Source organism: Citrus sinensis, chromosome 2 (assembly GCF_022201045.2).
Source record: "Citrus sinensis cultivar Valencia sweet orange chromosome 2, DVS_A1.0, whole genome shotgun sequence".
Taxonomy (NCBI): domain Eukaryota; kingdom Viridiplantae; phylum Streptophyta; class Magnoliopsida; order Sapindales; family Rutaceae; genus Citrus; species Citrus sinensis.
In genome coordinates this window covers 5,106,673-5,246,737 of record NC_068557.1, presented here as the reverse complement: position 1 = coordinate 5,246,737, position 140,065 = coordinate 5,106,673, and the positions used below count along the sequence as shown (strand labels likewise).

The window sequence follows — 140,065 nt, the reverse complement described above, 5'->3', positions numbered from 1 at the left end:
AGTCAAGATGCCAACCACTGCCTAGGAGACTCTACTCAAGATCAAACAAGTTGTGGATGAAACCAAGCTTGATATCAAGACCCCAACTCTGATTACAATTAGCCCTAGATCTAATGATTAATATCACAATGTATAACTCAATCAAGAAACAACTCACAACACACAAGAAACAGAATCTTACGTGGTTCAATTGTGCATTTCATGCACAATCTACATCCACGGGAAAAGCCACAGGAAAAGCTTTATTGATGAATCAAGAAGACAAATACAGAGCTTCTATACAAGAGATTACAAGCAACGAGAAGAACCTCTCTCACTTCTCTATCTCTCTCTTAAGCTCTCTCTGAATCACGCTCTTTCTCCTGATGCTGAAACCCAGATTGCACAGAATCTAGACACGTGTGTAACAACATCAACAACCTTGATTCGCTTCTTCACGAGCTGGCTCACGTGCTTCACTTAAGTTTATCCAAAAACGACAGAGGCTGAGTCGTTTAGCTTTTGAACTTAAAAGCCTCGTGCTGCACGTGACAAATGACTGAAAGCATTTGATCAAAACGAAACCGTTTTGGGACTCTGAGTTTTCGATTCATTGCACTCAAGTCCACACACACACACACACACACACACACACACACACATATATATATATATTTGTTTTAATAATTTATTTATACTTATATGCTATTTTATTTATTTTTTTAATCTTAGTATCGTATTTGTATTTGTCATAAAAAGTTTTGAATATAATCAAAGGCATAATAGAAAAAAAAAAGTCTTTGTGTGACTATTTTTAAGACTAATGGATTTTTGACTTTTTCCATATTAGGTTATACATCTTAATATCCTTATCCCAAATCATTGATTATTTTTCATGGAATATATTCACTTTTTTCATTGATTATTATTCATAGAATATATCCACATTCTACATGAGAGTATATTACCCACTTACATTGAAGGAATTGCTTATAAATGATTGGTTAAGATATGTCCTATTAATTCTTTGAATTTCCATTAATTTTAATGATCATGCAACCCCCTCCCGAAAGGGGATAAAAAATGAAAGTAAGAGAGAGGGGTGGGTTTGATTCCATTAGAGGCCACTTGAAAGCTCATGAGTGAATCTACTGCTTGTTGGCCACTATTGACGACAGTGGTCTGGCATCAAAGTCAATGACAAAAATCGGGAAAAAAATAATAATTAAAAAGGAAAAAGAGTTGGTCTTTTAAGTGGGTTAGAGTCTCAATGTATTATGATGCCAATTTCTAAGTGGTCATAGTGTCTCTATGGCCTCAACTTTCACATTTTTTCAGGAAAGTAAATCTTTAGCTAGGAAAGTTCTTGGTTTAGTTGTATTTGCACAATCTTTTGTCTACATTTTCCCCATAAATAGAGCAAAAGTTCCGGATGCACGTGTCAACAAGGGACATACTTGATGGATTGACCCCTTCCATTAAATTGAGCACATGCCATTGCCTTCCCTTCCAAGCACGCCCGTCGATTAAGGGGGCAAGTATCGATCAAGCAGTTACTGTCATTACAAATTTTACAATTCAAAGATTATGATTACATTTTTGTAACGACCGATTTTCTTTGCCCAACAAGGTATAGTTGATTTACCACGTTAAACCCACTTAGGGTTTGTGTGATAGTAAAGTGTTGCGATTTTTACTTTTATTTTATTTATAAACCCTCAACTCAATGAGGAGATTCATTGAACTGAAAAATAAAATATAAACAATTGGTGAGAGTTACTCCATAAAAACCTCAAAATCTAAAACAGAAGAATAAGGCAGTGCGGTTTTTAAGTTATAACTGTTGTGGTACAAAAGCTATTATTACTAACAAAAATTATGAGTGTTTTGTTAATATTGTTAAATAAAACTTAATAAATTAAGTTTTTTTAAAAGGTGAAATTAAAAAAAAAGAAACGCAATTGTCACAGCCTCAATTATAGCAATTTTCAAACGCTCCAACAGTTGCACTATGACAGTCCAGACTGTCCATCTGCTTTTAGCAGTCCCAAACCAGCCTTTTAAGTATGAAGAGTTGCCTTTATCTATATTAAAAAAAAAAGTATGAAGAGTTGCCGGTTGCGTGATTAATGAAAAGATTGACTTCTCTTTCCCAATAAGCCTTTGCCATATCCTTTGTGATATTTGATGTGTTGGTATTGATAAAACTATAGATAATGATAATGAGAGCTTTTTCAAGTTGAATCTTAATGGAATTGCAAATGAAAGGCTATAATTAGCTAACTTCTATGACAATTTGGTTGAAAGTCTGGTGATATGTACTGATGTGAACATCCATTTTCTTTTGAGTTGGTAAGTTTCCAATTGCTATTTGAACTCGGTTCGGGCTTCTTAACCACACAAAGAGGAGCGCGAAAAATATAGAATGAAAAGTAAAGCAGAAACATATAGAGTTGGTAGGTGACAGGCAGGGACATGATAAGTATTTGGGTCCACAATATGGAGACGGTAAATTTATCTTTCATAGGGGTCTAACAAAATAGGTATAAATTGGGTTAAATTTGAGTCTCTATTTATTTATTTGTTTTTAATGTGAGCTCCGTGGAGAAAAATTTATTGGTGTGTTTACTAATTGAGAATGAGAATGGAAATGAGAGAATGTGAATAAATGATGTGTTTACTTATTTAAATGAGAAATAGAATGGAAATGAAAGTAGTGGCCCTACTTAAAATTAAAAATGATTACTAGAATTTCTATTTTTATGGGGAGGATGAATGAGAATCTCATTCCTTAAAATGACTATATTATCCTATTTAAATCTTAAAATTCTCATTTTATCATTTCTTTTATTTATTTAATAATAATAATAAGAAAAATAATAATGACAATAATTAACTAAGGTCAGTTTAGTAATTTGAAACAAACTATTCTAATTCCAAGATAAAGTAAACATATTAATGACAATACAGCTCATTCTAATTCTGATTCTCATAAATAAAGTAAACAATTCATTCTGGTTTCTATTCTCTATTATGATTCCAACCCATTATGATTTCCCTCTATTCCGATTTCATCCTATTTCGATTACTAATTAGGAATATAAGTTTAAAATAACCCCCAAATCTTGATTTAACTTTGAGTATGAATTAAAACATAAAATTTTATATGGTACCAGAGAGTTCATGTGTGAGTGAATCTATACTAACTAGATTTTTTATAAAAAAAAACTTGCATGTGACAAGAATATCTAACTTTTGTATATAAATTAAACCCTATGCTTCTATAGGCACTCTAGCCTCAAAAGAGTTTATCTGTGTGTGTGTGTGTGTGACAGAACTTATGAACTAGGCTTGGCAATTTAAGGACTTGGGCCGGGCTTGACAAAGCCCAAACGTAAGCCCATATAATTTGTAAAAAGTTCAAGCCCTCTCAAAGCTCGTCCAATCTGGATGGGCCTGAACCTGGCCTAGGTTTTTATCAAATTTTAAATAATTTTAAATAATTTTTTTAATAAAATTATAAATTTTAACAAAATAATTATCCAATACATTATACTACGATAGGCTAAAAACTTAAAGATAATTATCTAATACATGATTATCCAACACACAAAATACTAACACCACAAGTGCCCAACATAATAAACCATAACTGCTAATATAAAAAACAAACTAACAAAAAAAAGTGTTAAAATAAATAGTAAAACAAAAATAATTAGTAATTAATTTGGTAAAGAATATTCTTATACCTCGACTGCTAGTAGCCCATAACCAATGCTGAGAGCATATAATCGCTTCCAATGTGTCTGGATGTAGTCTGCTCTAATGTGGACTCAATGTTCTACCCCCCGTACTAAAAGCCAACTATGAGGTAAGAGTTGTCACATGTATAGTTAACAAATCCTTGGCAATCTCCGCCAAAATAAGATATTTGCCTTTGTTTATCTTCCATCATTGTAAAACATCAAAGTTCGAAGTTCTTTTGACTAGAGGGTCCTCCAAATACGTATCTAAGTCAGACTTCGAACTAATAGGTTGACTATTTTGGGTTGCATATGCATCAAAATCACCCATATCATCAATACCATCAAAATCAATAGAGATTGGTCGGAAAGAAAAACAATTGAGGTAAAAGGCTCACCAGCAACATTATATCTCGTAGTTGCGGATTTGACCTCATAATAATTCATCATTTCATCACAAAGCTCTCGCACTCTCTTAAGTTGATTTTTAAGACTGACTGCATAAATCTTCGGATAATAGTAATTAATCAACATCATCTTGTATCTCGAATCAAGAATAACAACCATGACCAATATCTCACTAATCTTATCCTAATACTTTAAAAAATTTTCAATTATGTTATCCACCATGTTCTTAACTGTAGGAACATCTGATGTTTGCCACCCCTTCAATGCAATCATCATTTTACAAACCAATAAAAAAAAATTAGCAGTGAGGTATGTTGTACCTGAAAATATCTCAGTCAACCTTGAAAAACGTCTTAAATAATCCATCATTTGCTTAGCCAACTCTCATTCCTCACTAGTATGCAAACATTTGTATTGTGGTTTAAGTGTCGCAGTCAAGAAATTTTTTTTTTGTACTTCATTGCAAGTTCAAGCATCACAAAAGTAGAATTTCATCTAGTTGGACAATCAAGCCCTAACATTTTCACATCCATCCGCATTTGATGGCATGCCAACTCAAACTTTTCCATTTGTTTTGGTGATGAACTCCAATAAGACACATTGTCTCTAACAAATGCAATACCACTCTCAATCACCGACAACCCACCATTCACAATTAAATTCAAAATATGAGCCACACACCTCATATGAAAAAACATTACCACCTAATATCATTGACTGAGTTGACAACAATGCCTTCAATCTTTCAACCATTGCATCATTAGTTGAACAATTATCCAAAGTAACCGTGGATATCTTTCTATCTAGATTTCAATCTAGTAAACACTCCACAAAAATTTGCGAAAGGCAATCAACTGTATGTGGGACCTGCATATATATAAACCCATTCATTGAAAATAATAATAAAAATTATGCAAAGTTACAAAAAATTAAATAAAAAATTTAAAATTTAATAAAGTATCTATAAAAATTTAAATACAAAATTTTAATATTTAATAAAGTAAAAATACCTTAGGATTCGACTTTGCAAATGCCAAAAGTTGTCAATGAAATATCTCGTAACAACCATATAACATTTCTTTTAATTACAAGCAGTCCACATGTCTGTAGTAATTGCCACTCTACTATTATTAATCTCCAACAAATTCATTGTCTTCGTCTTTTCAACATTATATATCTTAAAGATCTCACTCTTTAAAGTGTTTCTGGACATATGCTTCACCAATGAGTTGCAATAATCAACAAAATCTCTAACCGCCTTATACTCTACAAACCTAAGAGGAAGCTTATGTTTTATAACAACTGTTGTAAGTTTTTGATGGGCAACCAATGGATCAAATTTCTGAATTCCAAGCTCACCACTTTCAATTTTTACTAAGTGTTGCTTATTCTCAAGAACTTCTTCAATCGTCATTTGATTAAAAATGTGAATTTGTCTAGTGTGTCAATTCAAGTGACTAGTTCCGATCTATAAGAAGGAACTGTTCCACAATGATTGTATTTTACCTTCGCTACACCACCAATATTTATCTTTGTGAAATGATCCCAACAATTTGAGACAACCATATATTTTCTTTTTTAATCACTTCGTATTTATTCTTGAACATTTTCTGACTCCACATATGGATTTGAAGGCAAATTAGAAGATTCAGAAGCATTTTCCATTATAAACCTATACAAAATTAAAGGAGATAAGATATTAGATTAATTAATTAATCAAATATTATATAAAAAAGTTCTATAATATTGAAAAATTTCTAAGAATGCAGAATATTTTTACACCATAATGTCATAATAAGTTTTCTAACAACACAACACAGGACACCATAATGCCTCATTAAATCTCTAATCAAAACCAATAGAATAAAATAAAAATTAGCAACAACAAAAGCTAAGTGTAAATGCATACTGCATTTACAAGCACAAAACACTATAATGCCTCATTTACAAGCAAATTTGCAACGTCCAGAACTGCATACAATATCTATACAATGGATAGAAATACTTCAACCTAGAAATATTAAAAAAACCAACAATGCAGCTCAAAATCATTAACCAGCTGCACAATATTCTTCATCATTTTCTATATTAACCAACAACCAAACTATATTCTTCACAGCTCAAAATCACAATATTCTTCAACGAATTAACCAATTACATATATTTAAGCCTTAGATGATATAGTAAAAAAAATTGAAGCTTAATTGAGGTGGACTACCAGAGTTGGTGATGACTTGCTGCCTTGTTGGTGTGGTTTGAATTGCGTACATGCTACAAATTGTTGTTGCTGCCTTGCACGCATTCCAGTGGTTGCTGCGACGTCGCACGACTGTGCTGGTGGGTGAGGGTCGTTGTTGCGTCATGTGGGAGATGCTGGGTGGCTGGATTATGGGTTGCACAAGAGATGCTTGTTGCTGCTGGACGCTAGCTGAATGGTGGCTGCTGGCTGTGAGAATAGTGAGAAGTTGAGGGCGCAGTGATGGTGAGTGAGGGAAATGAGGGATTTAGGGATTTTGCATTTTAGTTTTTGTTCAATTTGTTTAAGTTTTTTTTTATTTTTTCAATTTTTTAATTTAAATTTTATAATATATTATAAAGTTATACATACATATACATATATATATATAAAGGCATTGCCAAAGATATTGAACCTAAAGCCACCTCTAAAGAACCCCAATCCTCTCCTCCTAAAGAAAAATTACTCTCCTCTGCCATGCCAATCAAATCTTGGATTGACATGATCGAAGATGAAGAAGCAAAGTCTAAAGCCCTTTCTACTCAAGACCAAGTAAACCAATGGATAAAATCCATCTCAAAATCCCCTGAGCTTATGCTTGCCTTACAAAGCTTCTCTCAAAGCCAAGAATCTCCAAAAGAGATTTCTGAGAAAGAAAGCCCTAAAGAAATTACAAAATCTTCTCAAAATATTATTGTTTCTGGTGAAAGTTCATCTTTACAAATTGTTCTTTCACAACCAACAAAGAAAACCTCGGTTTGGTTTGATAAAACCCACTCTCAAAATATTTTAACTATCGAAGACGAGTTTTACCATACTGACCAATTTTAAACACTTACAAAGTTTTTCCCCAAAGGCTGGTTTTTTAAACTATGAGATTTAATAAAACCCCAGCCTTATTATCAAAGCATTTTGGAAGCCACTGAGTCAGTTAAATTCAAACATTTTTATCTTAGTGACTTCCATTCTGAGCCGGCCTATTCCACGGCCACAATCTTAAAAGTCTTGAGCCCAAAACAGTGGGGTGATCTACTCCACAATAAAAAAAAGATTTCCCTCCAATTTTCAAATGCGTTTACCACATTGTTTGACCTATTCCTACTTGGATTATCAGCAGGCCTTGTACAACACATTTTTTATTCAAAATCTAAAAAAATCCCACTCATGGTTATTTTTCTTTAATTTAAAAATAACTGTGCAAAGTGTTCCTAATTGGTTTCAAAACTGGTGGAATTACTTTGGCCCAAGCCCTGACATTCTCACTCCGAATGCCATAAATTGTTTAAATCTTTTTAAAGCCCATTATATTCCTTCTGAGTCTGAAAAAAGGTTTCATTCTTTCTTCTGTTTTTGTACAAATTTCTTCCTTCCATGGGTATGGATGTGAAACCTCCGTTATCACACCCATGATGTCCAATTTATCCTACAAAGAACCTTTAAAGTAAAATAGTGGTCAAAGTTCGATGAACAGTCAAAATTGACTGACACCTTAATCCGAAATTGGCTCTCTGCCAAAGGATTTCTTGAACCATCCATTCAGTACTCCAAAGCCCAACAAACTTTTCTAACCCAAAAATCCAAAGCTCAATCTCTTTTAGCCAGTGCCAAAACTGAAGAAGAGTATTTTAAAGTTATGCAACAACTTCTCGCCACGAGGTCTGAAACATCTGTTGCAAGTTCTTCCTCAAGCACCTCCGGAGATAAAGAGCCTTTTATTTCCCTTGGTGATGAAAATGAAGATGACTGCTTCGGCATATTTTCTCCATTAAAGCATTCCAAATAAAGATCGTCCTTATGTAAAAAAAAAAAAGAGTAAATCCATTTTACTATTTTCTTGTAATTACTTTGTTTGTATATCTTCGGGTGGTCCCCTGGACATAAGTGAGAGCGCACATGTCTCTTCACCCGTATTATTTTTGTATTTGTATTTTCTTGTTACAAAGCTACAGCTCCACTACAATCTACAGTGAAAAGTTCCAAAGATTATTGTTTGCTACAACTCTACTACAGTGAACAGTGGAGATTTCCAAAAATTACTGTATGCTGCATCTCCGCTACAGTCTACAATTTAAAAATTTTTTGTATAAAAACCGAGAGGAAGACTTAGACTCCTCAGATTTTTCATTTCGAAGTTTAGAACTTCTCTCTCTTCCTTCATTCTCTCTCTCTCTCTCTGGGAATCAGGAATCAGAAGGGTTCAAGGAAATTTTTTTGTTTACAGAATAGTTCCTTACCTTCACAATTAATTTCCCTTTCTTCTCTACAAAGAAAATTCAATCAATGTAAGCATTTCATTTCCAGTATTACTTTCAAGCATTTAAAGCATTTGTAAATTTTATTTAAAGCTTTCCATGTATGTTTAAATTTCTGCACTTTAATTTCCGCAATTTAATTTAAAGTATTTAAATTTTATGCAACCTTTGCAGACTGATCTGTATCAGATCTGCCTTAAAACTGCTACGTTCCTTTGAGACAACGAGACCAGATCTCAATCCTCAGTTGTATTTTTCTCTTCTCCCTCCATTCCTTTAGAGCACCATTTCTGGGATCCAGATATGGTACTGTGTATGCACCCTAGCCTTTAGATGAATGTTTGTTGCTAGGCTTGCTTAAAGAATTTAATAAATATTTGGTAAATAATTTTAGTATATCGGCTTGAAACTAGAACGTGCGAGATATTGATCTGTTCTAAGTCAGATCTGGTTCCAAAGGCAGACCTGGCTCTGCATCGATCTAGATACAACGCCACGTACCTTCAATAAAACCTGACTAACCGCATTCCAAAGAAAATCTATTTATTTTAAAGTTGGTAATTTAATTAAATTTTGACAAAACCAACCCAATCAAAACATTGTTTAATTTGAGTTCTTAATATTTGACTTCTAACGAAAGCACATCTATCCTTCGATCTTATATATATATATATATATTATTTATTATAGAGTCCAAACTTTTAAGTAAAGCCCTTAACTTAGCCTATTATATATAGGCTTTACAAGTTACAAGCCCCCTTGTCCATAATTTCAAGCTACGGGCCGAGCTTTCTGCCAATCCTATTATGAACTAGAAAAAAATATTACAAATAGAGATCAAGTGCCTCAAACTATAAGAAATGACCAAACTATGTTGTGAGGCCTTATGTAAGATGCTACTGATAGATACATGCGAAATGAAAAGTATATACAATAAGCTTATATCGGCATCAACATTTGTTTAACCCATTTAACTCCATTCTGTCGTTATGAATTAAATGAATTCCATGTGTTTTAGTTATATATATATATATATATAACACAACACATCAACACTAGGGATGGCAATTGTACCCGCAAACCCGCCCAAACCCACCCGCCAAAACCCGCCCGTTGCGGGTAATTTTATCCGTTACGGGCGGGTTTAGTATTATAAATTAAAACCCGCACATGGATGCGGGTGGGTTTGGTATTAACCTTATACCCGGTGGATACCCGCATGGATATCCACCAAACCCGCAATAATTTTTTTCAAATATTTTTAATTTAATTTAAATATAAAAATATATAAAGAAAATAATGTAATTAATCAAATTACCAAATAGCCAAAGGCTCAAAGTTGTGTATGTGTGTATATGACTCATCTCCTATTCTAAAGTCATAACCTAAAGAAAACTAAAGACATTTCCCTTCGAATTAATATTTGAAAATATTAATCTTAATTATTATTATAGGCATTGTGTTGGATGGGTGCTTATAGTGGTGAATAAAATGAATATCTTCTCTTGGATCTTGTTTTAAATGATAATATAGAATGTAATTATGATTTTTAGATATTAGTTTGTGCTTTTTAAATAGATTTGTGTAATTTATACTTAAATTTGAGAATTTGTGTTGAATTGATGTGGAAATTTTACTTTTTCATTTACATTGTTTAAATATAAAATTGAATATGTTATATGGAATTTGAGGTTATTATTATAAATTTATATATTAAAAATTTATGATTTTAAATACGGAAACCCGCAAAAAATCCGCCGGATACCATTGCGGGTTTGGTAATTGTTAAAACCCGCTGTGGGTGAGTGTTTTAAAAAAAATTAAAACCCGCTGCGGGTTGCGGATGGGTTTGGTAATTTAAATTTTGTGCGGGTTTGGATTTGGTAATGGCAAACCCGCTGCGGGCGGTGCCCATTGCCATTCCTAATCAACACTTTCTTGCAAGCTAGACGAATGTTAGAGACTTGGTGCTAACTGCTAAAAATCATTAATTGATTTATAATAATATTTATTATTTGATATAATTTAGCGCTTAGATATGCATCTTTTTTAACAAAATTTTTTACGTTGCCCTTTGTAATCAACTGTAGTTTGAATTATTAACACTGGCAAATTGGATTAAATTAAAAATATTGCAATACTAGTATTGATGGGCATGCCAATGTTGAAGCTAGTTAAAGGTGAGTATGGGCTTTACGAGGTTTTGGTTAGATAAAATAGGTTCATATAAAGAGGTGCATACAACATACCCAATATTATGTCAAGTCAATAGTAAGTCCTTTTTAGCTGAATATAATGATTGTATATGACATAGTGGGTTATATAGCAAAAGTTCTAACCTATTAATTTTTTTGAAATAATGAATAAGAGTGGCTATTATTTTTCTATGAACAAGACTTGATATGGTTCTAGTCTTCTAGACTAAACAACTCAAAACACGTATGTCATTCCAAAGAAAATTTTAACACTTTTAATGCATTTATTATTTTACCCTACTATAGTTAGATTATTTCTAATACTAGGCCAATAAACTCCAACCCAATTAAACTAAAATACAAAATGACGCTAACAACTATTTAGTTTCATTGTTTAGCACCTCTTCCCTTAACTATAAAGTGGTCTCCACAGTGGCTATGGGATGCTAGGTTTTGTTGGACTTCAATTATTTTAGACTTTGATATGTTGAGTTGATTGTACATTTTATTGGGCTTCAATTGTATTAAAGTTTGATTGCATTGTATCCATAATATTAAAAACAAAAAAACCAAAATTACTCAAACATGAAAACTAAATAGTAAAAACTTCTAATAAAGCAAGAAATACAAATTAAATTAAATAACATTTGTTGACATTTTAAATTTGCCTACATCACCCTAAGCTTAATTAAATTGTCCAAACATATCTTTTTCTTTCTTTAAGTAAACTCAATTTGACACTATGCGGGACAAAATCACGTGATTAAAATCCATTAAACTTCGTAATGCATGTAAAATATGATGACATCGATAACATAGATAAGACATCAATATAAGAAGTAATTTACATTATTTGAAAAATTAAATTTGTTGTAATAATTAACCTCACGATTCTTATTTCTAGTGATTTAGATTCTTTAATTTTTTTAATTTAATTTTGTTTTGAATTGAGCAATGCAGTCCATTACTTTATTACTTCCGAAAATTTGAATGGACGATAAGTTGATTGATTTAGGGCATATTTAGGTACACTTTAACTGAATTTGATTTAACATATATACAATCAGTATGAGCCTTACATTATTATCTTTCTGGTTGAACAATGAGTTAATTGTCTATAAAAATAATGCTTTAACTGAATTTGATTTAACATAGATACAATCAGTATGAGCTTTATATTATTATCTTTCTGGCCCAACATTGAGTAAATAGTTAAGAAATCTTCTGGGGGTTACCATTTTTCAGTAAAATTGTCTATAAAAATAATTCTTGTACTGGAAAGCAAGAGAGCATTTCTTATCATTGAACTAATCTACATAGCGTGTGCATTTCGCGTAACAAAATCTAATATCAAAATCAACTTTATTTTTTCTAGACATGTAATACTAGGAATATAAAGAATCTTATCTTATCAAAGATTGTATTGCCAACGCCTACCTCACTAACATCATCTATCAGAATGTTTTACGAGTTAAGAGTAATTGTGTAGCCTTTGTTTACCAAACCAAACACAGCCTAATCTAAACAACATGAGTGGAAAATCCCCTGAAATAACACAATAAGTTTATTCCTTAAATATTTCTTCTATATATGCCTTTGTTAAAAATGTGTTAATGCATCAGATTCCATGGATTAGGTAGAAAAGTGTTAGGGCATCCGATTCTGAGGATTAGGTACAAATATCTTGTTCATTATTTTGCAAATTATAAATTTATAGGCGGAGCTATTGGTACCCCTCCAAGCACCTTTTATTTGTATTTTTAAATTTAACCCTAAATTGAATTACACACCATGCTCCTGTATCGTTTGCAATTTTTATTCATATAGTGAAACATAGATATTGGCTATTGACTGTTATAGATGTCAAAATTGTTAAGTCCATTATTTATAGAGTTAGCATCTTATGGCAAGTCTAGTTAAATTGAAATTTTATTTGTTGCATATATTGGAATAGGGATTGATTTATTAATTCCCTAATTCAATGAGATTCTAATTTATTAGTAATATTTGTTTCCTAATTTAATTAGATGTTTAATTTAGCAAGTCAATTAATTATGAGATTCTATAATTGACGCATAAAATCTATTTAGAGCAAGAAAAATTGGTTCAAATAGGAAGTTTATTAAATACTCTAGATATTTCTTGGGAGACAAGTAAGGCAAAAAGATCAGATTTATTCATATTCAGATTCACAAGAATTATAAGAAGAATGAAACTCTTATTTGGAAAGAATCCAAGTCTTTTAAGACTTGTAATTTTTGTGAAACCCCAGTGCCTATATAAAGAGAGGTATTTCACAATTAAAGGGGTACAACACAGAGCATAAAGCAGAGACGCAAAATTTGGTCTTCTCCCTAGAGAATCCAGATTTGGCGCATAATGTTATGTTGATTTGTTTTCTTATCTTCTTTTCATATCTGTGGAAAGTCTATGTGGATCTTTGATCACTAAATATTGAATAATTGAAGAATTACTATTGATCACTTTACGAAGTGCCTTGAGGATCGTTGATCAAAATGAGTAGCAATTATTCAAGAGAGGCAGATTCAGTCTAAGGTCGAGTAAGCTGTATGGTGATAAACTGTAAGTGAGAGTCTTAAGTTTGGTAAATCCATAAGTTTTAACACCTCAACATAGTGAATTGCTTTTCATCTGGGCGTAGTCTCGTGGATGTAGGATTGATTAATCCGAACCACATAAAAATCTCTATGTCATTTATGCGGATGAACAGTAACCGTGAAGAGTAAACAATAATCATGAATAGTAATGTGAACAATATTTTCAAAAATTATTTAAATTGTTAATTCTAGAATTTCAATTGCCTACATCTATTTGTAATAGATCTAGATTCCTTTCAAAAACATTTCAATGCTTTCACTTCCATTATTAAAATTAATTTTTTCCATTCTAATCTAATTCATGAAGTAATGAAATCTAATAAAATGGAAATCCATTTGTTTGTGGATTGGATCCACATAAACTTTTCAATATGAATCAATCCACATGGTGATGAAATCTCATATATATGTATATGCGCCAAAATAAAATCCAATTGAATCAATCAATTTCACACTATATATAAAAATAATAATTTTAATATCTATTAAACTCAAGTTAGATAAGAATCTAAGGTGACTGAACATTATCATAAACATGCAGAATTTGTTCTAAAATTTTACTATTTCCAAATAAAATTATGACACAACATTAAAACTTAAATACATTAATTAAAAAAAAAGGAAAATCAACATGAAAGTAGTTAAAACTGAGTTTTTGTAAATTCATCGAGTATAATTATGTTATTTTTTGTGGATTGATGGAATTTTATAGATTTGCATAAATATTCACATCCAATCCACCAATCATGGTGGATTTCAAATTTCTTATCGAGTCCACCAATACATCGAATTGGATAAAAAAATAAATATTGAATTTCTCCAATTAAACAAATTGAGCAGGTTAGATTGAATTCTAAAAGTACACTACCCTTGTTTTGTTTATCTAAACAAAAGAGCCTCAAGTTTTCTATATGTGCATTACTTTTTTCACGATTAGTTAAGACATCCGTACAACAAGATGTTGGCAGAAGGGTGCATTACACCCTGGAGAACCATAAATTTTTCTTATACAAAAAAGTGACTAAAGTGAGTTAAAAGTTTAAATACTAACTTTACAATAAATAATAGCAAATAAAAGAATTAAAAAATGATTAAACACGAAAGTGTGAGGCTACTTTACTTTCTAGATAGCTACGTGCCTAGCTAGTATACACATTTTTTTTTTAATATTTGTCTTTTAGTACTGAATACCGATATTTACAAGTAGTTAGTGATTAATTTGCTTGGAGCATTACTTACATCAGCAATGTTGTAGTTGATTGAATACATAAGCTTAAAATAGACTGAATATGCTTCACAAAAATTATTAAAAAAAAGATTTCCCTACAAGTGCCCAACCCCAAGCTACCATTTTGGTTCCCTAGCAAGTGCCCTTTTGGAGCAAGTGATTGTGGGTGTTTTTCTTTGAAGAGATTTAGACCACAACTTTATGAAATAGATGTTTTTTCCAAGCTAATTTCAGGTTACTGGGATAACTGTAGAGGAGCCAAATGTAGTTGATTATACTGTAGTAGTGGTAGTGGTGAGGATGGACCCCATGACAAAGAAATAAGAAAAAAAAAGGAAAAAAAAAATAATGATTCGACTAATTTTTGCCGCCATTGTTCTTACAGCCTAACTAACGGTGGGGTTGGTGCGGTGGTGTCAACAGTGTTGAGAGCATATGTTTTGAGTTTTAATAAAAGTTCTTTCTTTATTTCATAAAAATATGAAATAAGGTAAATTTTTTTGTATTAGCGAAAATAGATTTCTAAATTAATGACGGTAGCTCTCTAAAACATACCGCAAACCTGTGTATTTAAAGTTCTCGTAGATGTCAACATTAAAAAAAAAAAAAAAAACTAATCGTTGCGAAAGGGACACAATGGAATAGCAAAGTTAATGTACAAAATGTACAGATAGTCACGGTATATTCGTTGCATTTGATAAAGAAATTAAAAGAAAGCAACACAGCACAGCACTAGGTAATGCTCCCACTTTATCATATCAATAACTTTTATCAACCAATCCATACATATTCAACACACACACGACTCTAAAAACATATCTCTAAAGCATTGTTCCTCCTCCTCAGCTGCCTCTTTCTTTTCTTTTCTTTTCTTTTCTTTTCTCTTCTTTTTTAACAACTTTTCATTCTTTCTTTCCCATTACTCTCCATGCATGTTTCCTTACCATTCCTTCTCATGGACGACTTTTCTTTTATTATTTTTTTCCCCGAAACTAAAGAAAGATATAATAGAAGAGTGGTAGAGTTAGAAAAGGGGGAAAAAAATCTTCAATCAATTTCTAGTCAAAAGATACCACACCATTTATCTTGTTGCTTACCACCGTACCTTGTTCCTTACCACCTTACCTTAGTTGTGGAGGAATTAAAATAACAAATTAATTAAAAGCAAGTTTTCTTTGTGTGTGAGAGAGAACATGCAATCAACAAAATATATTCTCGGCCTTTTTTTTATTTTATATATAGTAAGGCCTATAATGTTTGCTTAAGTTTCACTAATTAAATTGATCAGGTCTTTGTAAACCATTACTGAGGCGTAGGGGTTTTCATTGATCACATTACCATTCCTTTGAATTTTGAATAGACAAGTGGAATTAGATATAAGGAGGAAAAAATCATCATGGGAGGCGTCTAAATGCTCTTTCATACAAACGTGAGGTTATTATTGATTGATGTGTATAAAAGTTAAATTTATACAAAGATAAAAAATATTGAAAAGGAAATATTCCAATTATGATAATTAAAAATTTGATTAATTTACAAAAATTATAGCATCTTTTGTTATATTTTATTATTAAATTTTTCATTCTTAAGATTTAATGCAATAACTCATTTTTTGTTAAAAATTCAATTATACTGTAGTATTGGAATGGAATTTTTAAAAAGGAATATAATATGCTTGTTTTTCAAATGGGATTTTGGCACTTACCATTCTTCAAATATCAAAAGAAGAGAGGTTCTAAAACAATTTGTATAAAGCGAATTGGGTTGGAATTCAGTGCAAGGGAACATGAAAAGTAATTAATGGAAGGTTGTTTCCTTGATTCCATTAATTCCATTAATTGCGTGAGAAATGATAATTAATCGAAGATGAGAATATAAAAATATTGACTAAACAGTTTTGGAGAGATAGCTATCATCATGCCTAAAAAAGATTCCTAGGGCTTGTTATCTTTTGGGGAGAAGTGAAATCTATTCCTTCTCAAGATCCAAGTCGATATTTTCAGCTGGGTTTTTCTTTTCTTTATATTTTTCCCCCTCTTTTATAATGGGTGATGATAGATGTCCCATACATTGCAAGCTGGCCTACACGTGGAAAGTGGCGATATATATGCATATCTTTTACCTCCTTCAATCGAGATTCTAAGTTATTTAAATTTAAAGTAATGATATAGTCATAAATTTTTATATAAATTTATTTTATATAAATTAATGTGATATGATAAAATTAGTTGAATTAAATATCACTTGTTCCCATGATTTATTTATATTATTTTATATTTTCATTTAATTAATGAATTAATACCACATAAGTTTGTATAAAATAAATTTATATAAAAATTTGTGATTGTATCATCACTCTTCAATTTAATGGAATTTTAAAATTTAAATTTTATTATGAAAATTTCTACTTCCAGCTATAATTTATTTTCAAAAAATAGTTTAATTGATTAGTTTGTTATCGCACAAATAAGAGTTAAGGTTGACTTTCAAAAATTTTGTTTCAATTGAAATTGGATTATACTTAGTGACACCACCAAAAAACATTTCAGCAAATAATTGACAATATTAAATTTGAGGTGACGTACTGGAAAGCCGATGATGCGTAAACAATTACACTAACATTTATTAATTTCTCGATTTCAATAATATTAAGAATTTTCAGGTGCATATATTTGTATATTGTTTAAAATTTAGATAATTTTTTTTCTATAAAATTAATTACATAGAGTTCATAGTGTGCTAATGTGGGTTTTAAACGATTATTGCAAGTGTCTACTGAGAGAGCAAGATTGCCAACATTTAACAAGTGAAAAAAAGGACATTTACACCTAAGATTTGGAGAAATGGTTATGTAAATCTCCAAGTTTTAAAAAATGGATATCAAAACCCTTTTTTTAACCATAATACTCTATGAATGTAATAACTAGAAATTTGACTTTAAACCTTTTTAATATAATATAATATAATATAAATATCATAATCTATCTAGTAGGTTAGTAATATTAAAGTACTTTTTACATTTAAAATAATATTAATATTTTAAATCACTATATTTATTTAATAATAAATTTTAAATAAATTTTTGGGTTAAATAGATTTTACAATTAACAAAATATCTCACAATTAATAATATTAAATTTAATTTTTTACATAATATTCAAAATAATTTAAATTTATTTATTTTAATAATATGTTTTTGTTTATCATTAAAAATTACTTTAATATAATAAAATACATCTTATAGATCATAAAATATAAAAATATTTTTAAATGCTAATGCTAAAATTATTTTAAAATGTATATATTATTACATGTATTTAATGTTATATTTCTATTTATTATAAAATGTTAGGGTCAATTTTTTTGAGATTGTAGAATCAAAGGTATTATAGTTAAGAAAGAGTCTTCATGTTTTTTAATTAAAAACTTGAGGATGTTCGTAACTATTTTTTAAAATTTTGAAGGTGTAGATGTCCTTTTTCTGTCTGTTTATATTAACTCTTAAGCCACAAGTTAAAACTACTTTTATACTAACAATGCTATTGATGAAAGAATAAATTTGATTTTATCCATTACATATTAGCAAAATCTCTGTATCATCATTATTATGATAGATTATTAACCAAGAAAATATTAGCTGATCACTCTCTTTTTCATAAAAACATAATTTGGAGTTGACTAAAAGTTTAACATACAGTTTTATTAGATGATAAATAATTAATTTTCTACTTTTAATAATTAAATTATTTTTCTGGATTTCGTTTCTTCATTTTTGTCTTCCACTGCAAAAAGAAAAGTTTTTATTCTCAGGGAACGGGACCCATAGATAATGGTTCTCCTGTAAGTGCCATCAGCCATTGCCAAATTGACTAAAGAGTGGCAATATTGGATCCCTAATTTCAGTTGTTTAAGTTCTTTAGCTGATTTGATGCTCAAGTTGTTTCAGTTCTTTTGCTGATTTGATGCTCAAGTAACCACATAGCATTTATATATAATCCCATTTTTCAAAGTATCCCTAGCATTTATACAGAGCACCATATGTTATAGAAGATAAGAGTTTAGTTCATGCAAAAGTTAGTTAAAAAATTGAGGATTATTTCAAACTTACTTACATTACTTAGTAATTATTCTCAACCGACCGATAGGAGATATTTTGCCCTATCATCTCCCATCACATATAGACAAATCTTTTTATCTAATTCATATGATCATATAATAAGATAATGTGGATGAAAATCTCTTTTCATTTCAAACTATTCTGTTGCATATTTAATTGGTAAATCTGATAGTGGATGCACAAACAACCAGTTAATAGGATTCAAGCAAAATGAAAGCAGATAATGTGGGATCTGGGAAGCATGCACTTTCATTCAAGGTTGCTTGTGCTTGGACCATGATCGATCAGTATAGTGATTGTATAATAATATTATCAAATTTTTAAAAAATAATAATAATAACAACAATAAATAAATGAATGAACTAAACCCTTGCCCTACCATTTGCATAAAAAGTCATAGTGATGCTTGGATACCTGAGCATATCAGATGCTTATAATGCCCTTTTTTTTTTCTTTGGTGCATGAGAACTTCACAAAACACTTACAACTGTTTATTCTTGTATTATCTTTAAATCAAATCTAACTACAGTAATGTTTTCTTTCCTAAAGTTGGAAGAAAATACAATTTCTTTTGTACCATCATCATATGGTCCGGTGACCGTGACACATTGATTATTAAAAGAAAGTGCGTAATCCAATATCGTGCTTCTTTAGTGCGTGACTGTATCACATTAACAGAACAATATAGTTTTTCCAGCTCATCAAAATTTAGATTACATACATATAGGAACAGGAAAAAACCATTATTGATTTCCCAGTACAAAATTAAAATCTCTAAAGTTGTAAACCCTACTACGTGAATGTCAATTCATTCACCACATCCGCAAAATGTATGTTATATATATCACTATTGGAGGTAGACATTTTGACAGATTATCCAAGATTTCAAGTTTTAACTTTTTTATTGATTTAATTTCATAATTTTAATTAATTTTCATATATTAATCTAAACAAAACAGATTTTTTTTTTTCATGTGTTATAATTTGAAACTTTGAATGCACCGTTTTAGTTATATTTAAACAATTAATTTAATTAGATCTTTTCTCAATTTTGAATTTGATTGGTAGTAAAATTCTTTTACATTAGATTTCTTTGATTTAATTATTTGGTGGATTGGACAGAATGAGAAGTTTTTAATCTGCATTCAATCCATAGAATTATCCTTGGCTTTGGATTAAATTTTAATGATCTACGGATTGGATTGAACTAAAAATTTATAATAAACAAAATCATGGATCGTTAGTATCCCAATAAATATATATCTAATTATAATATATTTGGAGACGATGATAATGAGACTGATCAAAAACTTCTCTTGTACTTAAAATTCCAGATCTAAAGTGTTTGGATGCTGAGAAAGTTATTAAGAAATTGATGCCGATGGAGAGAAAATATTCATTTCATTAACTCTCGGCATAATGGCAATCTGTACAAGGTTAGCTTTATTTACAAGACTATTAGCTTAATTACCAAGTAACTAATTGCAGTTGATTATCATCTAATTATAAAAAACACAAACCAATCATCACACATGCAGCTTATGGCATAACCACCAAGCGCCCGCAGGCAATCCATGTCATCAATGTAACTGCCTATAGCTGCTGTTGGTGATCCTCTATAGTCTTGGCTTCTCTCCTGCCGGTGCTGGTGTAAGCATGTGAGCTTCAACACCTAGTGATTGTATGCTTTGCGCCGTAAAAGCAAGAGATAGCAGATAAACTCATAACCGTTAAAAAGCCATCCCAGCTAATTAGCAGTCAAGAAGATCCGACAGTCAACCGACCGCAGAGCATGGTCCCTTAATTAACACTCTGGCACAAACTACTATACAGATCAAACATATCACATATGTGGTTATTTCGCTAATCCAACGGCTCAGATCCATTTGATCAACACTCACCCACCACGCAAGTCAGAGAACCCCACTCAGCAGGGAACCTCCACTCAAAAGTCTACTCTTCTGTACGAGTTATTTTAATATAATCACCGCTTACATGTTATTTTTTTTTTAAATACTTATAAATTATAATATTATTTATTTATTATATGATCGATATGATATTTATAATATATTTTAAATTTATGCTCATGTTATATGCTCTTATTACCAAAGTCACCCCGATTACCCAAAGCCAACGAACAGGAAACTCTGAAGGGCATTGTCGTCATTTCGTAGCGTAGACATGAATATAAAATGCGATCGAGTTCTCTCTTCAACCTTTAGCTGCAAAAAACACCTAGAAGCAACACGGCACAACACAACACAACACAAAAGACACAAACTCACCGGAACTTGAAACTCCGGTGGCCAAATATTTTTGTTTTGTTTAGTTGCATAAATATTTTTCGTTTTCTTAGTGTTTTCTTTTTTCTCTAGAAAAATATTTGCAAAATTAGTCAAATAAAAAATTTAAGCACTGGGTAAAGTTGGTGGTGGTCGTGGCGTGATGGGATTTTGTATCTGTCCGTTAGAGACTCCGGCGAGGCTACTGTGGACCACTAGCTTCTTCCGCCACAAGCTTATGATTTTCTAATAATTTTCATAATTTTAATTACAAAATCACCATCATCTTCATCATCATCCACCTCATAAAAACCCTTTTTTTTATTTAAAGTTGCCGGAGATCTGACACAAAAAAAAAGAAAAAAAATAATTCATAGTAATGGAGTCTGGACGTTTGTTCTTCGATCGCTCATCTTGCCCCGGGAATATGTTGTTTCTTGGAAACGGTGATTCCTTTTTTGGAGGTAATTAATCTTCTTTATTTATTTGTGTTCTTGTTTTTTCATGAGAGAAGATGAAGTTGCAGATAGATCGGACAGAAAAATTCGATAAGATGCTGACAAAAAAAGGATAAAATTAGTGCTGGCTTATTTGATTAACTGAAAAATTAAATAAATCGAAACCGTTTTTACTTTGCTTCTGTTAGCACTCTATCAAGTAAATTTTAGTTTTTATAAAAAATTATTAAAATTTGTTTATGTGCGTGTGCAGGAGCGAGATCGATGATGAGCATGGAGGAAACCTCAAAGAGGCGACCTTTTTTCAGCTCACCGGATGACTTGTTCGACGACTGCTATTACGACGAACAGTTGCCGGAGAAAAAGCGCCGCCTCACTGCTGAGCAGGTTTGACATATACCTATGAATCTTTCTTCACACGTAGATATAAATATTCCTTTAAGATTAAGTCTTATCAACAAGCATCCAGTTCGTTTCATTTCTTTTGAAATATTCCCTTCAGAAAAATGCTAAAAAGGAAAAAAAATAAAAAAAAGGACTTGGTAACGACAGAGTGCTGACAGAAACATTAATAAACCGTTGTTCAGTTCAATTTTTTTTGTCTCAATATCATTACTCTTACCATTTAGACCCAGAATCTATAACTTTACAAGATTGAGTTTTAATGACTATTTCTTTTTTCTTGTGTCACATGAGTTGATAGTTGACCTAAACTTAATAATATGTAATAAAATGCATACAATAATTAATTTCGTAATTAATTGAAATATATATAAAGGTGCATCTGCTGGAGAAAAGCTTTGAGGCAGAGAACAAGCTGGAGCCGGAGAGGAAAGGCCAGTTGGCAAAGAAGCTGGGATTGCAGCCAAGACAAGTAGCAGTGTGGTTCCAGAACCGCCGTGCTCGGTGGAAGACAAAGCAACTTGAAAGGGACTATGATCTCCTCAAATCTTCTTATGATGCTCTCCTTTCTAGCTATGACTCTCTTGTGAAGGAGAATCAGAAGCTCAAATCCGAGGTAATAATTAAAATGAAAGAGGCAGTATGATGACTATTATTAATGATTTGACTTCCTGTTAGGTTTCTTAATTACATGTGTAATCTTACGATCTTCATACATGTTAGTAGAGCAATTATGTGATTATGATCTCTCCATGCATTATGCTCATTCTCAAATGATATGTTTTCGCTGACACCCAGCTAGGGTGATTGATACCTTCTTGTGGGGACATATCCCCCATGAGATTCGACTTTATTGCATGCAAAAGACAATGGACATGTGTCATCAAATTCAGCATACATTGCAGGCCCCACCTTGGTTTTTTTAGAAAGTCATATAAAGTCGAATATGCATAAGTGGAAAAATGACAGCGATAATAACCGGTAGTGTTACGAAATGGTTACGCAGACTCTCCAAAAGAAACTTTGAGTATTTCATAAAAAAATTATGTGATAATTCCTCAGAATAAAGGGTCTTCTATAACATTTCACTAGTGTTGCAGTTTTTTTTCCCTTAATTAAAACGCTCAAGATTATAATATTTCATCCAGGAAAATGGGTGCTTGTAACGAGTGAGACAATATTCGTAGTTGATCTTGATAAAAGCAATAAGCACTAATGTGAGTGACATTTATCTGATGATGTAATAATTTTTCTATAGGTGGTTTCTTTGAATGAGAAAATTGAAGCCAAAGAAGAAGAAAGCAAAGAAGCCAAATCAGACAAAAAGACCGAGACTCATCATCAGCCAACAGAAGTGACAAATAATATTTGTGGCATCCAGCTCCAGCTGAGCAATAATAAGACTGAAGATCGGCTAAGTTCTGGCTGCAGTGGTGAAAGTGCGGTGGTGGATGAAGATGGGCCCCAGCGGGTGGTGGACACTGGTGATTCATACTTTGGATGCATGGACCCCGTCGTCGATGCCGCCCAATCGGAGGAGGACGGCGGCAGTGATGATGGCCGGAGTTATTTCTCCGATGTGTTGGTGGTGGCACCAGATCATGTTAGCAATCAACAGCATGAGGAGCCTTTGGGTTGGTGGGTTTGGTCATAACACATAACAATAATTAGTAAGAGGCTTATTAATTCCAATAATTTTATCTAAGCTTTTGGTGTCTCTCCCCCCCGCCCCCCCCCCCCCCAAGTCAAAGGCCGTAGGTAAAATTATATGAGTTTGAAAAGAAAATATCAAGAAAATAAAATAAAAAGGCTTTAGCTGGTGGCTAGGGTCGAGTTTGTGGTGTATGGGGTTTAGTATATGAATAAAATTATGTGTTTTTAATTCAATGGCGTCTTTTAATGTATTGGTATGTCCGAGAAGTAACTGCCTTCATTTCTTTGAAGGGGTAAGTGAATTAACAACGAAAATAAACACTGCTAGTCTGCTAATGCAAGTGCAAGTTCCCTATCATCAACAATAAGACTTCACATTTTCGCTAGTTTTTTAATTTTTGTCACAAGTTAACGTGGCAAACATATCATTAATTGGATAAAAAGTGAAAATATTACGACACCCACATAATTAATTTTGTTTATTTTATATTTTTCTCCTATCAATGCCGTTGTATACTACATCATCTTGAACAAAATAATCAATAAAAATTGTTGTGACTTGTGACTCAATATTATAATAAGGCCAGTATTAAGTTACGTTAAACGTAACTTAGCACACACACAGCAACAATGGTGGGTCCCACCGATGGGTATTGTTATTGTGTGTGGGTGTATGTTACGTTAAACGTAACGTAGGGGATCCTTATAATAATCCAATTTACTCTCTAATTATTTTTGTGTGAGAAGAATTACACCTGCATGCGAGTGAGTTCAAGTCCACGTCACAACTCACAAGCCACTTTCAACTTGCAATAAATTTTACTGTTCTTTCCTAGTCTACCTGCTTTTTCTTTGTTTTTCTTTGTTTGCCCTGTCTTTTCAATTTCTTATATATATATATATATATATATATATATATATAGTCATTAAAATATAAGAAAATACACATTTCGATACATTAAAAATTATATTTTTTAGTCTGTTAGTGGTATCGTCATTTTTAATAAAGTGAGAATGTTCTCGCTAGAGAATGATTATATATATAAGGTTTTAACCTGTTGAGCGATAATCCACAAGAGAGCTAAACACGTGAACTGTTGCTCACTGTAAGTCCACCAAATCAATTATCTATATTTATAATTATATATATCCACTTATATACACATACAATTCCCAATTTTATAGATTTAGGATCATAATTCCCTACTTATTTTTATTTTCATATGAGCTGTTGGCCGTACATGAATGATGTCGTACATTTATCAATTAATTCTCCGAGTAAATTCAAATCAAGAAATTATCTTAATTTAGCAAGAGCCAGTTTCACCAAGTTTTGACGCTCATAAATGACAAGTCCAATTTCATAAGTGTTGCGGCTTCGAAACAATAGATACTGTAAGAAAAACTGAGTACGACCGGGCCACTATATCAACACATTGAGATATTGAACTGGTCTAATTGTGCTTTGCTATGTCGCAAAGTTGAGGATTTTAAAGCAATACCGTTGGTTGGTCCTAAACTAAATTTAAATGTCAAAAAATTAATAAATTCCTAATTATAATCCATTGTGGCAGAGCAAATTGGAGTAGACCGATCACCACCTTAGTACGCTGAGGCGGTGGGAGCTTTCTCCATATTGAAGCTGAAGCACTGGCCATCAAATAAAAACTGTGTAAAATAACATGGATATTTCATCAAACCGTAACATAAAATCAGCTTAGCTTTTGTTGCTTTGTTTGTGAAAGCACCACTTATGCTTCACAACAATATCAAACAAAGCTTAAGGACCAACGAGAAAAATGACATAAGTCCACCGTGCAAGCCTACTTCTGGTGGACAAGTATCTCTACAATTGCACCCAGGACGAGAAAATCAAAAGAAAAACCTACCGGTTCCTACAGAATGCAATAATAGACAAAGTGAATCAAGAGAAAAGTTTTTTATTTTATTTTATTATTTTATTATTTTTATAAGAAACAAGAGAAAGTTAGTACTAGTTCCCCTCCCAGACAGTTAGAAAACGAATGAATTTTTCATTTTCTGCTATTGGTTAAAAAGTTCAATAAACACCAAGTTAGCAAAACTATGACATGAGGGAAGGAGAGATAAATTGAAAAAATAAAGTATTGCTACACATACTTTAGCTTTGACCCTTCTTTAATTTTTCTTTTTCTTTTTTTCCTTTTTCATTGCTTATTTTTACAGTAATTCAATTTGTATACATATGGATCACCGGCCATTCCTAAAAAAACAAAAAACTCCATACTAGAGCGAAAATCAGTCCAAAACCGGAAGCATTCTCATTCAGTGATTGGCCCTGGTGCATATAACATTGAGAGAAGGTGCCTTTAGGAGTGCTTCCATATCCAAGTTAGTAATGAACTTCATATATATACAGACCTGAAGCTGTATCCGCAGTGGCGGCATTGCCTTCCGTGTCCAATTTCTTCATGAACAAATAGACCGGCAGGTTACAAAATGCGGCTCCAATCATTGGACTGCTTTTTCGTTTTCAGAAGTACATGCTGCCAAATTCTGCTGGCACTGGATCAACTTGGTCTGGAATAAGTTTCCCCATAACTTCAAATGCCATCAACCCTCTGGCTCTTTCCTTTTCCTGTTAGACTTTCGGCTGACCTTGGACTTTTCAAGCAGTTCCACACCGGGCAGTGGCTTGTGCTCTGGTGTGCTGTCAAGCTTCAGATTTTCAACTGGATTTAAATTTGTTGTAGACTTGTCGTAAATAATGGCTGCATCAAGGGAGTATATACGCAAGGCAAGAGAAGACATGGTCGAAGTCTTGGCAGCAGCTGAGAGTGATGACCAATACCACCACTCATTTCTCAAGAACTCAGTCTTAATCATGTCTTCCAATATAATTGTTGCCTGGACCATCTGAATAACAAAACCAATCTATATTACTAGAATAATCTTTTGAGAAAAAAATTAGTATGCTCAAACAGCACCAAAACAAGTGAAAAGGAAAGAGGATCAACATCCATTAAGTTTTAAAAACGTTCTGCAAGTAATCATATTTAATTTACACCAATTGTCTTATTTGGAAGTATTGTTTACCCAGGCTAACCTGGTATAAGCAGTCTATTCAGTACTTTTATCTTAATCCTATGCACATGCACAAACCACAAAAATGTTGAACCGGCCAGTTTCAATGCGGCGCCTCTCCAAGAAAAAGAAATCAGCAATTAGATTGTGTTCAGACCACGAAGCTTATTTTCTTGAATTAGAAATTTCAGATGTTCCATGGAAGAAATTCTACACCTCATCAATGAAAAGTGAGTTTTATACAAGTAAAATCATTAAAAAAAAAGGGAAAAAGAATTCCATTCTGAACGCAAGGAATTCAAAGTAAAATATAAATGCACTCTTAAGACAACCAACCAACCAAGAACACCAAGATCAAGGGAATGAGCCTAACCTCATATATTGTCTCTGCAGATTTAACAAATGCACGCCATGCCCACCTCCTTTCCAAGTGTGCCTTTGAAGGTCTCAAAGCTTCTTCAGGGAGTGCAGCATCAATATCAAGCAAATTAACCTTGAGTCGCCTTTTTATCTGTGATGTTCTACCAATTAATGGCCTCAATGAAGACTGAGGAACTACACAACATTGATTGATTCCCACTTTTGGGACACGAACATGTGAAGAGGATTTTCTATCCCTTTGTTCAGAACATCCAAAGGCTGGTTTCTTACTTTTTAGCACTTCATGTGTCCCATTTGAACCAGATTTTCTAGAAGCATCATCAGCCATGTTGTCATTGCCAGCATTTTTCATGCTCTGCTTTCCTTGAGAAGATGACAGTGTCTCAGAAGCCATTATCTGACCATCTGGAACACCTACCTCTTTCTGAGAAGACATTAACATTAGTGTTGAGTCGCTGAGAAAAGGAGATACAGATGGGATTAATGACGGTATCCCCTTTGAACCAAGAAGACCAATCTCTTGTACTAATTCTTTGTTAGAATCTTGTGTCATAAACTTGGAACTTATTTCATTCAAATCAAAAGGGCAACCATCGTTTTGAAATCTAATCAATCCAGAGGGCTTAGAAGTTTCAACAAGTTCCACATCAGTACCACATGCTGCGCGAGAGATATCAGATTTCTTATTTCCCTTCCCTTTCAGAGAATTACTTGCTTCTTTGTTCTTCTCATAAGCTGGTGGAGCTGAATTGCACGTATCATTATGCTCCTCAAATTCAACAGCAGTAGAAAATGTTCTATGGCAGGATAGACAATGGTTTCTCGAAGGCCAGATAGGCTCCAAACATTCACAACGATACATTTTCTCTTGACTAGTCACTCTAGCCCGTTTTCCTCCCTTCTTCAAGACTTCTTCTGACTCAAAGCAAGGACCATACTTCTTCTCCAGCAGTGTGGCTGCCTTTGTAACAAGACAATCAAAGCAATCAACTTTATCACCGTTTGTTGGTGCCGATGAGGCACTTTGGTACTCATCCCAGCTTTGCTTTTTAGTATGTTGAGAGTCCTGGAACCTTATTTTTTTCCAGTTTAGTATAGAGTCTTTCAGTTCTCTTTCCTTTGGGTCATTATCCCTCAACCAATTAACAAGTTCTTCAATTTCTGCATCAGTTTGATAAAGAATCCAGTGCGAACTTGTGGCTGTCACAGCATAGGGATCATACTGAAAAGGACAACAAGCTTTGGAGCCTTTTGAACTTGAGTAAGCATCTGATCCCGAAGAACTGGAATTCTTTAGCACTAAGCCTTTGTCAACTGGGCCTCGGAAATCCAATATTTTTCTTTTCTGCTGCAATTCGGGACTCCCATCAACAATAAGACAAGGATGCATACCAGGCAGAGGTAAAACCCAATATAATCGACCACTAGAATCAGAGCCTAAAAACTCCCTACGCACGGATAGCTTCAAAAGCTGTTGCTCTAAAGAAGTAATGGACTCCTGTAGAAGAAGTATGTCATTCCTGATGTTGTTCAACTCAAGGTTGTGAGCCTGTGGCTCATTCATGGTAACAGAACATGTACCCTCAGTTACGTGAAGTTCGTTGGGAACAGAAGGTCCCTGATTATTTGAAGGAGATGCGAGAGTGGCAGCATCCCTTGCCAACTCTTGTAAGTTATGCTGCGAACGGATTTCTCCACTCAAGTTATCAATTTCTTGTAGCAGAGAACTTGCTAAAGGATGTTCATTAGGCTTAATTGATTCATCATTCTTTTGAGAAGGCATTTTACTGTTATCACCATGAGGCTCTTCTATTTGACCTTCAGCATCCGTTGGATACATAGGCCCAGATTCCTCTAGAGCAATAACAGAGCAGTTACTTCTATTGCTTGAGTTCTGTGGCTGTTCTATGCATTTACCATTGTTTCTAATAACAGTAGCTGGCCCTTCCTTCATACAAATTTCTGCAACAGAATTTGTCATACTTGCCTCTACCTTTGCAACTCTTGCAGCCACAGTTTCTTCCCTGGACTTTAAGTTTTTGAATTCTACAGAAAAAGAACGCAATTTCTGCTGCAACTCAGCTGTTACTTCAGTGCACTGCTCAAGGTGTTGACGAAGGAGAGCTGAGTTAAGCAACTCATCACATAAAAACTTAAGGAGGAAAGTTCTCTGCATCCACAATTGAAAAGACAATTAGATCTTTGTTAGCTGACTTGACAGGAGATGAATAATGGCAAGTTTAACTAGCACAAACTAGCTATGCAGCAGACTGCATAGCCACTACCATAGGCTTCATACTAATTCTGCACTAGGAAATCCATCTAAAACTGGCAAGTTCCAACTCAGAATCTTGCTGAATGACGGTGGAAGAAAAGTTATTGAAATCTTAAGCCAGAATAAGGGGGGCAAAAAAATATAAAAAGTGAAAAAGGAAGAGAGGAACAGCAGAAACAAAACAGCATGGCAGAACTCTATGGTAATCCAAGCAACAAATTTGTGTTTTTCTCCTTATTTATTTATTGGCATGTAAATGATATTACAACACAGTATTTTATTTTTTCAGCTTAAGCTGGAAGAGAACAAGCTTTAAATTGTACACAAAAGCTATATAGTCTTTGGCCAAGTTGGCTGGCAACAAATCAATGCAATCAATGTGTAAAGCAGTATAAAATCATCAAAAGTCAGACTGGAATAGGTAACAAGAAGGATCAACAAGCAAACCTCATGCACATTAAACTCCCAATACTCTTTTTCTTCCATAACAGTTGTTAGATGCCTGAGTTCCTCCAAGCACAGACGAGTAATTTCTCCCTGATATTTTTTTCCCTTATGTTGACCACCAACTTGAGAATGTTCTGATGCACCCTGAACCATAGAGTTACGGACAACACAAGATGGGCAATACCAGTTTCCTTCAGGAATCCTTACAAGTGGAGGTTCCAAGCAATAAGTGTGGTACTCAGCATCACAAGTATCACATAGAAGAACACTATCATCGTCTTTATCAACCCCACAAACTTTGCAAATCCCCTCATCCCAAGGAGCTTTAGGGATCTCACTAGTTTGAACTAGAATATCATTTATTTCTTTTGTTGTTTCTTCACTTAAGCTTTCCAGTTTGGCATAACCCACAAGCTTCTGAAGTAGGGTCACAATCTGCATCAAAAAGAAGAATAAAACGTCTAAACAAGTAAACAAAGACAGATAACCAAGACCAATGTGCAAAGACCGGGCTGAGAGTAAGACCATGACATATATCTATCCATATTGAAAGATTTCCTATTTTATCTGGCAGACGAAAGGCAATCAGAGTCCATAATGTTTGAAATTCCAAGGGATTTTGCACCCGAAACGTCCCACTTATTTTTATCAGTATAGAATTGCATAGCATCTAAGAGCTATTTCCTTTCAGAAATTAAATCTCTCCTAGACCAATTTCACTTTTCTCTCAAATCAGTAATTTTACTTACTTTTCAACCCTCAGCAAGAGTTGTAAATTATTTACTTTGCCACTGATATTTAGTAAATCAGTTGCTAATTCCTAAGGTCAACACATTCTTACTTCAGTCCTATAATTGATCCTTCCAAACCCCTTATATCTCATGCAAGTTAACTAGGCAAATGACACTAAACTTTGAAATACTGAATCATACTTTTAATCAATTGCTTGCTGCATAAGTAGTTTAGTAAAATTTCAAGGAAATAGATCAAGTGAATTGCCTAGATTAACATGAGTCTGTGTCAACCTGTCTGTATTTCTTTTGCTTTAGTGGAAGATTCATCCTTTAATCAAACTGGTTGTGGCGGAAAGGGAGAAGGGGTGTGGGGGGCGTTGTTTTTGAAAGAGAGAGGGAGAGATACAGACCTCATTTTCATACAACGATTCAAAGTTTCGGGATAATTTTTCAGCCAAATCAACAAAATCAGGCTGGTCTCCAAATGCCGTGCGAACATTATTCCAAAACTGTGACATAAAAGCTACAATCAATTCATGTGACATAAAAGCTAAAATCAATTCATTTAAAGGCCAACATATCAATATACATCAGTACAAGATAAACCTGTAAACTGCGGCATAACAAGTCTAGCATAACGTAACAGTAATGTGATTAAGGCCAGAATCAGAAATATACACATATGCCTGTAAACTAGGACAGTGTTTATAAGTATAGCATCACAATAGAGCAGTATTGTAATTAAAGGCACAAAAAATAAATGTGTACATGTAAGATTTAGCACCAAGTAGTAGTTGAGACAATCTGATCATGAACGTATATACAATTTCAGAACTCTCTCAAAACATTTTCGGGCCAAATGTATATCACAAACTATACCCAGAAGCCTCAAAGTATGACCATCAAATCACTCAGAATAAACTTAATAACCACAAAGATGGGTAATCATGCACTACACTCTGATGCAAAATACTGTTAGATCCTTCCATATACCCATCCATACCATATATTAGCATAGACAAATACTATATGTTTGTAATCTTTGCTGAACAATTAAATGCAATCTTCATTTGATCACGCAAACATATCTGTTGTCCAATTCAAACCTTTACTTTATAAGTGGAATGGAAACAGAGTATTGTCGCCCATGCAAAGAGGAACTCACAGGAGATTTAGATAAAAAAAAATGCACTAGAATACTTAGAGAAGTTAAAAGCAAAGGGAAAACCAGAGTCATAATCTGACCTCCCGAACATCCTGAAGAAAAGAATCACGTGATCCATCATAAGCCCCAACTGCCAACCTCAAATCAATAGTTCGGAAATCCAGAGGACGAGATACCATGGCAGGAGATCCAAGAAATCCCTCATCGTCATTATCAGTAGAACTCAATGGTTTTCTTCCAAGCAAATTGCAGAAAACCTTTTCATCATCTGCTGCAGCAGCTTGACGTAACACGATACGGCATTGCTTCATAATGATACTAGATATAGATATGACAGTCTTCTTTTTACATCCCTTCTCTGAATTTTGAGGCAACCTTTCCTTAACATCGGCTAGCACGGAAACAACAGCTTTCTGCATTCCATCAACAATTACAAAGACGCAATTCAGGATTACGCTCGTTGAATAATTAATAGATAAATGACTAATAGAACCAAGATAAAAGGAATAATAACAGCAGAGATAAAAGATTGTAAAGAAAACAACCAATTCAAAGTGATAACTCCGAACTCAGATATTATATTCAAACTCAAAGTTTACTGCATTAGACAATTCTTTTAGATAATGAGATTTCTGACAAGGGTATATATATAAATTGGATGGGTAATGTATTGAAAGTACAAGACAGAATCTGCTTAAGAGGAGGAAGTTTGGACAGAAAGATAGCAGATACAAAGCTTGAAAAAAAGTGGCTCCTTAGGACGGGCTGAGGGAGAGAGAGTGACAGAGAAACCACACGGCGAACAAGGCCAGAGGAGTATACACAATAATACACAAAAACAATTGCAGATCAAAACCTAATAATTTTTCACTCTAAATGTACAGAATACAAAAGGTTATATAGTGAATAGCACCTTTGTTGGTCCCGAGGCATTTCCTTTGTAAACTTCCTTACTGATGGAGTGTTCCAATATTTTTCTGGCCCAATCAGGCGGATTTCTTTCCAGAGCTTCATAAACACACTTTCTAATTCTGGTTCCCACATTTGTTGGTAATTTCCTAACAGGTTCCAGCATTTTTGCCCACTCTGGCAGGGTACCATCATTCACAATATTCTTTTCACAGTTACCAGATGCATCAGACACTTCTTCAATTGTCAGCACATCATTTTCTCTGTTCAGTGAACCAAAGATTTTCTTTGTAGCCTCTGCAAGCAACTGTAGATTATATGGAAAAGCATCAGTAAACATTCTATTCTCTCTTCTCTCTATTTATTTTTGGGTATTATTAAGAAACCATGATACCAAGGGAACTGAAGTTTAAACTTCAGTCCATGTTCTTCTTTCATCTTAATTGAAAACATAGTAGTATAATTTCAAAACAGAAAAGTAAAAAAATAAAAAGTGCAAAAACATACAAGAATAGTCGCAACCAAAATATGGTACAATACATGCAAATTAGAATCCAAAAAAGTGTCTTCAAAATCTCAAGCTAAAGTTTTGGATGAAATAAAGAGCATATAAAACCAATAAAAGGAAGAAAAGCAAATTTTACCAGGGCATCAGCTTCCATCCCAGCCACTCCAGTTAGAGAACCACAGAGCACCCCGCCATCACCTTGTAAGCAGCGAAACACTCTACCACTTTCACGAGCAGTAATCTCAGGAGAGTCAAGGATACCGTCCATGGATAAGAAAGCCAAGATGTACCTCCGAGCTAATTCTGGCCAAGTCAGTTCATTGATAGGGAGCATATTGAGCTTTCCTCTTTTATGAGGAATTGAGTTGTCTGCATCTTTCTTCCTTCCGCGTCTTGGTTTTGACTCTCCATAATCAAAATTTGGATCAACAAGTGCTGCAACCTTGGATTGCAGCTCAGCTATTAGCACTTCCAGCAGTGAGCTGTGAGCCTTTGTCAAAACCACACCAGAGCATCTGCTGTAACTAACAAACCCCATTTCATCTTGGGCTGCTTCCCTCACCGCTCCATTTTCAAGGTTTATAAATGCATGAGGATTCTCCCTAGAAACTGCCTGATGAGATTCATCGCTTGCAGATAAAATTTGTCCACCCACAATATCACATTGATGTAAGCTCACAGGTTCAGTTCCTTGGAGTTTCTTTTCACATTTTTCAGAACTACAGCCGTCAATCCATGGGTTGATAAGCTCTTCTTCAAGCTCCTCCAATGAAAAAGATTCCTTCAGGCCCAAAACTTCATGAAAACGCCATAAAAACAGACATACCTGAAAAGTAAAACCAGAATATGAGGCCTCATCTTCTGAAACTCAATTGTGGTACCCATAAAGCTCAACTATGTTCTTCGAATAAACTAGAACATTAAAAATTGCCAACACGTACCTGAAAAAAGTCACCAACAATCTGAGGAGGAAGCCTTGAGCACAGTGCATTCCCAGGAGGAGGCCAATGATCATGGTCTTCAACCAATCTTCGTTTCTTGGATCTTCCAAACGAACCATCTAAGCCTTCTTCCGCACTTCCCACTCCACCTTTCATTTTCACCATTAAGGATCCATTTCCAACTGTTAGAAATGATAAATAACAACTTCTATCAATCAGAAATTCATATTGCGAACAGTCCTTGACACCAGGTAGCTGTTCAATGACTTCTTGCACAAATTCAGCTTCTAACCCAAATCTATCCTGGTCTAGCCATTTCAACAGTACATCAGCTAGCATGTCAAGCTCATTATCACCCCGAAACTCAGATGGGATACTAACGGAAACTGAAGAACCACAAAATTTATTCAGAGATGTAAATCTCATTTTCTCCTTTTCATCCACCATATCCCAGTTTGCGAACTCCCTACTATTTTCAATATGCTTGCAGGAAAACTTTAAAACACCTTTTTGTTTACAAATTTCAAAGCAAGCATCAACAAACTTTTGAGACAACCTTCTCCATGCTGATGACAACGAACGATCTTCCACTGAAATCTCACCAATGTCATCATCACAAGATTTATTTGAACAACTTCCAAGACAAGTCAAGATATCGTTGTCTACAGGCAGGCAAGGATCTGATAGAATCATCTGAATGTTGACATCACTGTCATAATCTTTACTATAAGAAGTAAAGTCACCATTTGCTTCATGATCTCGACCAGAACATTGTACAAAATTTGGCCTAAAGAGGATTGTTGATCCATCTGGAATTGGCAATGCAGAGCATGAACACCTTGTGACCTTAAAAACAGGACCAGAATCACCACCATCCAACACTTCACAGATGAAAAGAGACCCTGTAATCTTATCATGCCAACAGGATGTATAGCCAACAGGAAATATCACGTTGACATTATGATATGAAGGTCTCCCATCAACATGCCCCAAAGAAAGAATAAAAAAATCTTCAAACTGAACAGGAAGTCCGTCCTGAAAATAACATGTACAAGGAGAAAAGGCATAAGAAGAAGCTGAAAGAACATTCAACGTTCAAAAATTGCTGAAGTCAGGTTATATAAAAAGGGACAATACTAAAGCAAAAATAAAGAAGAAAAAGGCTAATCGAAAGAAGATGAAGCACAAAAAAACATGCACACTTACATAATTCTGCAGAAACCCAGCACAATCGTTTTCCGCTCCTCCAGATTCAATAATCTCTACCATGCTATTAGATCTAGAATTGAAATTCCCCATATGTTGATTATAGGATGAAAATTTAATATTATTAAGACTTATGAAACCTTTGTTTTCAGCAAAACCATTTGCAAATGGAAACTTTGTCGGCTTCCGTTTTTTGCATACAGGTACTCTATCATGTAGGGGAGATTCCTCCGTTTTTACTCTTGTGTCCAAAGAATTATAGCTCGATGTCAACCCAAGATAACAAGCAACTTCGGACATTGAATCAAACGTCCTCCCATCTGGAGCACAGTAAACAGCATATAGTTCATAACTATTCGTAGAATGTCTTAATTCAACGCTCCAACCTTCCTCCAGAACACCATGCCTTTCAGAGATGAATTCTCTAAGAGCCTGCAGCAATATCTCACTTGGGTTCTGAGATGGAAATCTAATAGCTGGAGTAAAACTTCTACTACACTTTCCAAGAGGGAATCTCAATTCTACCTCCTGAAAACTTCTGTCTGTACTTTGTTTATTAGCTTCAAAACCCTTTCTGCCAGTGTTTGTCATAATTGCAGAAGCTTTCTGAAATCCAAATCCACTCCCGGCATGCAAAAACTTTGAAGAGGTCACTGGGGCAACAAATGCATTGCCACCAAAAGAATTATCACCCGGACTGTGCTTTCTAAAACCAAATAAATGTAACCAGTAACTACTAATGATAACTTTCATTTCAAGAAATTTATGTGGAAATTTATAAATCAATAAATGCACATGCAAAAATTTATTACTCACACTGCATTCTAAAACCTAATAAATGTAACCGGCAAGAATATCCATAAATTTATAAATCAATAAATGCACATGAAAAATTAAAACAATAGAAAAGATTCAAAAAATTAGGAAATACAAAAAAGTTAGGAAATACAAAATGGACTAGGAAAATGAACAATAGAGTAATCACTCTTCTTCTATGCTCGCATCCATTATATCTTCGCTTATGCTTGTTTCACTCATTACCAAATGTCAAGCCTTAATGGTCATTGGTGTACCTAAGAGAGAAAACTTAGGGTGTGTTTGATATCGGTTTTGACACCTCATTTTCCATTTTGCAAAATCATAAAAGATATTTGGTAGCCTCAATTACTGTTTTGTTTTTGTTTTTTAGTGACTTGTTTTCCGAAAGGAATTTAGAAAACTGTAAAATGGTAATATCACGTTTTCTAGCCGCCAAAATTTGACCAGGTCTCACACCTTAACAAAAAGATAAAATTATTATTTTTTATTGAAACGATCGTAGTGTAGTCGAATCTAAGGGGTCCACATAAAATATAAAATTGTAAATCCACTCTATTGAACATAAATTGTGTAATATTTTAACTAATTCTATTATTTTTTAATAATATAGTAATAATATTTTCAACAAACTACCAAATGCATTTTCACTTTTTTTTTAAATACTAGTTTAAAAACAAGCTATGAAACGTATTTTCAATTATAACACATCACATTAAAAAAAAAAAAAATCTCCTCCTATAAAATAATTATAAAGAACACCGCTTAGAAAACAAAAAAATAAAGGCACCCTGAGAGATTTAATTGTTTTACACTACTCCTCTGTAAACTCCCTTCTAGGATTCCTTGCAATTATCATTACAGATTTCCAATTAAAATTCCACATTTTCTTACATCTTTTTGTACACTCTTCTCTGAAAAGCATCAATAGTCGAATTGTTCTCAAAATGACACTAATTCTTTCTGCTTGGGTTTACCTTTTCCTGACCTGTCTTAATTAATTTGTTCAAATGTTAACCAGTCTTTTTTAAAAGGCCCATTAGGTGTTCATAGTTTAATCTAACATTAGAAATTTGATCTTTAGAATTTATATGATTTGTTCTCTAATTTCATAACCTAAATGAGTAAGACAACCAACTAGAAATTTCTCATTCCAAAATGGTTGATTATCATTGTTTTTTTCTCTATAATAAACTGTAAAAAAATATAACTAAGAAGAAAGTAAGATTCAAATTCGAATGAAAAAGCTGTCCATGCAAAAAATCAGGGAACAAGCAAACAAAAACACTGGAAACTCTCAACAAAAACTAGATAACCCACACCTAGACCAGAACAAGAGCTGAACTGAAATCCATAAAAACTTAAAAGAGCTCTAAGAAACTGCTCTAATCAGCTCAGTGCAGATTTCTATTCTGATGGATGAAAAAATGGCATCTTCGAAATCTGAAGATATTGAACCCCAAAAGTAAGGCCATGATCTGACTTTGTCCGATAACAAATAGGTATCCTCTCCAGTGCACTATCATTTATCCTTTTTGCACAATAAATAACATGGGAACAGTCATTACTATCACTTAATAACATTACTCTTTTAAGCAACATATCTATAAACCACCTCATATTTTGTAACTTCTTACAACTTATGTTTTCCAATAAATGTAACGACAAAGCCAATATTGTTTTTTCAAATAGTGTCTTTTCTTTTCTTTTCTTATTTTATTCAATTGAAATGAAATGGGGGTTATGGATTTGATGTATTTGGATTTGGTGAAATGTATTCACTGTCATAGGAAAATTGTAATTTCAAAATTATGGGAGATAATAAACACATAGCATGGTATGGCAACATCATATACTATCGTTTTTAGTGGTGATTCAACAACCAAACATATACACAAATTTCTTCGAGTAGAGCGTTAACTTTCTCCATATATCTTCTCTAGCTTCCCACTATTCTTCCACATTGTCTCATATGCTATGACTAGAGAGATTGCCTGGTAAGAACAAACCTAAAACCATTTCGAAACTAAAATATCATTGCCTTGGGCCTTACTGGCACCCAAATCACCATGAAACTAAGATAGCTCTGAAACTACTTCAACTTCACCAATCACTATTTTTTGTGCATAAAACAGAGAATCACAGTCCGCAGGTCAAAATTAATTAAAAAAAGAAAAGAAAGAAAGAAAGAAAGAAACAGGGTACCTGAAATCGAGAACATCGTCGGTGGCATCGGCGTCAACATCGCTAGGCGGAGAGGCGTTCATATCCAAAATCCGTTTCTTGCGGCCTAACGGCCAGAGTTTACTCTTTGCACCGTTTTTGACACAGTCAGCACACACCCACTCGAGCAGATTATGATGATAGGGCTGCTGCTGCTGCTGCTGATGGCAGCACATTAATATTCCAGCGCACTCCAAGTGAAACCCTCGCTCGCATGCGTCGCATACAACCACGTCTCCCTCCGCCTCCACCGCCACCCCGCATGCCCCGCATAACGACGTCGTTTCCGACGACGAAGTACTACCCGACGGGATCTCGTTCAGATCGATCCCCAGCGGTGAACGACTTGAATCCGACGCTTCCATTATCGGACTTGGGGCTTCGTCGTCAACATTGCCAGCCTTGTTTACTTTTCTTTGTTTCCGAATAGAGGGGAATTTATTTATTAATTATTATTATTATTTTCTTTTAAAGGGTTATTATTTTTGGGGTAGGGCCAAAAGAGAACCGTATGTAGAAGAAGGAAACTGACTTTCGTACAAAACAGTAAAATCAAAATTTGTTGTATTTTTTTCGTTTGTTTGGTCGGTTTTGGATGTGGAGACTGAAGATTTGGGGAATTTATATTGGCTTTCAAGGAAACGGCGGTCTGACTCTGATCTCTTAACTTCTGTTGGGATATAGATTTCGTTTAGGCTCTTTTTGTACTCGTGTTTTTTTCTTCAGGCCCAAACCACGACTTGACAATATTTAGTTATGTTGAAAATGATGGGATACGGTTAAAATAATGCGTAAATTTTAGATTATTTTCTGTCATAAATTAATTATTTTAAAATTAAAAAATTTATGAAAATAATCACAAAATTTTAGAACTTTTTAAATTAGGCTCTTATAATTTTTTCTTATCATAATTAGTCAAATATTAATTTTTTTGGACTAAATAATCTTCATCAATTTCAACAAATTGCCCAACAAATATCACTCTTATCGAATATTATCAAATATGATATAATCATCAACTGGAGAGCTTCTTAAGTTTATTGTATGTTCTTATACAATATGAATTTTTAATATATTAAGTTTAGTGTTTAGGTTTTAAATTGATGTGACTTTGATTGTAAACGTTGTCATTTTCCATTCATAAAAATGGAGTTTATTAAATTACTTAGTTTGAGATAAAATATCAAAGAAATCATTGCAAAAAAAAAGAAATTCAAGTTAAACAAAAAACCTAGACAATATGCGACAGGCAAGGCGCACATACTCACTACATGTGCAATATCCATGTAAAATGTGTCATATATTTGCCGTATCATGTTTGTAGTGTATAAGGACCCGGAAATGAAGAAGTTATGTTTTGATGATCATTTCCCGGGCCATATTACGAACACATCGAAATTTAGAAAAGTGTGGAAGCTATATGGAGCAAATTTAGAAAAGTGTGGAAGTTATATGGAGCAAGTTAACGTGCAAACAGTTATTATTATTGAAGAATGACAATTTTAGACACTTCATAGATTTGGATAGTTACACACTTATTGTACGCATTCACGTGATAATGTTTTGAAGTTTCTAATCAATTTTAAAAAAAATATTTTTCTAAAGTTTTGGGTTTAATGGAAGTTAGTTATATTTCATATGCGTTTAGATGGATAGTGAGAAAGTTGACGGATGATTGTATGAGTTACATGAATGGCAAGATAGAACCTTTTTGTTCGAAAAGACTATACTCTATGTTTGATTAGTTTCTTGTAATTCCAATCCATAATGCATTTTGAACTCTTATTTTGTAATAGATTCCCTAGTTAACCATTAGATGCGTGCTTCATTTATTTTAAAAAATCATCATTTTTAGGTAATTGTAATAGTTCGATTGTCAAATTAGGAGAATCATTGTAATTGCTGCATAAATTATCTTTTTAAATGTTTTAAGTTGTGTAACATGCATAAGGGTGTCAAAAAAACCCATTCAGATCAGATCCAGCCACCGCATATATAAAAAAAGGGATCCAAGCATTAAATTTCAAAATACGGGCATTTTTGGGCACAAGTCCGGCCACGGCACCAAAAACCCAAAACTCGAACCATGCCTGGTTCGTAATAAATAATATACAGACACACACACACACATATAGACGCACACACCATAATAGCCTAATGTGATCTTCACGTTAGTGTTATGCCTTAATTAGTAGTATTGTGCTATGTTTAGAAGTGTATTATTTGTAGTTATCTCTTTTGTTATTTACGCTAGCCCTTTCCTTGTACAACGCTAGTTGTAACATGTATATATTGTAACATTCTATAGCAATACTTTACCGCTTCTATATAAATCTCGTATGGTATCAGAGCTCTCTCTTTAACAAGAGCAAGTCGATCTTTTTTTTTTTCTCACCATGGCTACCGAACCCTCAGCCATCTCCTCTACCTCACCAGCCAGCCAAAGTCCCCACTCATCAAACAACCAAGCCAATGATTGTGTTTCAATCAACGCCGCTGCCCAATTGCCTATACGGCTTACATCTGAAAATTATTTTACATGGAGAGCGCAATTCCTCTCTTTAGCCTTTGGCTACAATCTGACAGGTTACATTGATGGCACATCCGAGTGCCCTTCCCAGTATCAAATCGGCAGCAGTAATGGTCCGCGTACCATCAACATAGCCTATACCTTATGGAAACGCCAAGATCAGTTGATCTTTCACTCCATCCTAGCCTCCTGCACCGAAAGAGTTGCCCCACTCATAGCCAGTTCCACAACATCAAAGCAAGTGTGGGATAAGCTTGCACGACTATACTCCAATTGTAGCCGCAGTCGTGTTATCTCTCTTAGAAAACGACTTGCACGACCTCGTCGTGATGGACAACCCGTTGCCGAATATTTAAATAACTTACGCTCTATTTATGATGAAATCACTTTAATTGATGTTCCAGTTACAGATGACGATCTCGTGGTGCAAATTATTAATGGCGTAGGAAAAGATTTCAAAGATATCATTGCTGGTGTTCGGATCCGCGAGACACCATTTTCTTTTGACGAGCTATATGAGAAGCTTGTAGATTACGAAGATATGTTGAAGCAAGATGAGAAATCCACAGACATGGCTATCACTGTCAACGCCGCAGTCAAACATCAGACAAACCGTGGCCCTTATCAGAACCAGAGACGAGACGGTAATCCATGATTTAATAATGGCCCTAACCGTATGTATCAAAATCAAAATGGCAACAACATAAACTATCAGTCTCAGAAATCGCAACCCACAAGGCCAATATCGCAACAATGGAGGATATCAAAAGAAGCAGCCCACCGGGTACTAGGGCTACTGTCAACTTTGCGGTACCAAGGGCCATACAGCACGGGATTGTCCGGATTTCACCTCCCATAAAAACAATCCGACTATGAACCACACAGCAACCACAGGCACATCCAACCCCAATTGGTTAGTCGACGGCGCCGCCTCACATCATGTTACAGGAGATCTCCGAAATTTGAGCACTCATAGTCCTTACCATGGTTTTGATTTCGTCATTGTTGGTAATGGCATGGGTCTTGGTATATCTCACACTGGCTCAACTTTCTTATGTACCTCTAACTCAAAATTTTATTTGTAAAATATTCTTTATGTTCTGTCCATCAAAAGAAATTTAATCTCCGTGTCTCAATTTTGTGATGTTAATAAAGCCTCCATTGAATTTTTTCATGATCATTTTCAGGTGAAAGATTTGAGCACGGGGGCGGTCCTCTTGAGTGGCCGGCAGCTTCCTCTTTACCCGTACCATCATTACCGACTTTCAATGCTACAATAAAAACTTATGCAGCTCACTGGCATCAGCGTCTAGGGATATTTTGAAATTTATTCTCCGTACCTTCAATTGTCTTCGCGCTTGGATTTTGAGTCTTGTGAGTCTTGTGAGTCTTGTTTATGCAATAAGAGCCATCGGCTCCCTTTTGGCCAATCTTCTTTATGTAGTACTCGTCCTTTGGATTTAATATATCCTGACGTTTGGGGTCCTGCCCCTGTTACTTCTTTTGATAATTATAAGTACTATGTGATTTTCGTTGACCATTTTACTAAGTATGTATGGTTTCTTCCTTTAAGGCTTAAATCTGATGTTTTCTCTACATTTGTTCGTTTTAAAACACTTGTTGAAAATTATTTGTGTACCACCATTCGCACTATTTACACCGACGGCGGTGGTGAGTTCTTTAAACTTACCTCATTTTTTCAACAGACTGGCATTAATCACCTGCTTACACCACCCTACACACCACAACACAATGGAGTCACCGAACGTCGTCATAGACATATTGTTGAGACGGGGTTGGCGTTACTTCATCAAGCCTCGCTGCCTCCTAGCTTTTAGACGTTTGCGTTTCAAACCGCCACCTACTTAATTAATCGTCTACCATTCAAAACTACATCCATGACTTGTCCCTTCCAGCTATTATTTGATGACCACCCTAATTATGCCAAGCTACGTGTATTTGGGTGTCTTTGTTTCCCATGGTTACGCCCATATACGCGCAACAAACTAGAGCCCAGGTCCAAGCCTTGTGTGTTTTTCAGTTATTGCCTATAACAAAATGCATACAAGTGTTTAGATGTTCAGTCTGGTAAGATTTATGTTTCCCGTGATGTTCAATTTATTGAGTCTCAGTTTCCCTATCAGTCCCTTACGTCCGCTGCTTCTCCCTCATCTATTTCTCTCACATTCTGGTTTTCATCCATTTTTTCGGCCCCGGTTCTGTCGGCTAACTCCTCTCCTCCTAGTGGTTCCCGTCTTGCAGCTTTGGATTTGCTTCCTGCTAGCTCCAATTCTTCACCGACTTCTGCCACCTTTGCTTCAGGTATTATTCATAACCCTAATACTTATGGCTCTTCACCTCTCCATGCCCATGCATCGGTACTAACCCTCTCTTCTCCTATTTCCAATATCTCATCACCGACCCCGTCTCCTTCCCTGTCGCCACCAACACCCCCATCACCGTCGCCACCAACACCAACACCTCCGCTGCCGACCCGAACCCATCAAATGATAACCCGGTCCCGCAATAACATTTATAAACCAAAACAGCTTGACTACACTACCCTCGCTTTTATTATTTCCAAGCATCCGCTGCCCTCCACTGTTGAACCGATTAGTATTAAGGCTGCCCTTGCCGACCCGTAATGGCTTCAGGCCATGCGTACTGAATATGATGCTCTTATTTCTAATCATACTTGGGATCTTGTTCCTCATGTACCTTCTCACAATTTGGTTGGTTGTAAGTGGGTGTTTCGTGTCAAACACCACCCCGATGGTTCTGTTGACAGGTATAAAGCGCGGCTGGTTGCTAAGGGCTTTACTCAGCGTCCTGGTCTCGACTACCATGATACATTCAGCCCTGTTGTCAAGACCTCTACCGTTCGTGTTATTCTATGCTTAACCTTACAATTTAGTTGGCCGGTTTGTCAGTTGGATATCAATAACGCCTTCCTGAATAGTTCTCTTGACGAGGAGGTTTACATGAAGCAGCCGCTTGGTTTTATTGATTATAACCAGCCTTCCTTTGTCTGCAGGTTACGCAAATCTCTATATTGCCTTAAGCAGGCGCCTCGTGCATGGTTTACTACCCTGTACAAGTTTTTATTGTCCTATGGGTTCCGCCAAATCAAGACTGATGCTTATCTTTTTCTCTATCATCGTAATGGTCATCGCATTTATTTCATTGTCTATGTGGATGACTTAATTATTACCGGTTCTCATGGCCGGGTTATTCAGCACTTCATTCATAGTCTTGCTTCTGCTTTTGCTCTCAAGGACCTTGGCTCCCTGCACCATTTTTCTCAGGCTTGAGTTGCTTCGCACTCTGTCTGGCGTGTTTCTCTCTCAGCATCACTATGTTCATTCTCTCTTGGATTGGTTTGGCATGACTGATGCTAAACCTATTGCCACTCCTCTGTCTGCCACCATTGGTCTTCAACAAACCGATGGTTTTGTCTTTGCCGATGGTACGTCATATCGCCAGCTTCTTGATGCCTTGCAATATCTCACTCTCACTCATCCTGACATCTGCTTTACGGTCAACAAGTTATCTCAGTTCATGCAATGTCCCTCTCAGTTGCACTGGTAGGCCGCCAAGCGCATTCTCCGCTACTTGAAAGCTATAATTTTTCATGGCCTTTATCTTAGTCAGTCCTCATCATCTACACTTGCTACTTACAATGATTCTGACTGGGGGGCAATCTTGATGATCGTAGCTCTACGAGTGCTTACATTATCTTCTTTAGCGGCAACCCCATTACCTGGTCTTCGAAGAAGCAAAACTCTGTGGCGCGTTCCTCTACTGAAACTGAGTTTCGCGCCATTGCTTCTACCGTTTCTGAGCTTTGTTGGCTTCGACACTTGTTATATGAACTTGGTATTCAGATTCCTATGCCCAAGCTGTTCTGTGACAATCTTGGTGCCACTCATGTTTGCACAAATCCTAGGTATCACTCTCGTATGAAGCATGTGGAAATTGACTTTTATTTTGTTCGTGATAAGATTGCGCAAGGTTTGCTGTTTGTTGCTCATGTTCCCTCTGACCATCAGCTCGCTGATGTCTTAACCAAGCCGCTTCCCCGGCCTCCCTTTGAGCGTGCACAGTCCAAGCTCGGTGTTCTCGACGGTACACCTCTCTTGCGGGGGAGTAATAGCCTAATGTGATCTTCACGTTAGTGTTATGCCTTAATTGGCAATATTGTGCTATGTTTAGAAGTGTATTATTTGTAGTTATCTCTTTCGTTATTTACGCTAGCCCTTTCCTTGTACAACGCTAGTTGTAACGTGTATATATTGTAACATTCTATAGCAATACTTTACAGCTTCTATACAAATCTCATACACCATACCCTAGCAGCAATCACCTCCCACCGTTGGCATCATCTCTTCTCAATTGCTAACTCGCTAGCCTTGGCACACGACTTCACTCTATCCCCAGTGCCATTGTCCCAACCTATAGCCATGTTCACGCAGCCAACTCTGCCGCCATCACAGCCATCGTCTCTATCACCACTTTGTGAATTATGATTGCATGAAATTTTTCTTTTGTTTTTTTTTCTCAGAGCTGTTACTTGCATATAAAAAAATTTGGCAGTTTGAATTTCATGCAAGCTGGGAAGCCCTGCTTAAAAACTCATATCCGAGAGGTGTCGGACTTGACTCAACCCTCACGTGAAAAATCCAGGCTTAAACCTAGGTCCGGACAACTATTTTAGCCATCCAGGCCGAGCCCGAGTAGCACCAAACCCAGATCGAACTTGAGATTTTGCCAAGCCTAAACATGCATGATCGCTCATAGACGATAGGTGCCCGTCATTCATCCCCAGAGTGGCAGCTTGCTGCCCATTCTCCAGAGCATCAACCATTACCATTATCCAAATACTTCCTTATTCCATTAACACCATTCCATCAAATAAAGCAAATTTGAAGTAAACGTTGATAAACCAAAACATGTATCAATTATGATGACATTGATAGCAAACTTAACCTCCCCCCAAAAAAAAGACCAATATTCTAAGAAACATTTAACAAGCATTTCATGTGCCGTATTTAACAAACCCACATCTTATTAACAGTTGTCAAATTTCATACTCAACACAATCCTAATGCTCATTTATTATCAAAATACACTAAAATAACCGATTAAACAAAGATTCAATATAAGAAAAATGAAAAAAAAATTGGTAAAAATGTGAGTACAGCGAAATGTTGTAGAATATAATTATTAAAAGAAGAACTCAATAACCAATTTTGAGGGAGATTTTTGTATCGTTCAGCTTGAAAGTTGAAATTCTTGATACGGTTTTTATATTTTTTTTAGAATTGATATGTATTGTACAATAAAAAAAATTAATGATATTTACAATTAGAAATTTATTGGAATCAATTAGATTTTATTATAGCTGTGTAGCAATACCCAAATTTTTATCTATATAAATATTAAAGAAATATTTATTTCACCCACAAATATGTGGAGATATATTTACCTCTATCCAATTTTTAGTTGGGAGAGGATATGTAATTAACATAATGTATAATAATTTTATGAAAAGATAAATGTGGAAAGTGAAAACTACAAATTCAAATGAAATTACGGGGAATTCAATTTCCTATCACAAACAGAGAGGAATTCGGATTCCCTCAAATAAGAAAAATTAATTTCCTTTTCAATTTGAACAACCAAACGAGCGGTGCGGACTCGGACGGCCACCTACTCCATTCAACTCTCTTTTTCGTTTATTTCATTTCGGAGACGCCCTTTAAATTTATCTTCTTGACATTGAGTACGTTGTTTCTTATCTTATCTTTTGCTTTTTTAAAATTCTGAATTTTTGGGATTGTCTGAGTGTTGGTAATGTTTATATTTGTTTTATTTGCTATTAGAAATGTACCGGATAACGAACGAGTCAGTAAAATAATGCATGTTGTCCTCTTCAAAAGCGGTGCTTGATACTGCTCTTAACCAAAGTGGGATTAGGGTATCACCAGAAATAGTTGAGGATGTCCTGATGAAGAGATTCAAGAATGCTGGTATGTTGGCATTTTGTTTGCTCAAATGGGCTGAAAAAGTAGAGAAGTTACGAGCAAAATCATCCGAGCTTATCACACCAAGATTGAGTCTCTGGCCAAGCCAAGGCAGCGCAAGATCATGCGGGATCTTGTGAATGCCATGAGAAACAAGAGGATGCTAAATGTTGAGACCTTTTGATTTATTATAAGAAAGCATGCTCGAGTTCAGAAGGTGGAGAAGGGGAGGCAGTTTACACATCTAATGCCATGCAGAAATATGATGTACCCCAATATTTAGCAGCATTGAATGGGCTACCGAGTGCTTTATGCAAGTCCAACAATGTGAGGAAGGCTCAGGAGATAATTAACAGCATGAAGGATTGGTACATTACCAACTCAAAAACTTATAATATGCCACTTGAGGAACCCTGTCGATTGATTCAAAAGCTACTGCCGATGTTGGTTCAGAGATCTGGAGTCAAAGAAGTCTTGATTTTGCTTGGTATCATAGGCAAAGATCAATAATTGCAGGTCACCTTTCTTTCCCTTTGCCTTAATGGTTATCTTTGCTGGTTATTTGGAAAAGATTGCTGGCTATTTTTCCCCCTTTTAAACTAGTTTTTTGAAGTTTCATTCCCTTTCTGAACTACCAGTTTTAGTTTCTAACTTATGTGGAGATACTGACGAATTATAATATTATGTTGTTCAGTGATGAAAAGTAAATAATCTATAGCCAACGAGAACATGCCGAAGAAATGGACCAAGAAATCTTTGACAATTTACGTGTTTTTAATTTTTCATGGCAATTCGAGAAAGAGGAAAATGAGAAATAACAAATTGTTTTAACAGTTCTCAAACTATTTAGTTATTTTGGGTAATTGTTGATAAATGTCACTGCTTTCTACTTGCAGAAATTCTAATGTTAATGAAGAGCCAAACAGTTAGTTTTGAATTATGTTCTCTTGAGTTTTGACGTGTACCAAGTTTTGAAGCATGTTCTCTTGAGTTTTGATGTGTACCAGGAATTAGTTGTTTAAATTTATGATATTATTTCTCGGCTTAATTTTAAATTACACCATATAAATTGATTATTTTCAAATTATTTTTTTATTTTTAAAAATTTTAATTTATTCTTATTTTTATTAAGAAAATTTAAAAAAATTTACAACCCACCCTATTTTTTTCTATTCTCTTAATGATAACTCAAATTTTTAAAAATGACGACGGTAATTTAAAAATAATCAATTCATAAAAAGATACTGCAAAATTAACTCTTATCTCTATGATATAAATATGAAAATATTTCTATTAAGGCTGCGGGGGTACTAAAGTTCCTTTGAGCCTCAATTTATTAATTTTAGTAAAAAATTGCAAATATTTTTTGTCTTTTTTTTGTGAAATTCTCTACTTGCTTATTAGTTTCCTTCAACTACGTACATGTTTTTACAGATACAAGTAGGGGTGGGCATGGGTTGGTTTGGGTTAGATTTTATGTCAACCCAAACCAAACCATAAAAATTTGAACCCAACTCAAACCAATCCAAATATTTTTAACCCAACCCAAATCAACTCATTTGGGTTTGGTTTGAATTTTGTAATAAAAGTATTTTTTATTTTGATAAATTTAATTATATCAAAATTACAATAATTATTAAATTAATATTAAAATATGAAAAAATATAGTTAAAAAATTATAAATAATAGATTTCACAATAACTTCGTCCCTAAATATTAACCATATTACAATACAAATTCTAATAATGTCAATACAAATTAAAACAAGATAAGACATCCAAATCAAGTATCAAAACAATCCATCATAATTATTTCATCTGCAGCACTTTAATCAAAAGATCCCATGATCAACTGAGTCTGCTCTTTCACCAACAAATAAATAACAAAAAAAAGAAAATTATAATGTTGAATAGTTATAAAGATGAGTAAATTTAAAAAGGAACATGATTCATACCAAAATCGTAAGAATAACATCAATCTAAAGTCAATGCCTCCGTTGTTGCACTTGATCCAAACTCTATATTAAATAAAAATAAATTAATAAAAAAAGACTAATGATAAACAAATATATAATTTTTTTCGCTTGTTATGATAAATAGTAGTTACCTGATATCATGGCTTCATAAAACTCAAGCTCCTCCATCATTGGTTCATCTTGTAATGGGACAAAAGTGTTACGTAACCAATTTTGTGAGCATATCAAAGCTTCCACCATCTTTGGACTTAAAGAACTACGAAATGAATCAATGATACGTCCTCCAGTACTAAATGCAGATTCTGAAGCTACTGTAGATATTGGAATTGCAAACACATCCTTTGCAATATGTAAAAGAACTCGATATTTTATTGAGTTCATTTTCCACCATGCCAAAATCTCAAAGTCGTCATCATCAACATGTTCACATGGCTCCAACAAGTACCTCTCTACTTCATTTTTCATCTCAACACAATCATCTTTTCCTATTCTTTGTTTGAACTTTGCAACACTTGAAAGTTTAGAAAACCCCACCTTTTTATCAAATTTCCTACTATCAATAATTGACGACTTACTAGCACCACTAGATGATCCACAACCACCAATCCTAGTGTCAAGATCTTTATAGTATTCATAAAGACGTATTAAAAGATTTTTCACCTCTTCAGACTTCTTCCCAACCTCATCAATAACAAAAATGTCTTCAAAGCAAAATCTCACATATTTTAACTTATAACATGGATCAAGAATAACCGAAATAAGCAACAAATTATTTAACCTATCAATTGAACCCCAATATTTGTCATACTTATTTTTCATACATGTTGCCATTTTAGATAAAACAAGATCATCACCACTTTCAATTAATGATGTCAAATCGGAATGAATTGAGCACATTTCATGAAAATATAAGTTTGAAGTCACGTACATTGATCCACTAAATTTCAAAGTTATATCATAAAATGACTTCAAAAACAACACAAAAACATTAGTATTTTCCCAATCATCACTATTAGGGTTGTTAGTCTTTTTCCACGGTTTGGAGTTGTCCTTGTGCAGCAGTCCAAATTAATTAAGCAAGCAAACTCTACACTTGGTTTATTATGCAGTTAATTTATGCACCAGCAGCTGTAAGTGAGCCATTATAGTTTCAACAATATTTATCATGGCGGATCCTAAATTTCTGCACTCTGTCTTTAGTACAATGGTTGTAAGGATACAATCACAAGCTAAGTTAACAAAAATAATGGCATAAAAAACAGCACTGAAAGCCCAGATGATAAGATTTTCTAGAATTTTTTTTTCATAATTCTTTAAATTGTACATGTGGTAGCAATGATCTATGAAAGAATTAGTTCATAAGAGCTCAATCAAATTCATATATCAGCAAATTATTTTCGGCATATTCAAGTGTGAGTGGTTTCATCAATTCCCCATTCTCTAATTCCAAGCATACCCATTACCAAATAACTGGAAAAAAAAATGAAGCTTTTGCAAAAAAAACCTCACCTTAGATTAATAGAAAGGCTGTAATCGAAGTGGGTCTTCAAGAGTTGATGAAAATCGACTGAGAGATTCGTGACAGCACTTTTGTTGACAGAGATTGTGGAAGATAGAGTGAGAGATTGTGAAAGATAGAGTGAGGTCAGTGAGAGTGAACAGTTCTAATGAACTGGGGAGTAATGAATGCGAGATTATGGAAGTGAAAATAATGGAATTAATTTAATTTAATTTACTTTATTTTATTTATTTTCCACTCACAGGTCAAATTTATCAAGCTCATGGGTTAATCATACCCAAACCATTATGAAATGGTTTTCTCTAAAAAAACCCAAATCAACCCATTTTAATAATTTATCCAACCCAAACTATTTTATTTGGTTTGAGTTTGGTTAAACCCATGGGTTGTGGGTTTATGCCCACCCCTAGATACAAGTCCTGTTTGAAATTGAGGTGCTATAACTTTTAAATTAAAGCTGCTATGTAGAAAAAAAAATTATAATTATGAAACAAACGTTAATAGTAGATAGTAAATATAAATTTTAAATAATAATTTTGACAAAATTATTAAATATATAATAGATTTTTCATCATACAAGTGAAAAATTATATCAATATAACATCTAAACTATAAGAGTTAGTATTTACTAAATACTTTAATGTTGTATCTTTTAAAGTATAACTGCACCAACTTAATCTCAAACAGACCCACAGTGCTGTGGTTTAAAAGCTCAATATCAAATAAGATCTTATATGAATAAATTTTCAAATTTTTAGCGAAAAAAAAATCTCGTTAATAAATTTTAAATTAGATGTAATATTGACATTTTATCTTGATAAATTTTTCTACACCGAAATTAACAAAAATGGAAAATCCCAATTGATAAAAATTTTGATCCTGATTTTTTAATTATTTAAAGCCGCATGAGAACAAAACCAATGATGTATTCATGTCCCTTCCACCGCAACAAATGTAAGCAATGGGAACACCGACACATGCGCTGTGGCACTCGTGACCCACGTGGGTGCTCAACATCCTAATTTCTATTTACTTTCTAACGTGTTGGTTGCTAATCACGCTCATTAATTAACTTATAATTATAATCTAATCTGATAAGATCAACAGACCGTAATAGAATATAAACGACACCCTTTGTCGAATAATATGTACGTAGATGATTAAACAATATTCAATTTGTAATGATTTATTTGTGATTTCTATGTAATATATATGTGTGTAAATTGCAATGTAAGATTGATAGAGAGGACTTGTACTGGGTATTATTCATCATATCATATTATATACATCATACATTTCACATTACATTACAGTTTTATTAAGATAACAATTAAAATCGGTTAGAATCATTTTTAGGTGACGATCATTTTTTCATCAAAAATTTGAAAATGAAATCGATATAAATTTAAATAATATGTTTGTTTTTATTTTTTTTAACATCATAATGAAATATTTGAAAAATATTATCTTTGACATGTTATCTTTACAAATAATATCGGCAAGAGCATAAAATTATTTTAAAGTAAAATACTATGGTTTATCATGGAAATTAATGTTTAATGATGAGTCAAAATATTTCACTTAAATTTATTTATTATTTTTACCAATTTTTCAATACTAAGTTAAAAAATAAAAAAAAATACAAACTTAAAAACAAATTAAAGTTAAAATTAAATCATACTAGAAAAGCTGAAATTAAATCATATTTGGCATTCAATGAAAAACAAAACAAGTAAATTCTTAATCAACATAAAAATGGCGTATTTATCTAAAATCAAACGAAAATACTCTGGGTAAAAGATAATCTACTAATAAATTATTACTAATGGAGATTGAATTCTTTCCCTCAGAGTTTGGGAAGGAACGTGAGAATCAACCAATTTTTAAATCAAGGGGGCTCTATTTTTACACAAGTTTATCTATTCGAAAATTTTATTTATTTTTAAATTGTTCCAATATTATAATATAAAAATCTACTAAAATTCTAGATATATGTATTTATATCAATTCACCAATATATTACGATATAATTAGTATAAACCCCGCTTAATGCTCAAACTCATGTCCTTTAAGTATTTTGGAGTGTCAATTACCGGACAACTAATCCCAATGATAAATAAACGTAATTAAGATTTTATTTAACATATAAACCAATCATTATCTAAAAATAATCCACCTAGACGAGTAGACGTTCCCAATTTGGCTATTCTTACGTACACACATGCAATAATTGGGCGGTTGCAGCCGATTAGGCATGCTACATCACAAAACCCGTAACATTTTTAACACTACGGTTTCTCACCCACTTAATTAATAAATTAATTATAGTAAATAGATAATTAGTATTAATCGATCAATCAATCAAAGTGATTAATTAATCCTTATCAAATGATAAAACATCATTTCAAAGAATTTCGCTATCACAGTGTTGGAGCGTCAGTTCAAAATGAAGGGAGAATATTCCAAAAGAGTGGCAGTTTCGATATTTCAACCCAAAATCAGGGGCCGTTACATTAATAAACAAACATTAATTTCAGTCGCTGGCGAGTCACATGCACTGTTGAGGGCGATCCCGTGGTTGCCGGCCCAGGTCGGATATACGCCACCCAGAAAAACAGCGTCGTTTTATTTTACTCGGCAGTTACCATTTTCTTAATTTTTTTTTTAAATTAATATTCCTTGAACGTTAGTATTATTTTATATATGAATGAATAGAATTAGTCTTCTCATTTTCACTGTGAAAGAAGACTCAGTGAGTCAGTGCAGTGGAGACTGAGTAATTCGTCGATCACTTTGTCTGGTACTCTATCTCAAGCTCTATTAAAATTCAATTTCTGATTATTATTAGTCGTATTTTTCTTTTTGAACTAGTCATTTGAAATGCTTTATTTTTGGCGGAGAAATTACGATCTGCGACGCAGTTTTGAGGCGAGATCTTGTTTTAATTTTGTGTTGTGTTTGTATTTCGGTGTTATGAGATCTCTATTTGCGTCTTTTTTTGCGCTTACTCGGCAATGTTCATTGAAACGAATTGTTTTTTAGCTAGGTTTTGATGCTCTTATTTAGGGCTAGATTGACACTCTTTTGTGATTACAGCTCATGTCTTGTGAAAATAATTTTTGAATGGAATGAATTGTCATTGTTTTGATCTATGAATTTAGTGATTGAATTTGTGAGATTCAGTTCAAATTGATTATTGACTAAGTTGTTAAAAGCATTGGTGTCACTTGTGTCTTATAAATGAAGCACATTGTGATTACTATATATGATAATCTTGTCAAATGCTTCATGGCTTTAGGTACTATCAGTACTGGATAAATTTGATTGTGTATTGTTGCTGTTTTCAAAATTTCTCTGAGTAGTTATTCTGCTTCACCTTTTTACTTGGTAAACTGAAGTTAGATATTCTCGTTAATTTAGTTTGATATGTTACGGTCTTTCTTTCTGCCTATGCGCTAGTTATTTTGTTGAGAAGACAGTTTTTGATGTGGCTTTCTTTCTGTTTAGACTGTAAACGTAGTAATGATGTCAGAGACTGCCCTTAGAGATCTCAATACGCTGCCTTCTTCTGATAGAAAGAATGAGAGCTCCAGTAAAGGGAGTTTTGCTAAACCCTTTGTTGGAAGTGCTAATGAAAATGTTGACGTCTCCTTGGTCTCAACTCATGTGAATGGAAATCAAACTGGGAATGCTGGACCGGGAATTGCTAATTCAGAAGTGGAATACATTGATTCTGAGAACTTAATTGATGTGGAGGACATTGATACAAGTCTAAAGGTACAGGGATTGATGCTTTCTGTTTTTGTTAAGGGTATTGCCCTGTACTTATATGTATTGGTCTGGACACTTCTGTTGTTAGATGATTTTGAATTTTAACAGTTTGTGACATATTCAGACACTCGTAGCTGGACTGGATTCTAAAGATTGGGTTGTGGTTTGTGAAGCACTCAATAATGTACGCCGATTATCAATTTTTCACAAAGAGGCCATGCTTGATATTTTGTAAGTCTGAAAACTTTACATGATGTGATTGAAAAAACCATGTGATTTAGCTTTTTATTATTTAATTTGGTTGATTGATGCTTTTGAAGATATTGTTTTACTGTTCTAATTATTGGCACAATATTTTTATCAACAGGGGAGATGTGATCCCACTTGTAGTAAAATCCCTGAAAAATCCAAGAAGCGCTGTTTGTAAAACTGCAATTATGACAGCTGCGGACATATTCAGTGCGTATAATGACCGTATGATTGATTTATTGGACCCTCTGGTACTTCAAATTTCTTAACAGTTACTTCTGATATTTAGCCCCTTTGCTAATAGGCTGATTGCTATTTATTCCAATCTGATGGAATTGTGATGGTACAGCTTGTTCAGCTTCTTCTCAAGTCTTCACAAGACAAACGCTTTGTTTGTGAGGCAGCTGAAAAAGCTTTAGTAGCAATGACTACTTGGGTTTCCCCTATATTGTTGTTACCAAAACTTCAACCATATCTGAAAAATCGGAATCCTCGAATCAGAGCAAAGGCGTCAATGTGCTTTTCTCGAAGTGTGCCACGACTGGTAAGGCAAAAATTTTTACACAGTCCATCTTTATTCTTCTTGTTTATTGAAAAGCTTATGCACTTTGCCTGTGTGAATGAGTGTTTGTTGTTATGCTCTACTTTGTTTATAGCTATGATAAAACCAAAGGGAATACTTATTAGAAGCCTTGGGTGCGAAGTAATTTACTCATCAGCTTTATTTCTTTCCAGCCCAAGTTGAGGCTTGGGAAACGATAGAAACTGTATGTTGTAGCCGTGATAAGAGCCTGTTATTGACTTGTGTTTAGATTATTGGTTATACTTTATCTGAAATGTTCATTGATGCTGGTAGTCACCTTCTAATAGTGAATTTAGCTTTTCTGTGTATTCAAATTAAAATTATTATATGTATGCTAGAGGTGGTATGTGGATGCTATCATACTCTTGTTCAGCTGCTTGGGATCCTCTTATCTGTGTGTGTTGTAATCACCATATTGTTTGTGGTAGCATATAAGTTTTGAAGCGGCCCCCTTCTGTACCAGCTTTTATCTACTTTTATCACACTCTTGTTCAGCTGCTTGGGATCCTCTTATCTGTGTTTGTTGTAATCACCATATTGTTTGTGGTAGCATATAAGTTTTGAAGCAGCCCCCTTCTGTACCAGCTTTTATCTACTTTTATATGTACATCAATAAAAACTCTCTATCTCCCACAAACACACAGACATATGATATTGGGATGAGCAGATAGAAAGTTAAGAGATGCTAGGTTATTTTCTGTGCCTGTCATTCTGTGACCTTTGTTCTTTATAATATTGTGATTGGTTCATAACCTTGCATTTGTTACTAGAAGTCTCATATTTTATCATTTATAATCCTTACACCATGTGTTATGATCCTCGTGCCTCCTTCCTCCTATTGTTTAGTCAATTATTACTGAACATTGGCATCTTTTTGTTTCCCATGTCTTATGTTATATTGATGTCAACAGGGTGTTGAAGGTATTAAAGAATATGGCATTGACAAACTGATCCAAGTAGCTTCATCCCAACTCAGTGATCAGCTTCCCGAGTCCAGGGAGGCTGCTCGAACACTTCTTTTGGAGCTGCAGAGTGTATACGAGAAATCGCACGACTCTGCTCCTGCAACAGTATCTGATAGCCCAGAGATGGATTCTTGGGAGAACTTTTGTCAATCAAAACTCTCTCCTTTAAGTGCACAAGCTGTACTTCGCGTGACAAATATTGCTCGGGAGGGCCTTGTTATAGGTTCCTGACACAAAAGTTAAATAGCGCATGCTTGTGCTTGCCTGGTTTTAGTGAGTAATATCTTTGTTCACCACATATGAGCTTTAGTGAGTAATACCTTTTATTTAACCTCATATATGAGCTTTAGTGAGCACGGTCTAGAAAATTCCTTTTGTGCTTGATTTCCCATCTTGTAAATTCTGTGAAAACATTGAGATGTCTGGAATTGGTGCTTAGCAATCATTTGAGCTGGAATCCTATGATATTCTTTGCATACGATTCAATGCTGGTCTCCGAATTTTGTGGATGTTTTAGTAGTTGCGGAACCTTGACAATGTTTCTTGCACCACTCACATGCTCAGATCAAAGAAGTGGTTGTACCTTTAGTAAATGAGTGGGTTGAATGTGGTGATTGTGAAGTAATAACGAAACTATGAGGTAAAGGTGAAGTTTATGACGGCACAGAAAAATAGAGAATGCGAATGATGTGACTCACATCATGTGACTGAGATCGATAATAGCAAACTGTTAATAACATATAATGATGGTCATGAAGAATTGTTAGACAATAGTAAAACAAGGCTATGTATTCTAATATTTAGGTTGTGATTTTAGTTTTTATTGATGTGACATTTATGTATTAAATGATAGTTAAATAATTTTTCAAGTTAGAAAACTTATTATTTAATAGATAAGTGTTCATATGGTGGGATTATTAGAATTATTTTTAAAAGTAATGAACTTCATTTATTCATTTTTAAAATGGCTGAACTACCATCATATTTAGGAGTACGGTTTCATAAATATTTTATTTTGTAATTTCTTTGACTAAAAAAATTATTGAATAAATTTTTTTAAGTTTGTTTATTCTATCGTTTTCTTTATTTTGGCAATAGCTTTCAAAAGCTATAAGGGGTTGCTTTTAAAAGTAGCTTATAAAATACTTTACCACATAACTAAAACACTTTTAAATTTTATATTATAATCTTATTATTTTAATAAAAAGACAATTATACGTAATTAGTTCATAAATTTTTTAAAAAAAATCAAAGCTTTAATATATTATATAACCATAATTAATATCAATCACGTGTTTACCAATATAAGATTTTTTTTCGTCTCGCATGATCATCTATCTACGTATGGTACTTTTATGATTTTATCTTGCAACAAGAAATATTATTTCAGCAAGTTTGTGTGAATGTAATACAATATTCATCATATTTGTGATATGAAACTTATCATAACTCACACACTCTCAGTAGTACAATTAATTAACTAAATATGTACTTAGCATTTTTTTTTTTTTTTTTGGTCCTGCTTTTGGGGGTTCAACTAATTATATGTTCAGCATAGTAGGAGATTATTTTATAAGCAGCCCAACAGTAGCCTTTCATTATAAGACATTTTATTTAGCTACGGATTGTGAAGGCAACAAATGTAAGATCCGAAGAGGACTAACATATAAAATGGGATGTTAAATAATATTAATCACTACATGAATTATTGTGTATACGAAGCCCTGAGCTATCATGAAACAGTCCAAACCGGTGGTTGACGCAACATCCTCAAATCTTTAGAATAACTGCAGAGATTTCAATATTTAAGTTTTAATTTGATTTTCAATATTATGTCTCGTTTATTTATTGAATGATGAATGAAAAATGATTTATTATTTCATTTTATCATTTAATTGATAAATGCCGCATTAATTGATACTTAAATTATGAATCAAATAATGGTATCCTAACTTTATTCAAGAGAAATTCAATCTTCTTTTCCACTTTTATATGTTCATGTCGTGCCACATAAATCGAGCGACTTAACTAGATCAATTATAATAGAATTTTGATAAACTAAAACTTTTGTTAAATAATATATTTTTTCTGTCTCGACTAGGGAAAAATGTGTTAAATTATAATTCAATTAATTAATTAATACTTGATTAATATATATTTTTAAAATGAAAATGTCATTAATTTATCCAAAATTTTACTGTTTTCAAATATAGAGCCACCAATTTCTGTAAGAGGATCATGATATGGCACATTTGGATTATAAACATAAAATTCCAATGTTTTAAGTATAATAATATTACTCTTATTTTAAATGTTATTTCTGCAACAATTATTAATGAATGTCACATGTTTTTTTTATGTGCAAATTCAGATACAAATTGATAAATGTAACTCAACTCCTAGCATTATTGACTTTGTTGGCCGACCGATTGACTGATTATTTTTGAAATAATACCGGCCTGCCTTTGATTAAATAAACATATTCACCTACATTTTTAAATTAGCTAGTAATGAGAAGCAACTGTGATGCAAATTAAATTGAAATGCCTTGCATCTCAAAGCTCTGAGCTGTCATGAAAAGTCCAGATTGGTGGGTGGGTGACCAACTCTTGGACTAACTTTGAACTTTTTCGAAAGAGAAATTCGACTTTCTTTCCTTCTCCTTCTACTTTGTGGCACCGCATAGGCTAATTTAAATTGCTTAACTTGATAACACAATCGAATCAGTTTTAATCAAGTACACCTTTTTTTTTTCCCTCTTTTAAAGAAGGATATTATACAAAAAGAATTTTTTATCTTTTTATATATTTTTGGCTCTTGATATATAATTACGGCCATATAGCTAAAATTTCATATTTAGAGAGAATTAATTTACTGCCGTAAAAAAGGTTTATATTAGTTTTTCAAAATTACTACTAACAAAATAAAATGGACACATCAAGGACGTGGTCAGGAATTTAATTTAGGTGAGCAAGTTCAAAATATATTAAGAAGAAATTTTATATATAGTGCAAGAGCCAAGAGTTTTTTTTTTTCTTTCTTTCTTTTTGATATATTTATTATATAGTAAAACTGAGCATTTCGCTAGTGTATGGTTCTACTCATGGATTTATCAATTGATTAGTTAAGATGGGATATCAGTAATATATAGGGAAATTATCAGTTACGAACGCTTATATTGTATTGTTATAAAAAAAATTTATAACACTTTCAAATTTTATTATTTATCCATTCTAAATTTATAATATGTATAATTGATCCACTGAAATGTTAGCTTCCATTAGAAATTAAAAGAATTATAGTAAATTGACCATTTTATAATTGAAACTCAATTTAATGTAAAAAGACATAGGAAACTTATCAGTTATATATTCTAAATTTATGTTCTTATAAAAAATAATACAAATTTTGAATTTGTTTGATTTTCCACCCTAAGTTTGTAGTTCGTGGCAATCGTCCACCAAAACTTTAACGTCGTTAAAATATTTAATAGAATTTAATTAAAATCGTCATTTTACCCTTGAATTCAAAGACATTTTTAACTTTGCACCACAAATAATAAAATAAAATTTAGCTTTTCTTAATTATAAGATCGAGTTAAGGATTGGATTGATTGGGTGTTTATGAATTAGGATTTAGGGTAATTTGTGGATTTAGTGTGATTATGTACATTGGTGAAGATAAATTGAGAAGACAAATTAACTTTTTTTAATTAAGGAAAAATAGAGTTTTAAGTGTATTTAATTAAATAATGCTCATAAAACATAGATTTTTATTTTTATACATTAAACTCTTATTTTATTTTGTAGTCAATATTTTGATAGATGGTTTATATAAATTACAAATTTAGGGTGAAAAATTTAACAAATTTAGAAATTTGTAATATTTTTTATAACATGATAAACTTAAAGTGAATGATTGATGCTTTCTTTTTTATTTAGCATGTTATATGTATAAAATTACCCTTGTAAAGTCATTACTTTCTAATGAAAGCTAACAAGTTGGTGGATAAATGATATAGATTGTAAATTTAGGGTGAATGATTGATATAACTTAATAGTGTTGTGGTATTTTTGATAGAATGACAACTTAAGGGTATATGACTGATAATTATATATATATAACAATGCTAGACTTACAATATTAGAATACAAAATTTGAATCCCAAATGACAGTATATGCCGTCATTGATAAAAGATGAGAATAATTATAACATTATTATTATCACATTAAGCCAATAATGATGAAATAATAAAGTCAATTAATTTTTACTCAAGGCAGGCTTGACTTTTAAAGATGGGTAATATAAACTTTGTAAGCGTATCATGATTGTATTATAAACGAAATACTTTGTTAAACAGTCTACTTTTATGCTTTAACATAAAAATATTTAAAATATTTTCAAAAACCCAAAACCGAAAGAAGGGGGGAAAAAGTCAACTTCTTTTTCTGGCTATTAAATATTAAACCGTAAAAGATAAGAACACATATTATTTTTCTTAAGTGAAGACAAAGATCAAGAATCTCAACAAATAATTCTCTATTCAAGGCTGCTCTAGGCATGAACAAAGGTTGAATTCCGAATATGATAGAAAAACGCTTGCCTTTTTCAATAGGACGCCGTATCAATCCTATTAGAATAATTATCAAAGAGAAAATTCTTGTAATTGTTGTTTATAACAAGTAAACCAAGAAAAGAACAAAGAAATAAGTTAAAAAGAAAAGTTTGAGTTTCTATAAATAAATTATTTTTTTTTCAATTATTGTGTCCTAGCCTCCTTGGCTTATCACTACCCACTCCATTATAGACAATTAGCTTGCACATCAACTAATCCTCATTAAACATATTAAAAATATACTTTATGCTGAATATAAATCCTAAAAGTTTCTTTGTCTCTATAAGAAATAAGTATCCCACCTCTTTTTCTATAGTTACATGTTTTCATCTTCTTCAAATCTTCATTTCTCTGAGTTCAACTCTTTTGCAAGTATCTTGTGTTGTTTTGGCTTCATGAGTTTGGTTCTTGTAGACATGGTTGTTAAGGGGAATTAAAGAAAGCGGGTAATGAGCAATATAGATTGGAATCTTGCATCCAAGGTTATGGTAATGGCTATTATCATTTCAGTGATATTCTTGTTTCTGGGAATTGGAGCATTGATCTTCATTCATGTTTGTATAGTTGCAAGAACATTTAGAGCAGGGCTTATTAGAAATAATGTTGGCGGTGCTATGGTTGAAAGGAGCAGCATTGGAAGCACAAGCATGTCGAGAGACGATGTAGAGAAGCTTCCTTGCTATGAGTATTTAGCAAAGAGCAAAGGAAGTAGCCCTATTGAATGTGCAGTTTGCTTAGACAAATTCAACAAAGGTGACAAGTGTAGATTGCTGCCTATATGTAACCACAGCTTTCACGCTCAATGTGTGGATGCGTGGCTTTTGACGAACCCCAATTGTCCGATTTGTAGATCAACGGCTAATTCTCGGAGATTTGGTGAAGAGAGTAGCCGTTTCAGTGATATTGATGTGGAGCTAAGAGAGGGCGTGCCAACAGAAGGTATTGAGTTAAGTGATATTAGAATTGAGTTGAGTGATCATGTTAGTTTTGAATCATCAAGACCGAACCAAACAGATTCAAATCCTTCTCTCTTGCAGGATTCTTCTTTGGAAACTGTTTTATGAGATTGCTTTAATTGTTAATTTTTGAATGATTATTGAAGAGATGATGATTACAATGTAGATGTTGTGTTTTTGCTTCTTTTTTTTTTTTTAAAAAAAAAGAACTTTTTCATTAATCTTTCCCTACACTCACTTTGCTTGATGGATGGTTGCTCTCGTTCGCGTTTGTATATGTGCATATATACCTTTCACACCTAGTTTTAATTGCTTGGTAATATGGTTTGCTGAATTTGTTTTAATCACAGTAATTACTTTTCTATTTGTAAGTGAATTTGTTTCCAACGGGAAATGAATCTTAAAAATAGTGAATAATTGCATCTTTATTCTTTACTCGTTAGTGCTAATTGTCATAATTATATTGAGATAAATATCAAAACCCTTGATTCCATTATGAGTGGGGAGCGATTTGCATTGTCATCAGCTAAAAATTAATAATAATAAAATCATTAATTTCATAGGTTATCAATCTCCATCATTAATTAATGTACTCTTAATTTCTCAAGTGGGTCTTTTGATGGGTAATTTTTAAAAACCTCCCTTGAGGTTTGGGCTTGTTGCAAGTAGATGGCGAGAATTTGTTTATTTGTAAAAAACCCCATACCGTCAGTTAACTTTAACATTGACCGTTAGTTGACTGTGCAAAGACAATATTACCCTTAACAACAGTTTGTAGACGGAAATAACTAAAAAAAATTAAAATTGTTAGCGCGAAAAGCACAAACCCTATTTTTTGACAATTTTATCCTTGTTAATTCCAAAGATTTACAATATCATAGGTAAAGATTATAACTATTTCATTTTCAAATTTTTAATTTTATCTTTTTTATAGGAACTTTAAGAAAATATTAATAATTTAAAGAGAATTTTTTAATTTTATCTTTCTTGTAGGAACTTTAAGAAAATATCAATAATTTAAAGAGAGTAAAATAGCCAACAATTTTAATTTTTTTTAGTTATTTCCGTCTACAAATCGTTATTAAGGGTAATATTGTCTTTGCACAGTCAACTAACGGTCAATATTAAAATTAACTGATGGTAGGAGGTTTTTTTACAAATAAACAAATTCTCGCCATCTACTTGCAACAAACCCAAACCTCAGGGGAGTTTTTTAAAAATTACCCGTCTTTTGATCAACAAAAAGTTCCTCGTATATATATATCAAGACATCAACTCTTCTTCGTCCTCTCCCTTTAATTTGTGAGAGAAGGTATTAATTAATGCAAGGTATTATATTTCTCTCTTTTGTGAGATGTTAAAGATGTCATCTATCTCTGATGTCGTGTAAGAAACTGAAAAAAAAATTTATATTTCACTCTTAATTATAATAACGTTTACAATATGAGGGCCTTTATATAAGCTCCAAAGGAAACTAAAATAGAAATGAAACAATAGAAATAATAAATACAACTATGTATACAAAACAAGCAACTGCAAAATTATTTATCGTCTTAATTTGGATATTTACAATTAGATTGTAAATGATAAATATTATAAAAAATTGTAAATGATAAACGATTCAAAATTTATGTTTGAAATGTAAGTAGAAAAAAAAAGTAAAAATGACCTATTCAAATTAATGAGTATCATTAATTAATCAATAACAATATAGCTACAAATTTTTATAAAACTTATTTTGTACAAATAGACGTGGAATGATTAAATTGGTTGGATGAAGTACTTGTACATTTGCATGATTTCCTTTTAAGAAAAGTCTTGGGTTGTGGAACGTTGTTTCTTTCCCATTAAAAGCTTGCATGTATGTGTTTCAACCAATCATAATAATTTGTAAATAGTATATATACATGACAAATAATGAATAATTAAGGAGTGATACTCTAGGAACACCAAATTATTTTTATTATTTATATTTTCATCTAACCAATGAATTTGTGGTACATAAATTTTTATATTATATAAGTTTGTATAAGAGTATAATATCCCACGATTCTTGTATATGCCCATCAAGAATATCATCAACTAAGATTATTTGATGAAAGACAAAATTGGAGCTTAATTATTTTATGAAGTATTTCACTTTTTCAAGTAGTATTTATAATTAGAAGGGAAATTATCAGTCATATACCCTTAAATGACACATGTATCAAACGTGTGTGAACATTTTTCAAGTGTATCACTCGTATACCCTAAGTTGACAAAACACTTCTACCATCCACCAATCCGTTAACTTCCGTCAGAAAGTTAACATAATTATGGAAAATTGACTATTTTGCCCTTGAAACTCAAAATGAGGTAAAAAGATAAATTTACCCCAAAAATTAACGTAAATTTTCAATACACAATTTTTTTTATTTTGTTATTAACAATATATTTTTTTGATAAAAAAATTGAATTATTAATGGTACATATTATTAACAATTATCCATATTATACCATAAAAAAATATTAACAGCATATTATTTATAATTATACATATTATACCATAAAAATTTCCAATTGGAGCTTAGAGGAGTAGATCTCCAAAAATTTAGGTTAAATTTTGGAGGAGTAGATTCGGTTGTAAATTAGTTTTTTTTAGCAATTATTAACAATTATCCGATAAATAGGATGACATGTCATTTTTATCAATATATATCATATGACATGTCATTTTTTACTAAGTAAATAGGATGACATGTCGTTTTTTATAATCAAAGTTTCGTCAATCTTAAAAGACTAGATTACCCTTATGATGTCAGTGCTTGCAAACGGAAGTTAACGGATTGGTGGATGGCAAAGATGTTTTGTCAACTTAGGGTATACGAGTGGTACACTTGAAAAGTGTTCACACACATTTGATAGAAGTGTCATTTAAGGGTATATGACTGATAATTTCTCTAATTAAAATTATATATTTGTTATGATATTTGATTCTCTTTTATTAGGTGCATGGATTCTCTTTTCCCATTTACTCTATTATAATTAGATAGATCATGCTACATATTCAATCATTTATTACAATAAGATCCTTATTTCCTGTGAGGGTTTCTGAAAAACAATGTTTTATTTATCTTTAACATATTTTCTCTATGTTGTTAAGAAAATCTTCAATCAACATGCAGTATAATATCCAAGTCAACTCAATCAAGTGAAGCTAATTAAAACTAGGGATCAAATAGCAGAACCAACTAATTTTCTCCGTGCTTGGAATTCTCCGTCCAGACCAGCGATATAATTGGAGAGAACATTTGTCCGACACCAATTCCTAAATTGTTTGAGACAAATCCAATCTTATATTACAAGGAAAAATAATAAGAACCTTACTGATCGTTAGCCGCTAGACCTTTATTAATTTCTTTTTAGCTAGAATCTCCGCCAAAACTCTATGCCCAAATATTGTATGTATATCAAACACTTCCTCAATGAAAAGAATAAAGTATTCTGGTTATTTCTTCATATAGTATCACAACCCATCTTGACAAATGCATGGTTATTTGTCAACCTTTCAAGAAAGTTGGCTTGCTGAATGTAGATGAATATAGTTAAAAAAATCCACTGCTATTTCTGATAGTTTGGTTGCTGTGAAGAAAGCCGTGGCAGAAGTCAATAAACACTTTCAATTAATTGGCACGTGGAGTGGACAAAAACTTCGAGACTTCAAGGTAGCAAACTTTCACGGGATGAGAGTTTTGCAGTAAACCCGTGCGGTACTTAGACAACTTCTAACACACAAATCACTAAGTAAACTTTTTCAAACTTTTCAACTAGCAAACCAAGAATGTTTTGCGGAAACTGCTAGAGAGAAGAGAGCAATATGACCAAAATATATTTTATTACACAAAAATAATTTACAAGACCACTTGATAGCGTGAACGAGAATGTTTGTGTGTGTGGTGTGTAGAGTGGTTGTTGAGCAAATGAGGGGCTCACCCCAATTTATAGATGTTGGATGCTAGGTTCTTGAAAGTTCCATGCAACTTGCATATATATCTCTTGAACTTAAATGCTCAATTCTAAAAAACTCTAGGATATTTACAATTATAGAAAATTCTAGAATTCGGGTTAGGCTTGGATGATCGCTAAGCACATCATGGTTGGCTAATTGTGTTGGCGGCCCATTTCTAAGTGCATTCCACTTCTAAGCGCATCATGCCTTTAGTGTTAAGCACATCTCGTTTCTAAACGCACTCTTCGTCTAGGCAAACTTTTACTAAACGTATCTGTGCGCACGGAATTAGCCTTTGTTGTGGCAAATTTGAGCGGTCCGTGACAAAATGCTGGCAAAACCTCCATGCAGTCAATTTGGTCCTTTTATATCACAATGGTTAAAAAAGTTATATTAATTTTCTATTAAAGCAAGTTGGTTCAAAGATGGTTAATAAACTAAAGAAAGATGTAATTGACTGATTGTGTTAACTACTAGCTTAATTATAAATTTTAAAAATAACAATGTGGAATGAAATTTTATAAAGAGTAGTATTAGATATTTTAAAATTTTATTCACATGATGGACATTCATCAGATGATGATCATATAATTCAATTAACTTGCATAATATTTGTGAAAAAATTATTAACCAGCATGATGAATGACATATCACATGACATGCGTATCACAAAATATACTAATTGTGAATATTATTTTGTCTTTAATCATAAATTACCTTATAGATATATAAGTAATATATAGTATTGTACATTTTAACTAAAGAGTTGGTGTCAAAAGTATTGTGATAGTGATATCTAATGAAATTTCAAGTAAATTTCATTTTGACCACAAATCTCAGGCTCTAACTAACACTGACCTAAGTATATACAACGATTTAGGATGAAAGCTCTTTTAGTCCTACATTCTTAAAAATACATTAAAATACCCTTAGTATCATTTCTGTTACCGTTAATTTTAGATTCACGAGGGTAAAAGTGTATTTTTTTGGTCAAAATTTAAAATTAAAGAACTATTACAATAACCTAGATTCATAAAGGTATAATTGTATTTTAACACTAACATGATTTTTTTAAAAAAAATCTTGAAAATAAATACAATAAATTTTACTTTAGATATTGATACACTCGAATCCCAGAGATCAAGGAATGAAAAGCAAACTTCTTGTCCTATCTTACGCACTTCCTGTTTTGAGTTTATTTTTGTCATTAAAAAGTTATTTGAAACCTAGCTAACTTAAACGACTTAAATATATATATATACGCACAAACACTGTAAATGTTGTCCTATGGTAGATATCAAAACCAATAGTGAAGGAAATTAGATCACTCTGGTATGTGTCAGGTTGGGTCTTGTTTATTTATTTTTTTTATATTTCATGTGTATTTCAGTGGAAAAGAAATCATTATTATTATTATTTTTTCACTTGATTGAGTATTTTTTTAAAAAAAATTATAATCATACAAAGTTCTATAATGTCAATTATGTATTTTGGGAATTCATATGTAATAGTTTCAAGTTCTGATATTTTTTTGTTGGGAGATTCAAAATGAATCAAGTCAACGCTTCAATTCGTGAGTTTATACAAAATTTAATATATTTTATTTTTAGGATAAAATTGATAATTTTATTTTTTTTCCTTTGTATTAATGTTCAAACAAAAAGAAAATATTATTATAAGAGGGTAAAATTGTTAAAACAAGTCAAAAAAATAAAATGTAACAGTAGGGGCGGCAGTAATTTAATGATATGGATGTTCTGAGATATTTTAAAAATATAAGAATTAAGCAGACACTAACTTCAAAATATAGATAATTTTTTTTATCCTTATGGTTTATTCAAAGCAATCCAAAAAGGAAATAAGATGATAAATTGCTTTCTGTTCGATTAAATGTTTTTCGCAATACTTTCAAATTTCTGAAAGTTTTAAAAGAAAGTGATGACAATAGAATATTTTAAAATCAATATTAAAGATCAATTATTGACATGAAAAAGGTTGGGAAGATGTATCTAGAAATCAATTTCAACGTCGATGGTGCTTAATTACACAAGACCAAGCAAATTAATAGCCATGAAAAAAAGGAAAAGAAAGATGCATAAAATTTCATTTGATAGTGATATCCATGTACAAAAATGTAAAAGAAAGATGCATAAATTTCATTTGACCTTGATATTCTGATATACATGACCTCAGCTTGAAAAATGATAAAAAAATAATAATAAATCTCCCCATGTATCATAGAAAAATACAAGAACCCTCAACTTAAAAAAAAAAAAAGAGAGAGAAGAATCGAGCTACCAATTAATTAATGAGTAATTTACCATATGTTTCTAGTCTTTAAATACGTATTTCGTTTTACACAATTGAGTTTTAAATTTTACTTATTGATTGAAACAAATTAAATTAAACATTTTGCGTGATAAAATTTTGAGCTTAAGAGTATCAACTGAGTTGAAACATCTTGCATTTTAATTCTTTAGTTCTTTGCCTCTCATTTCTGTGTGATTCTCGCTCACATGTTATGTTACACATTATCTTGAGTTGAAGGAAACATACTTTACGTCTTCAGTCAGAGGTGTTCCATTCCATTTATGAGATTTTGGTGGGCACAAGCTAAATGGCCCTCTTATCTCCTTGTGTTATCTTTTTCAAGACACCAAAATCAAAAGATAGTTTGCAGTAACAACAGTGATGGCTGAGTTTTGTGGGTAGAAAGAATTTAGAGAGAAATTTTAATAAAAATAACTAATTTGAAAATTTTGATATCGTCTAGTCAATGAAGAGAATATATATATATATATATATATATAGAAAATAACACAAAACTTAGTATAAAAGATACAAAAGATTAAAAAAATTGTATTGTAGTAATTTTTTTTCCTTTAGTTAAATTTTTTATTTTCTAATAATGATTATATTATTATTTTTTTGCACATCATTATTGTCAATCAATAATGCGCATTAAACAATAAAAATATTGATGTGAAAAATCTGTGACACTTTTTTAATTTTGTTATTTCAAAGATATAGAGATAAATAATTTTAAATCAATTTTTTATCTATTTAATTTTTTTAGGATTTAAATTTGTGTTGAAACAAAACAAATTTCTTCAAACACTTTGCCTACTCTGAGCACAACTATTTTGACCCAAACCAATGGCTTAGAAATTTCAAAAATCGGATGAGCAGTTTGAATTTCACACAACTTTTTGACTGTTCTAGAATGTCTTGAAACATCAATAATTAATGCAAGAATTAGTGTTTATTATTATTACACTAGATTTTTTGTCACATATTTAAAAATACTATAAAATATTAATTTGATTATCATAGTATTTTTAGTAGGTTCCAAGTGCACACACATCATAATATTATTTATTTACTGTATAGTTGATTAGTTCTTCTGATATATTTAAAAAAATTTTAAAAGTAAAAAAGAAGGAATAATTTTGGAGGAGCACCTAGACTTTTCCTCCAAACGGATGACTTACGCTGTAGGGGCTGGAATGGAACGTATGACAACAATTCAGTCATACCCGTATGCCCAATGTTAGAGGAACTCTGACGATGGTTACCAGAATTCTAAATTGTGACATCGACTAGTTTCCTCCACAAAATATCATCAAAAATATCATTAGCAAAGTGCCAAATAATCTAATTTTATGAACCACTTCTCAATTATAATGCCCTTAAAATAAGTTCAGTTAATTTTTTTTAATACTGAATTTAGTTTTCTTTATACTTAATGGTTATGTAAAGGTGAAAATCTAAACGTCAAGGTTTACTTCAATTGATTATTCATCTCATCTAGTTTAAAAGGCCAGCACACATCAACAAATTTAAACCCAGAAACAAGAAAGAGCCAGACAACATCAGCCAACATGAGTTCAATTTCTTCTGATCATCATGTGGTTTTATTCCCGTTCATGTCCAAAGGTCACATTATACCAATCCTCCACCTAGCTCAACTCCTCCTCCGGCGTCCACGAGTCACCGTCACCATCTTCACCACTCCGGCCAACCGTCCATTCACGTCAAAATTTCTCTCCAACACCACTGCCTCGTGCTCAATCATCGACATCCAGTATTGTAAGAGAGATTGTAACATCTTTCAAGTTTTTTTGTTTGATATTCTGGACGAAAACGGTTTGCCGTTTATTGAGAAAACGGCTAACCGTTTTACTCCAGAGAGCATGTTTTATGTTCTAGAGAAAACGGTTCACCGGTTATTGAGAAAACGGTTACCTGTTTATGTACAGTGAGCAACGTATTTTACATTCTGGAATAAAACGGCTCACCGTTTATTGAGAAAACGGTTAACCGTTTATTTCCAAAAAGGCGTCAACTAGAAAACAGTTAGCAAGCTTGAAAATTTCAAGTGTCAAACGTTGCAAAATCAAACCAAAAAGAGTGTCTTTGAAGAAATACCATTTCGAATGGTTGTATTCTTTATTAAACATCTTCTTCATAATAAGAAAGATATACAATAAGAGATATCAGATTTTTTGTAGGTTTTATATATGTTCTGGAAATACAATCTTATTTGCTAGAGATTGTATTCAGGATTTGATATATCTTGGGGGTAATTTGCCATTAAAACTCTATAGCAAACCAAGATTGGTGAGGGCAAATAAAACCTTAAAGGAAAGTGTGCAAACACGTCTCAAATCCTAAGAAACATTCTTTGTTCTTTGCCTCCATATTCTTATAATTCACTAACAATCTTTAAGGTTTTATTTGTGCAAATGGAGGTTGAGAAGAGTTTGACATCATTTCTGAATTCTAGTGTCCATCTCGATCGTTTTGATGGAACTAATTTCACTCGTTGGAAGGGAAAATTGTTCTTTCTCCTTACTGTTCTTAAAGTGGCATATGTTCTTGATCCGAAATTGGAACCATTTCCAGAACCAAGAGAAGATGATACCGAAGTTGTTAAGGCTGCAAGGAAACGTCGTGAAGATGATGAATTGATATGCCGGGGTCACATACTCAATACGCTTTCTGACAGATTATATGATCTCTACAATTCTATGACTTCTCCGGTGGAAATTTGGAATGCTCTTGAATACAAATACAAAACGGAGAAAGAAGGTACTGACAAATTCCTTATATCTAAATATTTTGAATTTATTATGGTAGACACAAAATCCATTCTTGATCAAATACATGAGTTACAAATTATTGTTGTTAAGCTTCGAGAGTTAAAAGTTGAAATTTCTGAATCATTTCAAGTTGGGGCTATTATTGCTAAATTGCCTCAAAGTTGGAATGATTATAGAAAGAAACTCCTTCATAGTAAAGAGAACATAACTTTAGAAGAATTGCAAAAACACTTGGTAATTGAAGAAGAGACTAGGTCTCGTGAATCCAAGGATAAGCATGATTCTACTAAAGTTAATGTTGTTGAAGCTAGTAAATTCTCAAAGAATTTTAAAGTCAAGAATGACAAGAAATTCAAGAAGTCCAGCACATAAAAGTTTTCTGGAAATTGTTTCTTTTGTGGTAAGAAAGGCCATCGCCAAAGTGATTGCAGATTCAAGAAGAAAAAGGAAGAAGTGAATTCTCATAAAGCTAATGTTATTGAAAACAAATCTGAAGAGATTTGTGCTATGGTTTCTGAAATGCAAATTGGCATGATTACAGAAACCAATATGGCTGAAACTAAGTCCTATGATTGGTGGCTCGATTCGAGTGCAACAATTCATGTTTGTAATGATAAGAAATTTTTCTTATCATACAAAGAAGAAACGGAAGGACAAATGGTTCTCATGGGGAACAATAATGCAGCCATAGTAGCAGGGAAATGAGTAGTTGAGATCAACTTCACTTCTGGAAAGAAAGTCACATCGTATAATGTCTTTCATGTACCTTCCGTTAGGAAGAATCTTATTTCTGCTAGTTGTATGTGTAAGCATGGGCTTAAGATTGTGCTTGAGGGTAATACTTGTATTGTGTCAAAGAATGGATTATTTGTTGGGAAAGGGTATTCTTGTGATGGAATGTACAAACTCAGCATTAATAATAATAATATCAACTTAGCTTATATTGTTGAGTCTTGTGATGTTTGGCACGCTAGATTAGCACATTTGAACTTTAGATCTTTGAAATACATGTCTAAGCATGGTTTGATTAATTGCAATGATGTTAAAGGTCATAAGTGTGAAATCTGCATCCAAGCTAAAATAACTAAGAAACCTTTTCCTAAAGCTGAACGAAATACTTAAATATTGGATTTGATACATACTGATATTTGTGAGTATAATGGCATTTTAACAAGAGGAGGTAAGAGATACTTCATCACTTTTATTGATGATTGTTCTAGATACACTTATGTGTATTTACTTAGAACAAAAAGTGAAGCTTTTGATAAATTTAAAATTTTCAAAGCTGAAGTTGAGAACCAAAAAGATAAGAAAATCAAAATGGTTCGTAGTGATAGAGGTGGTGAATATTTCTCAATTGAATTTAATAATTATTGTGAGGAAGTTAGAATTATTCACCAAAGATCAGCTCCATTTACTCCTCAACAAAATGGTTTGACTGAAAGGAAGAATAGGATCTTCACGGATATGATAAATTCCATGATCCTTAATGCAAAACTACCAAATAATTTGTGGGGGGAAGCATTACTCACTGCATGTCATATTCATAACAGAATTACATCTTTGAAAACACATATATCTCCTTATGAAATTTGGAAAGGAAGAAAACCAAACTTGATGTATTTAAGGGTCTGGGGTTGTTTAGCTTTTTATAAAATACATGACCCTAAGTCATCAAAGTTGAGTGCTAGAGGTATAAAAAGTGTTTTCGTAGGATATGCTGAAAATTCCAAGGCTTATAGGTTGTTAGATTTAGATTCTAATGTGATTGTGGAATCTAGAGATGTTGAATTTATTGAGAATAAATTTCAACATGATTCTAATATTGAATCAGAATCAATTATTGATCAACCATGTGTTAATACTCCTGTTACCTCCACTAACAATAATAAAAGGAAAGAGTCTACAACATCTTTCGAACTAAGGAGGAGTCAACGTGAAAAGAAAGAAAAGAGTTTAGCTCCAGATTTTATTTCATCACAAGCACTACTCTTCTTGGTTGAAGGGGATAGAAAGAATGTACTTAACAAAGTACCATTGTTGTTAAATATTGAAAAAGATCCAAAGACATTTAGCGAGGCTATGTCTTCTAGAGATGCTTCTTTTTGGAGAGAGGCGGTAAATGATGAAATGGATTCGATTATGTCGAATCAAACATGGGTCTTGGTTGATCTTCCTCCAGGATCTCAACCAATTAGCAGCAAATGGGTATTTAGAAGAAAGTACAATAATGATGGTTCTTTGCAAACTTTTAAGGCTAGATTAATAGCCAAAGGGTTTAAGCAAAGAAATGGTATTGACTATTTCGATACATATGCTCCGGTAGCTAGATTAACTTCTATAAGAGTGCTATTTGCAATTGCTTCATTGAACAATTTATATGTGCATTAAATGGATGTTAAAACAACTTTTCTTAATGGTGATCTTGATGAAGAAATCTATATGGAACAACCTGAGGGATTTGTTTTGCCTGGAAATGAGAAAAAGGTATGCAAGTTAATCAAATCTCTTTATGGCTTAAAGCAAGCACCAAAACAATGGCATGAGAAGTTTGATTCGGTAATTTTATCACATGGTTTTAAGCATAATAATGCTGATAAATGTGTATATTTTAAATATACGAATGATTTTGGTGTGATTATATGCTTGTATGTTGATGACTTGCTTATCTTTGGAACAAATATGCAAGGAGTAGATGATACAAAGAAGTATTTAACTTCACAATTTAAGATGAAAGATCTTGGTGAAGTAGATACTATCTTAGGTATCAAAGTGAATAAACATAGTGGGGGTTACTCGTTGTGTCAATCTCATTATATAGAGAAAGTGCTTCTTAAATTCAATTATTTGAAATTTAAAGAAGCTAATACCCCATATGATTCTAGTATTAAATTACTAGAGAATTCAGGCCGAATAGTAGCTCAACTAGAATATGCTAGTGCTATTGGTAGCTTGATGTATGCTATGCATTGTACGAGGCCTGATATAGCACTTGCAGTTTGCAAAATGTCAAGATTCACGAGTAACCTTAGTGTTGAACACTGGAAAGCAATTGGTAGGATACTTGGTTATCTTAAAAGGACCGTTAATTTGGGTTTGTTTTATAATGATTATCCTGAAGTACTGGAAGGATATTCAGATGCTAGTTGGGTAACCAATACAAGAGACAATAAATCCACTTATGGTTGGATTTTTACAATTACTGGAGGAGCAGTTTCTTGGGCTTCAAAGAAACAAACGTGCATAACTCATTCAACAATGGAAAGTGAGTTTATAGCACTTGCATCTGCAGGCAAAGAAGCAGAATGGCTGAGAAATTTGTTGTTTGATATAATGTTGTGGCCACAACCGATGCCATCTATTTCTTTGTACTGCGACAGTGAAGCTACATTGTCTAGAGCTTATAATAAAGTGTATAATGGAAAGTCTAGACATATTAGCTTAAGACATGAATATGTGAAACAATTAATAGCAGATGGTGTTATTAATATTGTTTATGTTAGAACTAATAAGAACCTAGCAGATCCTTTAACAAAAGTTCTTTCAAGAGACTTAGTTAAGGATACATCTTATGGAATGGGATTGAAACCTTTATATAATAAAGTCACCAACGACGGTAACCCAACTATGTAGTAGTTATACCGCTACTCCATAGTTAAATGGGTAATAACAAGTTATTGTTATGTGACTGGTTTGACACCGAGTAATAAATAATCCCATTCGAGATATTCGGTGCAAATAGCTACGAGGTTGAGGTTGAGTATTTACTCTTAATGAAGTTCAAGTCTTTTAGTAGCTAAAGACATGATTTGAAACTTCACCTAAGTGAACATAAGAAATGGTGCCGTTTCTAACAAGGTCATGGTTTAATCTTGTAAATGTTCATGAATCCAAGATAGAGCACAAGGCCGGAATAGTGCTAACTATTGGAACACAACTTTGAAATCTGGGATAGCTTATATGTGATGTATCTCCGGTATTTACTTAAGAGACAAAGTTTAATGCTTAGCACACTATTGTCTTGTAAATTCTTTGAAATACACTCACTAATTAAAGGTTAAAATCGAAAGATACCTTTTTGTATGTATAAGTTTATCATTAATAAATCTGAAAAATATTACAATCTAGTGGGGATTGTAAGAGAGATTGTAACATCTTTCAAGTTTTTTAGTTTGATATTCTGGACGAAAACGGTTTGCCGTTTATTGAGAAAACGGCTAACCGTTTTACTCCAGAGAGCATGTTTTATGTTCTAGAGAAAACGGTTCACCGGTTATTGAGAAAATGGTTACCCGTTTATGTACAGTGAGCAACGTATTTTACATTCTGGAATAAAACGGCTCACCGTTTATTGAGAAAACGGTTAACCGTTTATTTCCAGAAAGGCGTCAACTAGAAAACGGTTAGCAAGCTTGAAAATTTCAAGTGTCAAACGTTGCAAAATCAAACCAAAAAGAGTGTCTTTGAAGAAATACCATTTCGAATGGTTGTATTCTTTATTAAACATCTTCTTCATAATAAGAAAGATATACAATAAGAGATATCAGATTTTTTGTAGGTTTTATATATGTTCTGGAATTACAATCTTATTTGCTAGAGATTGTATTCAGGATTTGATATATTTTGGGGGTAATTTGCCATTAAAACTCTATAGCAAACCAAGATTGGTGAGGGCAAATAAAACCTTAAAGGAAAGTGTGCAAACACGTCTCAAATCCTAAGAAACATTCTTTGTTCTTTGCCTCCATATTCTTATAATTCACTAACAAGTATCCCGAAAACATCCCGGAAAATCCTGTCGGCGTCGAGAGCACGGACAAACTCCCCTCCATGTCACTCTATGTTCCCTTCACTAGAGCCACCAAGCTCATGCAGCCACACTTCGAACGTGCACTCGAGTCCCTTCCGCACGTCAGCTTCATGGTCTCTGATGGCTTTCTCTGGTGGACTTTAGACTCCGCTAATAAGTTCGGCTTTCCGAGGTTTGTGTTCTATGGCATGAACAATTATGTTATGTGTGTGTCAAGCAGTGTCGGGGCAAACCGGTCGCTGTCGGGTGTTCAGTCAGATGATGAGTTAGTAACTCCGCCCGAGTTTCCATGGATTAAGATCACAAAAAAAGATTTTGATCCCCCAATCACGGACCCTGAGCCAAAGGGTCCTCAGTTTGAGTTATTTATTGACCAAATTGTCTCGACTTCAAACAGTTATGGTATGATTGTTAACAGCTTTTATGAACTTGAGCCTCTCTTTGCTGATCATTGCAACCGCGTAGTCAAACCTAAATCCTGGTGTGTCGGACCGCTTTGTCTTGCCGAGTTATCCCCGAAAAATGAAGAACCGAAAAACGAACTGTCGAAACCAGCATGGATTAGGTGGCTAGACAGAAAGCTTGATGAAGGAAGCTCCGTTATGTACGTAGCATTCGGGTCCCAAGCCGAGATCTCAGCTCAACAACTCAAGGAAATAGCAACAGGATTAGAACAATCAAAGGTGAATTTCCTGTGGGTGATAAGGAAGGCAGAGTCGGAGCTCGGAGACGGGTTTGAAGAGAGGGTTAAAGGGAGGGGACTTGTGGTGAGGGACTGGGTGAATCAGAAGGAGATTTTGTGGCACGAGAGTGTACAAGGGTTCTTAAGCCATTGCGGATGGAATTCGGCGCTGGAGAGCATATGCGCGGGGGTTCCGATTCTGGCTTGGCCTATTATGGCGGACCAGCCGTTGAATGCGAGGATGGTTACTGAAGAGATCAAAGTGGCGCTAAGGGTGGAGACTTGTGACGGGTCAGTGAGAGGGTTTGTGAAATGGCAGGGGTTAGAGAAGACGGTGAGGGAGTTGATGGGAGGCGAGAAGGGTGAGAAGGCGAGGACTAAGGTGAAGGAGTTGTCTGAGATTGCGAGGAAAGCAATGGAAGAGGAGAAAGGCTCGTCTTGGCGTTGCCTAGACATGCTTCTTGATGAGACTTGCAAATATGAGCAACAACTGCATGATGATAAGAACAATTACGAGGGACGGTAAAATTAGCTTCTTCATTTATAGTTTTTTCTGCAACGATTTTCAAATGGACAGGCTGTTGTCTCCCGAAATTTTGATGTCTTCGAGTTTTCCTACTTGAGCATCAATTCGGTCAAAATTTTCAGGCATATTTTGTGCTATTTGTGTCGTTTGCACATTTTGTGCCGTTATTAAAAGCTGCTCGGTTGCCTTTCTGGAAAAAGCAAAAAGCAGTGCTGTTTTTAAATTAGAGTAATTATAGAGTAACAAATTTTTATATAAACTTATCTTATACAAACTAATAAGGCATTAATTCATTGGTTCAATGAAAATATAAAATAATCAAAATAAATTATGTGGGTCAAGAGATATGTAATTCAACCAATGAATTAATGTCATATCAGTTTATATAAGATAAGTTTATACAAGAATTTGTAACTCTATCATTACTCCTTAAATTATATTCTATATTGTTTTTTTTTTCTTTTAGAATGCAATAAATAAAGTTAATTTATTAAATAAGGGCAAATCATAAACCAATACCAAAACCTTCTCATAGCATTATTTACTTGATGTATTTGCTTATTGTATAACTTAAATAATTCCTCTGATATATTTTAGAATTTCTTTTAATCTAAGTATTTAACTGAATTCTATAGTCACAATAATTTCCCAGAAATATATTCATATACCTAGGCTGCAAAACAAAAAAATCAAAATTTAAAAAATAAATCAAAGTTTTCTAAACCAAGAAAAATAAATTTATACAACAATTTGGCGCTCAAAATAACATCATTTGGCACAAATATATACGCCTCTCAATAGGCAAGGCATATATGCACTAGCACTACATCAAAAGTAAAGAAGTATATAAGAAATCTAATTATAAGATACAATTATTGTATTGTAGTGTAACATTTTATTTGTCTTCAATGCAATGAGATAAAAAGAGAGAAAAATTTCTATGGGTCGTGTGTACATCTTAATATGTCTCTCAATATGTGTTATATATAATAGTACCTTCAATTAGTAAGAACAAGTCATCTAACATATTCGGTAGATCCCATGATAAGACTAACTAATTTTTCTTAAATCAGTGGTCCAGAGAGCCATTAAACATGCCACATTGCCATCTCAGTGCAACTATTTTCTCATGGAAAGAAAAGCGTTGCAGAAAGGTTTCCTTGATGATGTAGGATGGTTGTTTATTACGAGCGGGATACTTTTCGGAGGGCATAATTTGGCTATGTGTGTCCGTTCTCAACATACAATATATCGTTTCAAAGTTTGCAGCGAGACAAACCAAATCTAGAGCCGCTTGTGCTATTCTGCCTAGTGGTCGAGTCAAAAATTCTGCTTTTTTCCAAATTATTTTTCAGTTTTAAGATATTTTGCTATTTTTCATATTTCTTCTAGGATTTTTATCTTTTTTTTCCTAGAATTCGGATTTGGATATTGTTTGCTTTCATTTTCTTATTTCAATTAAGAGAATTTTATTGCAAAATTATATTTCAGATTGCCTATTTTAGTAAATTCACAATATTTAGGGTTATTATATAAAGGGGTCAAAACCTCAACTTTGTTAATTTAGAATTATTCAATAAACTTCATTGTTCGGAAACTTTGTTTCAACTATCTTCAACCTTTACATTTCTATTTAGTTTGTTGGTATCAGAGCAAGTTCGTTTGTCATCATAATATGACTACACAAACAAAGGAGCAACCATCCCAAAGACGATGATCAAGAGACGCAGGTCTCGACTATGGAAGCTATCGAACAGGCGACCATAAAAGCAGACTTGCAAGTAATTGAGGATGTCTTTAACCCGAGATTGTTGGAGATAGAATGGGCAACCGAGAGTCTTAGGCTTTCCATGGACAAACATTGAGAGAGAAGTCAACAATAAAGAGCGAATCGCGAAGAAGAAATTCAGGGTGTCAATCGTGGTGAACAGCCTGAAGATTTCAACCACGTAAGGATATTTAAAGGGATCAATCATGAAATAGAACCTCAAGATCAATCACGAACTAGCACCTCCGAATTTAGGCCTTGCTCGATGAATGCTAGTGCGCGTGCGTGAAGAGTTGGTAAGTGATTCTGAAAAAGAAAAATCTGCAAAAGGATATAGGAGGCTCGAAAAAAGTTTAGATAACAAGATCAACGTTGATATTCCAGATTTTTATGGTGGGATGTATGTTGAATAATTTTTGGATTTAAAAAAATGGATAGTTTATTCAAATTTATAGATATTCCTCAAGAGAAGCGCGTTAGGCTTGTGGCATTTGAATTGAACGACACAACTTTTTCTTGTGGCAAGACATACAGAATCAAAGAAGAGTTGTAGGAAAGCAATTCATATATGGTGGCCTAGAATGCAAAGGATGACGAAAGACTATTTCGTACCAATAGATTATTAGTAGCAGTGTATTTCAAATTATCAAAACTGCAGACAAGGACATAGCAGCTGGAGACGAGAGAAATAATAAAGAATTTTACCCCATACATAGAGAAATAATATAGATAAACTTGAATTTCAGACATTTATGAAATATATTAGCAGTTTGAGACAAGAGGTACAAAATAAGATAGTGGCTATGATTTAGAATTTGGGCTCAGTAGTCGCTACGCTAAGAAATTGAAAAAACAGAGGTGGCGAGCTGTTTCTAAGAACTCAGTAACAACAACTCACTAGTGTACAAAATAGAGCAAGTGGTCTTAGGGTTGAGAACAACCAGAAAACATGGGATGGAAGTAGTCAGACACAACAAATGTCACAATAGCAATTAAAGCAGCATCAAAACAACCCATTTGCCAATTGTATGTTGAACAAGTGTTTGAAGTGTGAAGAACCATACCATCGATCAAGTAAATGTTGTCAAAAGAATTTGAATTTGGTAAAGGCTAAAGTCGACGAGACAGAGGTAGTGTTGTTGAGGATGAGGATGACGAACAAGCTTTCGAGTTAGAGGCAGATGAAGGTGAGACGTTGAATTGTACTGTACAGAAAAATTTATTGGTGCTGAAATATGAAGAGGATAATCAATTCAATAAGATTTTTAGGACACGTGGCACCATTAACGATAAGATGTGCAACATGATAATTAATAGTTGCAGCAGTGAGAAAATAGTTTCAAAGGCATTAGTTGACATGATGGGGCTTTCAATAGAAAAAAATCTTATACCTTACAGAATATGGTGGCTAAAGAAAATGACAAAAACGTGAGTAATAGAGCTATGTCATGTTTATCCTCCATTGGAAAAATTTATAAGAGTGACATGATATGCAATGTAGTGGATATAGATGCATGCTATATATTATTGGGCAGGCCTTAGTAGTTCGATATTGATACAATCCATAAAGGAATGGATAATGTGTTTGAATTTTGGTGGAACCTTAAGAAAGTTCGATTGATGCTATTAACGAACAAAAGGAAGAATTCTAAAGCAAAAGAGAAGAACTTTCTGACTATTGTGAAGGGTTACTTAAATGAATATTGCAGTGGTTGTAAGAAGTTGCTGAAAGAAGATGAATTTGAGCTGAAAACTATTTTTAAAGAAGTGCAGCCATTGTTAGCTGAATTCACTTATATTACATTATTAGAGATACCAAAGAGGCTACCGCTATTACATGATATACAACATCATATAAACTTAGCTCCTAGTGTAAATTTACCTAACTTGCCCATTATCTCATGAGCCCTCTCGAGCATGCGATTTTACAAAGATAAGTTAATGAGTTACTGCAAAAAGTGTTAATTTGTAAGAGTATGATCCTATGTGCTTCACCAGCTTTGTTGGTGACGAAGAAGGATGAAAGTTGGTGTATGTGCATAAATAGTAAGTGAATTAACAAGATTACAATGATGTATCGATTTCTCATTCCAACCTTTTGAGATTTATTATATCAATTAGATAGTGTACAAGTTTTCTCAAAGATAGACTTGCATAATAGATATTGTCATATCAGAATTCAACTGGTGATGAGTGGAAGAGAACATTCAAGACAAAAGACGGGTTGCATGAGTGGTTTGTAATGCCATCCAGGTTGTCTAATGCATCAAGCACTTCCATGTGTTTAATGAAGTAGATTTTTAAGTCTTCCACTTACAAATTTGTTTTAGTGTATTTTGACGATATTTTAGTTTATTCTATTGATGTGGTTACACATTTGGAGCATTTGAGAATAGTTATGGAGGCATTGCAGGGAAATAAACTTTACATTAATCTGAAAAAGTGTAGTTTTTTGCAAAGTAATGTGGAGTTATCATGTTTTATAGTTGGGGTAGATAGAATTTGAGCTATTGAGTCCAAGATCTAAGCCACTAAAGAATGGCCTATGCTCGAGACAGTGGGTAAAGTATACAACTTTCATGGGCTGGCAATGTTTTAGAGGAGATTACTCGAGGTTTTAGCACGATCGCTACACCCATTATGGAGGGCTTGAAAAAAAAAATTCAAATAGGGAGAAAAACAAAAGGCGAGTTTGACTTTACTGAAGAAGAAGTTATCTATTGCCCCTGTGTTAGTCTTGCCAAACTCCAACAAGTTGTTTGAGGTCGAGTGTGATGTTTTTGGCAAGGGTATTAAGGTTGTTCTTTCCCAAAAAGGGCGACCAATTGAATATATGAGTGAGAAGCTAAACAAAGCATGGACAAAAGTGGTCTATTTACGACCAAGAGTTTTATGCTATCCTTAGGGTGTTGAAGCCATGAGAGCATTACTTACTTTAGAAAGAGTTCGTGCTTTACAGTGATCATCAAGCTCCGAAGCATTTTAACAACCAGCAAAATCTAAGCAAGATGCATGTGAGATAGGTGAATTATATGTAGAAGTTTACTTTTGTTGTGAAGCACAAGTTTGGGCAACAGAACAAGGTGGCAGATGCACTTAACTGCAAGTAACTTTACTGGTAACTTTAATCAATAAGGTTATTGATTTTCAGTACTTGAAAGAATTGAACATACAGGACAAAGATTTTGTGCATATTTGGGATTGTTGTGTTCATCATCAATATGCGAAAGAATTTCCTTATTCAAGATGGTTATCCATTTAAGACTAACTAGTTGTATGTGCCTCAGAGTTCTTTGAGAGAGCAGATTTTCCGTGAGTTGCATGGAAAATGCTTGGGTAGGTTGATAACTCTATGAAATAAGAGTTATCATGGCACTTTTAGACTTAAATCAAGATCACTTAAGAGTAATTGACATGTTTTTATTGTTTTTTAATTATGTTTTGCATGAACATCAATTTAAGTTTAATTTTAATAAATTTGTTCGATTTCGAATAATTGTGTGCTTAAATCATATGCATAATTGTAGGTAATCGGCAGCTCAAATTTCAAGTAAATGATGCTATTGCAATGGGCTAGCAAAAAGAACAAAAGAACATGGCTATAGAAGAAATGAAATAAATCTGGAACAGTGCAGATGTTGTAGCCATTGTTGTAGCAACCGTTGCTGTGGCAATCCTGGAGCATTGACAGAAAAGATTTCGCATGAGATACTTAGCAGATTGCGATACGGAGTTTTCTAATTTGGAATATGTGTGCCCTAGACTTCCGTTTACCCTAATTTTCATATATAAAAGAAACACATAAGCAAATGAGAAGAGGAACCATCAACCAAGAAAAAAAAAAACCGAAAAGAAACATAAGCAAAACAGAATTCAAGAGCAAGAATTAGGGCTCCATAAAAGGAGATTTTGCAGAAGTCAATCGGAATTCAGTCCTTCTTATTCTTTTCTTGTTGTCTTGTTTACTCTTTAATCATAGGGATGTATTTGATGGGTAAAACTCTTTTGTTTATTTTACTTTTGCAAATCATGAACTAATTTAATTGTTGTTGAGTGATAGACAATCTTAATGGTTTATTGACTCAATTTATATGTTGCTGCATATTTGCTATAGCATTTTGTTTTGGTAAAACTTATTCTATTTATTATTTTGGCTGACCACCTATTTAATGATACAAGTTAAGAAAGAGTCACAAAAAGGCCAATTTTAGTGGAACATATCATAGCAATACTTAGTTTTAGATTGGGTTTCCTGAGTTGAGTTTCACTTGATTCCAAAAGGGCCATGCTTAGAGTTCACCTTATAGAGTAAATAGAACCTAAGCGATTAGTGTTATATCTTATGTTGGTATAACAATTGGTCATTGTTAGGTTGTATAGGGATATAAGACATCCAACAAGGGACAACTGAAGATCCATAAGAATTTTGTCCAGTGTTGTAATAGATGCTGCAGCAACTGCACCTAAAATTACAAGAAATAGTCAAAACCATTAAGAGAGTTTAATCACTCAACTACTTTATTCTTATTTATTTTATCCTTGTGTCCGACGTGAGATTTTGTTTTCCTTCGTTTTTATTTATTGCATTTTATTTTAATTAATTAGTTTATTAGTTTAATTGTTCGTTCTATTTTCAATTAATGCAAAATTGCACTGTTAAGATTGTTGTAGCAAGTCTAATAATATCAATCTCTGTGGAAACGATCTTGAATATTCATCATTCTATTACTTGTTGTGTACACTTACACATTAACACCAATAATATAGGAAAAAGTTACAACACAAACATATTGATCGAGATAAGACCAAGGTGTTGGTCAAAGAGTGATATTATTGGCCGCAGTTGAATAAAGATGTACGCAAGATTGTGCAGAGGTGTTGGATTTTTCAAAAAGGCAAGAGGCATACATAGAAATATGGGTTTATACATGTTATTACATGTTCTAAAGAATATTTGGTTAGATCTATCCATGAATTTTGTGTTAGGGTTGCCGCATACAAGAATTGCTTTAGTTAAGTATTTTTTTTCTTTGAAGAGGTGGTGTATTTGCATGGTGTTCCAAAGACCATTACATCTGACAAGGATGTAAAATTTATCAACAAGTTTTAGTGTCATCTCTGTGATAAGTTTGGTGCGGAATTGCAGTTTAGTAGTGCTTTTCATCTGCAGATAGATGGTTAAACGAAGGTGGTCAATTACACTTTGGGCAACATGTTGCGCTGTGTTCGTTGGACAAGCAACAAAATTAGGAAGCTGCCTTGTCTTAGATCTATTTTGCTTACAGCAATATGGTCAATCGATCTGCTGGCAAGATTCCTTTTAAGATTGTATACACTTGTTCCCCACACCATGTTTGTGATTTGGCTATCATGTCTATGCCAGCAGGATGAAGCAAAGCAGCAGATAATATGGCAAAAAAGGCTCTTTAGATTCATGCTGAGATTTGAGCTCATTTGGAGGCTATTTATGCTAAGTACAAGGCTAAAGCAAACAAGCGTCAATGCAAGAAGGTGTTTCAAGAAGGAGATTTGGTGATGACTCATCGACGGTGAAGTCATTTTCCTTGTATTCATGCTAAGTTGGAGAAGCGAAAATATAGAAATTTTTAGGATTGAGATTTGGTGATGGCTTATCCACGATGAAGTCGTTTTCCTGGTATTCATGCTAAGTCAGAGAAGTAGAAAATAGACCTTTTCGAGTAGTAAGGAAGATTAATGATAATGCTTACGTGCTCCAGCCACTAGATGATTGGAATATTTCTCACACGTTCAATGTGGCTAATATTTTTTAATATCATCCAGATGATGAGGAGTTGCACAAGCCTAAGTTCTTTTCCAGGTGAGGGGAACTAATATAGGATGGTTGTGTGTTACGAGCGAAGTACCTTCCGGAGGACATAACTTGGGCTATATGTTTCTGTTTTAGGCAAATAATATACTGTTTCGAAGCTTGTGACGAGCCAATACCACTTGCATCATTCTATCGCATGGCCGAGCCAAAATTCTACTTATTTCTTGGTCATTTTTTAATTTTAAGATATTTTCTTATTTTTCCTATTTCTTCTCAGATTTTTTTATCTTTTTTTATTATAAAATAATATTTTAGATTTGTCTATTTTGATAAATTTACAATACTTAAAGTTATTATATAAAAGGATCAAAACCCTAACTTTGTCAATTCATAATTATTCAGTAAACTTTATTACTTTGAAACTTTGTTTCAAAAATCTTCAACCTTCACGTTTTCGTTTCATCACTTGACTTTAAGCAACATATATATATATATATATATATATCTATGCAGTAAATAATCTGGTTTCCTGGAAGATTGATAAATAATTCCAGAGAACTTTACAACTACGAGAAGATGTGTTGATAGGGTAAATATTCAACTACAAGAAGTACTTGGCAACAATTGAGCTTTAATTTCTTTCCCTGATTAATATGATTGCTCATTGTCCTGTTTCTTTCTTTTGCTGTTTTTTATCCGACCAATGAGCGGAGTTGAAGTATCGTAACTAGTATTAATTAATATGACTGATCATTGGGTCATCTTACTTACAACACAATTATAGAGCAAATCGGTTCAGACTAATTTCTTTAAGAAATGTAAATACAAGGGAATGAAACTATAAACCTGACGCTTTGTACGTAGGTCCTGCATAAATTGATTATTGTTTAGCATCAATCGGAGGAATAAAAACTACGGATGTGCAATGTGTCAGCCACAGCTGACGGTCGCCTTACCCCATCAAATATAAAGAAAGCTGCAAGCTCTGAGGTAAGAATTGTTGATTGAAAAGCTATAGAGAGCAAATAAACCAGTGAAAGTGATAAATCAGAAACCATTAGCATCACGAAGGAGAAGCTAAGCAGCTTAGCAATATCTACAGGCGCGAGCCCACCAAACAGAAAAAGGGTATGAAAGAGCCATATTGTTCTTTCATTCATGCATCTGCCACATGTCAAAATTTACGTACTGAAAAGAAAGACATCTTACATCTATTCAAACTACCCACATGTATATGAAGACTTGAAGAGGTCTTGTGTCATTATCATCAAAATAGTGAGGCAATGGCAATCGGTGAAACTTGACCGCAAAGAGCGTAAAAATGATAAGGAGATAAAATACTGACAAAAAATAATTGTTATGATCATTTTTTATAAACTGATGATATCTCTACCCGACATTTTTTGTGAATTCACTCCATTTTTAAAAGATAACTATAAAAGTTACACATTATTTTTAAAATTTTTAAATCAAGAAGAGGTTTGAAGAATTAATTAATTAAATCCATGTTAATTTACTTTTTTGTGACTTATATTCATTTAGTATATTTGATTATGAAGATTGTTTTGACATAAGTTTAAATTGACTATTATTTTACCCTTATAAAGTAAAATTATCAAGAATTTACTTTAAATTCAATATTTTTCTAATTTGTTTCTAATACTACTTTATTAGTATGATTATTATTATTTAATTTAACTAACATAGTGTCTTGATAGCACAATTCTTATGTAAATTATTAGACTATCAAATTTATGTCATTTACAGTTAAGGATAGTGAAATAATAATTAAGTTTCATTTAAAAATATTATATTATAAATCGAAAAATTAAATACTTAAATTATTAGATATAATAACTCATGTTTTATGAGGGTAATTTTATCTTTTTATATCATAATAATAAAATAGTAAAATAAAACTTATATTATGGGGGTAATTTTGTCTTTTTATATCATAATAATAAAATAGTAAAATAAATCTTATATTAAAATTTATGATTAAAGATGTTAAAGAACCTAAGAAAAAATTAATAACAGAATTTAATTGATTAGTTGTACAAAACTTTTATTAATTTATATTTTTTAAGAATATTGTGAACTCATTGTAATTATTTCCTAAAAATGGGGTGGATTTATAAAAATAGTAGGGTGGAAACATCTCCATCCTTTTTTATGATGTAGGTTAAATTAAAAAAAATTAATATAAAGAAGAGGAAGCAATTTAAAAAAAAAAATCAAAAGCAATGCAGGAAAACGATAGATGAAATTGAACTTAATCATCATACCAAAGTGAAAAAAAAAATAGTGACTTTTGATGCTCTATATTTCTTTCTCTCTTCTTAGTGCAAGTTAGTTACGCCTACAAGGTTAATGCTCGTTTATTCTTTGTATTTTTAAAAATATCTCAAAACATTTATGTAGTTAAACTATTAACACCCTTTCAGTTTACTTTTTTCATGTTGACTTACTTTTACAATATTATCCACTTATAATAATATTTTGTTGACATTAATAAAAAGAAAAAAATTAAATTACCAATTAACCCTAAAAATAAAATAAAAATAAAAAGAATATATATTACTTTTTGTAGAAGCCCTCGTGTATTAAAAAAAATTAAATTACCAATTTTTTGGACATTAACAAAAAATTAATATATTAACTCAGTGTTCCACAACAATTAATATATATAATCTTTTGTTTCTATTTTATTTTTTGGGCTTAAATTGCTAATTTAATTTTTTTATTAATGTCTAAAAAAATATTATTGTAAGAGGGTAATATCATAAAAGCAAAATAAAAGGAACAAAAAGTAATAGTAGAGTGTCAATAATTTAGTGGGAGGAATGTTTTGAAATATTTCCAAAAATACAAGAACTAAATAAGCATTAACCTCAAAATATAGGGACTAACCGTGTTTTTACCTATATAACAAACTTTTTCATTAAGGATCCGTTCTCATATCTCTGTTAAGACGTGCTTAATTCTTCTCTTCAAAGATAATTTTACACTCAGTTGCTTTTTAATTTGTTATTAGGGAAAAAAAGCCACCCACACTTTTAAATTTTGCTTAAATGGTTACATAGACTCTCTCACACATACTCTTTTTTAATTATTGTACCTTTTAATTATAAAACCAAAAATTAACTTTAAATAAATTTTTATAATAAATATAAATAAAAAATTGAAATAATATAGTACGTAAAAAATAATTTTTTTATAAATAATTTTAAATATTAAACGAGCCGTATTCTTCTTTCATGCATGCACTACATGTCAAAATTTACATACTAAAAAGACAACAAATCTCACATCTATTCAAACTCCTCACATGTACATGAAGTAGTCTTGTGTCATTATCATTGAAATGGTGAGGCAATGACAATTAACTGAAAATGATTAAGAGACAAAATAATGACAAAAAAAGCAAATTCAAAAAATTTAATATAAACAAAAGGAAGCAATTTTATTTATTAAAAAAAACATCAAAAGCAATGTCGGAAAAAGATAGATGAAATTGAAGTTAATTATCATACCAAAATGGGGAAAGCAAAAAAGTGACTTTTGATGCTCTGTATTTCTTTCTCTCTTCATAGTCACCTATTAAGCCGACGTAATTTACTTCAAGGTATAACAAAACTTTTCATTAATTTTGTTCTCATATCTCTATTAAGACGTGCTTAATTATTCTCTTCAAAGATAATTTTACTCTTAGTTGCTTCTTTATTTGTTAGGACAGGGATATTTTCACCTCACTATTTTTTAAATCCATCCCAATTCTAAAAAAATAAATTATAATGAGTTCACAATACTTTTAAAAAATACAAATTAATAAAAGCTTTATATAGTAAATCAATTAAATCCTCCTATTAATTTTTTTTCTTAGATTTCTTTGACCATATTTGATAAATAAACTTTAATATAAGTTTTATTATACTGTTATATTATTATGATAGAAAACGACCAAATTGTCCTAATAAACACGAGCTTTTATATCTAATAATTTACGTATTTAATTTGTGACTTATAATCTAGTTATTATTTTTAAATGAAATCTAATAATTATTTTCACCACCCTTATATGTAAATGATATAAATTTGACAGTCTAATAATTTACATGAGTATTATGCAATAAAGACCATATGTTTAGTTTAATTAATGTTTAACAATCAAACTAATAAAGTAGTATGAGAAACAATGAATTTAGTATAAACTTAGAAAATAATTGAAGTTAAAATAAATTCTTGATAGTTTTATCTTATAAGGGTAAAATAATCAATTTGAACTTATGCCAAATCAATCTTTGTCATCAAATATAATTAAAAATATATATGTCACAAAAAAGTAAGATAAGATAGATTTAATTAATTAATTCTCTAAAATTATTATTTTTGAATTTTTTTTAAAATAATGTGCACTTTTTATAATTATTTTTTGAGAATGGGGTGGGCTAACAAAAGCTATAGGGTGAGTGTTGTTTCGTCACCCTATTTGTTACTAGGAAAAAAACAATGTACACCCCTAAGATTTACTTAAATGGTTAAACGGACTCCTTAATTTCATAAATGATCACACAAACTCACTTTTAACTATTATATCCTTTCATTATAAAACCAAAAATTGACTTTGAATGAATTTCTATAACAAATACAAATAAAAATTAAAATAATATAATACATAAAATAATAGATTTTTTGTTAAATTATTTTGAATATTAAAAGTTTTTTTAGTATTATTAATCTGACATATATTTTTTAATAATAATAAAATCTCTTCGATAGATTATTAATTTTAAACTAATTATATTTTACGTTCAAAATAATTTACAAAATTTATATTATTTTATTGATAATATTTTTAATTATGTTTGTGCTAATATATATCTTAAAGTCAATTTTTGGATTAATAGATTTTAGAATTAATAAAATCAATTGGGGATAGACTGATAATAAAATTAATATTAGAAATTATTTTCATTATATGTAGCTATTTTATTAATTATAGTTTTGTGTATGTATTTATTTTGACTATAATCAAAAGATATAATAATTAAAAAAAAGGTGCATGTGACCATTTATAAAACTAAGAGATTTATGTGATCATTTAAACAAACCTTAAGGATATGGATAGCTTATTTTGTTCTTATTAAGTTATGGAAGTTACAAATTAACTTATTAACCTCAACATAGATGATTTAGAATACCAATATAGAAAAGAGAGAGCGAGAGAGAGGATAGTAACAAAAGGGTAATTTTTAAAAACCTCCCCTGAGGTTTGGGCTTGTTGCAAGTAGATGGCGAGAATTGATTTATTTGTAAAAAACTCCCTACTGTCAGTTAATTTTAACATTGACCGTTAGTTGACCGTGCAAAGACAATATTACACTTAACAATAGTTTATAAATAAAAATAACTATAAAAAAACCAAAATTATTAGCTATTTTACCCTCTTTAAATTATTGATATTTTCTTAAAGTTCCTATAAAAAAGTTAAAATTAAAAAATTAAAAAATTCTCTTTAAATTATTGATATTTCTTTAAAATTACCCAGTAACAAAAACAACTGTAACCTGGGGCTTTACTTTTTTAAAAAATAAAAAATAAATCTCAAGTCAATAAGATATAAAGAGAAAATAAATAATCAGTTCAAAATTGTAGAGAAATCTATCTCCTAAAATAAATTGTAAAAAAAATAAAAACAGAACTTAAGAGAATCTATAACTAAAAAATTCCCATCTATCTTTAAAATGAACTTGAGGAAGAGAAAGGAAAATCAAACCCAAAGTTATTCAATCACCTTTTTTTTTTTTTTTTTTGACAAAATTATAACTCCACCCAAAATTACACACTCGTCCATCCATCGTCATCTTAGCAGTTATCACCCTGTCTCCGTTAATTATTTTTCTTCGACTAGTCAAAGTCTTAAAAAGTTTTCGAATAGGCTAAAGCACATTAAATATCTCACGACTTTTTTGTCTGTTCTAGAATGCCTTGCAATAATTATATATGTTAACATCACAAGCACCGCGATAACAGCGTGTGATTAATGTAGAACTATATTCACAATCTACCAATCATCACCTAAATTGTACGTTTGCTGACAAATTTCGGAAGATAATTGGTTCCAGTTTACACGACGCAGTTCAGACTTCACCCTCCGGTCATGCGCTAATTGAAGTGTCCTTACTTAAAAAAAAATTAATTAAAAAATTTAAGATGAGTTTATGACGTGGTAAATTAACTTATTGCAAATAAGTTAATTTATGATACCATAAGGTCATGTTTGATTTAAAGAAAGAGAATGAGAAAAAAAAAAAGTGGAACAGAGAGAAAGGAAAAAGAAAGGAGTGGAGTAAAATAGTGAAATTAAATTTTATTAATTGGTTTGACATAAATTTGATAGGGAAAGGAATCATATTTTTTTTCCTTTGGACAAATTTATCTTTTATCTTAAATACTAAATTACCTATATTAATAATAAAATATAATTTAATATCAATACCAAACTTTTTTTAATGTTAAAAAGTCCTATCACAATTCATGATTTATATTTAATATAAAATATAAAATAATTTAATATACTAAACTATTTAATATAATTTAATATGAATAAAAGCGGTCAACGGGAGTCCGGCAGAAGTCCGGGACGTGCCGGCGGAGGTCCGGCGAAGTTTTGGCGACGATTAATTTATATTTCTATATTTTCATATTAAATAAATAAGTTTATTTATTTTATTAAGTTTCTTAAATCATTCATTAATTTTAATTAATATAAAATTATTTATAATATAAAATTGATAAAATAATTATTATTAATAACATTAAATAAATTAAAATGTTGAAGGGTAATTTTAAAAATTTTAGTTCTAACATAAAAGTAATTTGAATTCTTCACTATTTTATGTTATTTTATTGTTTAGTTGTATTAAATATATAAAAATTTAATTATATTAAAATTTAATATCTATTATATCATGTAGAATTTTTTTTTCGATGCGAGGGGGCTCGTTAAAACGAGCTAGACAGGAACAAAGCGGGGTTGAGTAACCCCAAACAAATCTTTCGAAATAATGGGATAGATACCCACAGGAGGATTAGGGAAAAAGTGCAAGCCAAGAGGGGCTGAATGAGCCATATTGGCCATGAAGTCCGCGGCTGAGTTTGCTTCACGATATATATGGGATATGGTAGTCTGCCAGTTTCTACTTAGTAAATCCCGGATGGCTGCTATTAAGGCATGGAACACATTAGGAACGACCACCTGCTTAGAAATCATTTGCGTAACACATAGACTGTCCACTTCGACCAACAACCATTTTATGCCAACCTCCCATGCAAGAGTTAGACCCTGATATAGAGCCCAAAGCTCAGCCATAAGCACTGAACTCTCCCCAATTTTCATACAAAATCCGGAAATCCAATGGCCAACGGAGTCTCGAATCACACCTCTCGCACCTGCTTCCCAACCATTTTTGCAAGAACCATCTGTATTTAATTTGCACCATGGCCATGTCGGTGGCTGCCATCGAATAAAAATTTCTTTCTTCCTCGGCTGATGGCTTATAAAGGAGCTGTTAACTCGGTAAATTTCAGTAGCTCTCACCATAGTATCCATGTATACTGTTAAACTATCCACCAGCTTCCCCGCAAATACAAAATGATTCCTCCAATACCACAACCTCCAAACTGCCACTCCAAAGAAACAATCCCAAGAGGGAGAAGTTGCCGTCTTCCATTTATTCTGTAGGTTGCCAGCAATCCACTCACGAAGATTTGAATTGAAAAAAGAGTTTTGGGCTGCCATTGGGACAAGCTTTCTCCAAACCTGAATAATGCAGCTGCAATCTCTCAACGCATGCAGAATATCTTCAACCGCACCCCCACACCTATCACATCCCATATGAACATTAATCTGACGCTTAGCAAGCTCGTCGTTAGTCTTCAGTTTCCCATGCATCAGCTGCCAAAGAAATAATCGGATGGATTGAGGCCCCTTCCAACTCCAAGGAAGTTTCCAGTGACTGTCAGGAGCCTTAAGATGATGATAGCAAAGGGAGTTATAAGCTGACCGAACCGTAAACATACCCCCTGAATCAAATCCCCAGAATATGTTATCAGCTCCAAGATGAGGGGACGGAGGCAAGATTAAAGCAATTTGCATGAGGGTATAATGGGGCAATAAATGCTCAAAACTCGACCAATTCCATCCTCCATTTCCATTCGTGAAATCACTTACATAGGCGTTGATAGAATCTGGAGGAATCGGCTGAAGAGCAAGGCTGATCAGGGGATTATATTTCGTAGCCCAACAGTCTAGCCAGAAGCGAGTTCTAGCTCCATCACCAATAGACCAACGAACTCCATGCACTGTGGCCTCCCACGTGCTTCGGATAGCCAGCCAAATCCGAGACCCCGGTTTACTTGGAAGGGATCTTGGTAAAAATCGAGGCTCCAGACCATATTTGGAGCAGAAAACTCTCACCCACAGCTTGTCCGAATTGGAAACCACTTCCCAGCTTAGCTTCATCAGCAGCGCCTTGTTCATCTCGTTAATCTTTTTAAATCCCAGACCCCCCTGATTTTTCGGCATGCAAATTTTCTCCCACCCCACCATACTCATCTTGTGACTCTTGGAGTTCCCATCCCAAATGAAACGCCTGCAAGATTTGTCTATCTTCTGCCGGACTGTGGGAGGGAGTAAGGTCGTTTGCATGGCATAAACAGGAATTGCTTGCAGAACTGATTGAGCGAGGGTGACACGTCCAGCCAAGGAAAGATGAGTCGCATTCCAACCAGTAAGCCGCCTATCCACTTTATGAAGTATGGATTGATAAGTGTCTTTATTTACCCGCGAGTGAATTAAGGGCATTCCAAGATAATCACCCAAATTATTTGTGACCGAAACTCCCAAAGCAGAACCAATGAGGCTAGCATCCCGTGAGGCAACGTTCTTTGAGAAGTATACTTTAGATTTCATTTTATTGACCTTAGCTTCCGAGCTCCTACAGTAATTATCCAGAACAGATTCAACGACACAAGCTTGAGCCATCGAAGCTTCCGCAAATAAAAGCAAATCGTCAGCAAAAAAGAGGTGAGTTAGAGGGGTTCCATTTTTGGACAACCGAATAGGCCTCCAATTACCATCCATCACTGCCTTGATTATACCATGGCTCAACCGCTCGATGCAGAGAACAAAAAGATAAGGCGAGAGAGGGTCTCCCTGACGGATACCTCTCCCTGGAGCGAACTCCTCAGTAACCTCACCATTCCACAAAATACTCATACTAACTGAAGTGACACATTCCATGATTAGTCTTGATAAATGAATAGGTAAACCAGACTGTTGAAGCGTATCAAAAATGAAATCCCAATTGAGCCGGTCATAAGCCTTCTCTAGATCAACCTTAATGGCCATAAAACCTTTCTTACCCGTTTTTTTCCGCATGGAGTGAACTACTTCCTGAGCCATAACAATATTATCAATTATATGTCTCCCAGGAACAAAGCTTGTCTGATGGGGGCCTATTAGACTGGGCAGCAGCGATTACAGGCGATTCGCTATAATTTTGGTAACCGTCTTATAGGCCACTGTGCAAAGACTTATGGGCCTAAACATCTTCAAGCTAGTAGGGTGCTCCTCTTTCGGAATTAAGACCAGGAGGGTAGTGTTGATCTCTTGCGGGACCTTGCCCGAGATAAAAATCTCCTCAATAAGCCTGCAGAAAGACGGACCAACAACATTCCATTGGGATTGATAAAAAATAGCATGCAGACCATCCGTACCTGGAGCTTTAAACGGTTTCAAGCTAAACATGGTGCTTTTTATTTCCTCCCTCAAGATTGGGGCTGCGGTACCATCAACGTCATAAGAGTCCAAGGTTGGAAAAAGATTTGGAACTTGATAATTCTGGTAAGAAGCAGACTCACTTTTAAATAAATCAGAAAAATACCCAATAGCATGCCTCCTAATATCATCCTCATCATACAGCCAATTCCCCGAACTATCTCGGATCGCCTCAATTCTATTTCGCCGCCTGCGAGCAATAGTTTTTTGGTGGAAAAAACTCGTATTTCTATCTCCATGAAGAAGCCAATCCTTTCGAGATTTCTGAAGCCAAAGAATTTCCTCCTGGCTCATTACCGTTTCAAGCTCAGTTCTCAAGCGGGCTTCCAATCGCTTCAAACTACGGGAGCTGTACTTTTCTAAAGTGGCTTGAATGCCATTAATCCGAGCCAAAAGCCGTCGCTTTCTCTGAAAAATATTCCCAAACACATTACGGTTCCAAACTTGAACCTCCTGAACAAAATGAGCAGCAGCTGTATTGTAGTGAGTCTGCGGATTCCACACCCGCTTAACAAAATTATTGAAATGGTCATGCGTTAACCAAGCCGCCAAGAAACGGAAAGGCCTGCTCCTTTTATGACCAACCCCATCTCTAGCAAACCGAACCAAGACCAGCCTGTGATCCAAGGCTACCTTTGGGAGGTGAAGAACTGAATTCTCCGTAAATTTAAGCAGCCAGTCGTTGTTACATAAAGCTCGATCAAGCCGTTTGAAAAGTAAACCACGCGACCAAGTAAATCTTGGACCTTTGAAGTTTAAGTCAAAAAGTTGGTGCCCATCATACCACTTCCGAAATAGCTTACAGACTCCTGAATTCCTACCCACTCCCCCCTGCTTTTCCGAAGCATATAGGATAGAGTTGAAATCCCCTCCAATCAACCAAGGGGCTTGAATTGAAGCCGCAATATTCTCCATACAACACCACAATTGTCTGCGCAGCACTGGATTCGGACTGGCATATACTGCTGTTACCCACGACATAAAGGCCTTGTTCTTAACAATTTTAAAGTGAATAAACTGCCTATGATTAATAGAAACCTCCACCTCAATAGAGCTTCTCCAAAGGAGCCAAATTCCTCCAGAAAATCCCTCAGCTTCCACTCGGTGCGAGCAAGCAAAACCACTCTTCTTTATAAAATCATCAACTTTAACCCCACTAATACGAGGCTCGATTAAGATCACCATCGAAGGATTATAGTTTTTAACTAATGTTCGAAACGAACGCTTGAACTCCCCGGAGGCTGCCCCTTGGACATTCCAGAACATAATGCTTATTGACATAAAAAGCTACAGAGAGAGGACAGAAGCCTGCTACTGCTGTCCAGTGGCATCCTCTATCAACGCCAAAGGCATTTCTTGAACCATCGAGTCTTCACCAACAGCCATCCCTTCCCCATCATCATCAACCATAGGTACTGCAGGTAGGTTATGATCATCTGGAGGGTCGGCTAAGTGTTGTGGGTCTGGTCCATGCCTCTCTATGTGACCCATGGCCACTTCCCTACTAACCCCGTTAGGAAGAGTTTAGGAGGAGCAAAAGACCACGGTATGTTTAGTGGGGTCTAGAGTAGTTTCGATGGGGATTACGGTTTGGTTGTTATAGGCTGGCTGGGGGAAAGTGTTTAGTTTTGGATTTTGGTTTGCATGGGGTAAGGGAGTTATAACCTCCTCTCTGGTATTAAATGCACTAGGCTGGAAAGGGCTAACGGTGGAGGTTGCTAGTGCCTTTGGAGTTCCGCTCTGAGGTTTTGCTGCTACAGCCTTATTATGCGGCTTGCGGCGAGCCAAGGTCTTCACTGAGTTTCATGTGTTGGAGGTAAAGATGGGGTTTGGGGCGGGTATGAACGGCTGTCGTGAGGTGGACGGGAGATCTGTGCAAGCTGCACGCCCACGGTTTTCATCTTCATCCGAAACTTGATCTAAAATTTGAAACCTTGAGATACCAGTTCCAGCAAACTCCCGATTACGATTTGAGCCACCAGTGATCTCCTTACCACTGTACGGCTTCCTCCCTCTCTTGGTGGCGATCATCCAGGGACCAAAAGGCTCCTCATTTCTGTCGTCTTTACTACCAGCCTCCTGTTGACCAGAAAACTCGTTTCCCGGCTTAGCTTGTGGGGGGTGGTCAGCATCATTAGGGCATGTTGAGTTCCCAGCCTCGTTGCAGTTATGAGCGCTATGCCCATACCGTCCACACTTGTAGCATATTACTGGCAAACCCTCGTATTCCACCTTTTGGACCCGCCCATCCAACTCAAATTGCGACACCAGCGGATTAGTTAAAGAGATACTCACCGCTAGACGGGCAAATCTTCCACGAGTTGAGGAGGTTGTGTTCGAGTCAATTTTAATAACAGTGCCCACTAACTGACCCAACCTCTGAAGAATTTTCCAATCATAGAGATGAACAGCCAGACCAGGGAGGCGGATCCAGACCGTAACTTGGTCCAGAGCTGTGTTGGTGAAGTCAAAAGAAGGCGTCCATGGCTGCACCGTTAAATAGTGACCCATGATAAGCCACGGCCCCTTGGTTAAAGCGTCCATAGCATCTCCTACCGAGCGAAACCTAACCAAATAATAATTGTTCTCCAAGTCGACCACCGAGAAACCCATGGCTGATTTCCACATGACATTCAGTCTGGTACAAAGGGCTCTATAGCCAATCGTGCGTCCAAGCAGCTTCACTATAACTGAGTTCTTCCAAGGTTCACTCAACTTCGCATGAACCCTAGCCGAAAACTTGATGGTTGGCATGGATCCCTCATTAGTTTCAATAACGTCCCCATCCTCAAAATCCCAGTCCTCACTTCCTCCTTCAACTCCTTGCTCCATCGCTTGCGTCGCATTCACTAGGGTTTCTTTATACGAGACTTGTGCAGTGTGGGCACCATCCTGATCATTATCGCGAAACCTTGCTTTTTTAATCGTTTTAGCCTCCCTCAGCGGCGGGGGAAAAGTTCCTCCGAAAATAGGGTTTCCTCCACGTCCGAGTATTTCGGAGCTTTCCATGCATGCCTTTTTAAGAAAGTTTATATCATGTAGAATTTAAATTCTTCACTCCAACATAAGACCAAAAAGTGAAGAATTCAAATTCTACATGATAATAGATATTAAATTTTAATAAAATTAAAATTTTATATATTTTATACAACTAAATAATAAAATAAAATTTAATTTACTTTTTTCTTCTCCATTTATTCCTTTCAACCAAACATCACCTAAAATACATACCAAATTTTAATTCTGAATTAACCCCGATTTGATAAGCACTCTATATCTATTCTCTCTCCTCCACAAGACGTCATTGTCAGCAAAACAGCAATACATCACATTGACCTCATCGTGCACGCCCATTAATTTGTCGACCGATTCTCAATTAATGCACTTCAAATGAATTTGCGTGAATTGATTATTCATCTAGTCTAATTAATTTCGTATAACTATTTTTTGTATCGTATGATAATTTTTTAAAAATAAATGTATATTTATAATAATGTTATATAACTATTGTATGACTGATTATAATACGTTTAATGAATTATAAAATTTCTCCGAGTATAAAAGATCAGCACACTTCAACAAATTTAAACCCCAGAAACAAGAAAGACAAACACAACTTCAGCCGGCATGGGTTCAATTTCTTCTGATCATCATGTGGTTTTATTCCCTTTCATGTCCAAAGGTCACATTATACCAATCCTCAACCTAGCTCAACTCCTTCTCCGTCGTCCACGTGTCACCGTCACCGTCTTCACCACTCCGGCCAACCGCCCATTCACCTCCAAGTTTCTGTCCAACAGTAGCACTGCTGCCTGCTGCATCATCGACATCCCATATCCCGAAAACGTCCCTGAAATTCCCGCTGGCGTCGAGAGCACGGATAAACTTCCCTCCATGTCACTCTATGTTCCCTTCACCAGAGCCACCAAGCTCATGCAGCCACACTTCGAACGTGCACTCGAGTCCCTTCCGCGTGTCAGCTTCATGGTCTCTGATGGCTTTCTCTGGTGGACTTTAGACTCCGCTAATAAGTTCGGCTTTCCGAGGTTTGTGTTCTATGGGATGAACAATTATGCTATGTCTGTGTCAAGAAGTGTCGGGCAAAACCGGTTGCTGTCGGGTGTTCAGTCAGATGATGAGTTACTAACTCTGCCTGAGTTTCCATGGATTAAGATCACAAAAAAAGATTTTGATCCCCCAATCACGGACCCTGAGCCAAAGGGTCCTCACTTTGAGTTATTTATTGACCAAATTGTCTCGACTTCAAACAGTTATGGTATGATTGTCAACAGCTTTTATGAGCTTGAGCCTCTCTTTGCTGATCATTGCAACCTCGTAGGTAAACCTAAATCCTGGTGTGTGGGGCCGCTTTGTCTTGCCGTGTTACCCCCGAAAAATGAAGAACCGAAAAACGAACTGTCGAAACCAGCATGGATTAAGTGGCTAGACAGAAAGCTTGATGAAGGAAGCTCCGTTATGTACGTAGCATTCGGGTCCCAAGCGGAGATCTCAGCTCAACAACTGAAGGAAATAGCAACAGGATTAGAACAATCAAAGGTGAATTTCCTGTGGGTCATAAGGAAGGCAGAGTCGGAGCTCGGAGACGGGTTTGAAGAGCGGGTTAAAGGGAGGGGACTTGTGGTGAGGGACTGGGTGGATCAGAATGAGATTTTGTGGCACGGGAGTGTACAAGGGTTTTTAAGCCATTGCGGATGGAATTCGACGCTAGAGAGCATATGCGCGGGGGTTCCGATTCTGGCTTGGCCTATGATGGCGGAGCAGCCGCTGAATGCAAGGATGGTTACTGAAGAGATCAAAGTGGGGTTAAGAGTGGAGACTTGTGACGGATCGGTTAGAGGGTTTGTGAAATGGCAAGGGTTAGAGAAGACGGTGAGGGAGTTGATGGGAGGCGAGAAGGGTGAGAAGGCCAGGACTAAGGTGAAGGCGTTGTCTGAGATTGCGAGGAAAGCCATGGAAGAGGGGAAAGGCTCTTCCTGGCGTTGCTTGGACATGCTCCTTGATGAGACTTGCAAATTAGAGCAACATGAATAATTGACAAACAGCAAGAGCCTCTTAGCAGGAGCCTAAAGGGACTGTTAAATTAGCTGCTTATTTTCCATGTTACGATTATCATATTTCGTCCTCTATGTTTCAGATCGTCTATTATCTGAGTATCTAACTGAATTCTATCAGTCACAATAATTCCACTAAAATGTGTATTACATGTGTTACCCGCTAGGCTCCGAAACAAAGGTCAAAAAGAAGCCGAAAAGTTTTCGAAAGTAAAATTTTAAAGGCAAGAAAAATGAATTTAAAGACAAACTTGAGCATCAAGAATATAATTTGACAAAATCCTGACAAGAATACAACAATAGTCAAGGTGGGACCGACTTGATGCATGAGTGCTGTGGAACCTATAATCATACTACATATACAAAATATGTATTATAAATTAAAATAACTATCAATAATTTTTCAAAAATAAATATACATAAATATTAAATAATTATAATCCAATAAAAATACTTCTAGTCTCTCAGTTGTAGAACCCATCAAGCTTATTCTTTTTATTGATTTGACGCGCCACCTAAGGCGGGTCTGGCCGGTAGCTCTCAGGGAAAAACGGACGCATTTTATACTCGTGTCGCTTTGTTATTGACATTTTGTACCCGCGTCGCTTGCTGGGTAGGAATTAAGCTGCCATTTTCTTGTGAGATTGACATTTGTAAATCCAGAGAACCCTGGGAGGAGATGATGGAGCTCTCCTTTTCTTAAAATCATTGATCGTTGTTTTCTTTTGGTTTTTGTTCTCCAGCCGTTGCACCTCCCCGTTTTCCCCACCAATTAGTGAACAAAGTTGAAGCATAGTGGTATCAAAAGTGGGCACAAGTCAATTGCACGAGATTACGAAATAGTATGGAACCTAACCGAACCAAACTGTACAGTGAGTCAGGTTGATTGGATTATCTTCCCGCCGCAGGATTATAGAGAAAATCGGTTCAAATTAATTTCCTTATGAAACATCAACATATATTAAAACATTAAAGATGTCAAACGTCGGCACATCCATAACCCTAATTTCATTCATTGTTGTGCTCGACCTCGGACTAAATATGAGAGAATGAGATCTTGTTTGGAATTGAGGTACTGTAGCTGCTTCAAAAAAAAAATTATAAATATAAAACAAAAATTAATAATATATAATAAATATAAATTTTAAATAATAATTTTGATAAAATTATTAAAAATATAATAAATTTTTTATTATAAAAAAAAAATCATATTAACATAGTTTCTAAGTTACAGCAGTTAGTGTTTACCAAATACTTTAGTGTTGTAGCTTCCTCAATTCCAAAAGCACCCTGAATCTATAAATTAAACCTGACACTTGGTAGCAGCTTCCACATAAGTGGGTTATTATTTAGTAGTAGTTGAAGGAAGCAGCGTGTCATCTTGAGCCACAGCTGTTGCGTGTAATCAAATTGTCTAAACATGCAAGGAAAAGACAACAGCATTTAAACTTCAAGTGGCAAATTCAGATTTAAATGCAGTATCCTTAGGTCCCAGAAAAGGTAATCTGATTTCACCAAGAATTTTCAACGATAACTGAGAAACAATACAACATTATCCCATCCAGAGATTGTCTAACAAATAGCAAAATGAGGTGCAGTAACAAGAAAAACAAGGGAGTATACACTTAGCTCTTCTCAGAATTGTTTTCCAGTTCTCTTCTCAGCTGCAGGGAAAAGTCATCATTGACATCATCATCATCCCAATCATCTTCCCATTGCTGCGCTATCTCTTTTCCTTCTTCCTTTTCATCCCATTCTGTTAATAAATCAATTCACAATAAATTTAAAGAAAAATATGATGTACCAACAATTATAATATAAATGCAACACAAATGGTCACAGATGGGCATTCAAAATTTTCAACATTATATTTAGACAGTTCGACATAAACACAGTACGTAAAAACTCTAAAGGAATTTATAGTACAAAGTACAACATATGACAGCAGTAACACATAGTAACTATTACGACAATGCTTTATCATCCTTGCAAAATGACACTCAAAAGTATAAAGGTAACGCAAGCAGTGATGCTGCATCTTATACCATCAGCTAACCTATTTCAAAACTTTCACCATTTTAGGATACAAACACTGCTTGTAACTTATGAAATAACAAATAAAAGATTCAGAAGCTGTAAAGCTGCACTGTCTCTTATGCTACTACATGCTAATCAACAAGAACTTTCAGTCTTCTGGGTTCACACTGCAAAATTAGAACATGGTACTCCAATGTCTCATTCCAAATTTGCCTGCCAAGCTTGTTTTCTATTAATTTACCAAAGCATTTCCGACGGCTCAGACACAACTTCTTAACTGGGTTTCAGAAAGTGCCTCTTATCGTCAGTCAGCACTAGTTTAGACAAAGCTAATTGTTACATCTAAGTATTATATTGCTTTATCACATAACTATTGAAGGATTTTTATTAATTTAACAAGGAATTTCCAACAGCTCAGACACAACTTCTTCACTGGGTTTCAGAAAGTGCCTCTTATCGTCAGTCAGAGCTAGTTTAGACAAAGCTAATTGTTACAGCTAAGTATTATATTGCTTTATCACATAAAAGTTGAAGGAAAGAAAAAGGCAAAGGGAATAGGCATCAAATAGTTCTGAAGATGTGGTAATAGTTCCAAAAAGACAGAAACAAATAAGGCAGCGGCAAGTCCTCAACCATCAAGGTTTAGGAAATTAATCTTAGTTGAATTAACAAGGCCCGATTTCTTTCTGGAAAAGATTCGCTTGAGAGTCGTTAAAATGTTCTATATGATTTGCTTTCTCGACTTGATTTTTCTAACAACAAAATATAGATGACTAAATCAAAAAAGTAAAAAGTTTTGATTCCTATCTTAATGTAAAGTTTTAATAATCGTTAAGTTCCGTTCCTGTGAGATCCCCTCTTCATCAACACTCTTTATTCAAACTCAGTTCTCAAACACTCCTCCATAGCCATCACTAGTACCAATACCACCAACCCACCACCATTATCTACTGCTTCATTTATCAAAATCTCTTCTTTCAGTCAGCACTACCAAGAAGACAGAAATGCTTACAAGGACAAGCATGTAAAAACATTGATTTTAAGACGTTTTAGTTAGTGAACAACAAACAATTTAACATTTATATCCAAATATAAGGGAAACCCAACCAAGAGAAAACTCTCCAAAGTTCTAAAAATTTTCTTATATTCTTTTTATTCCTCTTCAAAGAGCAAAAAGGAAATAATTATAACATCACATTATACTTCAAACTATAGTCTTGCAAATTTATTGTTTGACCGTACTCAATCCAAACCAAAACCATGTACCAACAATAAACTTCAGATAGAATTCAAGTATCATTTGAAGACCAATTTGTAAGAACACATCTAATGTAAAAGCTTTTTTATAGTACAATATAAACCATCCTATATGGCTCCTTTTACTATTGTGGTACTGCTATGAAATGGAAGCTCTACCTGTGAAATAAAAATTTATAATGTTAAATAACTATGACTTGTAGATTATAATTCAGACAATCCCAGTAAAGGTAATAAAGGTTTTCATTAACATACTGTGGCATAGACTCTTAACTTCCAAACTACATGGCTGCTAGTATTTATCAAACTGTTTAGAACAAAAGCCGTAGTTGTTAGACAAAAATGCGAAACGAAGCTTTACGCTAGAGATTGCCCACATAAACTATCTCAAGGATCCGCAAAGTTCTCCTATGTCTACCAAATCATTCATCCTTCCAGCTTTTATATTTCTCAAAAGCATCTTTTTATTTTCTAAAATTGAGTATCAGTCATGTCTTTAATTAACATTCCCCTAATGCATTTCAAGTTCTACATTGCAATCTACAAAAGGCATCCCAGCAATTAGCCATAAAAGAAATTAAATAAACAAATAAATAATAAATTGAAATTCAAAAAAAGAAAACGAGTACTTTAGCCTTTCTTTCTATATATTTTTGTAGAGAACTGAAAGCGAAATAAAATAACAGAATGTTAATTAACACCGAATAAAGATTGAAATAACAAATAAATATAACCACAATTATCTATTTAGCAAATATAATAATTAAAAAAAGACCTTGATTGATCTGAAATTCTTCAAACTCGTCGTCGTCTTCGAATAAATCGATTTTCGGATCTCCGATTGCTGCCTTGGTTTCAATCTCCATTATATTTAAGCTCACAAACCCTAAAACAGTAAACTTTTTTTGTTAGCTGCTTACTCTTTAATTATTTCGTTAATCAAATTCAAATAAACTTCTAATAGTCAAAAAAAAAAAATCCAATTTCGAGAGGTAGAAACTTGCAGTTGAGTGTTGACAGAGAGCAACAGAGTAGTTGTTCATTTAATTTATTTCACCGGATTTCATTTAATTTATACATTACGTTGCTGGGTCAAGCGGCCAACTTGGCCCATCGAGACCAATCAAAAGCGGACCGCGTTTTGGGCTCTGAACTGTACCCATTAAGAAAGTACCTGTTTATTTCTGGGAGCAGAGCTTCTAACACCCCATTAAAACTCTTTATAAACACCACTTTTTATTTTTATATCTCCTTCCTTTATGAAATTATAGATCAAAAGACTATAAAATTACAATAAAGTTTTACAGTCACTTAGAATATATTAATTATAATAAAATTATTATGCTAGGCAACTCATTTCTTCATTGTTTCAAAATTATTTTTTATTTTATTTTATCAACAAAAATAAATGTATCATATACAAGGCTTAAAAAAAAAAGCTAGGAGTTCGTGATTTGTAAAAACATTTTAGTGTAATTAAATTCTTACTTATCCTTTACGTAATTTCTAGTAGTAACAGAATTAAGATTACGAAAAATGAGGTGTTATAAGGATATTAAAGGATGTAAAAGGATTGCTCTATTTTTAGAATTGATTTACTGGCACCGCTTTAGTATCCTGCTAATAAATACCCTTGTCAGTTGTTTACAACTTACCCTCGATTAAAATTACACTTTTAAAGAAGTGAAATAAAAAATGACGACGCTCTATACACCCATCAGTGTGTTTTGAGTTTGAAATGTATTTAAAATTTTAAAATTTTATTGTAAAATTAATAAATTATGGCCATCTTAATTTAGCAAGCCTATAATCTACTGCTTATCACGATTGCATTTGGTCCTGATTACTTACTTTTGGTCAATTGCTTCGGGGACATTTGATTGGCCCACAAGTCAAATTGTGAAATCATCAATTGTTATTGTGCTCTATTTTGTCGAGAAATGCTAAAATACCTTGAGATATTATGTCGGTTATACCGCAATTAAATAATATTATGATAATATGTGTATTTATTTTAAAAAATTATTATGTAATTGATGGTTATATAAAATTTAAATATATATGTTATTCATGAATTAAATTAATTGTACTTATTCTGGTGTATTCTAAAATTTCTCTCGTCATTCTCTCTCTCTTTCCATGCCTTTTCTATGCCATGTACATTCAACCAAGAAAATCTTAATTTGAAACACATTATTTTTTAATAAAAAATCATGTTTGTTATTTTTATTTTTACTTTTAAAGTAAGGAGGTAGCAAAGCACAAATCTATTCTTTTTCAAATCACTGTATTTGAATTCGAGTAGCCAACTAAATAAAGTTGTTAAAAAATCACATAATCAAGTTCTTAGATAGTCAAGTTTAACAAATGTCTATTATATAAAAGTAGAAACAAAGATTTGCATGAATAATTTGTAAAGTAAATGCTCAGTTCTTATAGTTTAAGCCAATTACCCAATTAGTTGTTTATTATTGAAAATTACTCAAAACACCCATGTTGAGTTGCCATTACTTATAATAATTGTTGAAAATCTAATTCTTCAAGCGTAAAATAGTATTTATGTCTGATATAACTTAAAATTCAAACAAATTTGACATACCAACAAGTGAAAAATAGAGAATAATTAAAGAGAATATTTATTAGACAGTATGGACTTTTTAAATTAATATTTTTAAATAAAATTATTTGAAAACCATTCAATCAGACTCTCGAGTGCAACACTAATACTCTAATATCTAATGTTAAGACATCTTTTAATAATCTAATGCACAATTGTAAATTCAGTATAGACATATAAGGAATAAGGTGGAGTGACTTGAGCTGTCGTTCTCTGGAATAAAGCTAGCATATTCTTTGACAAACAGTAAGTTCCTTGGAACAATTTGTCTGCAACGACCTTCGGTAAAAAAAAATTAAAATGTTAAGCATATGGCATATTGTTGAAATTGCGTAGGCCGGCAAAAACAAACATCTTTGTTAATCAGAAAAGAAATATAATTATACAGCACATATTACTAGCAATATATTCCATTAGAACAAATGCATACAAACCTTTCGTTTTAGTTTTGTATTAATTAATCAAAAACGCAATTGCCAAGATTATGCAATTCTTTTTTGAGTCCGTACAAATTAAACCATCCAAATTCGTAATACAGACAAAGTTTTCACTACCTCATTTTCTCAGGAGTCTTGTCTTAATGTGTTCACTAAAACTTGTTACTGCAACAGAGACCTCTCTTCTGAGTTCTCAGAAAGAAATTTTTTATTCAAAGTTTCAATGGAATTTCTTTGAATAACACACATATCACACCAAGGTTTCTGAAATTTATAATCTTTCTTGCCACAGAAGTTGTTAGGATAGTGCTATCAGCATATGTTCTATGGTAGTTCCCTACATTGCAAAATCTACATTTCAAGAGGGGAAGCATAAGATGTATCCTCAGGATTTGTCATTTATGTTTATTTTCATCATCATCATCACCGCTGTAACAGAGTTAACACATTGTCAGCCTTCACCTGTAGACTGCAGCCTCCATTTTCAGTTTTCATCGTTGTCAAATAATTCGAGTTGTGAAGGGGGAGATTGGGGAGGATTTCTGCCCAACAAATGCTGTGATTCAGCTTTTCAAAAGTACCTCTATGCATTGGGGCAGCGGGCGAATCAAACAGGAAATATATACCTGAATTCCAGCGAGCAGAGAAGTTGTTTGACTTCAATGAAGAGATTGGAAGAAGATGCTTTCGCTTGTGGGATTGAGAAATTAACTAGTGGTGCTGGGGCTTGTTCCAACTACTCTGTTGCTGATGTTTCTAAGATGTTGGGAAATAAACTGATTAAGTTTAATGAAGATTGCAAATTTGTGAGTTCTGATGGAGAATGGGATCAAATATGTGGCGTCTGCGTGCAGAGTTGGGAAGAGATAAAAGGACCGCATTTCGCATCCTCCAAAGCCGAGTCAATAGATATTGAATCTGAAGTCTGCAGATTTGCGGCGATGGTATCATTGATAAGTAGCAGAATTGGAGATGAGAAGTATGCACAAAACGTTTTCACGTGCCTTGCTGCACAAGATATCTATATTAGTAAGTTGCTGGACAGATCTTAAAAACACATGAATTTCAGTAAATTCAATTTCCAGCAAGATTTTTACACGATCATTGCGTTGAAACTTAATGTTGAGAACATCTGTAACTAGTCTCTATGGTCTGCAGCGAAACAAACACTGGCTGAAATGAAGATGACACATAAGACTGGTGAGTACATAAACATTTCTGTAATCAACACTTGGTTCTCAAATATGGATCTTTTCATTTGATGGCATGTTCTATTCTCTTAACCGTCAAGAACTCTATATGGAAACAGGTATTTGGATTCTCATTGGAGGCCTTGTAGTTGTTGGGGTCGTCGCAATAATAATCATTGCGTCTTGCATTTGCCTGAAGAGATACTATAAATCAAATCCTCCAGCTAAGATTACTTGTAAGCCTTGCAGAGTTCCAGTAACCAACCAAGGCATTAGCCAATAGCTAACAATGCTTGCTGATTCTGCTTATTTCACTTGGCAGCATTCAAAGGTGTTCGACTGAAGGATCCTGGTTGTCCAAGATATACAATCAGGGAGGTGCATTACGCAACGGAGAAACTAAACGAACTAAATCTCATTGGGGAAGGAATAACAGGTCGGTATCTAAGTAAGCTAAAGAACGATGCAACCTTCTTTTTGTCTCAAGAATCAACGTGTATCGACTAACTTAACGGCCAATCCAAACCTAATATTCACAACTGAATATTCAAGTCATATGATGTTTTCATTTCACCACAAATGACAATAAAATCTTAGTAGGCCTATCACAACTATATGGCTTCTTGGTTTTTATGTTCACTTGTTTTGATATTATATCAGGAAAAGTGTATAAAGGCAAACTGTCAAACAATCAGCACGTTGCCATCAAACATATTACCAATGAGGGAAATGTAGAGACCTTCGTCAGAGAAGTTGCAAGCTCATCTCACGTCAGACACCCGAACCTTGTGGCTCTGCTGGGTTATTGTTTAAGAGTAGACGAATGTTTCCTCATATATGAGCTGTGTCCCAATGGAAATCTCGCTGAGTGGCTTTTTGGTAGTCCTTTCCATTTGTTAAAAGTTCCTTTTTCATGTTTAATTTATTTCCAGTCTGACGAAAGTGAGCCATAACAGGCAAGGATAAGTGCCTATCTTGGATCCAAAGGCTGGAGATTGCAATTGATAGTGCTCGTGGCCTTTGGTTTCTCCACAGTTACTCAGAAGGCTGCATTGTTCATCGTGATATCAAGGTCTGTTTTACCTCAGTCTATTCATAACAATACCGTTTGTGTCATCTCTCATGCTGGTCAGAACTCTCCTTTCCACCAATTATAACATTACTGAGTTTCAAGACTTGAGAATTCGAGTAACACAGGCTTCTTCCAGAATGGAATAATGCAAAAGATTAATTATTGCTAAATGTTGGTTCTCGCAGCCAACAAACATTCTCCTGGGTCCAAACTTTGAGGCCAAGCTTTCAGATTTTGGATTGTCTAAGGTTATTGACATTGGTGAAACCTATGCTAGCTCAGAAGTAAGAGGAACTTTTGGTTATCTTGATCCTGAGTACCGAAGCAACTGCAAAGTAAATTCATCAGGCGATGTCTACAGTTTTGGAATAGTACTTCTCCAAATTCTGTCTGGGAAGAAGGTCATTAACATGAACTTGAAGAAACCAATGCATCTAAATAAAATGGTCAGACATCGTGTTGCCTCATTCTAATTTCTTGTTTTGGACACCGTGTTGCCTCATTCTAATTTCTTGTTTTGGATTTATGTTTTCAATTTCCGGCTTATGTTTTTATTTTCAATGTTTCTGTTAACCAGGCAAAAGTTCTTACCAGAGCAGGCAGTGCATTGGAACTTGCTGATCCTAAACTTGATAGGGAATACTCAATAGAAGCTTTTGATCTTACACTTCAGCTGGCTCTATCCTGCACAGCACTTACGCATCAAAGACCACCCATGGAGCAAGTTTTTGTTACATTACAGAAGGCACTTGACATATCGACAACAGCTAAGGCTTCCACAACTCAAACTTCAACCACCCAGCCTTCAACTCCGTGAAAGAGAGAAATTTTTAATTACTATATATAAGTTTTTGGGAATTTTTTGTGACAGAGATTTAGTGGTTTCTTTGTTGTAGTCGTTACCATTTTGAATAATAGAAGATCATGAGACATATATACTTTTGTAAATAACTTCACGTCAAAAGCCGATTGAATCAGTGGCTCCTGAGATCACCAAGAACATGGAGCTTAAGTCATTCCAAGAAAGAAGAAGTACGAAGTTTAGAATCAGAATTTATAGATAAACATATGAAGTATGCTTAATCAAAGAGCATGAGCACCCAAAACCATAAATGAATTTTGCTTCTCTACCAATAATTCTCATAAAACCAATGAAAGATTTTGTAAATAGAAAACTGCAAAATTTTTGAGTGAATGTTTGATGCTGAGAAGTGAAAATATGATCATCAGTAATCTATAAAAATTTACATAAATGACATAAAAAAATTTCCTAACTATTTTACTTTTTCTTTTTCATCGACTCATTCATCTTCCAATTAGTTTTTGTGCTAATAACTAAACAAGCTCATTTTCTACATAGAAATCGGGATCAGATGGTTTCAACAAGGGGGGCATCTGTAAGCTACTAGAAGCACTAATTTCTTCAACCGGTTGAGGTTTCTGGCCAGCCACTTTTCTAGTATTTTTGGCAAATTTTGAAGCCAAAATTGTGGCTCCAAGATTCTTAGAACTGCTATGTTTGCGGGATGCTGATTTTCGAGCACTTCCATCTGCATAATTTCCAGCAGGTGCGTCGAAACTATAGTAGCTGTCATTGTCAGGAATTGTCACGTAGCCGTAGCCACTCTCTTTTATACTCAAATCCATTGCCATCTTCCTCTTTCTGAACTTTCTCCAAGCAGATTGTATGAAGCAAGAAGCCCAAGTCCTCCATTGGTGAGAATAGTACCTAAAGGCATGCTGGAGCTTCTTGCTGTGAAGTCGCTTGAATTGATGTGCTACAAACTTAAGGTCTTCAGCTTCAAGGGCAAAAGCTTCAACTTCGGTGACAGCTCTGACAGTACGAGTTGAAGAGGGCAAGTTGAGGGTAGAGTTGGGTGTTAAGGCCCATGTTAGCAGCTCTTCACCACAGAAATCACCCGGTTGAAGGGTGATGGAGTTGAAGAACCCGTCCCTTCCTCCATTAGTTGTAGAGCTCTCCAGTGTCCCTCTGATTATGAAAAGCATCTCATTTACTGGATCACCCTCTCTAACAATGTAGGTGCCTTTAATGCTCAATGATGAGACCAGGCGCTGGCATATCGCATCAAGAAGCTGGTCATCCATTTGTGAGAAGAATGGTACCTGAAAAACAAACAAATTAAATTGGATTGTTGACCAACGAAACAAAACAAGAAAAGTATGTCGTTAAACCAATGTTATAAATGCAAGATAGACCTACACGGCGAACAAGGGCAATGCATAAATGCCTTTGAATTTCACGACGGAGGTCCACAGGTAGTGAGCGCAGAATAGACTCTTCATTGACTCCTCTTGTAGCAAGCCATTTGTACTGAACAAACTGATGAACACGTTCCTGCAAATCTGGAGGTAATTGCCGGTGCCTCATCCACTCCTCTGTATCCCTTCGCTTAATCCTCCATTCTTCAATTCTTACAGACATGGACTGGAAATATGTCTTCAAGAAGCGAAAAAGAAAAAATCATATTGCCATTGCTTATAAACTTGGCACGTTAATGTATTACAAGTTGTTATCAGCAAGACCTGGAATCCATCTCTAGTAATATATAATTATGCAATCAGCAGTATCATTTCATTAGACAGCAGCCACAAAGAAGTTCCAATCATTTAACACAATTTGAAGAACAATTTGAATATTTTCCGTAGATATAAGATTTATTTAATCCAAAACTTTACCAGCTGTTCCCAGCCAGAATCTAACACTCACCTAATGAAGTGTAGATGAACCTACTCGCCTAGATACTTCACCTGCAAACTAGTTAGTAGTGAACCAATCCCTCAACAGATAATGCTCCCTATGAGATTTCAGGCAAACATTCCTTTTCATATTGATCGATGATGCTATAACTTAACTGAAAAAGAGAAGGGGCATGCTCGGAAGTAATGTGCTTCAGCTAGACTTTGAAGCACAGACACGGCAGATAAAGTGATTGGCAAACGCGCACTTTACTTAATAGCTAATGTTTGCAACCCGCCTATACCTAAATTTCAAGCATACTCAAAATCCGACAGCCAAAAAAAAAAAGGAAGATCATACATTTTTATCTGCAGTCTTTTAAGTGTTCCATTTCTGTTTCCAATACGACCTACGGATTAGGTGGTAACTCCAATTCTTTGGAGTTTCATAAGTCCAAACAGGTTGTACATACATTTGGTTTTTGCATAAATTTTTAGCGTCCAAGTTATTTACGGGCAAAATATGGTTGCTTCTGATACTACTGCAGAGCATGGTTATTCAAAGTAGGCAACAACAACGCAGTAAAGAGAATTAGTAATATTTAAGGTGGCAGTTCATGGTACCTGCATGTTGCCAATCAACAGTGCAAACAAGACCGAACCAAGGATACATATGAAAATAGCAAGTAGATTCTCCTCCACATATATGCTTGTATCTAATTCCTGTGCATATGAACTGCAGAAAGAAAGAATAAAGTGAATATATAAAATATGAGCTCTGATATAAACAGAAACATTTTAACGGAGGATTCCGTATTAAAGTCCATGATATAGTATCAACAAAACCAATAACAAAATCGGACCTTAAAGTTCTTAAACCCCACCAAAGACAGTATAAAATCTTCCTATAAAAATGTGACGCAGCAACATCATCAGTGAAACATTCTGCAAATATTCCAAACTTGAAGTCAATCTCAGCTTCCCTAACTGCATCGCAATCATCAATAACGGTGGTGACATTTCTCCAATTCAACCGATCAGGCTCCTCTAAAGTAGAGCAATCCAGGAAATAGGGAAGGCACAAAGCTCGATGCCGGTTCTCCCAATTACACCTATCTTTCCAGCAGCTGAACTGCCGCCCTACGGCCACCAGGTACCACGTTGCTCCTAAAACCTGAGGCAAACATAACAGCAACAATAAATGGAAAAAAAAAGGCAATTGAGTTTCAGAAACTGGGAGGAGAATGAACAGTGGAGGCGCCCTGTTTCTTACGTGACTGCTAAGCAAGAAAAGAACAAGATTGTACCCAGCTCCTGCCCAATCAGCCTTCGCAACAACCCCTGTAGTTTTGATGATTCTTCCGTTCAAAGGAAAGATGACAAATAGCCTGGGAATATATTGCAACAGAATGACCAGGGCCAACGAGGAGTTGTTATAATCAGCCTTGGAATCCCTCATTGAAGGAATTATTAGAAATACGACAAACTGCCAAGTTAAATGCTCCTTTAGTCCCTACAGTTTGCGGTGTTAAGTAGTTTAGTTTTAACTTTGAAAATATTAAGGACGAACCTGAGGCAGGGGAAGGGCGGCGGCGAGATCAATGACAAAATCAGTCTTGAAATACCTACTGCGAATCTCTCTTGCATCCATAACTAACTCTCCCCTCCCAAAACTCCTAGAACTGGGCGACACAAAAGCTGTCCGAAACTTCATAAAGATGTTAAATACAAAGAAAAGATCAGCCACCGTCCGAAAGACGGTGATCAAGAAGCCCGTATTTCCATCCGTCTCTAGGCATGCCTCTTCTCTGTTGACAGAGGGCAGAAAGAAGTAGAGAGGATCGAGCAAGAGCGCGATGATGCAGGTGGCAAGGAAGACGTAGTTCCAGTGGGACACGGCTTCCGAATCCGGGTCCAGGATTTGGAAGCGCCAGCAGAGGATTTGCGCGGTGGGTACCTCTGAAGTTGTGGACGATGAGAGTAAAGGCCGGTTATGGTTGCTGAACGGGCGGAAGAGGGATGAAGCAGAGGAGGCGACATTGGCTGTCGCGGTGGCGGTGGAGGCGGCGGCCGAGGACAGAACTGGAAGTATTTTTCTATTCATCTTCCATCGCGGAGCCCGCTGGCAAGCCGGATTCCGCCGCCAGGAGGTTTTGAGACAGAGAGAGAAAGAGAGAGAGAGAGAGAGAGAGAGACAGCAAATTATCAAGATTTTGTTTTTCCTTTTTGTGCTTTTGTGTGATGATGATGATGGCGCGGTGAGAAGAGAGAAAGAGAGGTGGCAAAATTTTTGTTAGTTAACAAAGAGTGGAGATTTTCGCGGGAGACTGGAGGGAGAGCGTTGGAATCGGAACGTGGGATAGCAGTTGGTAAATTAATAAAGGGCGGGAAAAGAAAGGACATAATTGGAATAAAGGTGGGATTTCATTCCACGTGCTTTCTGCTTGAAATAAAATAATGTAGTAGAAGTATGGATGGCAGGAATCCGTTATTCCGTCAGCTATGTTAGTATTTACACTTTTTGAAAAAGAGATATAAATGACTTATTTTATTATTTGAAGAAGGAACGAGAATAAGGTGAAGTCACCACTTCCTCATTTTCTCTTAGTTTTAAATTTTTATTGTATATATTTTTTAAATTGTTATGTAGAATATATTAAAATTTTGATATTATGGACGTAAACTAAAAAAAAAATCCTAATGCTTGTAATAATAATATAAATAAGAGATAACATAAAGATGGAAAAATGGACTGTTGAAATATTTAAAAGAATATTTATTCTACTAAAAAGAAAAAAAATTTGAACAAAAACCGGCAGCACTAAAATATTCTAGATGCAGATCTTGTGTAATTCAGTAATTGTTACTAAAGAATTTGACATTTTGTACCACTAACAATGGTTTAGTTTAAAGTCATTTCTCCTTTCGAAAACCGCAATAATTTGTTTTCCTTTTTTATTAGTTGAATCAACTAATATTCAATAATTTTGTTCAGTTAATAGATTAATTATTAATTCACATTTGTTAACTTCTTGATGGCTTAAATGCATGCCCTTAATGGACACTCGTTTCTTTGTTGAGGTCATTATTTTCAATCCAACATAAAGAGCAGACACTAAAGCTCTTAAAATTTAAAAAATGGTTAAATAGATCATTTCATAGATAATTATATCATTTGATTAGGGTAATCTGATTATTTTTCATATGGACATAATTGTGTGTGTGTACACACACACACACACACACATATATATTCCTTAACCATTTCGTCAAATTCCGAAATATCGCCATTGTTTTCCGTAGAGAAATTGATGATGCAGTTGAATAAACCAAGTGTTAGCTTCAGCATTAAGTGTTTGGTTGGTAAAGTTTAAGGCAAACGAGCTTCTTGCCAGTTGCCGGAAAGACTACCTTGAAATTATTGGGGTTGCGTTGTCCTTCCAAAGAAATGAAACCGTTCGTAATAACATCATTTTCATGCAAGTCTCTCTCTTTCGTTCCCGAATTGCGTATGCCACTCAAGTTTTTAAACGTGTACCACTCTGGTGGATCAAGATATATATAGATTGAAATGGCGATTATACATATCACATCCTACTTGTGACGAAAAATGAAAACTGAAGATGAGTTAATTATCAACACAAATTAACTTACTCTTTCTGAGAATAAGTAGATGAGTAAATACCCCGGTTTATTAGTTTTCTCTTCACTTGTTAAATTAATGTTAGTACACTCTTGAAATTTTTTAAATATTATATCGAGATTACAATATAAATAGCATCCAATTAATACGTATGTTCAGACTTGAAGTTGAATTTAATACATGTCGGATTTGTCATGACATTCAAAATTGAAATATACCCAAAAAAAAAATTAATTAATTAATTAAAACTCTCGTACATGTAAAGAGACACCATTTTGAAAAAGGTGAGGAGGCACTAATTAACTCAACTGAATGTCGTAATTTAGTTGCATGTTGTGAAGAGTTAGAATGTATATTTATTTATTTATTTATTTATTTTTTTGGGGGTTGTGTTGTCAAAATCGAGCTCATGTTGCCGTTTACTACTGATGCAGAACTAATAGAATGCTGAATGATGTTACTGCTGTTGACCTTCAGCAAAACTCGAATTCATTCGGGTTGAAGGAGATCCGGTGAGTTATCTCATCCCAGACACATCTGCTTGTTGTATTCATGTGTATATTAAATGTGAGTTTTGCTGGGCATTTAGGATTGGCTATGTGTTGTTTTGTGTTGGATGTGGTGCTGGTAATGAAAAACTGTTGATTTAATGGGTGTTAGTATTGACTGGGAATGAAGTTTTGTTAAATGTAATATTAGGCAGGAATGGAATTAAGGAGCAAAGATGGGTCACTTTGTAGCTACTCGCAAAATGCGAATAAGGAGTTGTTGGATGGGCTCAGTGATATTGCATCGGGTATAGATGATAATGGAAAAGTCAGGGAAGATAATGTAGAATTAAATTGTAATACGGCCGAAAATGAGTCTAAGAATACAAGCTGCGGAAATGAGGTGAATAAGGAATCGAGTTGTGCACAATTTGAAGATGAGGGAGATGAGCATGAAGAATACGGCGTGAACAGGCTAAACTTTGATACAACAGAGACAGAGATTGAAGAGTTGAGGAAAGAATATTTGATCCCAGACGATATTACACTTAGGTTATTGGGCGAAGATGAGGTGGCAAGCAAATTGAGTAATGGAGAGACTACGATTTATCTGGAAATGTTTGATCTTGGTTTCAGGTTGCCCATTCAACCTTACTTTGCTCGAATGTTGGTGAGAGTGGGTTTGAGTCCAGGTCAACTTGACCCGAATGGCTGGAGGGTTTTAGGTGGTATGTATGTTGTATGGGCTGAGCAGAATAAAACCGAGCCTTGTTTCAAGGAGTTTACTCACTTATATTTTTGTAATGAGTATGGGATCAACCACAAAGGATGGTACTATTTTATGTCAAAAACAAAGAGTAGAAGAATAGTACTTGACTTTCCAGGTTCATGTAGAGGTTGGAAAAACAAGTATTTCGTGGTAGGTGGAAATTGGGGTAGGGATGTAGAGCTGACCAAGGGTTGGTTTAAAGTTCCCACTCATTTTAGTAGACCAGGTAATACAAGTTTTGTTCAGGTTGAGGTCGAAATAAGGATACAATCTAACGCATGTTTTTACTGCAGTGACTTGGAAGAAGAAAGTTGATATAGGTGACAAGCTGAGTGTTAGAGTTGAGAAAGGATTGCTAAATGCGGAGGATTGGAAGTTGTTGTTGACATCCGAGAGATTGTTGAGCACTTACCTCATTTCTAGTCTACCACATTACAGCAAGAAAAAGAAAACAAAGAGAACAAAAGGTAAAATTTTACTAAGTGGTTACCCATGTTGTCATACGCCAAAGATTCACTAATTTTAGTGTGGTTGCTATTGTTGCAGGAAACATGTCTACCGCTAAGCGTACCCCTGCAGAAATTGCAAAAGCCTTGATCGAGGAGATGTCGGACGAAGAAGGCGAACCACGTAATAAGAAACCACGGCGGGCATCACAAAAAAACAAAGTTGATGAGAAAAAAGAGAAACAGCCCGTGGTTTCAGCTCGCAACATGCTACCTCAGAGCAAAAGTGACCGAGCTAGTGATTCTCGTCCCCTGCGCATTTTGCCACCTACCCCTTCCCCGATATGTCCGAAAGGAAGCTTGCTTGAAAGCAGTGACATCATAGAGTCAAAGCGAGGAAGAGCGGAGGACTTACTACCCATGGTGAACTTAGCTGCTCGTTTTGTGAGCCAGGATACCCTCGAGAATTTTTCCCATTTGTCAGCTACTCATGCTCTTGAAGCGCTTGCTCGAAACCAAGTTGAGGTGGGTATTAATTCACAACCTTTATTTCTGTGATGTTTATACTTTCCATCCTAATTGTCATGCTTTCTTTTCCAGCAATCCTTGATCATGGCCGCGCATATCGAGACGTTTGCCAAGTCATTGAAAGGCCATGCGAAAATAGAAGAACTCGAGCGCGCTTTGATGAAAGCCAACCTCACGAACGAAAAAACAGCAAGCGAACGAGATCGGCTCAAGCGTGACCTCAATACTCGCAACGATGAAAATACTTGCTTGGCAGAAGACTTGGTAGCCGAAAAGAAATCTAATGTGAGCAAAGACTCCAAGATTGCCGATCTTAGCTATGAGTTGGAAAAAGTTAAGTCTGATGTTGATCAACGCATTCGACTAGAGAAAAGGCAATTGAAGGCGGATGTCATTCAGACATGCATCGAATTGTTCTAAGAGAAACACCCAGACATGGACTTTCAATGGATGTTGACCGCTTATGTGAGCAAAGAAAAGGCTAAGAGGAAGTCATTGGGTACGGATCAAGAAGCTAATCGAGTTCTTCAGGGTGATGAGATTAGAGTTGAGGGTGAGGCATCTTTAACAAGCAGAGTTGCTGAAGACGAGGAGAGTGCTTTCTAAGTAGATTTGAAAAGTTGCTATAAGGCTTGCCTTTTGGTAGTTTTACGAACGTATAACTCTTGTTGCGCTTTCATTTTGTGTTTGTACTTCAGATAATTATTACATAGCTTGCACGCTTATTTTTAATAAAGCTAATGCCGACCGCGACAAGTCTGAAGATGTTTAGGCTACTGCCGATTGTAACTAAGCTGGAAAGTTGACCTTAGGAAGCTCGAAGCTGACCTCGCTATAGATTCTTACGAAGTGTCAACCTCGCGCATAGATCTTACCAAGCTAAAATGTCGACCTCAACCATAGGCCGTACAAATCTGAAGTGTCAACCTCAATCGTAGACCTCACAAAACTAAACTGTCGGCCTTAATAAACAACCTCAAACGTAGAACTTTCAAAGCAACAAGTGTCGACTTCAAAGGTAGAGCTCACAAAGCAAGTGTCGACCTCAACCGTGGGCTTTTCAAAACTAAAATGTCAACCTCAACCGTAGGGTTTTACGAAACTAAAATGTCGACCTTAATAAACAACCTCAAACGTAGAGCTCACAAAGCAACAAGGGTCGACCTTAACCGTGGGCTTTTCAAAACTAAAATGTCGACCTCAACCGTAGGCTTTACGAAACTAAAATGTCGACCTTAATAAACAACCTCAAACGTAGAGCTCACAAAGCAACAAGGGTCGACCTTAACCGTGGGCTTTTCAAAACTAAAATGTCGACCTCAACCGTAGGCTTTACGAAACTAAAATGTCGACCTTAATAAACAACATCAAACGTAGAACTTTCAAAGCAACAAGTGTCGACTTCAAAGGTAGAGCTCACAAAGCACAATTGTAGACCGCAAACGTAAAGCTCACAAAGCACAAGTGTCGACTATACTTTGGTTTACACAATTTTTTCTATTTTCACTGATTAGTTTCCAATACCGGTAATGACTTTCCGATATCGAAAACTAGGGGACTGGTGTTCAGGTTAGATTTTTCTAAAAAAACTTCAGAAGTATAGTCGACCCTAATTTACTTAGAACTCATTGTTGTTGTCGAGCTGACCACGTAAGTACAACCTGGAGCCTATGTTGGCGACCTGGTTCACAAGTACGGCCTGAGATTTATGTGAATAACCTGATTTAAGAATACAACCTTAGACCTATATGAGCGACCAGGAAATTCACCGGTCCGACCTCGAAATTTATTTGCCCGACCAGAGAATTAGCTTGACATAGAAAGCTATTGGTTAAGATAACGTGGCCTAATTTCTAGGAAAGTTGTGTGCCACGATCTATTTAAACTATCTCCAACCGATGACCACGTGCAACTGCTGAAGAAAGTGGACAGAAGTTAAAGGTGGTAACCACCCATGACCAGGGGCCTATTTAAGCTGAAAATGGCAACTGAGGTGGGGGTTAGCAAAAATCAACCAAAAAACTCTAGAAGTGACCTATCTAAGAGCCTTAACAGAGCTTACCAGATTTTGAGTTCTTTGATCGGAAAATTCCTTTCTTTTGAACCCATTCACAATTCTTCCCTCTCATTTTTATCTCTTTATACACAATTTCTGACTTAAGCATCGGAGGGTCTGCGCCGGAAACCCACCGGCGTATCCTAACCGTGTTTTCTGGTTGACAGGTACGGAAAATTGCGGTCATATTGGCGTTTGAGCTTGGATTCGTGCTGTAATTCCCCTAAAGAAACAAATTCAGCTGTTGAGGTCGTTTTTCGGCATCAACATAAATAGCATCCAATTAATACGTATGTTCAGACTTGAAGTTGAATTTAATACATGTCGGATTTGTCATGACATTCAAAATTGAAATATAGCAAAAAAAAATTAATTAATTAATTAATTAAAACTCTTGTACATGTAAAGAGACACCATTTTGAAAAAGGTGAGGAGGCACTAATTAACTCAACTGAATGTCGTAATTTAGTTGCATGTTGTGAAGAGTTAGAATGTATATTTATTTTGTTTATTTTTTTTTTAAAATTTCTTAAAATTTCTTACAGTTTGCTTGACAGATGAGAGTTAGGTCTCATTACAATATTTTATACTCAATTGAATGTCTGGATTTAGTTGTATATTATAATGAGTTGAATGTATTTTGATCTAAATGTCTATAGAGCAACCCTTATTTATTTTTTTTTAAAAAAAAAATCTTACAGTTTGGTTGAGAGATGAGAGCATTAAAATTAAATTTATTTTTCTATTTTTCAAATTAATTAAATAAAATAAGTTATTTTATTAATTTATTTAAATAATTAATTTAATTAATATTAAATTGATAAAATAACAATTATTTGATAACCTTAAGCGAGCTAATAATAGATTGAAGGGTTAATTAACTTTAACCCACACCCAAATTTATAGAAAAATTAAAATCATTCGACCTCGGACAAAGCCCATCCTGGCTTCACCAAACCAACCAAACTAGGCCTGGGCTTGTCAGGCCCGGCCCATTGTCATGCCACTACGCTACAAGGCAGAAGCTAACTAGTGTGAAAATGATCTTCTTGAGTTTGTGACACGAGACAATTTAAAATTACTTCTCTTATATAATTTTAAGAATTTTCTATGTTGGATTGTCTACTTTATTATTTAATTATTAATTTCTTTACACTTTTCCAACTTATTTTTTTTAAATACTATTAAAAAGAAACCTAGAGAATTCAAAGGAGTTTTTGAAAATATTCTTTACATTTCAAGAATCGTCTTTTAAAAAAAAAAAAATTATTCTTTATTTTTTTTTAGTCGGCTGAATGCATAGGTATGGATTACGTACGTAAAGAAACCAACGCTGAATCATTTTCGATTGAATTTTATTTTTTTTCAATTAATGGGAAAGTTGAATTCTTGGGCACCTGATCAATCCGCCAGATGTTTTTTCGCCAGTAAAATGAGGAATTTTAATGTTCACATCTCACCGCTAGAATATGGAATAATTATAGAAAATTGTAAATCCGAATCTTTAATGCTTAATTTGAGGCAATTAATAGATCCCCTTATGCATAGGATTCCTTATTTTATTCGAATTTACTTTTTAATAAATACCTGTAACTGTATATTTAATTTATTTAACTAGAAATCTAGGAGCATTCATTAATACATATTGAGCTGGCTGGCCTACGATCTGAAAACACAGAATATGTAAATAATACCCAGATTCTGAGGGCTGCGTTGATCTTCATGGCATCACCAAATAACTTATAACTATTTATTTATTTCGTGATGTGATCAAAATTCAATTCTTTATTTTTTATTTTTTTATCACTAATGGCAATGATGGTGGCCACATCTTTTGCATCATCATTGATTAAGATTCTTTTCGAGATCTTCCCTTTTTTTCTTGCTCTTTTTCTCTCCAAATTTTAGGTAGTAATTGAATATGATACAAAATATTACAAAAGAGATTGAAATCGCAGTAAGTAACTGAAGACATTTGTTTTAAAATTTAAAACAATCAATGTCCTTATTACACTAAAAAATTCGATAGCAGACTAATTTTTTTACAATATTATTAATATTTTTACAAAGACGAAAGGATTCTTTACAATGCTATAAAAGAAAAAACGATTCAATGAGGCTTGGGAGTGCAGTTGTATTAAATATTTGTTGGGAGAATTTTACTGTTCTAGTGGTATTACCCAACTCGAATTTGAATTAGTCGAGATTCAATGTAGTTTTCGAATACCAGATGGTTTAATATACCAAAAAAGAAAGAACGATTCAATAAATACAAACTTCTAAATATGAGAAGACTAAAAAAATGTTATAAATTCTATAAAAAAAACATTATTTTCTTTAATAAAACAAATAAGCCAAAAATAATATACATCAATTGATCATTGACGTCTCTTCAAGTTCTATTTGAGCTGAAGCAAGCAGAAATACATAATATAATTAACTTTATTATTTATAGCATTAAAATGAAAAAGAATTGATCAATCAAGACTCAGGACAATGGGATCCAACTTAAAAGTAGAAAATTCCAAATTATTTGCCAAAAAAGAAAAAAAAGGCACGAAAACAAAAAAGACCAATAATATTGGGAAGAGGGCATTAACTTCACCTGTAGTGGGAAGTGGTCACCACCCACTCGAAATTTTTAAAAACGACGTGACGGATGCTGATTGTACAATTGCCCTTTAGATTTTGGCTCCCGATGATAATGAGGTGGGGTAGAGGTGGTGGTGAGACTTATCTCATTCTCAACTCTATTAAAAATTTTACTTTTATTTCTTATCACATTTCTCAATAAATTTAGTAGGGTAGGGATAGAAAATTTTAATATAAATCCTAATATAAGAAATGATTTTCGTATCTCCACTCCATTTTTTATTTATTTCTTTTATAATAAATATAGATAAATAATTTTAATAAATTAAAAATTAAAGACTTAAATAAAATTATTACTATATTATAAAATATTTAAATTATTTAAAAATTCAAAAAAGTTGAAACAATATCTTGAAATAATAACAAAACTAAAAAAATGTTTGAAGAGAGAAAGAGAAAAGAAAACATAATAATATTTTAGGGTTGAATAAGAGTTGAAATGTATGATTTTCTTTTAGTTATAACATATTTATATTAGGTAAAATTAAAAAAATTATGATCTAACATTGTAATTAATAAAATAAAAATTATTGAACAAACATTAAAATATATAATGGAGATTAGGTAGGGGATGGGGTGGGGAGTATAAAACAAAACTCTATCCCATTAACCCCATTAAGAATTTATAAATTATTTTTTTCTATTCCCAAAAATTATTTAAAATTCATACCATTTAGGATGGGATCCCATGTGGTTCCAAACTATAGAAAATTTCACCATCTCTAATTTTGGCACTATTTATTTTTTATCGCTTGACATTATTCTTCATAAATATAAAAATATTTTTAGGGTTTTTATGTTCTACCAACACCCAAATATTTCTACATATTTGACCGTGCACCCACCCACTTATTTCGACAACTATCTTAGCGTACCTATTCTAATATCCTTTGCGATTTGTCTAATGTCTATTAACCACTAAAAAAACTAGGGAAATTATCATTTGTATACCCTTAGTTTACTCAATTATCAAATATACTACAATACTTTAAGGGTGTATCAATCGTCCACCCTAAGTTGATAAAATGTATCAGTTGACCACCAAACCATTAGTTGTCGTTTAAGTATGATGACGTTAGAAGGGTAATTTGGTCTTTTCAATTGATACAAGTGATAATTTATGGGTACATAAGTGATAAAAAGAGAATTTAAGGGTATACAAGTGATAATTTTTAAGGGTAAAATCGTCAATTCACTGTAATTCCATTAACTTTCAAACGGCAACTAACGGTTTGGTGGTCGGCTGATACATTTTGTCAACTAAGGATGGACGATTGATACGCATTCAAAATGTTGTAGTATTTTTGATAACAAAGCAAATATAGGGTATACGAATGATAATTTTTCAAAGACTATAACGTTCCTCTTTTGAATTGAATGGGCTGTGTAAATACTAAAATAACCATGATAACTTGTAAAATTTACAATAAAAAGATCATAAAACTAATATTATACAATAAAATTAAAAGCAAATAATATCTTCCAACCAGGACATAGTAAAAATTTACAATAAAAACTATCATAAATCTAATTTAAAAGTTTTGCGTATACGGTGATTGTTGTTAAAGCAATTAGTGGTGCAATGAAACATGCCAAAACATTTGGGTGCTATCCCAACATAACCCATAATTTTTATTTTTTTATTTTATCAAACCAGCTCCAAAAAATTGTTGCATATAATTTGTCGAAGGTAAAGAGAACATGGCAGATTTTTCTCATCTCATCTTTCTTTGATTAATAAATATTTATCTTATAATTAGTTATTATTATAATTCGTTACTGAATGGGGATTTTGGGTCAACGGAATCATGTGGCAGTGAACATTCATTAGTGAATCATATGCACGTGTATGTAATTAATTAAGATTTGCAAGAATCTATTCTCTTCTACATTATTTCTGAAAAAAATGGATGATCCAATAACCTATCCCAACGCACGGTCTAGCTCAAATTAGAAAGAGGGTTTTTTTTCGGATTATTCTTTTATGAAATAATATTATTCTAAATATCCTTAAATGATTATAAACCTTAACTTAGGTGGTGTTTGTTTTTTTATCTGAAATCTGAATAGACCTGAATTAGTCTGAATTCTGAATAGATCTGAATGTCTGAATCTGAATAATATATTTATTTTTTCGTCTGAATCTCGGAAAATAAGTATTAAGTTGTTTGTTTTTTTCAACTGAAAAAACTAAAAAATATGTACTTTTACATTTGTATCATTATTAAATTTGAATGTCAAATAAATAATATATTAAATACCAAAATATTTTAACATTTATAAGTAAAACTATATTCAAGTGAATACATAATTATTTTAGAATTTTAATATATAAAATACCATAAATTTCAAATTTTATCGTATATAATATAAGAAAGAAAAAACAGAGATATTTTTATGTGGGTTAAATGTCTATGTGTGAGTTTTGGAATAGACATGAAAAATAAATTATAAAACATGGATATTTTTTACATTAGTAAGTAATTGACTTAATTGAGATTTCTCCATTAAGTAAAAAGCAAAAAAAATTGGCTTATTTTATTAAGTCAAAATTATCTAAAAAGTCTCATTAAGTTATAAAAACAAACACCTCTAATTAACTTAATTAATTAAGTTAAGTTACTTTAAATCATTAAGTTAAAAAACAAACGCTACCTTACTCTCACTTTTTATTAAGAAGATAAGAAGAAAATTCATTAACATGCATTCAATATTTCTTTAACTTCTAGACAAAAATGAAGTAAGTTAAAATTTATAATAATTTAAAAATATTTTAAAAATTATTATTTCACGAGAAGACTAACCGAAAATTTATCTTATTAATAAACATATTCAGTATGGGAGCATTTCACCATGCGTATTATTTTTCCAAATTTATTTTTTGTTTTTTGTTGATTTTCATAAACTTTTGAAATATGTCATATGAATGGCATTTTTTTTTTCTTGTGGTGGTGATTGTAAAGTTGTGGATAACATATGCTGATTGATTGCACTGTGGATTTATTTGAAACAACAACAGCTCATACACAGTCCAGTAAAACATTAGCTGCTTTATGTGCATAGATGATGTCCCTCTAATTAAGTTGCTGGATTCATATATTCTAGAAAACAAAATAAAAAAGGTTGCTCAATTCAGATAACTGCATCTGGTTCTTGCAGCATTTATTCTACTATGAAAAAAAAAAAAAAAAAAAAGAAGAAGAAGATCTCAAAGAATTTGAACTAAAAACAGTAGCATTATATATATTATTCTAAGATGCAGATCTTGTGTAAATGTTACTAAGATTTTCTCATTCTGTCTTACTAAGAATGGTATATTTTAAAGTCATTTCCCTTTTTGAAGACCGAATCATCATCATTATTATTATTATTATTATTTATTTATCGTCAATATAACACTCATAACTTTGTTCAGTTAACAATTTGATTAATTTACATTAACTAAATTCTTAATGGCTTAAATATATGCCCTAATGATCAATCCTAATTTTCTTCTTAAAGTCATCATTTTCAATCTTACATAGAGAAGCAAACACTGAAGCTCGTAGAAAGAGAGAAGAAAGAACAAGCTTTTATTTTTATAGTTTGGTAAAATAACAATTATATCATTTGACTATCGCGATCTAATTATTTTTCATATGAGCATAATTGTTTCTTTTTTTCTCCCCCCAAAAAAAAAAAGGAAAAAAATCTACATGACCACTTTTGAAAACAATGAGACTTGCTGAATCATTTCGTCAAGTCACAGGGTATCAGAGTCCTTTTCGGTAGAGAAACTGATGCAGTTGAACTACCAAGTGTTGGCTGCTTCAGGCAGCGTTGAGTGTTTGGTTTGCTGGTGAAGTTAGGGCAAACTAGATTTTCTGCCAGTTGCCAGAATGGGCACCTTAAGTTTTTTTTTTTTTTTTTTTTTTGCATTGCCTTGTCCTTGAGAGAGAGAGAGAGAGAGAGACGAAGCCATTTGTGAAAACATCATTTGCTTGCTAGCTCCAGCTCTTTTGTCCTCTCGAATTATGTATGCCACTCAAGTTTTTAAACGCGTACGACTCCAGTGGACCAGGATAATATAAGATTGAGATGGCAATTCCTTATACATATCAAATCCTACTTGTGACAAAAAAATAAAAACAAAAAAAAAATGAGTTAATTATCACCACAAATTAATTTACAATAAATAGAATTATATTAAAGAATAAATAGTGTATTTATAAGATAAGGAGGCGCCAACCAAATTAATCGATTATTATGATTTTTTTAGTATATTAAATTATTTGGTATCTGAAGATTATATTAGGTCTTGATTAATTTAGATTTGAACTGAATAGAACTACTAGGGTGATAAAATTTTTTTAACAAATATTTAACGAAATTATATTCTCAAGTTTCGAATCAATAACTTTAGTTAAGATAAAATAATTTATGTCAGTTGATCAACGCACTTATTGGTTGATTATTATAATTTAATTGTGTAAAATGCAACCTTATATTTATTTATTTATTTTTTGGACAGGTGTATATACACACACAATAAGACGAGAAAGAACTCACCAACCGTTTAATAAATATAACTGAAGAGAAGCAGTTTCTTACACTGGCAGTTTGCTCGAGTGATTAGAGTTAGGTATATCGTAAGAAAAGATTTTTGCAGATAGTGCATGCTTCGTTCACCGTCCACTTGCCAAAATTGCCACTCACAATTTCTTCTAAATTCACACTCACAGTCACTGAGAAGCCAAAAGCCAGGTGGAGAAGATTACACCATACCCCAAGACCTCAAAAGAATATATAAACTTATATAAACATATATTCTATCCATTTTCAGAATCTCAACTAACAAATTAATATATAAAAGTTCTCCCTATTCTCTATATTCGTTTGTTGTGTTTCGTGTTTGTTCTTCATTTGTCTACATTGGTGGGTTCTTGAGTCTTGGACTCATTAACTACTCTGTATATTCTGTTCCTTACAAACAACAAAAACCAGTCTTTCCCTTTCAACTTTTCTTCTTTTTTTTTTTTCTCTTTTTTCAAATGAAATTCTAGTTGTTTCAACTGGGGAGGGTGATAATCTATCTTGGTTGTATTTATTTGCCTTCAAAAAATGGATTCCCAGTGATTTAGTGATAAGCAGTTATGGATCTTGAACGTGTTATCGGTAACAGTCCAGTTAAGGTATGGCATGTAGCAACCATTTTTGTTTTATTTGCTTCAAAATTAATTTTTTTCTTTTTCGGTTTCATGATGTTGGTTCTGTTTGTTGTTGCAGAAAGATTCATGGAAGACTGTGTTAACTTTGGCTTACCAGAGCTTAGGTGTTGTGTATGGAGATTTAAGCACTTCTCCTTTGTATGTGTACAAAAGCACTTTTGCAGAGGACATACAACATTCTGAGACTAATGAGGAGATTTATGGGGTTTTATCTTTTGTGTTCTGGACACTAACATTAATACCACTGTTGAAATATGTGTTTATTGTGCTTAGAGCAGATGATAATGGTGAAGGTGGCACTTTTGCTTTGTATTCATTGCTATGCAGGCATGCCAGAATTAGTACTTTGCCCAATTGTCAATTAGCAGATGAGGAGTTATCGGCGTACAATAAGGATGTAATTTTATCCGATAATAAAAGTTCTATTGGGTCTAGTTTGAAATATACTTTGGAGAAGCATAGAGTGTTGCAAAAGATGTTGCTCATTTTGGCTTTGATTGGAACGTGTATGGTCATCGGTGATGGGGTGCTTACGCCTGCGCTTTCTGGTAGTGGAGGTTTCCCTTCTCTGTGCTTTTGGATTTATGATGAAAGATTGGGTTGTTATTGTTTGGTTTTTGTGCTATATTTGCAGTTTTTTCAGCGGTATCAGGCTTGGAACTTTCAATGTCTAAAGAACACCACCAATGTAAGTTCCTTATCTTGAATCCATTTTGTTCAAGCTTGTTAATGATCAACTTCTTCTCTTCAAAGGAACTCTTATGGCCTGAAATAGTTTTATTACTTTTAGCCATTTTTTTCTCTTGTTGTGGCTCACATTCGGATTCGATGCCCAAAGTTTAGTTTATTTGGTAAATAGCAATACAAAATATAGGTTTATTTGTTAATTTTGGTTGTTAGGTGACACCAGATTTCTGCAGCTGGGCTATATTTATTGCTTCTGAAACAATTTATTTGGCTCTCTATAATTGTGGGGAAGGAAGTAAAATAAGCAAATCTTGGTTTTGTGTCTGCATCTTGATTTTGCTGTTGTATAAGCAGAATTTACGAGGTTGTGAACTTCCAAAGCTTCTGTTTCCACTGTTAAGTTGTCTGGATGTGAGCAAGTGGACAAGAAGAGAGTTCCTAATTGCTGCAGAAGCATGCATTATTGTGGGGTCCGTACAAATATAATTAAGATAAACCTTCCTACTTTAATCAAACTCAAATCACCATCAAGCTATTTAAGATATTTAATTTTTAATGCGGAAGGTCAAGTGGATGACATCCTGCTTATTTTAAAGTAAAGACTCAATATGTGGCATATAAAAGAAGTTTAATTTAAATAAATAAGATAATTAAGTCAAAAATGTTGTCTTTAATAGAAGGTTAGCCGTCACTATAAAGTGAAGAGAAAAGTAGTTTTGGTTTGGATAAGGTTCTGGGTAAAAAGAAAAAAGGATTTAAACACGTAATTTACTGCAGTTGGATATTTATGAGTTTATATGCCTAATTGACAGCATAGACATATTCTTGAACTGCTGAAATTGGGTCAGAACTATGACTTGAAGCTGCCATTAGCCATACATAATTATAACGATGGCTGAAGCATGGTATCATTCTTTGGCTGCTGTCACCATTCATCTTCTTCGTCACTCTCGAGAATATCTTAAGAGATGTACATATTGCACTCCAAGTTTCTAGATAATTACCCGTGTCTTAATTGTGACTCTAATTTCTTATACATGCATGATTGGCTTGTTTTGTCACATTTGTTTATCATTTTATCAGTGGGCTAAAGTTAGTTTTTTTGACTTATTGGTGGAGTTAGGTCCTACGTCCTTAGTTGCCAATGTTGCTGTTTGTGGGGAACATGTTCTCCACTGGCTATCATGTCATGATTTAATCACATTCTCCATCAGTTGGACGCCTGGATATCATAGATTCTATATTATAACTTGATCTTAAAGCAATCAAACATTACTCTACTGTGAAGGTGCTTGTCTTTAGTTCTATGTGTTTAACCTATTAAACAAGGGATATTTCTGTTTCCCTTTTGATAAGTGCAATTCCTGACACCATTCCACTTAAAAATTTTGACAGACTGAAACTTATTGAGCTCTAAGGACTTGCATTTACTTACATAATCCACAGACAACACTGTTGAGCAGAGGTCTTGTCCACTTCATCTTAGTTTCTGTTGGAGAATTAGTGTGAAGTGGTGATGCTGGCATGATAATAAACTTTCTTGTTAATTAATTTCTAAGATCACACAAGGTGCAAGCTGTTCAAGTATTCAATTGCTAGGTCCACGACAACAGAAAAAGTTAAATGCAAGAGCAATGGTGTTGAAAGGATGAGAACTTTCTTGTTTTCCCATTATGTTTTCTCAATCACAAAGATCTGTCTAAGAAAAAGTATTTCACATTATATGCGCATGAGTATGTGAGTAATCTTGTGTGCACACCCATGCGAATGTGCAGGGGGCTTCTATACCTTGATGAAGTAGTAGTTCTATCGGTTCCTATCTTTTAGAGAAATCGTAGAGGTCTGTTAATCTTCAAAGAAGTCAAAACCTACCTACAAGAACTATTAATCTTAAAGGAAGACAAACCGCACTATGAAATGGTAAAAAAGATAGCAAAAAAATTGAAATTTTTCAGAAGTTTGTGGACTTGAACTCACAGTATCAATTAGTGCTTATTACTATATTTTCTCAGAGTTTATTATGGGATTCTGCAGATGTTGAAGTGCCAGTTGCTTGTGCCATATTGGTATTTTTGTTTTCTCTCCAACATTACGGGACTCATCGAGTGGGATTTCTATTTGCCCCTATTGTCATTACATGGCTTCTATGCATCAGTGCTATTGGTGTCTATAACATTTTCCACTGGAATCCCCATGTTTTCAAAGCACTCTCTCCATATTACATGTACAAATTTTTAAAGAAGACCCAAAAGGGAGGTTGGATGTCCTTGGGTGGGATCCTTTTGTGTATAACAGGTACGAGAGTATGGACACTGAACTATATACTTTACCACCTTCCCAGTTAGTTTTTTCTTTTTGTTATTATTATTATTATTTTCTTTTTTATAGTAATCAACCATTCTTTTTTATTTCAGGCTCAGAAGCTATGTATGCTGATCTTGGGCATTTCTCACAGTTGTCAATTAAGGTAATCTGACTTGTCGATGATTTCAGATAAATGCATAGCCATCTTCATAACTTGCAAAATCAGTCACAGTCGTCAATGTAGTAGTAAAGATCCACTCACCTGTTTTGGACGTCAAAAATCAAATTCTTTTAAGATTTGTGTTCATGTTTCTGGAGTCCTTCCTGCTGAACCGATTGCCTAAAGGTTATTGTAAATCTACTGTACGTACCATAAATTAAATTATCTAGCAACTATTGGCAGCAAAGAGCCACTATAATTGTTGCCTGGTCTTCTGTTCCTTTTTATGGTACATTTCATAATGCGTGCTCTTAAGATAATTAATCTTGGAATATATTGATGGAACATTGCACTAGGTTTTGTTACCGATAAGGAGCTCTCATTATTAATAAAAACAAGTGCAGTGTGTTTACTTCAAGGCATTATCCTTCAATTGTATACATTGATGTCCCTCAAAAGCCTCTGCAACTCATGTGCAAATAAAACACATTTGAATTCATGTTTCTTAGATTCACAAAATCAATTACAGAATAATTCTCTGGTGAGATTTTCTAACATATTCCAATTTTCTTCAGATTGCTTTCACCTGTTTGGTTTATCCATCTTTAATCCTTGCATATATGGGACAAGCAGCTTATCTTTCTAAGCATCATAATATTGAAAGTGATTACCGAATTGGATTCTACGTATCTGTACCTGGTAAGTGGTAATTGTTGGTTCCTATAGATGAGACTAAATCCTCTCTAAATTGAAAGAAGAAACTAAAGTACCATTGTTCTTGTGGTTCCAGAGAAATTAAGATGGCCTGTTCTGGCTATAGCCATACTTGCAGCAGTTGTGGGAAGTCAAGCCATTATCACTGGAACTTTCTCGATAATAAAACAGTGCTCTGCTTTGGGTTGCTTTCCAAGGGTCAAAATCATTCATACATCTTCCAAAATACATGGCCAGATTTACATTCCAGAGATCAACTGGACATTAATGCTTTTATGCTTGGCTATTACTGTTGGTTTTAGAGACACAAAACACATGGGGAACGCATCAGGTATTTGGTGCATCAAATGTTTTTCTGCTTGTGTGCACATATTTAAAATAGTGTGGTTTCGAGTACTATCCACTCGAGCTTTAAAGTTGTGGTGTCTTTATATAGAGAATGCATGATTTTCATATTTATCACCTGCGGTTTTATCATTTTGATGAATGAGTTTAACCCAATATTTAAACTAAATTACTACATTTTAGGAGATTTTACAGTGATCTTCATGTTTTATAAGCTGAAGCCACAATCATTCTCACTACATCTCCTTCCTTTTTCCTTTTGGTTCTAACAGGTTTAGCAGTTATAACTGTCATGCTGGTAACAACCTGTCTAATGTCTCTGGTCATTGTCTTATGCTGGCATCAGAGCATTTTCTTTGCCATTTGTTTTATAATCTTCTTCGGCTCGGTTGAAGCACTTTACTTTTCAGCATCCCTCATCAAGTTCTTAGAAGGGGCATGGGTTCCTATTGCCCTCTCATTTATTTTTCTAGTTGCTATGTATGTTTGGCACTATGGCACACTCAAGAAATATGAGTTTGATGTTCAAAATAAGGTCTCCATCAACTGGATTTTGAGCTTAGGCCCGAATCTGGGAATTGTTAGGGTCCGGGGTATTGGCCTTATACATACAGAGCTAGTTTCTGGAATCCCAGCAATTTTCTCTCACTTTGTCACCAACCTTCCAGCTTTTCACCAGGTTGTGGTCTTCCTCTGCATCAAATCAGTTCCAGTGCCACATGTCAGACCAGACGAAAGGTTCCTGGTGGGAAGAGTGGGTCCAAAGGAATACCGTCTTTACAGATGCATAGCTCGTTATGGATATCGTGATATCCACAAAGATGATCTGGAGTTTGAAAAGGACCTTGTTTGTAGTATTGCCGAATTCATCCGTTCGGAGAAACCACAGTGCAGTTTAGGAATAGAAGACGTGGAATGCGACGGAAAAATGACAGTTGTTGGGACTACTTCGTCAAACTTAGACGGCATAAGAATGTGTGAAGATGATGGAGATTTTTCCCAAATGGCAGGCACTTCTGAGCTGAAGGAGCTAAAGAACCCAGAGAAACTGAGGAAGAGAGTGAGATTCGTTGTGCCAGAGAGTCCTCAGATTGATACAGACACAAGAGAGGAGTTACAAGAACTGATGGATGCAAGGGAGGCAGGAATGGCATTTATACTTGGACACTGTTATGTCAGAGCCAAGAGCGGGTCAAGTTTGATGAAGAGACTTGTGATAAACCTTGGATATGATTTCTTGAGAAGAAATTCCAGGGGACCAACTTATGCACTCGGCATTCCCTGTGCATCTACTCTAGAGGTAGGGATGATCTACCTTGTTTAAATTCCAGAATACATTATACTTATGCTTTTGAGTCATATTGTATATGAAAGATCACAGCTTCAACCATATATTATTCTGTAGTCACTCGAAAATCATCATGTACAAGTGTAACCTTTCTATCATGCTTCCTTCACTCTTAAATTTTAGTTACAGTAGAAAAATTACGGATTCCTTAAATCCTTTTATCTGCGGGATGATTCCTTAAATCCTTTTATCTGCGGGATGCTAAAGCCTATAATCTGCTTCATGGATTGGGTCATGTTATGTTAGATTTTGTTTCAGCAAAAGCCAATCAAACCCAGCATGTTTTCAGCTCTGGAAATTCCAGAAGACAAATACGATGTTAACAATAATACAAGATCTATCTTGCAAATACCAATGCAATAAATAGCCGTAAAAGTTGATTTTGATTATTCATTCTACACACAGAAGATAACGGACCAAGCTTGCCAACGCCGAGTCATCCTCTAGCCTGGTGGGCATGTAAATAAAGAGACGAGGATCATGCAAGGTGCTCGTTTCTAAGCTATCAAGAAATTGAGCATTACCATATCAAATAACGCAGTCACTGACAGGCCAGCTCAAGACATTGGTGGGGCTTTGGCAAAAATTTCATATAAATATTGCAATTAAAAATTATTTTGTTTTAGGTGTAAAACTAAAAACTAATGTTTATGTTAAAGGGTAAAAAAAATTAAAAAAGATAATTTTATAAGTATAGCTCGGAAAAGTGAAGATAAGAGTAATTTTTTTTTTTTTGGTATACTTTCAAGCTATTGCTCAACTGATCTTTGGATTATATTATAAGTGTATGTATTTAAAATCTCAGTAGATTTTAGATTATACTATATTCTTAGAATTATAACAACTTTAAAAGAAAAATTCAAAAAAAGATAATGAATAGGTGATGAGATTGGACAAATATTCACTATTAATCATTTTTGTGCTTTTTAAACTACCTTTTGGTTTTGATATATTGAAATAGATAGACAGCACCTTTTGAATTTTAATGTGCCATTTAAAATATATTTAGAAAGAATTAGATGGGCCTTGTTGATATATTAAAAAAGAAAAAAAATTATTTCAATTGAAAATTTTATTTTTAAAGTATAAACTAAGATGTAAAAAAATCAATTTATTCTAAATTATGAACTTATTTTTAGATAGGACTCTAAACAATTGCCTAAATATACTTAAGGTTGAGCTGCTACACTTTAGCATTAAAAAAAAAAATCAAAGAAGATGTAAACATTCTCTCTAGAGAGTTTTACCCACTTTAATTTCACATGCTACATGACTAGTAAGAGCACATTATAAAGGATCATCAAACCCAAACTCTTAAAAAAGCATATAAAACAATTTTGAAGTATAGAATAAATAAGTACTCAAAAAAAGTATAGAATAAATAAAGTTTAAAGAGTTAAATAAAGGAGATCAATGGAGCTACCGGCCTTGGAGTCTGTGACGTGACTGGCATATTTTAACTGTTCTTTCAGCCCACAAGACAAGATCCCAACATTGAATAGTGAATACTCTTCCCAAACTGATCCAAATCTTAAACACTAAATAAAAATATTGAAGTAGCATTTTGATATTTTAGACTATTTCTTTATTTTTTAAAATTATATATATAAAAGTAACCACCAAGTTATTGGTCTAGTAGTGGACTTATTCTTTCAAAATCGGGGTCACAAGTTTGAATCTTTATAGGGACTTAAAATAATTGTTAAATCTGTGTGTAGATAAATATATGATTAAATATTAATAAGGTTAGATTTTAAACATATGTAATCGAATTAAGTGTAATTACACTTATATAGTGATCATTTAAAATTAAAGTATAAATACCATAACATCTTTACTTATTATATAAATCACATTATATCTCTAATATATTTGATGAATTTTTTCTATAGATATTTATTTAGATTACCATTAGATTTGAAAAAAAAAAAAAAAAGGCAAAAAGGCAACAAAGAGAGGCATATGATTCTCTCTGACGTAGAGGAGACAACACAGATTCTTTCTCCCCCCTCTCTCTTTTCCCTTTTTACTTTGTGTTGTTGAACAGATATCCCGTATGTGTTTCTAGACTTCTTGTGGAATGCTCAAGCCTTCCATACTGCTTTCTCTTTGTCTCATTCACTTTCTCTCAAAGAAAAGGTTAATCTTCTGCTGATTAGCATGCAAGCAAAAGGAATGACTGATAATGCCTTGTGGGGTCTGCTTTTTTAAATGGGTATATATAAGATGCCAAGCTTGGAATCTTAACAATTTTGAGTATTCCTTTATCTCTCAGGTTCAACAAAGAAACCCCAACTGAACAACAATGGTGAGAAATTTGGTTGTGTTTCTTCTGATTTTAGTGTTTTTCTTTGGTGGGTTCTCTTCAGTTTCAGCTTCCACTCCACCTGCTAGTGAGTACTGGCTTCTACTCTCTTTTTTTTTTTAATTTCTTTTGCATTCTTTTTTATATCACATTTGCTTAATGGTTTAATAAATTTGCAGAAATTGTAGCTGGAATTGTCTCCAATGTGGTCTCTGCTCTTGTGAAATGGCTTTGGTCACTTAAAGATTCTCCAAAAACAGGTATTTATCATTTTTCTTTTGGTAATGTTCTACATGTATATACTGGGTCTAGAGTTTGTTGTTCGCATTTGTTGAGGTTGATGAGGTTTGAATTTCAGCTGTTTCTAGCAGTTCAATGATTAAATTTGAAGGTGGATACACTGTAGAGACAGTCTTTGAGGGAAGCAAATTTGGAATGGAACCATTCTCAGTTGCGGTGTCGCCAAGTGGGGAGCTTCTTGTTTTGGATAGTGAAAACAGTAACATTTACAAGATTTCAACTTCGTTGTCTCCGTGTATGTTTCTTTTTGTTAGAATTCTCAGTATGCCGTGTATGCTTCATCGTATTCTTCTGATAATTAAGTTGGTTTTATTCAGTAAATGAGAATTTAATTTTCCTTCATTTTTCTGTTTTGGAATAATTGTGGTACTTAACTTCATACTAGGGACATCACAACGACCAATATGTTCTTTTTTTTCCCTGACAGACTCTGAAATGCCTTTAAAATTATTAGATTAGAGTTTAAAATGCTTTTGTTAAGTAGAAGTCTCCACTTTTAAAAGTACAAGACACCTTTTAGTTATGTTTCTGCATACCCAAATCTTACTTTGTGATTAGCTTCACCCTTCCACTTTTTTTTTCTATTTTAGGACTGATTTTGTTTTCCTATCAATAAGACTTGTTTTTTACTCAACTTTTACTGCTTTTGTACTTTATCTTTCTTATCTAACTAATTTCTGTACTTCATTAAACTGAAGTATCTTGATTTCGATGTGAGAATACCTTTAAGCTTCTTCCAGAAGCTTAAACTTTTTAGTTACTTGAGTGATGCGTAACCAATTCTTCTTTTGTTGTATAGTTGTAAATGATATGAGCTAACTTGTTTTCTTGAACAGAACAGTTGCTCTTTTTTTTTTTAATTTAAGGAAAAAAGAAAAAGATGAAAACTTCTTACTTCTTCAGCCACATACACAGTTTTAATTTACCAATTTGAGTTACTTCTTCTTTTGTCTGCTCAACAAGTTGTTTGAGTAGACATTGTCAGTCTTTTTATGAGGTAAATTTAAAATGTCAAACAACAGATAGCAGGCCCAAGCTAGTTGCTGGATCACCTGAAGGGTACTATGGGCATGTAGATGGGAGACCAAGAGGAGCACGAATGAACCACCCAAAAGGGCTTGCAGTGGATGACAGAGGAAATATATACATCGCTGATACAATGAATATGGCTATCAGGAAGATCAGTGATACTGGTAAATTTTTTGTATACTTTATGCATTCTCTTGATTAAAGCAAGTCAAATCCCTTTGGATCATGATGTTGGAGCTAAAATGTAAGGGAAAAATTTTCTAACAAATGATCTCTTGTCAAACGAAGCATGCTTTCTTGAAGTCCTTGTCTTTGACAATATTTTTTGTTATCTGAATAACTTAATGAACTGGATCTACAACTCTGCAGGGGTTACGACTATTGCTGGAGGGAAATGGAGCCGAGGTGTAGGTCATGTTGATGGTCCGAGTGAAGATGCAAAATTTTCAAACGACTTTGATGTGGTTTATGTTGGAAGTAGCTGCTCTCTTTTGGTCATAGACAGAGGAAATCAGGCAATTAGAGAGATCCAACTCCATGATGATGATTGTTCTGATAATTATGATGATACTTTTCATTTAGGTAGAACCAGAAAATTCTCACCCTTGTGGCTTTTGTTTCAAATTCTGCATGATCTATAAGATATGTCATCCAATGTTGCAGGAATATTTGTGCTTGTGGCAGCTGCTTTCTTTGGTTACATGTTAGCATTGCTGCAGCGTAGGGTACAAGCAATGTTTTCCTCAAAAGATGTAAGTGATTTCAGGTTTCTAATCTTCTAATCCCATATTTTGACCACGAATACCTGGTGTATAGATGATCAGAGCTATTGTAAGTTATCCATTCCCGATTCATTGCATGATATGATCCAGGAAATTAATTTCTGGCTTTTTACTTGGTAGGACCCAAGAACCCAGATGAAGAGAGGTCCACCGGCTGTGGCACCATATCAAAGGCCTCCTAAATCTGCCAGGCCACCCTTAGTTCCTACCGAAGATGATTTTGAGAAACCAGAGGAGGGTTTTTTCGGTTCAATTGGGAGGCTTGTCCTGAACACTGGATCAACAGTGGGTGAAATCTTTGGGGGATTATTTTCCATGTTTAGGAGAAAGCCTGTCCACTATCAGCGCCAGCACCAGTACCAGCAAAGAAATGTACCTCCAAGCACATGGCATATGCAAGAGAGCTATGTGATTCCAGATGAGGATGAGCCACCCCCATTAGAAACAAGAACCCCTACACCAAAGAAGAGCTATCATCCATATACAATCAAAGACTTGGACAAGAGACAGTATACCAAGCAAAGCAAATCTTACTATAATGGATGGGAAGTTGATTATCACCACGGACAACAACAGCAGATGCCAATACACCACCAACAACAACAGCATCATCATCGGCAATTCTCACCACATCCTCAAACTTACTATGAGAAAAGCTGTGAGACGAATGAGATTGTTTTCGGGGCAGTTCAAGAGCAGGATGGACGACGTGAAGCTGTGGTGATAAAGGCTGTTGATTACGGGGATCCTAGATATAACAACCACAACATTCAACCGCGGTTGAATTACATGGGTTATTCCAATAGTTATTCCCAAGTATATTGACAGCTTATTACTAGATATGATAAAATGAAAAGCAAAAGAAGATATATGTGATGAGGAATGAGGGAGGCTTTAATGTTTCTTTTAGGAGGAATGTTATTCCAAAGTTTGTTCTTAGTCAAAAGGATGTATATTGTTCTTTCTTTTCTTTTTTCCCCTCTTTTTTCCTGTTTTCTTTTGACTAGAAATCAAGAGAATCTACTATCTAGAGTATGTTAAATTTAACATCAATATAGCTTCTTTGTATATTCTTTTGTTCTCAATCATATTAATTCAAAAAAGCAAAGTTGTATGCAATATATGTTTAATTTCCTCAAGAAATTGTGTGAAAAGGAAAACAAAAATGTTGATCAGCACATTGTTGGATATAAAACGAGGCAAACCATAACTCTGATAAAAAAATTGGCACAATTTTTGGAATTGCGTTCGGTAGATTTTTGGGCCGTGCTATAAGTGTATTCAAGTTTCTAGTAAAAATCATTGGGTCTTAACCTAGTGGTTAGAGCCACTCCCTCGCAAGTAAGGGTGGACATCAGGTCGGTTCGGTTTTGAGATAAATTTTCAGTTTCGATTCGGTTCGAGGTCCTAAATTCAAAAAATCTGTTTAGTTCTTTAAAAAATAAAAACCGAACCGGAACCGATAGTTCGGTTTCAGTTTGGCTTCAGTTTTTCGGATCGGTTTTGATTTTTTGATAACGGATTGGATTAGAAAATTGGTTTTTCGGTTTATCTTAACTTGCATACAAATCTTACTATAATCAATGTATAATCAACCAAAAAAAATTTACAAATTTGTATAAGCAAAAAAAAATTACAAAATTTTGGACTAAACTGAATAATTTTCAGAATCATCGTCACTGTTTTTAATATCAAAACTTTTGGCTCAAAACATAAATAAATTAAAATAAGTTTATGCGCCATAATATAACTTATCAAAAAAATAGGGATCAAATGTTATCTTGCCTTGTTGACTTTTGGTCGAGGACCCTTTTGAAAAATCTACAAAACATGTTAGGCCATAACAGAATTTTTATATGTAAATATTTTCTTAATATTGGGTCATACTAAAATTTTATAAAAGAGAGGGACCCGAATGATATTATCGGTTCAATTAGGGTTTTTTAAAATTTAATCCGAAAACCGAATCGAACCGAATGGTTTGGTTCGGTATTTATATATTCAGTTTTTTTGAGATAAAAAAACCGAACCGAAACCGAAAAAACAAAGCCAAACCGAATTTTTTCGATTTCGGTTTAGTTTTGCGGCTTTTGCCCACCCCTATTCGCAAGTGTGAGGGAAGTGATATTCAATTTAAATTTCCTTTCTCTTCTATTGAGTGAAGGTTGAAATATTTTGAAAATTAGAAAGGGTTAAAATTTAAGTAGTATTGTATAAGATTTGATGTAAACTAGTTTCAGTAATTATGTGATTGTAAATATTAGTTATAATATCATGTAATATATTGTATTCTGAGCAATAGTCTCATTTAATCCAAAAAAATAAAATTTTCCAATAAGCTCTAGATTATAATATTTTGTAGAGTGTAACAATTATAAATAAATAAAACAAAAATTATTAGACGTTATAATTTATCCTCTGGTTCTAATAGAATTTATTTAATTATTTTTTTCTACTGCGTAATTTTTAGAGTCCTCTAAATTTTCTTTTAAATTTTCTTTTTTCTCCTAATTTTGGATTGGAATTTTGTGATTAATTGTGCTAGTTTAGTTTTGGATAGGAAAACAACACTCCGACGATTCGTGAACTGAAACCATAAATATATAAGCGAACTTTTTCATACAAACAAATTATCTCCCAGTGGACTGAAAAAAAAAATCTTGCTAGAGGTTGTAAATGACTTAGTGACTACAGCGTCGTTTGGAATTGAGGATAAAACATTATAACTTGTTTATTTCATAAGTTTTGATAAATTAAGCATTTGATAAATTTTTAAAAATTATTTATTTTATAAGTTTATCTATTTTGAAAGTATAAATTAAAACGAATTTACTTTTTATAAGTAATTTGTTAAATAAGTCACCACACTTTTTTAAAATTTCTATTATAACCTTAATATTTTAATAAAAGATAATTTTATCTTTGTTTGGGGATAAATAGAATATTGAAACTGAAGCGTTACGTGTCGATGCAAAGGTTATATGACTATAAGTTATCCTCGGAGGGTACCCAACCTATACCGACTACACCTGCTAATTAAATTGGTACGCGAGGTACACCATGACAGGATTGAGGTGTTGAAGAAAATATCTAAAAACATCCACCACACGTGCTATCTCCCTCGCCCAAAAAGAATATTTGATTTGGCAAAATCAAAAAAATAATATCTTGTTGAAAAAGAGGGGACAACTAATTGTAATATCTGCAAAAAATTAAAAGCAGCACGCAAAGGACAGTGTTCCTTAATTGTCACGCTTGCTACTGTCCAGACAACCTCTACAAAGGTGAAAAAGACATGATAAAGGTGAAAAAGACATGAGAATTTCAAAAATGATAGTAGAATCACCACTAAAAATGTGCCACGTGGCAAGGTACTCATAGTATGCTTATAATGACAAAAATGTTCTATCTCTGTCATACTCATCACCAATACACACACAAAAAAGGGAATGATGTCTTCTTCAATCTCCAGCCACCATTTTTAGAGAGCTTACAAGCTCTCATCACTCAAAAAGTTTAAGTAGCTGACTTGAGCGTCGAAGTGTGATCGCCGGCCACCGTCGGCTCCACCTCTGACCTTCTTTCCTTATTTTGCAGGTCTAAAAACACTGTTTTAAGGTTCCCACGTTTCAAATTTGACCTCTCACCATTATCAGACCTCTTCCACTCTTTTTCATCTCATTTGTTGCCCAAAACAACCCATGTACCACGGTTAAGTGAGGTACCTTGATCCTTAAAAAATAAATTCATTGTTTTGGTGAGATTTTGTCTCATTTCCTTACAACCCAAAATCCACTTAAAACAATCTTATTTTCCCATAAATCCTAATTGTATATTAAAACATATATGTATTTTGGTCATTGTATAATAAAATAGTAATTTGTAATAAAATTTATCAAATGCATGTACTTTGTTCTTTAAACTCACAGCAACTACAACAATATAATTTACTAAATAATAACTTTTTTAATTAACAACTTATTTTA

The 140,065-nt window shown here is 33.8% G+C and overlaps 13 protein-coding genes across 14 annotated transcripts; 10 read left to right on the top strand and 3 right to left on the bottom strand.

Moving 5' to 3' along the window:
* Nucleotides 1-20,989: 20,989 nt before the first annotated feature.
* Nucleotides 20,990-23,808, top strand: LOC102625124 (homeobox-leucine zipper protein HAT5). Its single transcript, XM_006470291.4, has 4 exons — nt 20,990-21,525; nt 21,773-21,906; nt 22,298-22,537; nt 23,180-23,808. Exons 1-4 carry the CDS (start codon nt 21,441-21,443, stop codon nt 23,573-23,575), a joined length of 855 nt encoding a protein of 284 aa, XP_006470354.2. The 5' UTR covers nt 20,990-21,440; the 3' UTR covers nt 23,576-23,808.
* A 1,779-nt stretch (nt 23,809-25,587) lies between these two features.
* LOC102625416 (methyl-CpG-binding domain-containing protein 9) lies at nt 25,588-38,917 on the bottom strand. Of its 2 annotated transcripts, none has more exons than XM_006470292.4 (10): nt 38,225-38,917; nt 35,204-35,909; nt 33,998-35,032; nt 33,193-33,882; nt 32,553-32,855; nt 31,720-32,052; nt 30,885-30,983; nt 29,741-30,175; nt 27,011-29,188; nt 25,588-26,469 (listed from the first exon to the last, which is right to left on the bottom strand). In XM_006470292.4, the coding sequence occupies exons 1-10, from the start codon at nt 38,605-38,607 to the stop codon at nt 26,167-26,169; spliced, it is 6,465 nt and encodes a 2,154-aa protein (XP_006470355.2). In that variant the 5' UTR covers nt 38,608-38,917; the 3' UTR covers nt 25,588-26,166. The 2 variants fall into 2 exon arrangements, with proteins under 2 accessions (XP_006470355.2, XP_006470356.2); XM_006470293.4 differs by having other exon boundaries at nt 35,204-35,856; nt 38,225-38,402.
* Nucleotides 38,918-52,841: 13,924 nt separating this feature from the next.
* LOC102625869 (uncharacterized) lies at nt 52,842-56,343 on the top strand. The gene is made up of 6 exons (XM_006470294.4): nt 52,842-53,089; nt 53,797-54,066; nt 54,185-54,291; nt 54,428-54,560; nt 54,659-54,853; nt 55,804-56,343. Exons 2-6 carry the CDS (start codon nt 53,812-53,814, stop codon nt 56,086-56,088), a joined length of 975 nt encoding a protein of 324 aa, XP_006470357.2. The 5' UTR covers nt 52,842-53,089; nt 53,797-53,811; the 3' UTR covers nt 56,089-56,343.
* Nucleotides 56,344-60,793: 4,450 nt separating this feature from the next.
* On the top strand, nt 60,794-61,581 carry LOC102613135 (RING-H2 finger protein ATL74-like). Its single transcript, XM_006470420.3, has one exon. The coding sequence runs from the start codon at nt 60,923-60,925 to the stop codon at nt 61,535-61,537; it is 615 nt and encodes a 204-aa protein (XP_006470483.3). The 5' UTR covers nt 60,794-60,922; the 3' UTR covers nt 61,538-61,581.
* Nucleotides 61,582-69,169: 7,588 nt separating this feature from the next.
* On the top strand, nt 69,170-76,609 carry LOC102626157 (UDP-glycosyltransferase 90A1-like). The gene is made up of 3 exons (XM_052435416.1): nt 69,170-69,480; nt 71,300-71,315; nt 75,290-76,609. The coding sequence occupies exons 1-3, from the start codon at nt 69,299-69,301 to the stop codon at nt 76,535-76,537; spliced, it is 1,446 nt and encodes a 481-aa protein (XP_052291376.1). The 5' UTR covers nt 69,170-69,298; the 3' UTR covers nt 76,538-76,609.
* A 20,879-nt stretch (nt 76,610-97,488) lies between these two features.
* On the top strand, nt 97,489-99,129 carry LOC102626664 (UDP-glycosyltransferase 90A1-like). The gene has a single exon (XM_006470297.4). It carries the CDS (start codon nt 97,565-97,567, stop codon nt 98,987-98,989), a length of 1,425 nt encoding a protein of 474 aa, XP_006470360.2. The 5' UTR covers nt 97,489-97,564; the 3' UTR covers nt 98,990-99,129.
* A 1,322-nt stretch (nt 99,130-100,451) lies between these two features.
* Nucleotides 100,452-103,347, bottom strand: LOC102626954 (protein DSS1 HOMOLOG ON CHROMOSOME V-like). The gene is made up of 3 exons (XM_015527669.3): nt 103,308-103,347; nt 103,079-103,189; nt 100,452-100,765 (listed from the first exon to the last, which is right to left on the bottom strand). The coding sequence occupies exons 2-3, from the start codon at nt 103,167-103,169 to the stop codon at nt 100,635-100,637; spliced, it is 222 nt and encodes a 73-aa protein (XP_015383155.2). The 5' UTR covers nt 103,170-103,189; nt 103,308-103,347; the 3' UTR covers nt 100,452-100,634.
* A 2,181-nt stretch (nt 103,348-105,528) lies between these two features.
* LOC102613714 (probable receptor-like protein kinase At5g18500) lies at nt 105,529-108,539 on the top strand. Its single transcript, XM_025095039.2, has 8 exons — nt 105,529-106,386; nt 106,516-106,557; nt 106,667-106,783; nt 106,870-106,983; nt 107,208-107,426; nt 107,504-107,619; nt 107,805-108,065; nt 108,197-108,539. Exons 1-8 carry the CDS (start codon nt 105,684-105,686, stop codon nt 108,434-108,436), a joined length of 1,812 nt encoding a protein of 603 aa, XP_024950807.2. The 5' UTR covers nt 105,529-105,683; the 3' UTR covers nt 108,437-108,539.
* A 415-nt stretch (nt 108,540-108,954) lies between these two features.
* On the bottom strand, nt 108,955-112,420 carry LOC102614021 (cyclic nucleotide-gated ion channel 18). Its single transcript, XM_006470423.2, has 6 exons — nt 111,887-112,420; nt 111,590-111,802; nt 111,180-111,490; nt 110,941-111,052; nt 109,841-110,077; nt 108,955-109,743 (listed from the first exon to the last, which is right to left on the bottom strand). The coding sequence occupies exons 1-6, from the start codon at nt 112,418-112,420 to the stop codon at nt 108,955-108,957; spliced, it is 2,196 nt and encodes a 731-aa protein (XP_006470486.2).
* A 2,244-nt stretch (nt 112,421-114,664) lies between these two features.
* On the top strand, nt 114,665-115,736 carry LOC127900250 (uncharacterized). The gene is made up of 2 exons (XM_052434849.1): nt 114,665-115,442; nt 115,510-115,736. The coding sequence occupies exons 1-2, from the start codon at nt 114,665-114,667 to the stop codon at nt 115,734-115,736; spliced, it is 1,005 nt and encodes a 334-aa protein (XP_052290809.1).
* A 30-nt stretch (nt 115,737-115,766) lies between these two features.
* Nucleotides 115,767-116,918, top strand: LOC127900411 (uncharacterized). The gene is made up of 2 exons (XM_052435415.1): nt 115,767-116,187; nt 116,263-116,918. Exons 1-2 carry the CDS (start codon nt 115,768-115,770, stop codon nt 116,608-116,610), a joined length of 768 nt encoding a protein of 255 aa, XP_052291375.1. The 5' UTR covers nt 115,767; the 3' UTR covers nt 116,611-116,918.
* Nucleotides 116,919-125,453: 8,535 nt separating this feature from the next.
* LOC102627813 (potassium transporter 8-like) lies at nt 125,454-131,816 on the top strand. The gene is made up of 8 exons (XM_006470302.4): nt 125,454-126,069; nt 126,164-126,653; nt 126,740-126,793; nt 128,827-129,087; nt 129,207-129,259; nt 129,832-129,955; nt 130,047-130,301; nt 130,588-131,816. Exons 1-8 carry the CDS (start codon nt 126,031-126,033, stop codon nt 131,637-131,639), a joined length of 2,328 nt encoding a protein of 775 aa, XP_006470365.2. The 5' UTR covers nt 125,454-126,030; the 3' UTR covers nt 131,640-131,816.
* A 1,780-nt stretch (nt 131,817-133,596) lies between these two features.
* On the top strand, nt 133,597-137,198 carry LOC102628107 (uncharacterized). Its single transcript, XM_006470304.4, has 8 exons — nt 133,597-133,802; nt 133,939-134,056; nt 134,148-134,228; nt 134,327-134,503; nt 135,291-135,461; nt 135,667-135,879; nt 135,961-136,049; nt 136,200-137,198. The coding sequence occupies exons 2-8, from the start codon at nt 133,969-133,971 to the stop codon at nt 136,902-136,904; spliced, it is 1,524 nt and encodes a 507-aa protein (XP_006470367.2). The 5' UTR covers nt 133,597-133,802; nt 133,939-133,968; the 3' UTR covers nt 136,905-137,198.
* Nucleotides 137,199-140,065: the final 2,867 nt, after the last annotated feature.

Bases quoted from the DNA above. Each gene is read 5' to 3' on its own strand.
- LOC102625124 (XM_006470291.4), top strand. From the start codon at position 21,441: ATGGAGTCTGGACGTTTGTTCTTCGATCGCTCATCTTGCCCCGGGAAT. The intron at 21,526-21,772 runs GTAATTAATCTT...GTGCGTGTGCAG, and splicing joins CGGTGATTCCTTTTTTGGAG to GAGCGAGATCGATGATGAGC. The intron at 21,907-22,297 runs GTTTGACATATA...ATATATATAAAG, and splicing joins GCCGCCTCACTGCTGAGCAG to GTGCATCTGCTGGAGAAAAG.
- LOC102625416 (XM_006470292.4), bottom strand. From the start codon at position 38,607: ATGGAAGCGTCGGATTCAAGTCGTTCACCGCTGGGGATCGATCTGAAC. The intron at 30,984-31,719 runs GTCAGATTATGA...TTTATGTCACAG, and splicing joins TTCTTCAGGATGTTCGGGAG to TTTTGGAATAATGTTCGCAC. The intron at 26,470-27,010 runs GTTAGGCTCATT...TTTGTTATTCAG, and splicing joins CTGCAGAGACAATATATGAG to ATGGTCCAGGCAACAATTAT.
- LOC102625869 (XM_006470294.4), top strand. From the start codon at position 53,812: ATGATGTCAGAGACTGCCCTTAGAGATCTCAATACGCTGCCTTCTTCT. The intron at 54,067-54,184 runs GTACAGGGATTG...TGACATATTCAG, and splicing joins ACATTGATACAAGTCTAAAG to ACACTCGTAGCTGGACTGGA. The intron at 54,292-54,427 runs GTAAGTCTGAAA...TTTTATCAACAG, and splicing joins GAGGCCATGCTTGATATTTT to GGGAGATGTGATCCCACTTG.
- LOC102613135 (XM_006470420.3), top strand. From the start codon at position 60,923: ATGAGCAATATAGATTGGAATCTTGCATCCAAGGTTATGGTAATGGCT.
- LOC102626157 (XM_052435416.1), top strand. From the start codon at position 69,299: ATGAGTTCAATTTCTTCTGATCATCATGTGGTTTTATTCCCGTTCATG.
- LOC102626664 (XM_006470297.4), top strand. From the start codon at position 97,565: ATGGGTTCAATTTCTTCTGATCATCATGTGGTTTTATTCCCTTTCATG.
- LOC102626954 (XM_015527669.3), bottom strand. From the start codon at position 103,169: ATGGAGATTGAAACCAAGGCAGCAATCGGAGATCCGAAAATCGATTTA. The intron at 100,766-103,078 runs GTCTTTTTTTAA...ATTTATTAACAG, and splicing joins AGAATTTCAGATCAATCAAG to AATGGGATGAAAAGGAAGAA.
- LOC102613714 (XM_025095039.2), top strand. From the start codon at position 105,684: ATGGTAGTTCCCTACATTGCAAAATCTACATTTCAAGAGGGGAAGCAT. The intron at 106,558-106,666 runs GTGAGTACATAA...ATATGGAAACAG, and splicing joins GAAGATGACACATAAGACTG to GTATTTGGATTCTCATTGGA. The intron at 108,066-108,196 runs GTCAGACATCGT...TCTGTTAACCAG, and splicing joins CAATGCATCTAAATAAAATG to GCAAAAGTTCTTACCAGAGC.
- LOC102614021 (XM_006470423.2), bottom strand. From the start codon at position 112,420: ATGAATAGAAAAATACTTCCAGTTCTGTCCTCGGCCGCCGCCTCCACC. The intron at 111,053-111,179 runs GTCCGATTTTGT...TTCTTTCTGCAG, and splicing joins TGGGGTTTAAGAACTTTAAG to TTCATATGCACAGGAATTAG. The intron at 109,744-109,840 runs GTAGGTCTATCT...TTTGTTTTTCAG, and splicing joins GCATTGCCCTTGTTCGCCGT to GTACCATTCTTCTCACAAAT.
- LOC127900250 (XM_052434849.1), top strand. From the start codon at position 114,665: ATGGAATTAAGGAGCAAAGATGGGTCACTTTGTAGCTACTCGCAAAAT. The intron at 115,443-115,509 runs GTAATACAAGTT...TTTTTACTGCAG, and splicing joins CACTCATTTTAGTAGACCAG to TGACTTGGAAGAAGAAAGTT.
- LOC127900411 (XM_052435415.1), top strand. From the start codon at position 115,768: ATGTCTACCGCTAAGCGTACCCCTGCAGAAATTGCAAAAGCCTTGATC. The intron at 116,188-116,262 runs GTGGGTATTAAT...TTTCTTTTCCAG, and splicing joins TTGCTCGAAACCAAGTTGAG to CAATCCTTGATCATGGCCGC.
- LOC102627813 (XM_006470302.4), top strand. From the start codon at position 126,031: ATGGATCTTGAACGTGTTATCGGTAACAGTCCAGTTAAG. The intron at 126,070-126,163 runs GTATGGCATGTA...TTGTTGTTGCAG, and splicing joins TCGGTAACAGTCCAGTTAAG to AAAGATTCATGGAAGACTGT. The intron at 126,794-128,826 runs GTAAGTTCCTTA...GGGATTCTGCAG, and splicing joins GTCTAAAGAACACCACCAAT to ATGTTGAAGTGCCAGTTGCT.
- LOC102628107 (XM_006470304.4), top strand. From the start codon at position 133,969: ATGGTGAGAAATTTGGTTGTGTTTCTTCTGATTTTAGTGTTTTTCTTT. The intron at 134,057-134,147 runs GTGAGTACTGGC...ATAAATTTGCAG, and splicing joins AGCTTCCACTCCACCTGCTA to AAATTGTAGCTGGAATTGTC. The intron at 134,229-134,326 runs GTATTTATCATT...TTTGAATTTCAG, and splicing joins TAAAGATTCTCCAAAAACAG to CTGTTTCTAGCAGTTCAATG.